The sequence below is a fragment of the Carica papaya genome, chromosome 5 (genome assembly GCF_054855325.1).
Source record: "Carica papaya isolate Zhongbai chromosome 5, ASM5485532v1, whole genome shotgun sequence".
Lineage (NCBI taxonomy): Eukaryota > Viridiplantae > Streptophyta > Magnoliopsida > Brassicales > Caricaceae > Carica > Carica papaya.
The window spans coordinates 43,532,600-43,657,328 of NC_142313.1; the positions used below are offsets into that span (position 1 = coordinate 43,532,600).

Below are 124,729 nucleotides of genomic sequence, written 5' to 3' on the forward strand. Positions count from 1 at the left end.
TTTACAACAAATCATTTTATCAATAATAAAACCTTTACCATCCACTTACCTCGGTGAAATTCATAAAACAATATACGAAAGCAATAACATTATCATCATCATGAAATCATATAAACTGTATAACATAATACTTATCACGCCTTTTGTAATTCAATCATTACACAACATATTTTTTCTCTTTTACCAGCCTACTAGTATCCATGGGGATCTATAAGGGTTCTGCTACCCGTGAACCCTTAACATTTGTAATCAGATTCCAGGACCGTCCCCATACCCCGTCCGGTATGGGTGCCAAAACTATAAACCTCAATACCCCGTCCGGTATGAGGGTGAAACAGGCCGTCCCCATACCCCGTCCGGTATGGGCGCCAAAACACATAGGGTCTCCATACCCCGTCCGGTATGAGAGACCACAATCCCGGTAGGGTTCCCTACGGACCCGGTCCGTCCACCATCTCCTAGGATATCTAGTCAGGCTGATCACATTATACAATTATCAATTTACATAACCTTTCATTCCCCTTTTCCTCAGTCAACATCATCAATTCACACACAAACAAGCAAAACAATAATTTATACCAAACAAGACAACATACAGCATCGGTTTCTCAGTCATTCAACCTATAATCAATAAAACAGTAAAATATTCACATGAAACTATGAAATGAAAACATCAAACCTCATACTGCATTTAAAACTGTAAAATAGGCCAAATAACAGTTAACCGACAAACACACTAGACTCGGGCTCCATTAGCGACCTTAAGCAATTTCACACATTCGTTGATTTAAGAATTACCGTTTTATAATTATTAAACTTTAATACCGTGATAGGAAATAGGATGAGGGGTCCTTACTCATTTCGGGGTCCGAACACGGCTCCACAGTACGCCTACAGGCTGTCCCTAATTTTCCCTGAATTTTTTCCGGGGAACTGAAACGCACTACTGGTATCTGCACGTGTTCCAAAAAATCCCAAATTAGACCCAGGACCCCTTTCGGCCACATTTACATCAGTCTCTGTGATAAAACAACCCTAAGGCCCTCGGGGGGCCAAAAAATTGCGAAAAACCGAAGCTTACCGGCGGCGTTGCTCTCGGGTGCGGTGGCTCTCCGACGAGATTCATGTTTTGGTGATTCGGCTTCGATTAACCTGTAGAGAAAAGAATGGTGATCACGGTGATATAAAAATTGCATCAAACGGAGGTCGAGAAGGGCTTCATCGGAGGCAAAAACCGAGGAGGGGCGCGGCGGCGCCGCTGGGTTTCAGCCGTGTTTTCCGGCCGTTTAGCCGGGATTTTGGCTCCGATTTGGCCACAGGAGAACTCAGCGTGGAAAAACGAGTCAGGGGTATGAAATTTACCTCGATCAACGGTCGGAAAACTCCCCGGTGCGGCGGCGGGTGGCAGCAGCCGGCTCCTCCGGCGTCTGGTTCGTCTTCTCCGGCGAGGGCAGGCGGCTAGGGTTTTTGTGGTCAGGTGTGGGGGTTCTATTTATACCCTTTTGCCTTTTGATCTCAGTCGTCCATTTTGATTAAATATGGACCGTCCGTTTTTGATTGAATCTGGGCCGTCCGTGCGATTACATCTGGGCCGTCTATGCGTACGCTTGATCTGGGCCGTCCGATCGCGCACGCGCGGGTCGCCCACGTGGTCGTTCCCTGGTCGACGTAGTCTTGCCACGCGGCAGGTCCTGGTTGGCCAGGGCTGCTGACTGGACCGCTGACGTGGCTGCTGACGTGGCTGCTGACGTGGCTTTTTTTTTAAAAAATTAAACTAAATAAATAAAATTAATAAAAATAATAAAAAAATGCTGAAATTATTTGGGCGTTACAGGCACTCCATATAATCTGACTATCTCCCGAATATACATTCTTACTAGTTTGTCCAATGGGTCGGTCATCTTGATGGCCAAGAAGTAGGAAGACTTGGTGAGCTGGTCAACAATTACCTAAATGACATCATGTCCCGAGCATGCCCTAGGTAATCTTGTCACGAAATCTATTGTGATATGTTCTCACTTCCACTCTGGAATTAGTAATGGCTGAAGTAGCCTGCCTGGGCGTTGATGTTTTACCTTGACTTGCTGACATACTAAACACTTGGAAACAAATTCGACCATATCTCTTTTTATCCCGTTCCACCAAAACTAGGATCGCGTACTTTGATACATGTTAGTGCTTTCGAGATGCATGATAAACTTTGAGTTATGGACCTCGGTCATGATGTCCCTTTTCAGCTCACTGTCACATAGAACACACACCCTGTTTTGAAATCTAAGCAATCCATCGGCATAGACTCGAAATTCTGAATTTACTCCATGTTCTGCATCTTTTTTAAGGGCTGCTAGGGTGGAATTGGCGGATTGGGCTTCCTTTATTCTCTAGATCAACTCTGATTGAACAATCAGGTGGGCCAAACATGTAACTCTCTTCAGGTCCTGAAGTCGTACCTGTTGTGCAGCCCCTATTGCCCTGCATTCTGAAACCATTAAGTAAGCACATATACCTGTACTTTTTTTGCTGAGTGCACCGGCTACCACATTTTCTTTGTCTTGGTAATACAAGATGTTGTAGTCATAGTCTTTGAGGAGTTCTATCCATCTTTTCTAACGCATATTGAGATCTTTTTGAGTGAATATGTATTTCAAGCTCTTATGGTTGGTATAGATCTGAAAGGTCTTCCCATACAAGTAATAGCGCAAAGTCTTCAAAGCGTGGATAATTGCGGCAAGTTCTAAGTCATGGATGAGGTAGTTTTTTTTATGACTCTTCAACTGCATGAATGCCAAATTACCAATCCTCGATACCTCGTCCGATATGAGGCAACATTCACGGTAAGGTTCCCTATATACATGGTCCATCCACCATCTCCCAAGATATCTAGTAAGACTACATTCATTCATTCACTTAATCAAACAATTTTTTGTTTATATTTAATTTTTAGTTTCACAATTTAACGGTAAATCACGCAGAACAAGCAATACATGCATACAAGAAATACAACTAAATCATCTTACTAATTCTAGTGCATTATTATTCATTCAAAATTGTAAGATCAAATAATCAGTTAAAATAGGATAAACAGTAATAAATAACCGGTTCTGCCTCCATTAGTACCATGTCATAAATTACTGATGTTTTTTAAATTACGTAAAATACCGTATTATTTATAATTAAATTTAAATTCCATAACAGGGAATAAGGTGAGAGATTCTTACTCGAATCGATATCCTAAATACTAAGCTTTCAACTGCACCTATTGGCGGTTCTCGAGTTTCATGAATTTTTCTTAGGATGTTAAAACACACTTCAAGTACTTAAAAATATCTCAAAAAACTCAAAACTAGTGTTAAAAATATTTTTTGGCCAATTTCAGAATTCCGGCATGGTGGCATCGGCCCACGGTGATGATTTGTCTCGGACTGACCGTTTTCGGCCAGTTTTATATTGATTTTTACGAGAAAAAATATTAAGGGGGTTCAATTGGCTAAAAAAAGTCGAAAAATAAAACTTATCGGCGGTGGAATTTTTCGGCGTGGCAGCTCTGCCAGCTCACCTTCGCGGTTGGGTATTTTTCTTCGGTCAACCTTTTTTGGCAGTCGGAGGTGGCTCTGTCGTGACGGCATGTAGCGGACGACTCCCTTCTCCGGTGACTGGTTCTTCTTCTCCGACGGGGGGTTGGCAGCTTGGGTTATGGTTCAGTGTGAAATGAAGTATTTATATTTGTCTTTCTTTAATCTGGATCGTCCATCGCATTTAATCTCAACTGTCCGATCACATTTAAAGAGTAAATGAATCTAAACCATTCATCACGATTTGATATGAACTGTACGATCGTGTTTAAATAAGAAATAAATATGAGCCGTTCATCGCGTTTAATCGCGACTGTCCAATTGCGCGTGAGGAGGGAACGGATCCGGATTGTCCACGTGCGCAGGAACAAATTCAGACCGTTCGATCGCGGGCACACGGATTACCAGTGTGGCCTCCGTTGTGGTACCGTGTCAGTGTGCCTTACCACACGACACGCTCCGGTTTGTCGGGGCTACTGACTAGGCGGTTCTACGTAACACATTTTTTCTAAATTACGTTTTGACTCACAGTTTCTACTTTTTTTAAAAAAAAATTCCCAAAACCCAAAATTTCACCCATTTTTTTTAAAATTATTTTCAATTTTATCATCCACATATTTTTTTTTCTAATTTTTACATTGAATAAAAATTTATAAATTTATAAATTATATTTTATACATTAATTTTAAAATTAATTATGGGTATAACAATATTATAAATTCGTAATTATAAAAATATATTATAAATTAATAGTGATTAATTTATAATATTTAATTTAATTATAATAAAATATTTTAATAAAACTGTAATGATCAAATTGAATTAAATTTCAACGAATCTATTATATTTTTATACGAAATAAATATTTTACGATAGTTAGAATTTTTTTTTATTGAAATAGTTACAATTTATTAAAAATTTAATTTATTTTTTTAGAAAAAGAATCACAAAATTTTACGACATTATAATTTAAATACTACTCGAACTAATGAATTCGTGAATATTAACAAATAAAAAGAAATTAAATAGTGCATTTATTATATGAATTAATTAAATAATTAATTAAACTAATGTCTCTATCTACGAAATGATATTATAAAAAAAAATCATTAGATTTTAAATTAAAAAGTTTCAAATAATAAATTGCAAATTGAAATTTTATCTTATATTTAAAAGACAAGTTGTCAATATAATAATTCTCTACGGTGCCCGACAAAGTGGGTGACACGAATTTTGCATGAAATGTAAATCTACAAATTAATTAATATCAATTTAGAGAAATGTAAAAGAATTAAATTGGATTAGTAAATATTTTGTGGTTTTGGAAAATTTAAAAAAAAAAGTATTTATATAAGATAAGAATTTTCAAAACCTATTTTAAATCTAGGATTAATGTATTTTTTTGCCTTAAATGTTGATATATTACCTTATATATATAAATATATATAATTTAAGTAATAATGATATTTACATATCAATTTTTCCATTTCTAGTGTATCAAATTTTTTATTTTTGTAATTTCATCTTTTTATAATATGGGTTCAAAAAGATAAAATAAATAATTGTAGTTCTTACAAAATTAAAACTGGTTCTTGAAATTTTGAAAGTCGGCAGCAAAGAGTAGAGTATTGTAAGAACTGAAGATCGTGGAATCTCAGAGGTAGGTCCTGTGTTTCAAGCTTTGATAATACTGATAAAATAGAAGAGATCCAAATTTAATCTTATAGAAAAAAAGAAAACTTCCTTATTTTATACACCTTAATTGAAGTACTGTTACCTTGAAAACTCCATTAAAGCTTATTAAAGAGAAGAAAGTCAAAGACCTTTGGGATGTTTCCAAGTATTTTTAACCGGCAAGCAAAATTCTTTTTAGAATTAATCTTCTGGGTCTGTCTTTTTCACCTTGCTTAAGACTTTTCTCTTTCACCCCCTTTTTCAGATCTAAACCCCCAAATCCTCCACGACTGAAATATCGTTTTCTGCTGGTAAAAAAAGGCCAAACATCATCTGGGTCTGTCTTGGTTCTCTGTTTTTCTGATCCGGAAAACAGTTGTAAGAGATGGGTCTGGTTGGTTTCCAACAAAATGGGAATGGCGAAATGGATACGTCTGCTGTTTCTTTGGGGAAGAAGAACGAGTACAGGAGAATGGATTCTGAGGTTGTAGAGGACTGCGATGATGGGAATCATCATCATCATCATCATCAAGAGGATAGGAGTAGAAATACCAGGAAATATGTTATTGCTTGTGCCATTTTCGCTTCTCTGAACAATGTTCTTCTTGGTTATGGTAAACTCCCTCTGTTTATTATTTTTTTCTTTTTTCAAAGCTTGAATCTTTGGTGGAAGAGGAGTTGTTACCCATTGCTGTTTTTGCAAGTTCATATGCTTTCTGTTTGACTTTTTTTTTTCTCCTGGTTTATTCTTTTTTTTTTTTTTTTCATATGCTGGTTAAATTCTTAGAGATTGGGGCTGATTCTTGGCTTGCTCTCTTTCGACTTTGTAAATCAATACAAGGGTTTGAACAAAAAAGAAGAAAGACAAAACAAATCAAAACCATTTAGTTGAGTTGGGTTTTCTTACATATAATCTGTAAATTAATATTTTTTTATTCAATGCTGTTGTTTTGGCATTTCGAGAATCCATCTCCAAATTTTGTGATTTTAAAATATAATGTGCTGATCAAAATGAGTTTTAGTTCTTAACTTATTAGGCTTAATTAGGATGAGTTCTAGATCCTCTTTCTTTAGGTGTTGCTGGTTTAAGGCTTAATGAGGTTTAGTTACAAGGCTTAATCAATTCTCAGTGAATACGTACATTGCATATCAGCACTATGTAGAAGATAATAGGCCTTTATAATGAAACCCGTTTTAGTTTTTGCCCATAGCTAAAGATCTAAAATTTACAGAGCAATATGGTTCATTTGAAAAGCATGAAAAATATATGGTTGCAGGTCTACAAGCATACATCTCATTTATTTTATCTCCGTTATGAACTCTTGCACCTAATTACTGTCTAGATGAGACTACAAGCAATATATTTATGTATATTTTTTATCCCTAAATGTCCAGATGTGGGTGTAATGAGTGGAGCAATCATATTCATACATGAAGATTTGAAGATAACCGAGGTGCAGGAAGAAGTTCTTGTAGGGATTTTGAGCATAGTATCACTTTTTGGCAGCTTAGCTGGTGGGAAAACATCGGATTCTATAGGTCGAAAGTGGACAATGGCCTTGGCTGCTTTCATATTTCAAACTGGTGCTGCTATAATGGCAATTGCTCCTTCATTTCAAGTACTGATGATAGGAAGACTTCTGGCTGGGGTTGGTATTGGCTTAGGAGTTATGATTGCTCCAGTCTATATCGCCGAGATATCACCCACTGTTTCCAGAGGCTTTCTCACCTCCTTCCCAGAGATATTCATAAATTTAGGGATCTTGCTTGGTTATGTTTCAAATTATGCATTTTCAGGTCTTCCGGTGCACATAAACTGGAGAATTATGCTGGCAGTTGGAATTCTTCCCTCAGTTTTTATTGGGGTTGCACTGTTCGTAATTCCTGAGTCACCAAGGTGGTTGGTTTTGCAGAACCGAATAGATGAAGCAAGATCAGTCCTGTTGAAAACAAATGACAATAAGGCAGAGGTGGAAGAGAGGCTTGCTGAAATACAACTTGCTGCTGGACTTGCTAATGCAGAGAAGTATGAAAAGAAAGCTGTGTGGCGTGAATTGTTGAGGCCTTCCCCTTCAGTTCGTAGGATGCTTATAGTCGGGTTTGGAATCCAGTGTTTCCAGCAGATCACTGGAATAGATGCCACTGTATATTACAGCCCTGAAATCTTAAAGGAAGCTGGGATTAAGAGCAATTCAAAGCTTCTTGCAGCTACAGTTGCTGTTGGCGTTACGAAGACTGCCTTCATATTGGTCGCCACATTTCTGATTGACAAACTAGGCAGAAAACCTTTGCTTTATATCAGCACAATTGGCATGACGGTTTGTTTGTTCAGTTTAGGCCTTACCCTTGCTTTCCTCGGGAACGGACAGATTGGGATTGCATTAGCAATTTTGTTTGTCTGCGGAAATGTGGCTTTCTTTTCTGTGGGGATTGGCCCTGTTTGCTGGGTTTTGACATCTGAAATTTTCCCTTTGAAGTTGCGTGCTCAAGCAGCGGCTCTTGGAGCCATGGGGAATAGGGTTTCCAGTGGCTTGATTGCCATGTCTTTTCTCTCGGTCTCAAGTGCAATTACGTTTGCTGGAACATTTCTCATTTTCTCAGCAATATCAGCTCTTTCGGTTCTCTTTGTCTACGCACTTGTTCCGGAGACAAAAGGAAAATCATTGGAGCAAATTGAATTGTTATTTCAGGATGAAGCAGAGAGTGGTGAAATGGAGATGGGAGATGTTCAGCATCTCATGCAGAAAGAATGAGTCATTAGCTACAGAAAAATTCATTATTTAACATATCCAAGTCAGTTATTCACTTAAGAGATCAGACTCGGACAAGATCTCAATCGAAATATTCACTTCGATGATGGAATTCTTGTCCAATACCAATCTGCCAGAGTTTGAACCATGAAAGAGATTTCCCCAAGAGCCCTACATTTTTTCAACAAAAATTTATTTTACTTGCGATAGCGAGGAAGTTTTATGTTATCTTTAATTGCTTCCCATTTGCTTTAGAGAGAAGAGCGAGAGAACCCTGTGAATAACTTTTGTTTATATACCAATTCTCTTGTAGAATTTATTCATCAAAAGAGAAAGCCTTTAAATAATGCATTCACATCATTGCTGTAATTTGTTACTTGTACTGCAAGGAAGCTGTTCTTCCTTGTATCATATTATTACAATGGAAATGCTCTGGGAAAATTGTTCTTCAAGTTTTTCTTTTTAAAATTTCAACCAGATAAATCTACTAATTATTTGAAAAAGATAAAAACTTAATGAACAAAGGATGGTAAGACAGTTCTTGACACCACAGTACAAAACTATTAAGCTCCTTTTGTTTTAGGAAGAAAGTCCAGGAAAAGAAAATGCCCATTAATTTACATCAATTTTTTCTTCTGCTCATACAAGTTAATTTCAGTTTTTCAAGAAAATCAAATATGGAACGCAAATGCTTTGAATTACAGCAGCAGAAGATGAAAGTAAAACAGCAATACAGAACAAATATAAATCCTTTACAACAGAAAAGCCTGAAAAGAAGGATCAGAAGAGAATCGGAGAAATGACAAAGTAATCATATTGCAGAATGAAGTTCAGCAAAAACATAAATACAAATGCCAAAAAAAAAAAAAAAAAGAATTTCCGAAGCTGAATCTAATTTCAAGTTCAGAACATCATATCGGAAATTCAGAATCTATGATATCAAACTCAGAATTTTCCTTGACAAACACCTGTGTATCCAGGTAAGAAGGAACTTCCAAAGAGAAATACCATAAAACAGCGAGAAACGCAGCGACAAAAATCTATAGTACTAACTATCCGATCAAAAGATAGTTGATAGCAAAGAGTAAAATATTACCAGAGCTGGAGAGCATGGAATCTCATAGGTGATCCTGACTCTTTGCCTTGTGTTTCAAAAATTGATAATAATGACAAAATAGAAAAGATCCAAATTTAATCCATAGAGAAAAAGAAAACTTGCTCATTTTATACACCGTAGTAGAAGTACCGTTACCTTGAAAACTCCATCATTTAAAAAAGTCAAGGCCTTTGGGATGTTTCCAATTTTTTTTTTTTTTTTTTTTCCTCACATGCAAGAAAAAATTCTTTAAAAATTAATCTTCAGATTGACTATATGAACAGTATCCACCTTTTCCAGATCTAAAACCCCAAATCTTCCATGACTGAAAAATAATTTTCTGCTGTTGAAAAACAGGCCAAACATCTTCTGGGTCTGTCTTGGTTCTCTGTTCTTCTTATCAAGAACAGAGTCGTAAGAGATGGGTCTGGTTGGTTACCGAGAAAATGATGATGGACAAATGGATTTATCTGCTGTCTTTTTGGGAAACAAGAACAAATACAGGAGGATGGATTCTGAGGTTGCAGAGGAATGCGATGATGGGAATCATCATCATCATCATCAAGAGGATAGGAGTAGAAACACCAGGAAATATGTTCTTGCCTGTGCTGTTTATGCTTCTCTGAACAATGTCCTTCTTGGTTATGGTAAATTACCTCTTCTTTTTTTTTTCATATGCTGGTAGTTCTTAGAGATTCAGTGATTCTTACAAATAATTAATACGAGGTTTGAACAAAAATGAAGAAAGGCAAAAAAAAAAAAAAAAAAAAAAATTCAAAACCATTTTGTTTTAGGAGTTGGATTTTCTTACATATAAATCTGTAAATTAATATTGTTTATTGAGTGCTGTTGTTTTGGCATTTCAAGAATCCATCTCCAAATTTTGTGATTTAAACAAATAAATGAGCTGATCAAAACAAGTTTTAGTTCACAACTTACAAGGCTTAATCATGATGAGTTTGCTACGAATTTGATCCTTGGTTCGGATCTAAAAGAAAAAGAGAGAAAAAGCCAAAAAGAGTCGGCAAGATTTGAGAGAGGATTTATTCTCTTATTACAATAATTTTTCGATGATTCCTTCTTTGAATACATGCCTATATGTAGGCTATAAAGGTAGGAAGTTATAACCGACTAATTAGCAGAACAACGATCGGAGTAAAAGTCGCGATCTTTATCTATTATTTCTATTTCTCTATTCAGCTAACTTCGAACCTAATTTATTATAATGGAAAAGATATAATTACCCTTATACAAGCTTTATCCTTTTTATCCTGCGTATTATTTTCCTATTTCCTAATTTACTCTTGACTCCTTATAGAGTTGTAGATCCTCTTTCTTTAGGTGTTGTTAGTTTAAGGCTTAATTAGGGTTAGTTATAAGGTTTAATCAATTCTCAATGAATACATGCATTCCATACTATCTATAACATCTCAAAGACTTGAATAAATAAATTTTTAAATTATTTTAGTACAGTGATGAACGGTGTATTATATTAGCATTATTTTGATGATAATAGATAATTATAATAGTGTGAATATTCATTTTAGTTTTTAATCAAAATATTGAGATATAAATTTGAAATTTACATAATAGTAATTCATTTGAAAAACATGAAAAACACGTGGTTGTAGGTCGATAAACAGACATCTCATTTGTAAGAATTCTAACACTTGATTACTATTTAGATGAGATTACGAGCAATATATTTATGCATATTTTATCAGATTTTTTTTATATAATCAATAATAAAAAAATAATTTATTTGATTTAAAAAAAAACGCTTGTTATTGGAGTGAAATAAAAATCAGAAACATAAGAATAAGAAGGAATATTACTATTCTTATGTTAAAGAATGAAAATGTCATTTATATATATATATATATATATATTTAACTTATATTTATTTAATTTTATAAATAAAAATTTAATTCTTATTACTTATTATATAACATATAATATGAAATTTTTATTATGTTGGTATTTATTTATAATGTATTATGTTTTTATTATATTTCCTATTCTAACTACATTTTATTTATTTTTATTATATAGTAATATATTTAAATAAAGATTAAAATAAAAAAAAATAAAAAAACTATGAATTCTCGATAATATATTTTTAATATTTTTATGTTACGAATTAAATTCTTTTGTCGAGCCTTATTTCATCCCCAACTGTTCAGATTTGGGTGTTATGAGTGGAGCAATCATATTCATACATGAAGATTTGAAGATAACCGAGGAGCAGGAAGAAGTTCTTGTAGGGATTTTGAGTATAATATCACTTCTTGGCAGCTTAGCTGGTGGGAGAATATCGGATTCTATAGGTCGAAAGTGGACAATGGCCTTGGCCGCTTTCATCTTTCAAACAGGTGCTGCTATAATGACAATTGCTCCTTCATTTCAAGTACTGATTATAGGAAGACTTGTGGTTGGGATTGGTATTGGTTTAGGAGTTACAGTTGCTCCAGTCTATATTGTCGAGATATCACCCACTGTTACAAGAGGCTTCCTCACCTCCTTCCTAGAGATATTCATGAATTTAGGAATCTTGCTTGGTTATGTCTCGAATTATGTGTTTTCAGGTTTTCCTGTACACATAAACTGGAGAATTATGCTGGCAGTTGGAATTCTTCCCTCTATTTTTATTGGAATTGCACTGTTTGTAATTCCTGAGTCACCAAGGTGGTTGGTTTTGCAGAACCGTGTAGAAGAAGCAAGATCAGTCCTGTTGAAAATAAGTGACAATGAGGTAGAGGTGGAGGAGAGATTTGCTGAAATACAACTTGCTGCTGGACATGCTAATGTAGAGAAATACAAAGAGAAAGCTGTTTGGCGCGAATTGTTGAGGCCTTCCCCTTCAGTTCGTAGGATGCTTATAGTCGGGCTTGGACTCCAGTGTTTCCAGCAGATTACTGGATCAGATGCCATTGTGTATTACAGCCCTGAAATCTTCAAGGAAGCCGGGATTAAGAGCAATTCAAAGCTTCTTATGGCTACAGTTGCTGTTGGAGTTACAAAGACAGCCTTCATATTAGTCCCCACATTTCTGATTGACAAACTAGGCAGAAAACCTTTGCTTTATATTAGCACAATTGGCATGACAGTCTGTTTGTTCAGTTTATGCCTTACCCTTGCTTTCCTAGGGAATGGACAGACTGGAATTGCATTAGCAATTTTGTTTGTCTGTGGAAATATGGCTTTCTTTTCTGTGGGGATTGGTCCTGTTTGCTGGATTTTAACATCTGAAGTTTTCCCTTTGAAGTTGCGCGCTCAAGCAACGGCTCTTGGGGTTGTGGGGAATAGGGTTTCTAGTGGCTTGATTGCCATGTCTTTTCTCTCCGTCACAGGTGCAATTACTTTTGCCGGAACATTCCTCATCTTCTCAGGAATCTCAGCTCTTTCGGTTCTCTTTATCTACGCACTTGTTCCTGAGACAAAAGGAAAATCATTGGAGCAAATTGAATTGCTATTTCAGGATGAAGCAGGGAGTGGTGAAATGGACATGAGAAATAACCAGCGTTTCGTGTAGAAAGAATGAATCATTAGCTACTGAAGAATTCACTATTTAACATATTTAAGTTATTTCACTAAAGAGATCAGACTCGAACAAAATCTCAATCAAAAGATTCACGTTAATAATGAAATTCATTCGTATCGAGTACCAATCTACCAGAGTTGGAACCTCTTTCTGTTCGATTTGCACGTATGTCACCAATGTTTATCATTCTTTACGAGTATCATAGTTACATTACTTATAACTTCCTTACACGTAAAGAAAATTGATTCAGAATTATCTTTTATTCCAATGCATAATTTATATCAACGTGTTTCATATTTGCACCTATAAATATAGTTATCCCAATTCTTTCACGTCAATCTCGACAGCCTCTTAACACTAATTTAGTCTACAATCCAAAATTAATTATATGATCCCACATGATTAATGAAATTTGAATTTACCTAATCGAATACAAGAAATAAAAATTAAACATCATCGAAAAATAAAACTGAAGTATGAATTTAACCTAAAAAACTGGAAAGTAAAATACCAAATTCAAATTCTTCTCATTCACCTTCCCGGATTCACACGAAAACACCTAACAGCTTTTAACAACCACCACTGCCCGGATTGAATGCATACATAAACATGGCGAAAACTAGCATTAGAAAAAAAAAATGCTATACATCTTCTCTATCAAATCCTAATTCCTACCTGTGCCAAATCACCATTCATCCCACCTACTCATAAAATCATTCCACATAGTTGCTGCAATGGAGTCGCGTAATTCTGAACCAATTTGTTCCTGTATCGAGGAAGTCAACTGCATTTCAGGTTGTTCATCGAACTCAGGCAACTCTTCCTCTGCCAGCCCCTCGATACCAGCAAACAACCAATCATTCTTTTCTTCTTTTTGGATGTAATTATGTAGAACACACGCAGCAATTACAATATCCCTCTGAATATGAAATGCATACTGAGGGGCAAGTTTGAGAATAGGAAATCGAGTTTTCAGCACATGAAAACACCGGTCAATCACATTTCTTAGGCAAGAGTGCCGGTGGTTAAAGAGTTCCTTTGCATTTCGAGGCAGTTGACTAGCACCTCTGTACTCATGGAGATGATACCGAACACCTGGATATGGAGCAATAAATCCTTCCATATTTATATATCCACTGTCAACCAGATAATATTTTGCTGTAACATTGAAAGATTAATGCCTCCATCAGACATTAAGGAAAAGCAGAAGAAACACTTATTTAAGTAAAATGGAGAAAGTTGAATGTTCAACCTGTGGGAACCTGAGGGAAATTCTGATCTGGATCATGTAAAACTGCTCTCAGCATACGGCAATCTGCTACAGAACCTTCCCAACCGGGGTATACAAATATAAACTGTAGATCAAACGTGCAAGCTGCCAGAACATTTTGAGACAAAAAGCCTTTCTTGTTACGGAACCGAGACTGGTCTTTTGCTGGGACATTTGCAGGAATTTGCAAGCCATCTATGACCCCAATACAATCCTGATGGCAAATGAGTCAAGTGAATGACATATGATAACGCACACAAAAAGAGAAGACAGGCTTCATAGAAAAAGAACCTTAAAATGTGGGTAAAATCTACTGCTATTGAGAATTTCTGGAGGCGTGGTGAGAGGAGGTGGCTGTAGGAATTCACGTGACAAAGACTTAACTGCCTTCAAAACATTGTTGAAATGTCGACTTATGGTTTCCCCTGAATGCTGAAACCGCTCTTGGATTACTCTATTCCGTTCATTAAGACCCACAATGTTTAAGAAAATTGCCAATTGTTCCTCTATCATAACACCAGCAGTGTCGCGCAACATGCCTCTCTGTCGAAGGATGTCACATAATTTGTGAAAGACATGTTTATCCATCCTAAACATATCCCGGCATATCTCATCAGGTCCCTCCAGTACTTCAGCCATAAATCCACTGTCTTTGGGTGACAAACTAGGATGAGGCTGCTTCGTTATACTGTTATAATAATAGTAACCAGCAGCAGCAGCAACTAATTCCATTTCATCCAATTCTAGGTCAAAGTCTTCCATCCTAGGTGATGTATCTGTAAAGATTAAATACAGTATACAAGAACATAGTGCATTCTCAGCATTTCATTCATAAATAATAGCCCCCAAACACAAAAGTATGCGAAGAATATTAAAAAAAAAATAACAAATGGAGATTAATAAATAAACGAATTGGCCATCAAATATGAAGATAACCGGTTGCAAGTATAAGAGTTCCTTGGCAAAACTATCAATGTATAGACCCCAACCAAGGTAACAAATAGTAGTATCATCCCAACTATTCAACTCTACACTTCCCCTGTAACCATGGCAACCGTTTCTCACTCTTGAGAGAGATGAATGTTTCTCGGGCATTGGGGTTCTCAAATAAATCCAAGGCAAGAAAGTACGTCCGTTGATCAACACCTTGCATCTCATCCAGTACTTTGATGCATTTGCTTATAGAAAACCTGTCCTCATTCTTCAAAATTGCAGTAGCCCTCATTCTTGAAGCAGTTGCAATTTCTAGCATAGCATCCACAATAGCATCACCTGTAGCTTTACGACTTCTCTTGCGACGTCCAGAACCAGATGCTGTCCCTGATGGACGTTTGTTGTGTCCATCTAACATGTTCACATCATCACCAGAGCCAGAAGAAGCATCCTCATCCACATAATTCATTGCCACACTAGGATCACCAGACATTATTTATACACATCAATAATTGAGAACTTTTGCTTCCAACTCTCTTCATTCCGAAAAAAAAAACAACATATCCAATAATCATTGTAACCTTATAGGTAAAGCACCAATAGAAAAGGAAAAATTTAAAAACAAACACAGCTTGAGTAGGAGAAAATAGTCATCTTCTAAGTATCAATTCAAGTTCCACATCAGGCTGCAAATAAGGAGAATAAATGCCCGAACCACAAACAAGAGGCATAACATAATCAATTCATCCAGAATTTGAAATAGCTTCCTGAAGAACAATCAAATATCATAGGGAAATAATGTCTCATCGTTCCAAGCAAGCACCTATTTTCAATGTTACTTATGGGCTGTTCTCCCACCTCTGAAACTGACTTTATTTGGAAAAAAATTTGCGGTTATTTGAGATAAAAAAAAAAAAAAAAGTATAACATAGAAGGGCACAAAGGGGGTGCGCTCTTGTAGAAAAGAAAGCAAACCTACACAGGAGTAGAGAAAATCATGAAAGGCCCAAAATCTTCTCAGACAGGATAAAGTGACCTCCACACAAAGCTTCTCATTTCATAGCTTCTAGTCCTATTTCTCAAAACCATGTACATTCTCATACATGATTTTGTAGACCTATTTCTCAACACAATTGAACCTTTAACAGTTAGATCCTAAATAGATGCAACCATAAAGCAATCTTAAGCTACATTAGAATCTACCGAAAATAAGGCTCTCTATCATCTTTTCAGTGATTGTACCCAGTTTAAAAGATAACACTGTTTGCCTTCTTGAAATAAGAAAATGATACATTTTTTCTCTCCAAAAAAAGTAAAAAGAAAATGAAAAAGTCAATACTTTTTTCTTGTTTTATACCGCAATCAAATACTTTGCTGTATTAATTTCAACCAGGAAAATCTACTATTATTTAAAAGAGACAAAAATAAATAAACAAAAGATGGCAAGACAGTGCAAGAAAGCCCTAGTTCCAAAACAAGGGGCACTTGAGGTAAAGACCACAGTCAAACACTCCTAAAAGCCAAAAAAGAAAAAAATCTGGGTCAGCAAAACTATTAGGCTCTTTTTGTTTCAGGAAGAAGTTCCAGGAAAAGAAAATGCCCAGTCATTTACATTAATTTTCTCTTGTTTTTGCTCATCTCAGTTAATTTCAGTTTTTCAAGCAAATCAAATATAGACACAAATCCTATGTATTACAGCAGCAAAAGACGAAAGTAAAGCAGCAACACAGAGAGATCAACAAACCATTTCCAGAACCCTCATTGCAAACTTGTACTTATCAGTATAGAAAAGATCAGCTTCTCTTTTTTTTTTTTAATGAACTGAATTGTATCATTAGCATACTAGAACAAATATAAATCCTTTGCAAAACTCCTCTTTCCTGGGTTCTGATTTGGTTGGACAGGATTTTAATGTACATTTTAGTCCATGAAACATTTTGTAATTCTTTTATTTCCTGTATAAATATTTTCTACACATACATGTATGCATAAATACAGATACATGTATGTATATCTAGAAATATACATAAATATAAAAATATAAGAACATATTTACATGAATATATACATCCATATATACATATGATAATTTATTTGTATATTAATATAATATGTCTTCATATGTGTGCATGTACAAACAGAAAAGAAAGTGTGAGTATATATGCATATAATATTAAGTAAAAATTAAAAAAAAAAACAAATTTCTACGAGATAAACAGAACTTTTTATTATCAACAACCATACATGCATTTACTCTTTTTCATCATTTTCATTTAAAGAAATGAAAGCAAAATAGTTCATGTATGCATGCATATAACTATATGTAGAAAAAAAAAATCCCCGAAAAAAGAAATATACGCACAAAATACACACACATGTTTATATTCTTCACTACGACAAATTTTTTAATTTACAACAGAGAAGCCTGCAAAGAAGGCCCAGAAGAGAATCAGTGCAACGACAAAGTAGTAATACTGCAGAACAAAGTTCAGCAAAAACATAAATACAAATAGGAAAAAGAAATTCCGAAGCTGAATCTACTTTCAAATTCAGAACATCATATCAGAAATTCACAATTTACGATATCATACTCAAAATTTTCCTTGACACCTACATATCCAGAAGAAGGAACTAACAAAGAGAAATACCATAACGAGAATAAGAATCATGAACGCTACTAATATCTAATCATCGCTGGCAGTAATACTACTAATATCTAATCATCACTGCCAGTGAACTAAATGCAAAGAAGTAGAGCAATAAAAGGCAAAAGAACATACCCGAGCTCTTCTTCCTTTTAAGTGAAGCACGATCGGCAAAATAAAAATTGCGGACGACAGGGAGGAGCGCAGCGACAGGTGCGAATGTAGTGATCGCGCAAGAAGTGCGAAGCGCCGTGACCGTGCGTGTGAGACGGTATGCGGTCGAACTGATGAGTGAAGTTAGTGAGAAGCTGGCAAGTAGAGGTGTGGGGGAGAGGAAGGAGAAGAGGTGACGGTTGGTCGGCGGTGGCTCTGACTGACGAGTCTGAGAGAGGGAGAAAATGAAGACAATGGGATTTGGGGGGTAAATTCCGGAAAATGCGAAAAGATTAATTACCAAATTTATAGTTTATAAAAATTCTGGGCTTTTCTCTAATAATGAAAACTTGGGCCGTCCCCGGCCCAAATTTAATCAAATGTTAAAATAATATTATTTAAATAATTAAAATAATTAATTTATTTATTTTTATATAATTTTTATTTATTATATAAAATATTATATTTTTATATTTAAAAATAATTTTTTAAAATATTTTTAACAACTACAATATTTGCTTTCATCCGTATTGAAGAACTCCCTTTCTGTCTTCTTCCCATAGGAACCTTCTCCAAACTACTCTCGCTACAGGCCAATCCCACAACAACGTTGATTCCTCCAACCAGATGACTTTTACCCATTATATAATAATCAATAATATAATAAAATAATAACGATAACGATAATATGATGATAATAATAATAATAATAATAGATACATGATCTCAACAAGTTTTGTTTTTTTATAATGTGCGTGTATATATATATATATATATCTTCCTTCACTGCTTCTCTCTGTTACAGAGTAATAATGGAGAAGTTAGAAATCAAGCACAGCCATGTAGAAGTAAGAGGACTCAAGCTTCATGTGGCTGAGACTGGAACTGGTAGGATTAGAAACACCATTTCTCTTCGGTCATTTTCTGAATCTTGTAATGAGGATTGGTTTTGTTTTTGTGTTGAGGATCAGGTCCTAAGGTGGTGATGTTCTTGCACGGATTCCCAGAAATCTGGTACTCATGGAGGCACCAGATGGTTGAAGTAGCTAACAATGGCTACCGAGCAATTGCTATCGATTTCCGGGGGTATGGACTCTCGGATCACCCTGCAGAGCCCGAGAAAGCAAACTTGGGTGACCTTGTCGACGATGTTGTTTCGCTTCTGGACTCCTTGAACATCAGCAAGGTAATCAACTCTCTCCTCTTAAAGTTATATAAGGTGAAGATGCAAAGGAATAACAAGAAACAAATATACAAGTAACCAATATTACACTCTGTAAGCAAGATTGAAATTAATGTTCTGCAACATATGCACAATCACAGTTGGTTGTCCAAGGGATAAAGGGTTCCATTCTTCTTACTAGTAGATCACGGGTCTGAACCCACATCCAGTAGTATTCCATTCTTCTTACTACTGCGGGAATGGCCTTCTACTTGCATTTTGATGGAATCATAGCGACAAACTTGCTCAAAATTACAGTAACTTACCAACTCTGGCTCACAAGAAATATTCCACAGCAAGTTCAAATCTCTGTAGTCACCCAAAGAGAGTTAATTGTGCTGGCCACCCTTCCTCTACCCTGTTTCTTCCATGGTCATTCTATGTTGTTTTACAGATCATCTAGACGCTTGTATGAGCAGCATGTAATAATAAAGTTCTTGACTGCCTACTGACATTTGTTCTCTTAAGGTCTAAAAGTTCCCAAGGTGTCTGAAGTCCCTGTTAAAACTCAGCTTATGGTTAGTCTTCCCTCTACTTGTTGACCTTTTCGTTTTGCCTATATCCTTTTTGTTGTTTTGGCATCCGAAACAAGTGTGCCTACCTACCATTTAATAATCTGGCATTCTACAATCACTGGATACCAAACAACCTCACCATTATACGGTCATCTCTTTGGCATTAAATAGAGAAACGAATATCTTACCCAAAGAAAGAGAGAAAAGAACAAGGAAAAAGAAGAAATAATCAGAAGAACAAACAAAATATAGCAAAAAGATACCAACAATTACAATTATTTTGTATGCCATAAGAGACCAAAGGATTATACAAGTCATGTGGGAACATTCTCCTGTTCTCCCTTCAGCGTTCGTTGAAAGATTATTTCCAAGATCAGACTTAGTTTACTAGGATCCACCATCTCATGAACACGTATATTCAAATCATGCATCTTAAAATATTTTGTGTAACATATCAAAAGTTGAATTTTTGAACATATACCATACCAGGTATTTGTTGTCGGAAAGGATTTTGGAGCTGTACCAACGTTCTTGTTGGCAGTTATTCACCCTGAAAGAGTTGCAGGTATGGTAACTCTAGGCATTCCTTTCCTGCTACCAGGTCCTTCAGCTATCCAAACTGATCTCCTACCCAGAGGCTTCTACATAATGAGGTGGAAGGTAAGGAAAAATTCTTTCCTTCATCATCTTTGTCAATGTTGATTTGAAGCTGCATGAGAAATTGAAGCATTTCGGATGGGAATTTCAGGAACCTGGGAGGGCTGAAGCAGATTTTGGCCGCTTTGATGTTAAGACAGTGATAAGAAAAATCTACATTCTGTTCTGTAGAAGTGAACTACAAGTAGCTGGTGATGATCAGGAGATATTGGACTTGGTTGACCCATCTACACCATTACCACCATGGTTATCCGAGGAAGATTTAAATGTCTATGCTAGCCTATATGAGAAATCTGGTTTCAGAACTGCATTGCAGGTTCCTTACAGGTAACCAGAAAGCTTCCCTAAACTATGCACATAATTTCTCACAGCATATGAAGGTATTTCTATCTTCTAAGTCATTGAAATCGACAAACAAGTTGATCTATGATGCAGGACATTCGAGATAGATTATGGTTTAACTGATCCAAAAATCACAGCTCCATCTTTACTGATCATGGGTGAAAAGGACTATTTCATGAAATTCCCAGGTATGGAGGACTACATGAGAACTGGGTTTGTTAAGCAGTTTGTTCCCAATCTAGACATCACCTTCATGCCAGAAGGAAATCATTTTGTTCAAGAACAACTTCCAGAGCAGGTTAATCAGCTCCTCATTACTTTCCTCAACAAACATGAAGTTTGATGAGGTTGCTCTAAGAGAATAAGGATATTTGGATAGCTAAGCTATAAGCAGCAGAATAAATTGTTGTAAGGCTGATACTTACAGCAGATATTGGCGAAGCGAGTGTATGAATCACTCTGATTTCAATGAAATTGATCAAGAAACCTTCATTTGTTTTCCTTTCCCTTTCCTTTCATTTTGTTATCTTTACAAGTTTCTATTCAAACAGTGCTAATTTTCTATTTCTCTTAGTATTAGATACATATCATATCCTTCTAGACTACGAGCACCCGAAGTTCATATATGAGCAGTAAGGTCTGTCACATCAAAGGATAATGAGGTGAGACCCTAAAAAAAAGTTGAGCAACCATTTTTATGAGACTGGAGTAGAGGATTGGCGTAGCATCTAAGCAATCAATTAAAAGTTTAAATGGAAATCGGACAGAAGTTTAATGAATCTCTAGAGATCAAGAAGATGTCAAAAAAACATAAGGTACAATTACAACATAATTACTTTTCACACAGAGAAGAAAAATCCTATTGATTATTTTCACATACACGTATACAAGTGAATTACAGTAGGCAATATGACTTCCAAACATGCATACTCCAAAGCATCAGAGCTCATATGCTGGGAACCGAGCTTCAGAAGGTTCGATCATGTCCAAGAAAAGATATGCCAAACCTCCCATCCCTTCAAAAAGAGAATAAGGGCGATCACCTCCATGCATCTCTCCCTTCGATATAAGCTTATGAGCTTGATCAAGTAGAAAGCAAGCAAATGCCTTCGCCCTGTATAAATACTCCGTGTTGTCTGTTAATCTGTAGAGTGTGAGAAACACATATGTGTTTCCACTAATACCATGGCAAATTCCAACCCTCTTGAGCAAACCACGGTTCCACACCACCTCTGCTGATTCCGTTACTGCTTCAAGAAATTCCTTATCTCCAAAAACCTAAATATAGACATATTCCACATAAATGTTTTAGCAATGCTGTTATAAGTAGAAGCCATCAGAACCAAATAGCATATCCGTTATTTTTTTCCCCTTTTCTCCCCCTATTCTGCTATCTTCTATAGAATGTTCTTTGTGACCATACAGATGTCTATAAGCAATCTTGAAAAAAAGTTAATATGCATTTAACTCCAGGAAAATGTTATTCATGAATGAAACAAGCTATTAGAATACTCCTACGAAAAGAAAGAGGATCATTAGGAATATATATTTAGTATATACATATGTGCATTATACAATACATACATATCTAAGAAAACTGCTACCATTATTTTCCTAGACATTCTTGATAATGTGACAGAGAGAACATTGTCTAAATCACACCTCATACAAAATGCACAATATTTACTTCACATAATGCTATATTTCACTTGATAATTGACAACCACAAACAATTTACTTTAGGCACCTTGATAAAAAGAATATAAAACACATTGCTGCCAATTTAAAGGGAAAAAAATTGTTACATGCCAAGTACACAAGAGGATTCCATTTGATAACAAGAAAACTTTACCTTAGCTGCCTTGGCAAGTGTAAGCACAATCCCAGGAGCTCCATGACACCAATGAACAAGAGCATCCCTTTTTCTATCTTCTTCACTAACGGGATAGTTCCCGCCTGGAAACCGGTTCTTGATCATGTACTTAAGGGTGCCTTTAACATCCTGAGCCTCATCAGGCTTTAGGTCCATGTCCATCAAAACATGCATAATACCTGCCAAGCCATGGGCAGCACCCAAATACTTCTCTCCATACCATTCAAACATAAGTGGGCATTTGCCTTTCTTCCCCAATGCCCTTCCATTGCTAATAATATCATCAACAACTTGCCGCTGCACAAATTTTTCCTAAGTATAAGTTCCAACCCAATTATCAAAAGATAAGGACTACCATCTCGAGAGACTTACAGTGGTTGTAGAAGGAATAGTCCCTTCCCCAATGTGTTTGTTCAAGAACAAGCAAGCCCATAAAAATCCAGCTCTTCCATATAATAATTCATCAGGTAGACCCCTAGACAGCTTAATCTGTCCCAACTCATGAAATTGGTAAATCAGCCAGACAACAAACAACACCACAAAATATTATTACCTATCATTCTCATCCTTCACAGACCCAAAAGATATATATATAATAAATAGAAAAACATAACCTTTTTGAATTGGGTCAAGTAATAGTCAAGCAACTGTTGATCTCCAGCATGCTTTGCCACTACAGCTCCAAGAGCACAAACGCCCGCCCGACCACATAGAAAAGTTACATCCCTATTTTCCATACAGAACCCATGACATATACTGTTTCCATCAAGGCTTCATAACTATCATGAAGCATAATAAAAACCTAATAGAAGTTACATAGAATACCGAGAAGGGAGAGACGCAGAATCACAAGCCTTGACGATCTCCAAGCAAAGAGATAGATCATTCTCATTTTTAGTAACACGATAAGCTTTGAAAAGCAAGAAACTTATACCAAGTGTGCCAGCATAAAGAGTGAAGTCTTCCACTTGCTGCCCCGTTAAGCCCCATATCTCCATGACTATCTGTCAGGAAAAAACACATACATCTGGTAGACACTTCAAAAGGCAAAAGAGACGAAAAAAATCGAAGGAAGAAGAGAGTGTACTGTTTCTTTAAGGTCTAAAGCGGTGCGTTTAAGGAGTTGAGAGAGGGAAGGGTAGGGCATGGAAAGAAGATTCATGAGGGAATCTTCTTCTCCCGTGGTTACTCTTGCGGTTGATGTCTCTGCTATGTAGTCCGGCATTACGTTAGGGATGAACCGGTCCCCCATTTCTCCTTTACCTTCTCCGTAAATTAACACAGCTTCTTTGGGTAGAGACAGAAAGAGGGAGAGAGTTCTATCTATCTATGAGAATTGAGGAAAAATGGCGGAATGGGTTGACTTCAGCTGGAAGAGATGCTCAGTTAGTTGCAGAGCTGTCATGGAAACAGCAGGAGCTCCCTCCACGTACAACGCATTTCGCCTACACGTGGCACATTCTGAGAAACAAAAAATACGACGCAGTTTTATGTAAAATCATGGTTTTAAAAAACGAGAAAAATAAAAAATGCGGTGAGCGTGGATCGAACATGCGACCTTCAGATCTTCAGTCTGACGCTCTCCCAACTGAGCTATCCCCGCTACTTGAAATTTTATCTCCAGTTAGTAATTCTTAACACATTCGATAACATGATAAAAAGACATTTCTACCCTCCAACTAACAAATTTCCTTCTTCCCTGTGTCTGATCCGAACTCAACGATATTTGTTAGAGAAAACAACTCAAAGCCATCCTCAGCTAACGTTACAGAGAGAGAGAGAGAGAGAGCTGCTCAACAATGGCGCCATTCGACGATGGAGAGGACCCGACGCAAGTCGAGACACAGGTCCAGTTTCCGTCACCCATAGATCAACCTTTCGACGATGATGGTTACATGGGATTGGGCTATGACGACTTCTCCTCCTCCGGCGACCAACCGGCTCATCATCCTCCTCCGCCTGTTGCTCATGTCACCACTGATGATCTCCCCCTAGACCCCATCTCGGGTGACCCGGCTGTATACGGTGTTACTAGCCCCGATGTCTATGGTTTCGGGATTCCCGCCTCGAACATCCCCGATGACTACGCGTCGCCTTTCGAAATGTCCGTTACCGATGCCAATGGCGACGGCCAGGCGCACGATAGCGACGCTACTGATGGCATTTTCACCTCTGACGGACCTCTTCTCCCTGATCCCTCCCAGATGCAGGAGGAAGGATTCGCGCGTCGCGAGTGGCGCCGGTTAGTTTCCTTCTGTTCTTCAAATGAACGATGTGGATTCTACAGTTTGCTAAATATGCATATATACACACATACACAGACTATATAATTCTTAATTTTCCAATGGTTGATCTATTGATTTATGAACCGATTTATGATTCGATTTATATTACCTTTTTTTATCAATAATCCGCCATTGTTGACTTCACCACGATGCCTTCATTTCAACTAATCAACATTCTATATCTTGTTTCTGCCTGTTAAGATAAGAAATCAAATGCATCAGACATTTGAAAATTAGCAAAAGTATCAGCAGGAATCTGGGCCTAATAATATGTGTGTGTATATATATATATGTATGTATGTATATGACTAATGCTCTGGTTTGTTTAGCATGGCAATTAGAGTCGCAATAATTGTCCTCCAGTTAATTTTCTTTCCTACAGAACTCTGTGATGCTGAAGAACCGAAAAATTGAACTTGATTTAGACAGCTTTGTTCATGCTATCTAATCTGCTAAAAGAATGGAAATCAGCCAATTAGATTAGTATGAATATGGGCATCATCCATATATGTAATACATCTGATGCACACATTCATCTAATTATCATTCCTACTTCCCGATCTGGTGAGATGACATGGTGAATTGGTCATTATTGATTATATGGTACCATTGATTTTCTAATTAAGAGGCTAAAACTTGATAGTTTAGGCCATACTTGAAACAAATCTAAAATTTTTAACTCATAGGATTCTGTATGTAAACTGAATAATAATCCCAATCTACAATTTCGATATAATTTGAAATGTATTGTTTTAATGCACAAGGTTTTTGTAAAAATAGACATGAACCTACCAGCCTGGCTGGATGGTAATGGTCCACACTTCCACCTCTCTTTCTTTAAGAATGTGGTTTGAGTCTTGAGTTGTATGTCCCATATATTTCCTTAGAAGATTCTAGTATTATAATTTTGCAGGTGTCACATGATTAATTAAATGTATAAATTTCCATTCTGACAAAATGTCTGAACTTATAAATGCATTTCACAATATGTTTGAATTTTTTTACCAAATATGACTTTTAAATAAGAATACATAAACTTTATTTATAGAAAATTTCGGTCAAACTTGAACTTTGTCTTTTCAAATTCACTTAGAACTGTCTAAGAAGCAATTTTTTGTCATTTTGTAAGTGATTTACATCCCCCTTATGATGAATGTAAGTATGAATTTCTAAAGTTGGAAACATAACCTTAGTGAATATCATATTGCACTTCTGTTTCTAGTGTTGGCTGGCATATAAGTGAAAAAGAATACCCATATAGCTGAACAAAGAAAATAGCTAGATATATATCCCACTGTTGATCTTGGTTTTGGTTGGCACTAAAAGTATATAGTCTAAAACCCATCGGCTATCAATTTGTGCAGTCAAAATGCCCTCTACCTTGAAGAAAAGGAGAATAGAGAGAAGGAGATGCGTAACCAGATTATTGATGAAGCTGAGGAGTATAAAAGAGCTTTCTACGTGAAAAGGAATCTCAACATTGAATCTAACAAGGCTAACAACAGAGAAAGAGAGAAGGTATAAATGTTCTGGACATCTTTTTCCTTTTTTCTTGCTCTTGATGCAGCTGCATTTCTGCTAATAAACCAGTTTGAGTTCCATTCAGCTGTACTTGGCTAACCGGGAGAAGTTCCACAAAGAAGCTGACCAACATTACTGGAAAGCAATTGCAGAGTTCATTCCTTATGAGGTCCCTAACATTGAGAAAAAGAGAGGCAAAAGGGATCCTGACAAGAAGCCTTCGGTTATTGTAATTCAGGGTCCAAAGCCTGGGAAACCTACTGACCTATCCAGGATGAGGCAAATTTTCACAAGCCTGAAGCATAAACCTCCTCCCCATATGATGCCTCCCCCTCCTACACCTGCAAAAGATGGAAAAGATGCCAAAGATTCGAAGGATGCCAAGAACGAGAAAGATGATAAGAACAAGAAGGATATCAAAAATGAGAAAAGTTCAACACCAAATGGGGCTGTAGATCAACCTGCTGAACCTGCTGAAGTTAAGCCTGCTGCACCACTTGCTGAAGATGCATCTGCTAATGATGCTACTCCTGATCAATTAAAACCACAGATTCCTGCTTCCGCTACTGCTGAGAAAGATGTGGCTGAAGGAGATAAGATTGCAGAAGAAGGGGAGAAAGCCGCTGAATCTGCGCCTGCAGCCCCTGCTGAGTAATGATGATTTCTCATATTTTCCCTATTGATTTCTTTTGTTTATTTTGATATTCTCTGTTTAATCATGATCCACGGAGAATAAAAACGGCTACCTGTAGATTATTTAGTCTGCAGAATGGCTGTAAACAAAATGCCTTCTCAACTTGCTCTAGGATTTTCTAGGAAATTAGGCAGTATATTATGAAGCTCCCTTGTTGCTTCCACATATTCCTTTATTCATTATCTAGGTATTCGGCACTTGATTAAATTTCGTTTGTAAATTTGACCTGAAGAAAAGAAATTCACGATGAATGTAGATCGAACTTGCAACCTTTAAATTTCCAGTTTAATGATTTCCCAACTTGGTTATCTCATATTAGCACTTTTGTTGTTGAAACTATGAAGTCTGAGATTTTATGTCATGATCTTGATCTTCCATTCTTGCTTCTGCAAAAGCTTGAATTGCTGGATTTCCCTTCTGTTTCTTTTCAAATTAAAGAAAGCAGATGGAGATGGAGATTACTTTGTTTCCTAAATCAGTCTTTTTGTAATTTTCTGCAATTATAATAAATTAAAATGTCTACATATATATATATTTATGTATATACATACCAAAATGAATAACTTGTTGTATGACCTGTAAATTGTAGAATTTATGTGTGGGTCTATGTATATACACATATAGTGCAGTGGGGACATACAAAACAGAGGACTGTGATTTATATCCTATAATATATACATATATATATATATATATATCTCACTCTCAAACAAGTGGGTCTTTCACATGGCAAGAAGCCAAAAACTATCACGAGCCAAATAATACTTTTCTTTTTCTTCTGAAATATTTATTTACTTTTAGCATGTGGAATATTAGGTGATATATATATATATATATATATATGATAGAGAATATGATGAGATATTTTTATTTTTATTTTGTGAAAATTAATATTATGAAATGGGTAATGTCAATAATGATTTAATATCTCAATATATATATTTTTTTATAAAATATTATAAATTTAAATTAAATTATATATTTTCATAAAAATACTATATACAAATAATATAATCTTTATTGAAAGAGTCTGTTACATAAAATGGTATAAATGGATTAAACCACACAGCCAATACATTTTACGCTCTCTCTCCCTTTGGAGAGGGCTACAGCAGCCAGCCCTCGAGGGGCACTTGCTTACACACATTACAGAAAACACAAACTATATAAGAAAGAAAGTACCCTTGGATGCTAATTTTCAATCCAACGGCTACTAATTTTCTCTAAGAAAAATTAGATTCAAGAAGAAACCCACCAAAGAGATAACGGCTAGTTTTGTATGTGACATAATATATTATAATATATATATATATATATATATAGTGTGTGTGTGTGTGTGGAGTAGTGAGGTTAATAGTGGAAGAAATTAAGGCGAGAGGGGTAAGTAGCTTTTGGAGACCAATTTCTTGGGATAACATCCCTTGCAGAGAGTGTTTCTCCTGTGGATAGTGTTGTTAGCTTCACAGAGAATGGCCCCCTTAAAGGTCCCCTAATTATGCACCAGTTTGCTCCCCATAGATGCTTCATCTCTAACCACTCACTTGACCCTGCCTGCCAATACCCAGCAGTAAAAAAACCCATATTAAAAATCACAAAACTACTCTACCAAATCAAATTATAAGTCACTTTCAATACAATAACCCAGAACTAGTCATGGGTAAAAAAAAAAAATGAATGATTGGTACTTCTAAAAAGTTACGATTTTAAATCGACGCGTGCGTTTTCTTATTATAAAGTTGTGTGGTAATTAGTATCCAACGTACGTACCAACTAATTTATAAAATGTACAATCAATGTCTATGTGTTAACTAACAAAACGTTTAGAACTATATCGGTGAAAGTCTTTTAATTAAATGATCTGTATAATGATTAATGTATATGTGTAACGTAATTAACGAAATATATAAATTTTTTTGTACCAATCAAATGTACATGTATAACAAAGGAAGAAAGTAAATAAGAGACATAATCTTTTGAAATTAAAAACACATAATGATCTAAAAAGTAGTTCTATTTCTAGGTTTGTGATGTTCTCTTCCAACTGTTCAATTTGCTTTTTTAGTCAAAAGAAGAAAATGTACATGAAGAAAAAAGAAAGAAAGAAAGAAAGAAAGAGAAAAGCAAGGTATTAAAAGAGGGAAAAAGAGGAAGTGGGGACATGGGTATTTTAGAGTATCTTAGAGGAGAGTGGAAACATGTGGGATCTGCATTAACCAGATTGGTGGTGGGTCAAAAAATGAATTTGATTTGTAACTTGAGATACACCAAAACTATATATATATATATATATATATTATATAAGTTGGGGCAGACCAATGAAGGAGACTTTTGCAAGAGTGGCCCCCTCCTCTCTCACATGCAATGAAGAAAGAAGATGGTTGAATATAAAGGAGGGGAGAGTAAAAGAGCAGGCAGAAAAGTGCTTTTAAACACAGAACACATTGGCACCATTAATAAGCCTTACATAATCATGATATATATATATATATATTTAACCTCAAGAAGGAAAAAAAACTGAAATGGGTTTGTCCGTATGAGGTGTTCCCAATAGTTTGAATTCCATAATTTCTAATTATACCATGAAAAGCTGCTTGTATGGTAAAAAAAAATTAGTAAGTACTTTTCAGGGAATGGGTGCTTCTTTGATTATTAATCTCTGTTTCTTAAGCAAGCACTGTTTGAGCATCACTTTTCATGTAAAAAGTTGAGAAAAAGCAAGCAGCTTTTTTTCAACTAACATGATGCATCTCATCAATGAGAATGCATGAACAAATAATATTCTTACACACCCAACACAGAATAAAGATTTTATAAAACTTCCAAACCATATTCTTCTCTCCTCTATATGTATATATATATATATATATATATACATATATATATAATACTGTATAAAGTAAAAGTTCTAATGTAAAGAGTTCAATCTTCTCTTACTTTAACTTTGATTTGGTTATCAAAGTTTGAGAAAAGAAGTTAACTATTAACAAAAGGGTTCTTCATCAACTAGCTATAGGTGTCTTTTAAAAGTTCATGGTTTCATTATATTATTGGAATAAAATATTATCATTTAAGTTATATTATATTTCTATCGGTGTGATCAACTTAAAGATTATATCTATTTTAATATGATGATTGATATATATGTATTTTTTTTGAAAAAAAATAATTTAATTTACTAGAATTAAATTGTAAATTTTTATGTATTTTGTAATAAAAAATTGTATTATAATTAATGTGCATGCAAAATATATATTTCTATATATATATATTTTTTTTTAAAATAAGGAAGTAAAGCTTAAAAAGGTTGATAAATATGGAATATATATATGTATAGAGAGAGAGAGAGAGAGAGAGAGAGAGAGAGAGTTTAGAAAGAGAAAAAATACTTACTTCCCTTATATGCATTGACCCAACATCCCCATCTCCATCTTCAAATTCCACGAGAATTGAAAGCCAGTAATCTGTGGAACCTTCGTTTACATGGAATGCAATATTCCTCCCTGGATACTTACATGGCGTCCTATAGATATACAATTTCGATTCATATCAGTCAACGGTCAACCCATATAATTACCAAAACCAACAAAATTTAACATGGGTAATAATTTAAATATCCTAAAAATGTCATTAAAATTAATATATATATATATATATATTATTTAATTATTTAAATTATAAAAAGAAATTGAAGAGAAAAGAAAAAAAAGAAGAAAAGCAGAGTAGTAGACAGAGCATTACCGTCTATAAACGACAGGGATCTCGCCTCGGTTTCGGAGCTGACCACCTTCGCCGGTGATCGCCAACCGACCGAAAGCTGCGCCGCTCAGGTCGAAATGAGACCGGCCATTAGCGCAGTATCCACCAGGACACTCGTCCGTCACAATGATCGTCACCGCCCTCCTCGAGCAAATACTCCTATCATTACAACGAACCTTGTAGCACGCTCCACACCCTTCTCCGTCCTTGAACAGCACCGGACTCACCGCTCCTACTCGAGCTCTCATCGGCCGAACATCCACCATCGATCCGTACCCGCACGCACCCCCTGCTCACCGCCAGAGTCAATTACTCAGTACTGAGTTGACTCAGCAAAACTCTGTACTATTTCACTCGCAACTCACTCAAGCACCATAAACATGAAATGAGCTGCGGGAGTTAATTAACTTACCGTCACTGCCGTCACCTTCGGGACTACCGTACCAGGTAGCGGTGGCGGGGAGCCAATGTAGGTCCAAATGACGTGCCACCTCCGCCGACATCACCGCCGCAGTCACGAACTCCAACAAAACCATCACCCACAACCCGAATGCCAGACCCGACCCGCCACGACGCTGCATTGTAGCCGTGAAAATGACACGTGTCAGAATCAGAAGAGAAGAAAAATTTTGCCGACACTTTTGTTATAGAGTTATAAAGTCTGTTGCGGGTGGTCAGGTGTATATATAGGCGGAACAGGGGGGGGAAGTGATTTTTCTTTAGTGTATTTTTTGTGGATCGACTATTTTATCCTTGTCCTTTGGGTTTATTTACGGAATTGCCACTCAGGAAGTGTTCAGCAGTGGGACCCACCGACAGTTAAGGCGTTAAATCCGCATGGCCGTGCGTGTCAGGCGGCTGAGGGTATTTTCGTCATTTTCTATTTGACCGTTATTTGTTTCGTTTGTTTGTTTGTGAAGGTTGCATGTGATGGCGCGCGTGGGCGAGGGGAAGAGAAATAAAGTAAAAAAGAGACGTTGCGCACTTGATGGGAATGAGTGAAACGGTGACGTATTAACGAAATTAAGAGTGGAAAAGTTGGTTATAAATGCACCAAGAGAAAAGGTCAGTTGTAAATATCTGGAATTTAAAAAGAATATATTAATGTTATAAGTATTTTAATTATTATTATTATTTTATAATTAAAAAATTAAATCAGATTTTTAATATATTATAATTCTTATAATTAAAAAATTTTAATTGTTACAAAAAAATTTTTATTATTTAAAATTATAACATATGCTCAAACTTACACCAATTTAATTATTTTACCCTACCAATATGCAATAATTTGATTATTAATTATTAATGTTAATTTTTGACACCAAATTTGTCATTATATTAATAATTATAGTAAAAATAATAATGAAATAAAGTCAATTAATAACTCCTAAGGAAGCCAAATATTATAAAATAAGATATTTTATGTTATTGGTGCATTGAAGTCTATGTACAAATTAAAAAATATATATATATATATTGAAAATATTATTAAAAAAATAAGTACACATAATTAACCCATTAATTATATTAAAAATATCTTATTTGTGTAATTAAATTAATTAATCTTATTAAATGGCTAATTGGACCTTGAAATTTGAAGAAATATTGTTGACTCCATGGTGGTGATTTCTTGGTCATGTCCAAATGTGAAAGTGTTGGTCTGATTTTGTTGACATTTTTTGTCAGATTTATTGAGATTAGAGAAATAAATAACCTTCATCAATTGGTCAATTTTTTTTTTTAAAAAAGAAATTTATTATTTTGCACTATTTATATCTAACATTGTCATAAAATCGGTTTTTAATTGACTAGTTTAAGGTAATATAAATATAATATATAATAAAAAAAATTTATATATATATTTTTTAAATGTACTAAATTATTTTGAACGAATATATTTATAAGATCATTTGATAAAAAAAAATTAATTTTAATTTACAAAACCATCTATTATTTTGAACATGCCATCAAGACGGCAAACATGACAATATTAGCTTGGTCTATTATGTGGACCAATTTGAGCTAACTAGAATTAGATTATGAAACTTATTTTGTACGTACTTAACTTAAATTTCGGCAAACTTATTATTAAATACGATTAATTTGTATTATAATATTTTATATGACTATTATTAAAATAGTAGCCGAATTTAAGGTACTTACTTTTTGACATGAGCTGTTTGTCCGATGTTGCGAGTTGTTTCCAAGTTGGCTTGTTTGAACGCGATCATTTGAATTGGTAGTAGTTTTTCTTAATCTTTTATACTGGTTGTGAGTCATCGTGAATATACACTTGTTATAAATTTCGTAATATTGAAGTTGAGGAATAGTTTCAATATACATGGATAATGGTGGTAACGATTCATACTTTTTTTCAAATTTTTTTATGAGTCGAAAGATTTTGTTAGAGTAAAAAATGTTGATGATTGACATAGTGGTAACAAAATCTGAATATCTTTGCATACCATGATGAAAATAGGGATCAAGTGAGAAATAAGGTTTTTATTGCATATGATGAAGAATTTAAAAGTTTTTTTAAAGTTATTTATATATTTATTTAGATAACACAAATTATTTAAAAGATAAAATTAAATATATTTTTAAACATTAAAAGATAAATATTAACTATTTTTACATAATGTGTTTGACTTTTGAATGGTTGTGCTTGAAATTTTGTCGAGTAAATGATGTTCTACTCTTCAAATGGGTTATCGTGGTTATCTTTGACAACAATAAAAATAAAAATAGCAAAAAAAAAATAAATAAAAATGATTAAAAAATAAAATATTCGATGAAATTTATAATGTATAATACATTTTACATAAAGTAATATACATTAAGTATAATTTTATAAAAGAACAAGACGAGATGTTAATTTCTCTTATCACTTAAAAAATATGAAGATTGAGATCGAAACATAATTCAAGTTGAGAATAATTTAACCATCACTGTCCTCTAAGTATATTATAGGCTGATGTAGCCGATTCATACTTTTTAATTCAACATAGTCTAACATCTTACAATGATCAAATTAAATTCTTCATCTTAATAAGTACGGTATTATATGACAATTAAAATTTTTAATTGAGATATACACAATGAATTTTTTTTTTTTAAAAAAAAAACTAACCTAATTTTTTAAATTTATCTAAAAAAAGTTGAGGAGAATTATTATTATTTTTGTTTAAATTAAGAAATATTCCATTTTCTTTTGAACTTAAAAGTATTATCAAGGACATAAAATTCAACATTTGATTTTTACCAAACTTATGGAATGCATAGCTTAGTTTTTGGTAACCATATATTTTAAAGAGGACACTAACAATGGAAAAAAATTTATTACCGACAGAATGGTAATTAAATTACTAAAATCTTTATATTCAATTTGAAAATCATAAATTTGAACTGTCTTTGAAGATGTAAAACTCGTTATTTTGTTGATATCTTATATGCTGGTTATAAACGATCTGTAATAATTGATTCAGTATGACTCAAAACTTAACTTATTAGTGTATTGATGAATTTGGAGTGATTAAATCAAGTTAAATATTAACGAATTTATTATATTTATGGATAAAGAATATTTATCCATAAATATTCTTGTATGTAAGATAAAAGAGGTGCATGTGATTCTTCAGTTCTTTATATATATATATATATATATATATATATATATACTTGTTGAAGAGACAAAAACATGGAATATAAATTTCTACTCTAAGACAAAAAGAAATTGTAGAAATGATATGTGGGAAGAGATGTGAAAACATAAAAGTAGTTGAGAAGAATGAGAGGTAATGTCCTCAATTATTATTTGCCCTACTTTTTCTATATATATAAAAATATATATATATATATATACAAATATTTCAACTCTTTACACCTTATCCATATATCATTAATTAATGGACCACCAGCACCACACCAATTCACTTCACTCTATACATATAATATACATATATACATATACATGTACATATACATATACATATACATATACATATAATTTATTTAGTTATAAAAGCAATTTTAAGACTGGAAAAGTTAGAACTCAAAAAAACTGAAGTAAATAGTCTTCTGAAGTGGAAATAAACCAAAGTTTATGTTGGAATGATGTAATTGGAAACCCTAAAAAACTTTTTTAAAAAATGTGGGTTAAATCAATACAATATACATATATTTATATATATATATATATATATATATATATATAATGTATGGACTGATTCAAATCAAATCTGAGTGATCCAGGATCCAACAATTCTGGAAGATATTGAACACAAGTTTCTTCAACAAAAATACAAAGAGGAAATCTCCACAAATTTCAAAGGAAGGATTTCATATAAAAATCTTACTTGTCTTCAAGCTTCCACTTTGCATGTGACTAACCACATGCATATATACATATACATATACATATACATATAAACTTGTTATTCAATAAAAATCACGTTCTTCATCATGGATTAATTAAACCCTAATCAAGATTTGTTTTCTCCAATTAGGGTGCATATATAAATATAATTACTCATGATATCCTAAGAATAGCTTATAAACATATTTTTTATATTTTTAAATTTAATTTGATCATTAATTTAATGTTATTTGCTCTTAGATGAAATAATATTGAAATATATATATATATATATATATCTATATTCACTCGCTGTTAAATTCCATTAATTGTACAGGACAAAGAATATCATGAGGCTCCAATAAAATTATATAATTTATTCGCGCTCGAAAATTTAGTTCGGTATAATTTAATACTAACAAAAAATGTGAATTAAAATAATTTTAATTTTAATTTTTTATGAAAATTGAGTTTCGGATGCATTTAAAAATATTTTCGAAAATAAAGGATAAAGTATAAATAAAAGATAATCTATTTGAAAAGAAATATGAAAAACTGAGGTAAAAATAAAATTTTTAAAAGTTTGGCCACGTAGACTGCTACGTCAGCAGAGCAGCCAATCTCCCTGCACCGCATGGCAGACATGTGGACACATATTCACGCAGGAGGCTACGTGAGCGATCCGCGTGCTAGCAGATCTAATAGCCCAGATCACATCCCGTGCACTCGGACGAGTGGATTTGATCATGATGGACAACCCAAATTCGCACACGGATCGACTTAAATGGGTCTTGAATCAGATGACTCTCTTTGCTCTACGTCGACGCGAATAGACAGTTAGGATCAAGGGAAGAGAGGTATTTAAGCCTCTCTTTGATCGGCTCCCAAACCCTAGCCGACACCTCTGACCGGAAAAGAAGAAGAAGGGCTACTAGAGAAAAGCTCAGCTGCCAGAGGGACATTGTCGCCGCCACACTGGAGCCACCACCGACGCCAGAGAGGTAAAAGTTTTCATCCTTCTGCTTGGAATTGAATTCCAAATCTCCTCACACCCATATTGGAGCTAAAAGACCAATGGATGAGCCGAAAAATGCGAGCGGAGCTCGACTGAGCCACCACGGTCATAACTCAAAAATCCCTCCATTGAGCCCTTTTCTGTTTCCTATTTCTCTTGATTTTTTGACCATCGTGTTTCTTGTTTCTTTCTGGTGCAGGTTGGCCGAAAAAAAAAATCTGATTGTAAAAGAGGAACGACGGAGCCGTCGCACTGGGAAACCCTTTCATTAGTAGGGTCTCAGTTTTTCTCCTTTTTCAGCCAACAAAGGCTCCCTAACCTTGTTTCTCGCAGGTTTCCATATAAAATCAATCAAAACTGGCCAAAATTGGGCGAAAACGGCTTGCCGAGAGGAAGCGCGGTCATGGGCGGTGAAGCCGACGTCGGAGCACAGGGTTGCCACCGTTCTGGAACACTAAACCCGTTGAAAAAGTTTAAAAATGCTTATTTTGGCCTTTTTAGGGCATTTTGAAATATGTAACGCGTGTTTTTTATTTTCGTAGAAAAATTCAAGAAATCAGATAACCACTAAGAGACGCAATAAAAAAGACGATATTTCGAACATTGATACGGGATAAAAATCCTTCACCCTTTTCTCCGTTATGGAAAATTAAAGTCTAATAACTAATAATAATATATTTTACAAAATTAGAAAACTCTAAAATTAATTACAGGTCATCAGTGGAGCCAGTAACTAGTTAGTACGAAATTACCTATTTTTATCTACACTGTTCAATTATTGCTAAATTATTATTATTTGCTTACCACATGCACTTTAATTCATATGTTTATTTGTCTTCTTGTTTATTAATTTACTTAACAATTTATCCCTATCAGTTGATTGGTTTCAAAATAACTGTTTGATTATGCTTTCTTTAGATATTCAATATTGAACTATATAGTCTATTAAATTATCATTTTATTTTTTTAATAATCATAAAATGAGATTATAGTTTATAATTGATGGCTGGTAAATGATGTGAATATGCATGTAAAAAAGGACTCATCGAGTACTTTGAAAAAGGGTGTACGGACTCGGTTCGTAGGAAAAATCCTACCGTGAATATTATCTTAGTCGAACAGGTCTTAAGAGTCTCATACCGTAAAAAGTTGGGAGGTATAGATCAGCTTCATACCATATGGGGTATCGAAAATGTGGTATATTTGGCGTCTATTACCGGATGGAGTATAGAGACGACCGGCTAATTAATAAATTGGATATTGGGTTCACGCGTGTGGGGTATCCCTATATACTCTCAAAAGTACTGGTAAGCAGGTAAGAATGTAAGAAAATAAGTTTATTGTTACTCTTCTTTTAAATATGTAATAAAATACTATTTGAGATATTTTATTTATAGGTCGATTTTAGAAACTCATAAGGGGTAAGTATGAAATAACAGTCTTTAAGTTAAACAAATTTATTTAAAAAGAGATAATGGCTGCATTAATTGTTTAACGATTTTTAACAGCTTTTAGTTTTCTGTATCGGTATTGAGTGTGATATTCTTACTGGGTTAATGTAACTCATTCCTTTATTTAACTATTTTAGATAAGGAAGATCAAGATGCAGATCCTGAACAATACGAAAGTTACGAATAAAAGTTGCCTCTTGCATCCCATCAGAGTTGCATAGCAGAAGTTAACTCTATAGGATATTTACTTGTGTTTTATTTATTTCGTTATTTCGTTATTAAAACTTCTAAAAAGAGACATTCTCGTAACCCTATTAGACACCTCGATTTATTGTGTAAGAAATATAATTTTAAACTCTCAGTTATTTTCGCATATATTTACTTAATTCAATATTTTCATCTTTTTTTAATTTTGGACCTCTACAATGTATGTATGTATATATATATATATATAAAAGGTAGAAGTAGATATTGAAATCTCTTTTTGACTATATAAATTTACATAATTAGGAAATTAAATCACGGCAGCGATGCTTTTTAAAAGGCAATAAAAAAAAAAGAAAAGGTAAGAAATCGTGTGGCTGCTGGGATTCGAGCCCAGGTCTCTACGGCCACAACGTAGAATTCTAACCACTAAACTACAGCCACTATTGATGTTAAAGGAGTTAACACATTTATATAATAATAATATATATGTGACTATATCCATAACCAGTATGGCTATATGCTTATGGTTGTATGACTGAAATCATAACATATATTAAAGTATGGTTATACAAATGATCAAGTATGGTTGTATGATCATTATAATTTATTGTATCTAAATTACAAATACAAGCTTATGTATGTATTATAAATAAATATATATAATTTACATTGCAGAAAAAAGTAACTTATTCTAAGCGTGCATATAATATTATAACACGAGACACACATTTAAATGATTATAACATTTTAAATATAGTTACATAAAAAATAGTTGATAATCATTATTATTTGTGTTTGTATTTTTAATATATATATATATATTTGATTTTGGTGATAACAATTCAATGTTCTTTTAAATAGTGAACTTTATTTTTTAATTTATGTTATTTATATATAATTTTTCAATAAAATATTTTCAGTGAAAACAAATGAAATAATTTACATTTTTTCTTAATTAAGATGTGTATGTATTTAAGAATTAATTCCAATCATTTGAACTCATAATCATTCCAAACCAATTATAAATTAAACTTAAAATTACGATCTTTTTTTTATGAATATTACATTTTAATTACTCGAGTTCAAATCAAATACAACGTAAAAACGAAGATTTATATAGGATAAAAATGACAAAGATTGGCTTCTCCAAGATTTGATCAAACAACGGAAAATCAATTTTAGGGGTGACTCCGAATCAAATTTGAACTCTATTGCTGCGTGAAGCTTTGTGTAGAGAAGTATGAGAGATTGATACCCTGCGTTTAACAGCAAATTCTACTACCTATGTTTCGGTCATATGCTCGCTCTTCCTGCTGTGGCGTTCCACTTTCTGCGGATCCAAACATCATGTTCTTCTCGATTGCAATCCTCCTCACCTGTTTGCCTGCTAACGGGAATAAGAAAGATCAAGAAAAAGTTAAAGAGTTTTATGTCAAGACTTCCGAGTCGAATTTTTTAAGTCAAAAGAACCAACCCACTTTATTCTCCGTGTTGCAAATATAGAAAAGATTACTAAAACTGCATGTTTGTAATGAATTTTACGAAAGTTATGAATTTGTTCCAAATACAGACTTAGTAAACACTGGTTTAGTGTCTCAGAGATTGGACAATCAAAGCAAACAACCAACAGTAAAAGTAAGCTAATAGCCAATCCGGATAACATTAGACAAGTCGATGGCTGACACTTCTCATGTGCGATTAAGACCATTGATTGAACCAGTAGAATGATAAAACATATCTGAAAGTTAAGACGACAGAGTGGAAAAGGAAGAGAGAAGCAGTTAACGGTAAAAGATTGCCTAAGAAATATTCACATATCAAGATACTTTTACAAAATAAGGAGCACGGTAAAAGCAATTCGCTAGACGAATTAAACATTTATACCTTGTCGTTTACCCTTATAGTCCATGCATCACTTTTTGGTCCATAAACAGGGTCACCAACAACATATGCATGAGGGTGATCGGCATGCTTCAGAAGTGGAGCCCTAGCTGGATCATAATCATCATCATCACTATCGTAATATTCATGTGGTCCAAGAGCCTTAAGTATCATGGCCAGTAACATGGAGAATCCCTGCAAATCGTTAACATAAAAGCTAAGGACCAAACACACAGGAAATAATTCATTCTTAAACTGGACCTGTGTTAGTTTGCTTAGGCTGCAAAATCGCCAAAAATGGGAAAGAAGATGAGTTCCGGCTGATCCCAATCCAATCCTCTGAGCTACAGGTCCCACCCCACCCCTACTGGATCTGTTCTCAGCAGTATCCTAAGAAGAGAGGGGGCTATTTTGCCGAGTTTCTTAAAGAGAATTACCTCGTGTCCTTAGGTACTCTCTACTTGCAGGGGAACAAGTCAAAATAGAAAAACTAATGATGCCTAATTAGCACATAAGGTGACTTTGGAAGCTACGACGACCTCTTCACAGACAAAGAACAACAAAAAATTGTACAAGAATTTGAGACACAGTTATATTTGTGAGAAAACAACCTGTACAAGTCATTTCAGTCTCGGCTTATTTGTTTACCAAAAATTGATAGAACTTGGATTAGTCTAGTGGGTCTATGTATAAGGTCAGACTTCATAGTTCATCCAAATTTCCTAAGCTACTTCTTAAACTTGAACCAAGTTCAAACTGAATAACACAGATTCATTCTTTTTTCCAGGTTTGTGGAGCAGAACATACGAGTGTTTCTTCAGGCCTGCTCAGGTTATAATCATCCTTAGGCATAATTATGGGTGTTCGGAAATTAAAATTTTCTCCATTTCATGCAAGCTCGGACATTTTTATAACCATAATGATATATTATATTTAGAGGCTTTGGGATAAAACGTATTGCATAATCAGTCTGTAATGGAGGACAACAAGAAGCACATCCTCAAACTTCATTACGTTTAAAAAAATGAGGGATCAAGAGAGATATGCACCTGGATAGATACAATTGACAAGCCGATCCATTTGCAGATCTCAAAATTAGACTCGATAAAATCTTTAAACTGATTGAAATTCCCGGTTGGATCTTCTGGGAAGTCCTGGTGCCAAGTTACACAAAGTTAGCGAACATAAGTTATTGATAAGCATCTGCAGAAATTCCAACCTCAAACTTCAACGAATAAAAATTTGAAAAAAGAAAAATATATGTTGCTCAGAGAATACCTTCTCCCAGTCACGGTTTAGAAATACATCAGCAACTACTCCAGCCTCCAGCAGAAAAAGTAGAAAGATAAAAAACATATACTAAAACCATTTAAGGTCAACAATGAACATAGTATGCCATGCACAAAATAGTTTAAGAAACATTTGAATTGATAGTTTGAAAGAAAAGAAAAGGGTTGAAGAGGAGGCTGCAGCATTAACGTCCAATTAAATTCATTAGTTCAAGGATACCAAATACAGGCAACAAGAATTGATAGTTGCAGCAGCAATATGACCTGTCAACATGATCACGCAGAGAGAGAACCCAATACCAAGAAAAGCAGACATGAACCTGTATTTTCATCAAAAGGAGAAAAGTTTAGTTGCTTCAAGAGAATTTATGAAAAGTAGCAATACAATTTACAACAAGAAATTCATTTATTTTGAAACCAATCCTTTTTCAATGTATTATTTGATTGACTAATCCTTTATATTGGAATGTATGAAGAGTCAAATGGTTTCGCAATTCCTCATGGGTGGATGAATCAAGAAAACTTTGAATTACGGCTCTAAATTTGTGGCCATCCTTCACTGTAACAGTATCTCGGGGTTTGCAGCAATAACTTGACATATATATTATATGACCATTAACTAAAATATCTCTATAGTTAACTAATTGGCGGGCTTGAGGAATAGTCAAAGCCATACCCATTCGAAAAAGGATGTTATCCAAATGCATATTGTACAGTAACAGGCATGCCTTCTGTTTAAAAATTTTGAAGCTCAAAATGAAAAATATCCTATACTGTTCTCATCCTCTCTTTTGCTATCTCTCTCTGGTTCTCAACTAAGGAAACATGAAGCTTAACTAGGTTTAGGCAACAAAAATTTCAATGACTGCAAACCCATTTGAATGATTATTGCTGTTACAATTTCATTTAAACCAGAGGAAATTAAGGGAAATAGAAAAAGAAAATCAGATTACATAATTCTTAAATAACTATTGCTCTTATAGTCTCAAAGAAGCCAAATCAAGTTCATATCAATTGATGCTCATTTAATCAATCCAGGAAAATGAAGATTTAAATACCCTAAAAACCATAGCAGAAATCAAAGCACTCCCTGATTCCAAAATCAAAACTTTCCAGGAAAATTCCCAACATTTTCCACCATCCAAGCAGACCCAGAAACAATATAGTCAATAATAATAAAAACATAATAAAAGGAAATTACCATGGAAGTGGGTAATCAGAGTCCCAAGAAGGGAAATCACTCGTTTGTTTTTCCCAAATCCTCATTAACCAAACCGCATAAAGGACCATGGCTAGACCAACCATCCCTATGAATGAATTCACAATTTTCAACAGTGATTGCAGACAGCTCCTCACCATTCTCCCCATTTTCTTCTCTATTCTTCCCCTTTCCTTTTCCTTCGGGAAATCTAGACTGGGCGGGTGAAGGGCAAACGAAGAAAGAAGGAGAATTGTACGGTTTGAAGCAACAGCAGATGGATGCAGATGCAGGTCAGCTTTAAACTTTGTATAGATTGGAAATAAAGTTTAATATTTATATAATTGATTTATTAATATAAATATTGTTTAATGATTAGAGGATGTTCTTGCTCAAAAAGAATTGAATTATGATGTTTATCTAAAAAATAATAATTGAGATAATTTAAATTTTATCTTAAAATAAAAGAAATTTTCTTTATTCATTGTTTAAAATCCAAAATTTAAATTTCACTGCAGAATGTATTTTAGAATAAGTTATTTCAAAGGACCAATAATTTCTTGACTTGATAATATTTAATTTTATCATATTTATAAAATATAAAAAAAAATTACATTATTTGAATAAATTATTAAATTAATTTTTAAAATTTAATAATTATTATAATTTTTTTTATTAATGTACCAAAAAACTACGCATACAAATATAATAAAACAATAATTATGAAAATTTTAAGAAATATGTACTAATTCACTTGTTGAATCAACTAACTTAAAAAATAGGTCGAAATAAAGAACAGGTCTCGATCAGTAGTAGGGTGTGACAGTGACAGCACCATAAAACTTTATGTGTCAAGTTCAGATGAAGCGCTAGTCAGTGCAAATCTTTATGGTAATAACACATAAAACTTTATGTGTCAAGTTCAGATGAAGCGCTAGTCAGTGCAAATCTTTATGGTAATAACAAATATTCAAATGAGAGCTTTAAAAATCGAAGATATGAAAAAATGTCATGCGAACGACACTTGCATATGAATTAGTCGATCCTAAGAGACGAGAGAAACCTGTCTGACACTGTGGCGACGCTGAGTTTCGAAAGGAAATCTGATTAAAATTCTGAAACCAGGACATGGCAGCCGACAACAATATTAAATAGTCTAGAGTCGTCGACAAAGGTCTTGAGAAGAGTTATCTTTTCTGTTTAACAATCTACCCGGCTTGAAAACGGTTTCAAATGTTCATTTTTCTTTTTTAATTTTAATAAATCCATATTAAATCAGAATGAAAAATCCAAAAATAACTAAACTAGTGAAGACTTGGGGATTCAGCAATTGAAAGGAAAAGATGGGAGAGGAGGAGATGGTGCAAAAATGGTGAGTAGAGAGATTAAATGTGATTAAAGTCCAAGTACATCCTATAAGCATCTCGATCAGAAGAATAGTAGCTTTTAACCAAAGCATCAACTCTGAAACCAAGCTTCTTGTATAAATTCATGGCAGCAGTCCTCGTCGGATCTACATGAAGCGAAATTCGATGCACGTTTCTGGTTCTGCATTTCTGAATTGCTGCCCTCAACAGTGACTCCCCGTAGCCTTGTCTTCTGTAATCCTCTTTCACTACACATTTCAGCGTGACAAGCAGAACAAAATGATTTAGATTTTCTCTGGGTACTTTTTATTAGATAGTCTTTTTTTTTTTATATGATTTAATTTTGAGAATATTATATATATATATATATATTGAAAAGTATCCTGTTTGTATTTTAGAAATATTTTGGTAAATTCTGAAAATATTCCAAAAAAATCCTAATATTTATCGAACCATCTTAAATCTTATGTTTTTTATTATTTTACTCTTTTTTTTTTGTGTGATTGTGTGCATTTTTCAGAAAGGTTCTTTTCGGTTTTGTCCATAGATATAATCATCTCTATCGAATCTACATTAAATCTTGTATTCTTTTTCTTTATTTTACTCTTTATTTTATGTGATTTTGTACATTTTTGAAAAATTTGTTTTCGGTTTGCTCGTAAGGATCTCTGCCAAATCGTATTAATATTGTATTTTTTTCTTATTTTGCTATTTACTTTGTACCGTTGTATGCATTTTTGGGGATTAGATTTTCTCTGGGTACTTTTATCAAACAGCTTATGAGTGTTGAGAAAAATAAATCGAATAGCCAAAATTGCAGGTCACTAAGAAAAAATCATGCAATCAAGCAAACCCTTAACGAGAGTTTCATGGAGAAGAAGCAGATTGTACTTAAATATTTGTAATGGAGGCAGAAATTGAAGAGAGATCAGATTTTCTGTGGGTACTTTTATCAAACAACTTATGGGTGTTTGAACAAAATCAATGAAAGATGCAAGATTGTAGGTCACAAAAAAAGAATCGTCCAATCAAGGAAGCCATTAACGAGATTGTAGATGGAGGAGGAGGAGATTTCTACCTGCAAGTTTTGTGATGGAAGCAGAAAGTGAAGAAGTCCAGGAGTACATGACATAGCCTGCAACTTTTCCATCAACTTCCGTGTAGATCAATCCGCCATTCTTCTTTCTCAGCTCACTGTCGAAGGACCTGGCCAGGGATTCATGTTTGGGGAAGATTTTCCTCTCCATCTTTACGATCTCCTCTACTATCTTATCCTTGTTTATCGAGCTCATTTGCAGCTCAGACATGGCGCCCACAGCGTCCATCTTTTCCGAGCCAATTTTCTCTTCCATTGTCTTGGAAGTACAGAGATTGGAGAGTTCAATCATTGTCGATCTTTTTATTTTTTAAATTTATTTTTTGCACCAAAGAAAGTTAAATTAGTATTTTTAAATTATTTAATTAAGAAAATCTAATTGATATAAAATATTTTTTTTTTCGTTGAGAAATATAATAAACTCGTTAAAATTTGATCACAATACAAAATTAAAAAAAAAACGAAATATTCCTTTAAAAAAAAACGAAATCTACTAACATAACTCTCGTACTGACTAGATACAAAATTAAAGAGTTAAAATGCTAACGAAAAAATTAGATTAACCCATCTTCTTATTAATTACTTTAATATAACACGATTTTATTTAGAACAAGATAGAAGGAATTGAAGATTAATTGGTTCTAAGTGTCTAGCAAGAATTTGGTATTCAATAGTTCTCCACTAGCCATTTGTTGAGATCATTACTCTTCATTCCAAATTTAATCTTCCCACTTGCCACCCTCGTTCATTTGTCGAGAACTGGCGCCCTCGCTCATTTCTTGTAACTCGTTCATTTGCTGAGAATAATTATCTCCATTCATCGACTGAAAGTAATTGTCTCCATTCGTCGGCTGAAAGTAGTTGTCTCCATATACGGGCTGAGAGTAATTATCCTTATTCATGTGTCGAAACCCTTGATATCTATCTTTATCAATATACTGAAAATCTCTGAATCTTTGATGTTGTGTAGGAATTCTCATTGAACTTCCAGAAGCTGGAATCAACACCAAATTGATGTAGTAGGATATATAACGCATGAACCGAGCGGTCGAGCCATGTGGGAAGATGAGTGCAATAAAATGCATCATGAAAACAATAAGAAAAATGCTACTCAGCACTAAAACAACAATGAAAAGCCAAGTCAGCTTGTTTATGGCTAAACACACTGCAGCAGTGAATGCTAAGGACATGAAGCCAATAGCAATACCAAATAAATGCTTGGAAAATGTGTATGCTGTGATTGCTAGATATGCATCTCCTAGTTGAGCCCACATGAGGGTTACAAGTGTGATCATTGAGGTGTATAAAGATAGAGTGTTGCAAATCACAAACACATGAAACAACCCTTTCTTCAACATTGTTGCAATTCCTTGGTCAGGACAGTCACAGCCATTGTAACCGCCGGGCAAAGTGAAACCAGCCGTGAAAGTCACAGTTGCCACAAGGGTTTCTACTAGTAAAAGTGTATTGATCCTATCTTTTATCCATTCCATTTGAAGCGGCTCAAATTGTCTAATGATTTTTCTATCAGGTGTTACAAGTTTCAGATCAAAACTTCGATGAGAACCAGCAGATTTCAATATTTGTATTGTTTTTCTCTGTAAAATAAAAAAGATAATGTTAGTAATCTTACACTATTTCTTATATTTTTAGGTTCAAGTTAGTTTTCTTAATCAAACCTCTCGGAAGGTCCATTGTCCCTTGGTAAGCTGTAGAAAGGCAACATCTAGAGCTGTGAGGCAATTGTTGTTGACAAGCTTTATATTAACTCTCTTGTCCCAAGTTAGGTAAGTCACAGCCATTGGATGCCAATTCATTGCTGCTAAATGTAAAGGTGTATTTCCATTTCTGTCTTTCTCGTTCACTAGCTGTCCAAGTGAAGTAGTGTTAAGTATGAACTTCACTACCTTGCTTTTTCCACACTTGGCCGCAATGTGAAGAATATTCTGGCCTTCTTTTGTTAGCAACTCCTTTGGATCAGGCCACACTTTGAGCAGCTCTTTAATTACATGGACATGACCACTCTGGCATGCTAGATGAATTGGCAATGAACCTTGTCCGTTCCTTTCGAGAGCACTTGCACCAGAAACTTCTAATAGAAACTCAACTCCCGGAAGGTATCCTATCACTGCTGCAAAATGAAGTGGAGTACCCCCTTTGCCATCTTTCACTTTCAATAATTCTTTCTTTTCATTCACCATCTCCCTCAGTATATCTAAAATTCAAAACATTCAATAATGAACAATATTTAGTTATACACAATGAGAAGATACGTAGATTAACATGCATTTGTATTTCTTAAGTAAGAAATCGTAGGTTCAAGCAGTATTTCAATTGTATTATCATTGGTATATGTATATAGATTTAGTACTAAAAAAAGTAATGGGTATATAAAAGAAGATTAAAGATTGAGGAAAAGCATACTAGCTCGTTAATTTAAGTTCAGTCCACAGTCCATGTTGTTTTAAGAAAAAATTGAAGCAAATAGTATCTCTTTTTATGTTTTGTTTTAAACTCAGAATATTGACATAACAACTTTTCAGTTCTAATCTTTTATATAATCTGCCTATATGTGCATAATATATCGGAAAATATACATATAATGCGTATATATTCACATATAAAAGGAGGGGATTACCTAAATTCTTTTCCATAATAGCTGCATGAACAGGTGAGTTGTCTTCAAGCCTTTTCAAGGTAGTATCATTAATAACCAGAGCTCGTAAAAGTGGCTTAAGGATCTCAACATTACCAGCTTTAACAGCCATATACAACGGAGACCATCCTTCTTTATTCTGAAAATAAATCACTTCCGAGTCACCCGAGTTAACCAGGAACTCAACGATTTCACAGTCATGACTCATCACCGCCACATGCAACGGAGTATTCCCATTCACGTTCTTCATCTTCAACAACCAGCGATTGTTTGAAGACGGGGGTTGACTTGCACACTGAACAAGAGTCTTGATTATGGTCAACCTTGAAGCACGAGCAGCGAGATGAACCGGAGTGTCGTTTTTGATGTTTTTCTTGGAGATGAGAGAACGAAACTCGGATGCGAGATAAGCTGCCACTGAGTCATTTCCGTGACTCGATGCTAAGTGTAGAAGTGAGTCGCCTGATGGAGTTACTTGTTCGATGATGGTGCCGACAGGGATTTGCAGAGATGTTGAGATTTGGTGGAGAAGAGCCATGAATTCCTCGGTGTTAGAGTGTTTTGCAGCTTTGTGAAGTGAAGGATCCAGCAACATGGTCTCGTAGGATGACGACTTTGAAGGAAGTGATCTTGAGTTTTCTTGCTTCTGGTTTTCATGGCGGAATTTCTTTGCTTTATAATTTGATTCTGATGGCCTGGTGTTTCTCTTCCCCCCATTATTATTTTTCCTCCACTCCATGAGGCTTCTTCTACCTCTTTTCTCCCTAATCCAATCAACTTTTTCTCACATACCCACACCCCCATACACACACACACACACACACACATATATATATGTACAATTACCTGCACAGACATATATATATATATATTTTTTTTTCTAAACTTAGTTCCACCTGCTCATATTTAATTTATATTTATGTCATTAAGAAACAATACAATCAATTGAAAAAAGAAATTATATAACAATTAAGTTCATTTAACTAAACTAGTCAACAATGGAAACCTATTTTTTTGAAAGTTAATGTTCATACTAAAATATTTAAGAGAGTAATTTATAAAATAATGTCAATTTGTATATGCCCATGTGCATATATATATATATATATATATATATATATTGCAAATGGGCATGATACCTATGAAAGTCAACTGAACTGCCTGTAAACAAATTTTCGTTTTATATCAAGTCTCACTGATTAATTGAATGACTGGTAAATCCATATATATATATATATATATTAAAACTGTTATAGATTCAGGTTGCAATTTACTCCACTATAGAGAAATTAAATGTGGACGACTTGACTTCATGTTCTGGTCTTATTTTTATAGGACTTGATCGATGACTTTGACTTTATGTGGATTGGGACAAGAAAATTTCAATAATCTCAACTATATATATATATATATATATATATATACAATTACTGTTATAATATGTTTTGATCTGATATATAATATTAAATTTTATTATAATGTGATTTAATAATATATATATATATATACACACACATTAAATAGTAATATTGTGATGAATTGCATATATTTTGATTAGTTTAAGAAATGAAAGAATTGTATTAACGAGAGAGTTCGACGGTTCGAGTATATTTATTAATTAAATGATATATATATACACACACCGATTATAACAAAATATAAAATTATTTTGAAAATAATATAAATAACTTTTAAATAAAAATACATTCGAAACATATAAGTTTATTAAAGAACGAAGGGAATCGTATAAATGAAAAAAAAATATTTCTACGATTTTTTTTTTAAGTAAAGAACATACAAGTTTATTAATTAAATAATATACATACACTAAATATAATAAAACATAAAAAATAATTTTCCGATATTTTATAGAAACAGGTACGTATCAATTATTAAATTAAGTGGTGGTACTATAATATATAATGCTTATTCAAAGTTAAATACGTTCATTAATTTTGTGCACTACTTTAATAATTAATACTTATTAAAATTATGAATTTGTATAAATTATTATTCAAAATATATTTTTTTAAGATTGTTTAAATCAAACGGAAGAATCGAGAAAGAAATTTTACTTTAGAAATATAAACATTGGCATAATAATTTAATATGAAACTACTAACCAATAATCTTAATTAATGCTAATATATATATATATATATAAAATTTTAGGCACAACAAATAATATATAATTTTCTTACATAGTTATAGAAGTCTCTCATCTTCTTACTACAAATGCTAATATATATATCATTATAAATTTGAAGTACAACTACATAATACATAGCTTTCCTACATATTTGTAGAAATCTCTCATTTCCTTACTATAAACGAAATCTTGCACTCTGATTCTAATTTTTGTTACTCTAAGAGTCGTTTCCCACTTACAGTTTCAATTCTTGATCAGATGTTCCTTCATTCTTGTATCAGCAAGTACATCATTAGGGTCTCTTGATTTATAATCTGCTGAAACCATACGCATTCACAACCCTCCTTAACTACCGATTGGAATTGTTGGTGTTATTATTTTTAACCGGAAATCTCATTGAATTCCCGGAAGCTGGAATCAAAACTAAATTGATGTAGTACGAGATGTAACGCATGAATCGAGCTGTAGATCCATGTGGGAAAATCAGTGCAATGAAATGCATCATGAAGATGATAAGGGAAATGGTTCCTAGTGTTAAAACAAGTACGAAAAGCCAAGTTAGTTTGCTAATTGCTATGCTGATAGCAACCATGAATGCCAAGGACATCAAGGCAAGGGAAACCCCGAACAAGTGTTTGGAGAGTGTATAAGCTGTAAGAGCTAAATAAGCATCACCTAATTGAGCCCACATGAGCGTTACTAGCGCGATGACAGAAGAGTAAAATGATAAGGTATCGAAAATCACAAATGCTTGAAGCATTCCTTTCCTCAACAATGTTGCAATTCCTTTGTCAGGACAATCACAACCATTGTAACCCCCTGGTAAGGTGAAACCAGCGGTAAAAGTCACAGTTACCACAAGTGTTTCCACTAGTAAAAGTGTGTTGATCCTATCTTTAATCCATTCCATTTGGAGTGGCTCAAAGTTTTTAGGGACTACTTGTCCTTGTTGCTTGAATATTTTCGAATCCAAACTTCGGCTTGAACCAGCAGATTTCAACACTTGAATTGTTTTTTTCTACAAAAAAAAAAACATAAAGATATTAAAACTTATGATGTATTATATTTTCAAACTCAAATATGAATAAGGTTTCAAACCTCTCGAAACATCCTTTGCCCCTTGGTGTTCTGCAATGCAACATCGAGAGCCGTCAAGCAACTATTGTTGACAAGTTTTACATCAACTCTACTATCCCACGTCAAAGAAGTAACAACCATGGGATGCCAATTCATTGCTGCTAAATGTAGAGGTGTATTTCCATTTCGATCTTTCTCATTTATTAACGATTCCAATGAAGAAGTCTTGAGAATAAATTTCACCACCTTATTTCTTCCACATTTAGCTGCAACGTGAAGAATATTTTGACCTTCTCTATTAATTAACTCCTTTGGATCAGGCCATTTCTGAAGTAAATCTTGAATTACTTTAATATGACCACTTTGAGATGCTAGATGAATAGGCAAAGATCCTTGTAAATTCTTTTGAAGAGCACTTGTGTCATTACAATTTCTTAACAAGAACTGAACTCCGGGAAGGTACCCTATCATTGCTGCAAAATGAAGCGGAGTTCCCCCTTTCCCGTCTCTCACTTTAACTAGTTCCGGTTTTTGATTCACTATCTCTTCCAACATATCTGAAAATTCTAACTCAAAAGGTTAGTACTTACAAGATCTTTAAACGAGAAAAGTGAAAAAGCAGAGATGATTAATCACCTAAATTCTTCTCCATAATGGCGGCATGAACTGGTGAGTTCCCTTCTAACTTTTTCAATGTACTATCATCAATCACCAGAGCTTCTAAAAGTGGTTTAACAGTCTGCAGATCACCTGTTTTCACAGCCATATACAATGCCGACCACCCTTCTTTATTCCTCATGTAAATCAACTCACTGTCAGCCGAAACCAAGAACCCTAATATTTCATAATCAAGACTCATCACCGCCACATGTAACGCCGTGTTCCCATTCACGTTCGTCTTCCTCAAAAACAACTTTGACCCTCCCCTGTAATATTCATTCCCACACCGAACAAGATTCTTTGTTATATTCAGTTTTCTGGCTCGAGCCGCCACGTGCAGCGGAGTGTCACCTTTGATGTTTTTCTTGCCGATGAGGAAGGGAAACTGAGAAGCTATATGAGCCGCTAGGTCTTCGTTCCCATGACTCACTGCTAAATGTAGAAGCGAATCACCAGATGGGCTTTCCTGGTTGAAAATGGTGGAGATTTCTAGTTGAGTGGATGATGAAACCTTCTCTAGTTCATTAATGAACTTCTCGACGTTGCAGTGTTTTGCAGCTTTGTGTAGTGCAAGATCTAGCAGTTTCTGATCCTTCCCCGCCATTGATGAAGATGATCTTGAGCTTTCTTCTCTGTTTGCTGCAGAGACGTGTTGTTTTGCTTTCAGAAATTGCTCATTATCTATTTCTTTCTGACCAAGATTATTGGAGTCCATGAGGGTTTCTCTCTTTCTTGAATCGGTTTCAGGTTGAAGATTGTTGATATGATTCCAATGAGTTAAAAACAGAGGATGCTGATCATTAATTAATGGTCCAACAATGGTGATAACTCGACCCCACGCCCGTAGAAAATCTTATCTCTTTCGGACAGCCAGGTTTGAATTTCATGTGTCGTATTTATATCATTAAATACAATGGATTTGGTGAAAGAAGATCCATTGAGAAGTTGACACGTAAGACCCATGTATTTTTCTCATTTAAAGCGTCTGACTTCATTGATGTTATTGGTTGGTGATGATGATGATAGATGTATATATAATATATATGGATGCTAATTGCTGTAGTTCCCACTGCATGGATAGCAAGACGCACCGTTTCCACGTGTTGAACTTTCTTCCTGATTGGCACGTGTTAGAATTACATGCACGCAGGCACGTGTCTCCCTCTCTCTCTCTCTGATTCATTCGTCTCCTTCGTCTTCCCTCGCAAATCCCATTACAACTCTGGATTAACCCTCTGCACCAGAAGCCCTTTTAAATTCTCGACAATGGTGAAACTAGCATCAGCAAGAGAGAGCCGGATGTACGGAACCCGGCTAGCGAGAAACCGGGCGGAGTATATAAACGCAGGGTTGTATTTATTCGCCACCGTCTTGCTTTTAAGTGGGTTTGCCACCGAATTCTCGTTTGCACCAAAATCGGGTCTCGTTCTTTTGCTTATAGCTTTGACGCTTCTAACCGCCGTTAATATTCACGATCTTCTTGCTCATCTCGCCGGGATTGATTACCAGTTCGGGTTATTACAGTACGATACTCAGTTTGCTCTCGTCGAGTTCGCCGTCCCTCTGGTTTATGCCGCCGGCTCACTGGTTTTCTTCTTAGGAATTCTTTTTATTTTTCTTCAGGTGGGTTTTAAAAACAGAAACAGAGCATGAATATCTGTTGGGGAAAGTTCCTTTTTATTTTTCTTCTACTTATGTTCTATGCTTTAGAAAGTTTCTTTTCAACCTCTTTAATTTTAATGCATTACTAACAGTATCTAGTGAAATACTAACATCTTCATACAGTACAGTATCGACGGAAGTCATATAAGAAAATGTCAGTGAACACGATACAATCAATGTCTGATTTTAATTATCAATCTTGAGTTCTATGGTATTTAGGTCCATAATTATAGAATTGAACTCATCAAGATGTTTAATGAGCTTACACTCATTCTCATATTGTACAATATCTCCGAACCATTTTCTTTATCTCTGTTGGAGAGTTGACAAGAAATTTTGGTTTGATAACCAGGCAGAGAAGAGGAAAGGATACTTGAGATTCCAAGAACATGCTTTGAACATGCTTATTGCGGGTCCTGCTTTATGGGTACTCGGATCAATCCACAACTCGTGTCAAATCTACGAGCGAGCCGATGGACATGTTCAGATCTTGCAGGAATCTGTTCTTGTCCCGTTCTTGATGGGGAGTCTACTGTTCTTGGTGGGCGCTGTGCTCAACACCCATGAACAGAGTAAATTAACCCACATGGGAACAGAGTTACTGGTAATTAAACAGCAGCCATTGATTTACAGAAAAAAGAAAACAGAGCTATTTTGAGCAGAAATTATTCATTTTTGCAGGGGACAAACTGGGTGTCATTAGGGATTGTTGGAAGCTTGTTGTTGTTCATTGGTGGGTTAGCGAACCTTGTGAAAGTATTCAACATGCAGCAAATTGCAGGACTGAGGCTGGAGAAATTAAGAGGAGGAGCTCAGGAGAGATTGATTCAAGAAAGGGAAGGTCAGGCTCCATTGATTCTTGAGGAACAGGGAAGAAGAAGAAGAAGCAGTAGAGAAGTGGAGGAAAATAAAGGAACCGTTGGGCCTGCAGCTCCTTATAAGGAAGCTCTTGTTGGTCCTTCTTGAAAGTTTTTTGCTTGTTTGGTTCTGATCTTGTTGGTTCTTTTAGAGGTTTTTGATTTGTGCTTCTGTTTGTTCCCCAATTCAAAACCTTGGATTATAGCTTGCATGGATCGATAAGTATATTGTATATATGCTACACCATATGTGTATATATATATATATATATATCACACCTTGTATAGGCATGATTATGAATGCCTTCTCAAAGGATTCACCATCCTATCACCAAATACAAAACTTTCTCTCTTAGAAGCATGAATTGTATCCTAAAGAGGAAACAAGGGTGTTTCAGTTTTGAGCAGGGCATATATATATATATATATACATATGTACATACACACGCGCATAAACACGTCTATAAAAGGTAATATTTAAAGGAATTCTTGAATTTAATGGGATGATTAGCTTCTCAGCGAGCCAGTGTTTTCACATGCATTATATTTAACATATTTTTGAATTAATCAGAAATTATGTATTAATAAACTTAACATGTAATATTTAATTTAATGATGTTAATATGTAATATAACAGTTAATAAAAAATTAAAATAATTAATTTAATTTAAAATTAAATTATAGATTAATTTGAACAAAAATAAATATTAAAAACATTAAATATTAGAAACTCAACGACGCCACATGCAAGTCGGTAGTCAGAAGTCAAATACACGTGTGTAGAGTCAAAAGCACACGTGCCAAAGACAAGCGGCGAACGGACTTCACCGCACTGTTTGAGTATAAGGAAAGGCAATGCTTTATGTTCTCCAGTGTTATTTTCTCGTTCAGGCTAAACGCTGCGTTTTGTATTTCCTCCTCTTCTTACAAATGTTGTCTAGATATTTTTTCCCGGGAAAGTGGAAGCACCGTCGATGGAAAATTTTCAAACTTTACTCAACGCATCACCAAAAACCGGAAATTTATCACGCGGATGTCGTCTGTACAAATGTTTCGATCACCTCGGAAGTTAAAAGTGGCCGCCTAGACACTGCACGTAAGCTGTTCGATGAGATGCCATTACGAACGGTTGTCTCGTGGAACGTCATGATTTCTGGGTACTCAAAATGGCGTAGATTCAGTGAAGCTATAGGATTAGTTTCCGCCATGCATCGCGGAGATATGAAACTTAGTGAGACCACTTTTTCTACCGTGTTAAGTGCGTGTGCGAATTTGGAGTTGTTAGATGATGGGAGACAAATTCATGGGCTTGCTCTGAAATCTGGGTATGAGGATTTTGAGTTTGTGGGGAGCGCTTTATTGTACTTTTACGCAAATTGCTTTGAAATTGAAGAGGCGAAGCGGGTGTTTGACGAGTTGCATGGAAATAATGAGTTGCTGTGGAATCTGATGCTTGTGGGATACGTGAAATGCAGGTTGATGAGGGATGCGCTGGATGTGTTTGAGAAAATGCCGAAACGGGATGTTGTGGCTTGGACAACGTTGATCTCTGGGTATGCGAAGAATGAAGATGGTAGCGAGAAAGCTCTGGAGTTGTTTAGGGGGATGATGAGGAGTAGTGAGGGTATGCCAAATGAATTTACATTGGATTGTGTGTTGCGTGCTTGTGGTAAACTTGGCCTTTTGCTTGAAGGAAGGATGGTTCATGGTGTTTTGATCAAACATGGGTATGAATTTGATCCGTCAATATGTGGTGCATTGATTGAACTCTACTGTGAATGTGAAGCTATTGATGATGCTAAGAGGGTTTATTATAGAATTGAATATCCGTGTTTAAATGCTTCGAATTCTTTTCTTGGTGGGTTAATAATGAAGGGTATGATTGAAGATGCGGAACTGATTTTTAATCGGATCTCTGAAGTGAATATGGTTTCATATAATTTGATGATTAAAGGGTATGCACTTGGCGGTCGAATTGAGGATTCGAAAAGATTGTTTGAGAAATTACCCAGCAGAACAATTGTTTCTTCCAACATAATGATTTCCATTTATTCCAGGAATGGTGAAATAGATAAAGCTTTGAAACTTTTTGAAGAAACAAAGGAGGAAAGAAACCCTGTGACCTGGAATTCAATGATGTCAGGGTATATTCATAATGATCAGCATGAAGATGCTTTGAGACTTTACATGACCATGCACAGATTATCAATAGAGCATACTAGATCAACATTTTCTGTTATATTTCATGCATGCTCATGTATTGGGTCTCTTCAACAAGGACAACTATTCCATGCACATTTGATTAAAACACCTTTTGAGTCTAACCTTTATGTTGGAACATCCTTGATAGATATGTATGCTAAATGTGGGAGTATCGCAGATGCTGAAACATCACTCATCAGCATCTCTTCACCCAATGTGGCGGCATGGAGTGCTCTTATTAATGGGTATGCACATCATGGACTTGGGTCCAAGACGATCTACCTCTTTGAGAATATGTTAGAACAAGGAGTGCTCCCTAATGGAGCCACTTTTGTTGGAATTCTCTCTGCTTGTGGTCGTGCTGGTCTAGTCGCTGAAGGCATGAGATTGTTCCATGCAATGGAAAGTGGCTATGGTGTAATACCAACTATGGAACACTATGCATGTGTTGTTGATCTTCTTGGTCGGTCAGGTCATCTCAAGGAAGCTAAAGACTTCATCGAAAAGATGCCAATTGAAGCAGATGGAGTTATTTGGGGATCTTTGCTTAGTGCTTGTTGGTTCTGGATGGACATGAAAGTGGGTGAGCAGGTGGCACAAAAGATGTTTAGTTTGCATCCCAAGCCAATATCTGCTTATGTTACTTTGTCTAATATATATGCAATGCTGGGAAAGTGGGAGGAGAAGATTGAAGTGAGGAAGCGATTGAGGGGCCTGGAAGTGAAGAAGGATCCAGGACGTAGTTGGATTGAGCTGAACAGCAAAGTCCATGTATTTTCTGTAGATGATAGGATGCATCCACGTTGTAATCTAATTTATGCTACATTGGAGCATCTAACAGTAAATCTAAACTCTATTGTTCAATTGGAATCTATTTCTATATCAATGAAGGGTGATGAATATTTTAATGCAGCATACTATGACTGTGCAAATTCTTCTTAGTTACATTGCTGGATTTTTCTTTAGGATGCCACTGGAAACTTGTAGATCTCTCTCTATAAACAGATATAAGAAAACATCTTCCCTCACATATATCTCTTAATTATTCATCTATCTCGTTTGTTAGCATTGTGATAACATCTTTGATATGTCAACTTTAAATGTGCTTGATAGTTTTGGATGGTTTTATTCTAGTTTATGAACTAATAATTTGGTATTCTTTTTTTTTTACACACTTGTTTGTTGTAGCATATCTCCCTTTTAGTGGCTGAGGTAGGCACGCTTGAAATGTTTCCTGAATCTTTCAATAATGTCTCAGCTTGAAAATGCAGCAGATTCTGCCATTTCTCTGGATCTCTTATAATCAACCACACGTTGCAGAGGGCCTGCGAGCCTTTGAGAATGGTGTAGCCACCCATTTCTCATGGTCTTTTATAACCAACCACACGTTGCAGAAGGCCTCCAAGCCTTTGAGAATGGTGTAGCCACCCACGGCTTTGGAGTCACTAGGACTCCAAGAGATGAGGAGACCAAATGGTGGGTGTAATCCCAATGTTTCTTTCACAACTGCTTGTAAATACTGAGTTTTGGAAGATGAGACTCCTCTACAATGTCTTCATCTCCGGTGACCTTGTCTAATTCTTAATCAATTTTTCTCATTTTCTCTGGAGTCTGCAGCAACTCTGTCATTGCCCATTCTGCGGTGGTGGATGATGTATCCGTCGCACCACAATCATGTCCTGTGAAAAAATTTATCAAACACTTAAACAAATTACTTCAAAAGTTAAATTGATATAAACTTGTACCATGAATATAGCCTTGATGTCTGTCATAGATAAAAAGATTTTTACATGATCTCCCTGTCATGTTAGCTCCAATAAAGATTCCAACAAGTCCTTCCCTTCTCCAGTATCTGTAACTTGATCCACAAGTTTTAGTTACTCTGCTATTACTCCTTCCAGTGCTCTATCCATCCGGAGAAAGCTTTTTCATTTTCCATATAATTCCCTGTAAATCAAACAGGGCAAGAACAGGCAAGAAATCAGAAATGTACCCAGTTGGATTTTAACCCTTGGACTGTAAATTTGAGACAACTTGGCAAGATAAACATGGACACTGGATACAACAAACGGAAGGTTTCCTAGTAAAGGCAAGCATCTTGAACTAGGTGGCCATGGTGATTTTTACCTTGACTGGTTCTGAGAATTATCAACATGATATACCAGGTAAAAATAAGTGTTGCGGCCAAGAAAATAGCCGTCATGGTGGTGTGCTCGGCGATCCCGTCCCACCGCCATGACCGCAATTCGAAGATGGAGCCAGCGAGGGAAAAGCTCGAGGTTGTGATAATCATGTTTGATTTTTAAAATAACAAGTACGCACTAGATATAAAATGTATATACTGCATAAGCAGGCATTAGATTTATGATAACAATATGGAGAAGAAAAGAATTGCAGCATTGCATAGAACCATACCAAACTCATCAGATTGAAGATGAAATGTCTGTTTCATTTTTAGATCAAGTTGGATGGGACAATTTTCTTAGCGTATCGGAATATCTCATCGTAGTGTCTCGCGCACGTGTTCCCACGTTCATATGTATGTATATATGTGTGTGTGTGTGTACATATAATTATCTAGAAATAAGCAATGCTGGTTTTTTGGCATCACTATCCTCTTCCCGAGAAAATTTCCTGCGCTTACAATAAACCGCCATTTCTTCTTCCTTCACGGGCTTCTCCCTTCCCCTCAAGATCCAAGTTACGACTCAAATATTCTCTCAAGTATTGCTGCTTCAAAAATGAAATCGCAGAGACACCCTCCAAAGATAAGGTACATATAATTTGTTTTTTCATGAATTATTAGTCTCATCTTTGTCAATGTCTAAAACCATTTGGGGATTTCTTTAGGGATTTGGTAACTAGGGCTTCTGTTTGAAAAACATTAGTGCGTCTGACTTTTTCCTCTTTTAAATTCTGCAAATAGATTTTAGTAAATTTACTAAGATGGGTTTATTAACTTCTGCATTTTACTCTTTGATAGGGGGTTTAGGGATTTGGTAACTAGGGTTTCTGTTCGAAAAACGTTGGTGCGTCTGAAATTTTTTCTCTTTTAGACTCTGCAAATAGGTTTTAGTAAAATTGCTAAGATGGGTTTGTTAATTTCTGCATTTTACCCTTTGATATGGAGAAGCAGGGGTTTTCTGTACTGGAATCAGATAATAATCCGTGGGATAATGGAAGTGTATGGAGCACTATGGCTCTATATATGTTCTATCTGCATATTCCTTTTGGTGTTGGAGGCCTATCCATTGCCGCCTATGTACTGCACCAACCTGCTGGTCTTGATCCACAGAGTCAAGTGAGTGCTTTTATTTTCCTCCATTTGTGCATCATATTCTAGTTTAGTGAATAAAAGGAGACATAACCAATCATTTTTTTATACTTACATCATATCCTCAATTTGTCTTTCCTTTTATGAAAATGAGTAACAGGGGCAACCAGCATGGTTGCCTGTATGCGCTATTGTTGGAGTATTTCTAGGTGTGAGTTATAGATGTTGCTTTTTGAGCAAATCGATTATTGCATCTGCTACTACAGCCCAATGACGAGTGAGTAGTCCATTTTATCACTGGATTAGAGGGGTATGGTGTATCTATGACTTGAATTTGGCTGACAATTTTTCAAAGTGTTTAATCCGAGCCCAGCATCTTAGCTAAGATTACTCTTTAATAAACTTTGAGAGTTTTGATTATGAGATACTTCAAGGTATTAATCAAATAACCTTGCTGTCTTGATACACTGTCCTCTGTGTTCATCATTTTGACTGAAGTTTACTATCTTCTTGCATTCTTTTAATCAAAAGCAAGTATATAAGGTTATATGTCTGTGTATATTTGTATGTATATGTATATGTATATGCCATCACAAGCGTGATATGATTTGGGAGAATATTTTTTACACTTCTTTTTATCACTGGATTAGACGAGCAGGTGCATGTGACTTGAATTTGGCTGCCAACTTTTCATATCCGAACCAAGCAGCATCTTTTCAAAGTGCTTATATCCGAACCAAGCAGCACAGTAATAATGCTTAATAAGCTTTAAGAGCTTTGATTGTGGGTTACTACAAGGCATTAATCGAATAACCTTTCTCTTTTCATACATTGTCATTTTTATGTTCATCACTTAAGCCTAACTTTACTATTTTCCTGCATTTTTCAATCAAAAAAAGCAAGTTCAGATATCCTTTCTGTTTTGGTACATTGCCAGCCACAAGCTTGATATAATTAGCAAAGCAATGTTCATTTTAATTTATTTTAGCAATGTTTCAAATATAGATGCTGATTATCTAGAATTGTGAATTGATGATTGACCTTATCTTCAACATAGGTCCTGTCGCTGCTTGTAATGCAAATATTAGAACTAGCTGGTACTCTGCTGTTACTGAAGAATACCATTAAGCCGCAATATAAGCTTGCACACTTCTTTAGGCATAACATCTCAGAAGAGAGGAACTTGGTGTTGGCTTCAGCATTAGGGTTGAGCTTTCTCATATTGTTGGTTTTCCTATCTTCTCTCCTTATTGACACATTTATCGAGGCCAAGGTTCGTTTAACGAAATTCTCTCATCCTCTGTTAGCTTTCTGTCTATTATATACAATTTGGTCCAGTGTTGTCTGCATTACGCTATGTCTAGAAAAATATATAAATTTAGTAAACTTTATTTGTAAGTACATATTTAGTCCAACTAAGAAGGTATAGAAACTCTCTCGGATTATCGTTGCCATTCATGACCTGAACGAACTTCATTTGGTTCAATAGTTGTTCACCAGTGAATTTCTTTTCTTGTTTTCAGGCTGTGAACAATCCCATAGTGAAGGAAATCCTCCAAAGTAGTGACATAGCCAGAGCTGCTTGTATCCTCGTTTATTGTATTATCACTCCGGTCCTTGAAGAAACTGTTTATAGAGGCTTTCTTTTGACATCTCTTTCCTCGACAATGAGCTGGTTTCACGCAGTCGCCATTAGCTCAGCCATCTTCAGTGGCGCACACTTCTCGGGTGAGAATTTCATACAACTCTTCATCATTGGATGTGTCTTAGGATCCTCATACTGTTGGACTGGAAATTTAACTTCTTCCTTTCTAATTCATTCCCTGTATAATGCCTTGACATTGTTGATAACATATTATCTTAGATACTAAAATTTTTAGCTACTTTCTTTACTTTTCCTCTCTTTATGCCTACTTTGATTCTGGATCATCGAACCATCCATCGGACTGATGCTATCTCATCGATGATCCAATAGTAACATTGTAAGAAATCAAGGGTAGTTTGCTCTTTTTCATTGTAACAACTGCAACTAGGGTTTGGGTTTGGAAATGGTACGTAGAAAAGTTGAGCAATCGGGACCCTTAACCGACCTAGTTTCAACAGCCCGATTTGGTTACAGGCTGGGCTGTTGCAATACGCCTAGAGGTTATGCACTTTCATTTCCTGCCACTTGTAGCCTATAAATAGCCATGATGCCTGTGAATGAAAGGCATAAAAAAATCTATTTACCTTAAAAGCAATCCAATCTCTCTCTTTCTCTGATATCTTCTTCCTTTTCTTTGATTGGAATCATAAACAAGGTTCGAAACATACATGTTGAGAATTAGATCCGCAAACACACAGATCCATGTAACACACATACAGCCAATGACCCTTTGTTCAATTCCATGATCCCTACAATATTTTCTTGTTAACATAGAAATCTTCCTAGAGAATCCGGACTCTTTCGATGAAGTAGGTTATCTTAACTGAATTACATAGATTTTAGTGTCTTTTTTTTTTTAATTTAATTTTTAATTTATCACATTGCATAATGATTATTGTGAGTAGACAGATGCTTATACAGCAATTCCCTACTCACACATTCAGCTTTACTTCTGGCACAAAGAAGCTAGTATTGATTTTAAGGGGACAGACACAATTATGTCTAGCCCAGAAAAATGTATTTTTAGGACACTTTGTTCCTCTCCTCTGACCCTGACTCAGCCCTAGTAATCATTTGGTTTCCTCTGTTACACCTAAATGCAATAATGCTTGGAATTTCTGTAAGTAATGCCAGCAGACTGGACTATATCTAATGAATATTCCGAAAAAGGAGTTGTGGCCCCAATTCTTGCTAGCTTGATTCACAGGCAAGTTTAACTGGGTTTTTATCTGGGTCACACCAGAACTCACCCGTCGTATTTTCCTGAAGAATCATCTCATCCTATGCGAAGATTATAGTTTAGAGGACTACGTAAAGATCTTAACGCCTTCTTTTTTCCGTAAAACTTACGTATTTCTCGAAGGTTCATCTTCAAAAACTTTACCCAGAAGACCTTATAAATATTTTTCCGTTTTTCTTCTTTGTTAAATTTGATATTTTACATACAATCAACGTACTCGTGAATTATTTTCGAAAAACTTTAGATTCAAAAACTGAAAAAACAGGATTGCAATCTAAAGTTTGTAAGCCTTGATTGCAGGTGTGGTGGCCCAGAATTTTGGTTTGGTTTGGAATCATATGTATTACTTTTTTGAAAGAAGTTGATTCTTGTATGAGCTACTTCCAGCTGGTTAAATTTTTCTCAGACCACTTTTTTTTTTTTTTTTTGCTTTCCCCTTCTGCTTATGGCACATGCAATGATCTGTGCTGGATGTTTGGCGCCTTCTTTTGTCATCCATCATCTTTAAAACACAATATATACATATATACATATATGGGAATAAATTAGACTATAAATTTTATACATTTTCATTAAAAAATTATGTTGTAGTTAATATATATATATATATGTATATATGTCACATTATTAATAAAATAAATCAGATAAAATGTACTGACAACAAATAAATTTATTTTGATAATTTTAAGTAAATTGACTAATTTATATTTATTTTGATAATTTTAATTAGTTTAATTAATTTTTATGTAATCTACTTTTAATAACCTTAAAATTACACTTTACCACTTTTTCAACTTTTTATTAGGAAAAAGGAAATTGGCACATGTGAAAAGTTTTCTTTACAATAATAATTATAATTTATAAATTTTTAATAAAAAAATATTTAATATTTTGAATTTAAGATTATATAAAAATTACTTAATTTTTATATTTAATAAAAATTAATATATTTTATAAATTATTATATACTTCTTATTTTCAGTCTTAAAAATTTTATTTTTGTTATCTTATAATATGTATTATTACTATTTAAAATTAGTTACTCGTTATTTAAATAAATTATATATATTATTAATACCACAAAAGTTTGATGATTAAAATTTTTATATATTATTTTATAAATGTATTATGAACCGTTAATAATTAATTTTTAATATTTAATTAAATAAAAATAAAATTTTAATTTATTGAGATAATATTATAATAATTAAATTTTAAGGAAATAATTATATTTATGAACCAAGAAAAATATTTGGTAAAAAAATAACTTATTTTTATCTTTTTAGATTAAAAATATTTAAAAAGTTTCCTATTTTAAAATGAGACAAGTTGTCACAAATATCAATCCAGCTGGGCCCCAGACACGGGAATAAAAATCAACCAATCACATCACGCTTACACCGCAATCAACGTGGAATCCAACAATGTCAAAAACTAACTACGTGTATTCCACTAGATCTTCGCCACGTGTATATTTATTAATCCAACGGTTTATATAATCTGCTGAACCTTAAAAACCTCCAACGACTCTCTACTTCTTCTAGCCGTTTCCTCTCCACTATAAAAACCAAACCGCACCCCAAGACTTTCTCAAAATCCTAACAAGCCATTTTCTCTCTCGGAGGATTTTCGTCTCTTCTTTCTCTTAATTTCGCTCGACGAAGGTCTGCGGCCATGGCGAGTTTCGAGGAGCAGGTGAAGGAGAGAGCGAAAGAGCTCAAGATTCTCTTCAAGAAAGGTTTCAAGATTGTCGGTGAGTCGTGCAAGAAAGGATGGAACAAAGTCAAACACATTAGGCGTTGATAGATGATTTCTTCTCCGTTTTCTTCTTTCTCTCTCTGTGTTTTTGCATCGGTGGTTTGATTTTCATCCTCTCTTTATAGTTTCTTTTTGGATTTGATTCGTGTAGGATTCGTTTCGATGTAAAGATTTGAATCGGTTTGGATTTTTTGCAGGTTATATAATCTTTGCTTGATTGATTTATATATAATAGATAACTTTTTTCTTTTCTGGATAGCTTTTCTTTCTAGTACGAATTTTGAATTTTATTGTTCAGATTGAATTTGAACTATTTTGATGTTGGTATAATATTGAAAATTGAGTACTGATTTGGTATGATAAGAAGTTATCGTTTGCTTTCACTGGTTTTTGCTGTTTAATTCGTTAAAAAATAACTGGCTATCAAATTTAATGATGGAAAAAAGTAGGAAGTCCGAAAATCGTGATAAAGTGCGTTTCGTTAGCAATTGATTATCATTATCATGTATCATCATTGAATAAATCGGACCAGGAAGGAACTTTCTACTTTCTTCTTTTGATTATTTAGGGTTGATTATAAAAAGATTGATTGTTTTCGTTTCTAGAAAGATACCAGCAAACTGATAATACATACATATATATCTTGCATTAACTCTAAACCTTGAAAAACAGAGTTCTCTGTTTTCCTCTTTTGACTTTCAGGTCAAGTCTAGACTCTTTTTTCCTCTTTCGGGTTTCGACGTTCTCTGCGTATGTCTCTTCTTGACCGTTAGCTGCCTCTTCTCCTTCTCCTTCTCCTCCTTACACATTTATGCAGTCCATAGTTAAAAGATTCATGTATTTACTAATCTTTTTCTTTTTTCATGAGAAACAAATTTTAAAAAAAAATTAATTTAAGTTTCTCAGTCCATATCAAACTGGACCAATCCGATTCTAATTTTTAATCCGAATCGTTCAGGTCAGTCTGTTCCCATTCTTGTTCAGGGTCCAAACCGATGCTAATCACTAGTTCTAACTTGACAAATTACGGGTAGGATTCGTAATAGTATTATTGAAATAAATCGAATTTAAGTAATCAATTTAATTAAAACTGAATTTTAAATAAATCAAGTTCAAATTTAAGTCTAAATTTTATTGCGTTTAATTTGATTAAATACTTATTAGAAACTTTTATTTGATAATAATATATTTAAATTAAAATACAATTAATTATATTTCTAACTATAAGCATTTAAAATAAATTTTAAAAAAAAAATTAATTAATTAAAATACCATTAGTTAATAAAACTAATTTCTTTCAATTTATTTATTTATTATAAAATTATAAATTTAAATACCTGAAATTGATTTAAAAACTGAATAAAACAAACACATCATTGTCAATCATAATATACTCTCTTCAAAATCAAACTTCTTGATTTTTTTTTTTTTTTTTTTTTTAAACCTTTAGGAAAACAAAAAACAAAAGCCAGGAACAAAGATGTCAGCAACAAAGATGGAACATGTGGTAGGATCAATACCACCCTCTCCAAAAATATATCATCACCATGTGAAATCTGTGTTCGATACAAAATGATATCGGTGATTTTAAAGAGGATAACGAATGAATTCGGTTCCGAGAATAAAAGTCAATCTGTCATCAAACTCTACTGATTCACAGCACATGCACATGTCAGCGATGTACATTCATTCATGCATGCTCCTCTGTTAGACAACAAGAATATACAACTACCATGGGAGAGACATCTACTATGTGCTTCTCTATGCACCTGTTCCTAACTTCACTACTATGCACTTTTTCAAGAGAATTGTGAAATTCTCCATCTAGAGTAAAAAATCTACCAGGTATCTACTCTTTGGTCATGACTTCTATGCACCTGCAGTATAGAATCGAAGTAATTTTAGGGTTGACACTGTTTCCTGTAACCAAGAAATTGATAAGAAAAGTCAGAATGATTGAAGTATAAAATTGATTATTAATGTTAGAACGAGTTTTCCTAAATCACAATGTAAAAACCTGTACTGGATCTTCAGATTGGAAAGGAAAATGGAGACCAACTGAGCAATTCTCCAAATGTTCAGGGTCTTCCATCCATGCATTACGTGCACCACCCACTTTGATCTTGTATCTGAACATCTGGTACAATGGACGAAACCATTATAGCTTAGAAAGAGAATAACTACAGTTTAACATTTTAATCTTCCCCCCCCCCCCCAAAAAAAAAAAAACTGAAGTCTTGTCATAAATGGCACTGTTTATTTATCTGAAATTTTTATTTCTTTCAACGAAAATCAATGACCACTACAATAATTAAAACCACTAATGTGCTGGCAATCACCATAATTTTCTGCCAGTTGAAAAGATAAAACTAATTGTGAAGTTCTTTCAGAGCTTTTCACACCACATGCAAAGCCAGATATTGAAATCATAGAAGTAGAGCAAAATAAGAACATCAATTAGTGATATCAGGACTTCAATAGCACGGAAATAGGTATGATAAAGCACAAACCTGCGAAAGTGGGACAGTTGGTCTCTCCAGTTCATCTCCTACAATGTCTATTCCAGTACCTTGGCACTCTGGGCAGAATACAGAAACAATATTTGCTATGGTCCCCTCAGAACCTCCATTCTTTCCCATCTCACCCTGCTTGGTTCCACTCTTTTTACTATATTTTCTTCTCTCTTTCACACTCACTGACTGGCTTGTGGCAATTTCAAGCTCACAAAGAATAAACCAGTGTATAAGGCAAGATGTGTGAAACATGTGAAATGCCTAAATGTGGAAGAATAACACAAAGTTAGCAAATCAGAACCTTTTCCTTTTAATAAAACAATCAAAATTGTGTACACATGCTGAATCAGGCAAAGTAAATAACAATAATAATAAGAGACATCCATTATGTGGATACAAAAGAGAGAAGACCAAGTTTATTCCAGAGTAACAACCCCCAAACAATCCCCTGGGAAAAAAAAAAAGCAATCACGATGGCAGATAACTGAGTTACTTACCCCATTGACATTCCTACTACTGCAAGCAAGTTTTCCCGTTTTCATATTCAAAATTGCTGCAACATCTTTCTCAGGAAGCATCTTCTGCTGACAGAGATCACACATTTTTTCAGATAATATCTGCTGCTGTCGCCTTAACTCTCGTCTCATACTCTTGCTTGATATAGCTCTTGTAAACGCACGGGGGTCATCACATCCATCTACCAACAATCTTGAAGAGCTGCTATCTTCTTCTGATGAGTCATGCTGATTCCTGAAAGATTCACTAATATCCTCAGGGTCAGAAAATGATTTCTTTCTTTTCCTATGATTACCCTCCCCATATTCTAATTCTTCCAGCGGACTAGATGGGAGCAAATATTTGAAATCCTCACCCAACCCCTTCCTACCCAACTTGTAATTGTAAGTAAAAGTAACAACAGCAAAGTCATGCTCAAGGGCTCCAGACATATCAGCACACCTCTTTCCCAACCATTCACACCATATTTTTTTAATTCCGTTCTGGCTCTCATCTTTCTGAAAGGATCTGGCAGCAATCCGTCCAAAACCAGTGAACCTTACTTTTATATCAGAGACATTTTCCTCAATTAGCAAACCTGGAATCACGAGATAACAATTTCCTTCATTTTCATCTAAATTCTTTGCACAGAGACTATATTCATCACTAGCGTGAACTCCATCATGACTTTGGCAGTTGGCTTGAAAATTTTCACCACACTTGTCACCATCTGAGGTAGCCAATTGTTTTTCATTCTCCATCAAATTGTCAAAGAAAAGAACACCATCATTGAAAGGCCAAGGATTTGATCCAAACAGAGTAATCTTGGCAGCAGGCAACCTCTGCCTGTGAAGATTCCCTCGTAAGTGATCATACAGTGCTGAGTCACTGTAACATGGTGAAAGACACAAAGTGCAGAAGAATACGAACCGCTTACCATCTTCACGGAGTTCCACATATGGGTGCCCCTTTGCTCTCACATTCTTAAGTGTAGTTCTTGCCAACTGTTCCCTCAAATTACTGGCACTTGTCTTTGGAATCCCTAAAACCCTCCTTCCCGCCATTCAAACTTTCACGCCAAATGGTTCAATTCACGTTAAACTTTCTAGTTCCTCCAACTTGATATGTATATTTCTTTTTTCTATTCAAACACGAAAAAACTCAAATTCCCGTTTAGCATTTTCAAGCTTCCCAGAGAACTATCAAGAACCAAGTAAACCCCAAAGAACTCAAACTTCGTAAAAAGCTCATCGAAACCTCAACACTCCACTAGTAAATTCCACTAAGCATATCCAAACTCCGAAATTCAAGAATCTTCCAAAAAACACATCAAACCCTAAGGAGCTGAAATTCCAAAAGAATTTTCCAGAAAACGTAAAATTCAGAACTAGAAAGCTAATTTCACCATTGCAACCACCAACTACCAGTAAAAAACTCACAGAGCTCCACAATACTCAACCGATCTTTCACTCGAATTCCTTAGATTCCAGGTCCAAAACATAGAAAAACAAGCAAGAACCAAACAAACAAACAAAAAATTCCAAAATGTAACAAGAGATTCTTTCAGAAAAACCTAACTCCACATATTCGCGGCATAGTTGGTATAGGATTCTTCACAAACCGTCGAGTCCGCACACCACGAGAGAAAGCCGCCAGAGCCATGGAGAGAAGCAGTGAAACAATGGAGCAGGAGCAATCCTCCATGGTCATCTCCATTTCCAGCAAAAAAGAAGTGAGAATTCAAAGCTGTTTGGCCAGAGGGAAAGAGCACAAAGAAAACGCGAGAACGTTGAAAGAAGGAAGAAGGCGGACGCGAGAGATCCCAACCGAATTTTCCGAGGACTTGTCTGGAATTTCGTCAGGTTGATAAAATGAAGGCCTGATCCGCATGTCTGTTAAATAAAATTGCGCTAATGCTAATATGTTCAAGTTGTAGAATAATGAATTTGTGCCATTAAATAATAACCGTTGGATTTGCTATTCAAGATTGATATATTTTAATCGACGGTAACAAATTGATATCTACATTTTTCTATTATAGAAAGGGGAGTAGTAAGCATAGGAAATATTCGAATTTCGGATGATTGGATCCGTGACGTGTAGCTAGCCAGTTAGGATAAGATTTGTTCGTTAGGCGGATTGTTAATTCTTTAATTAAGCAATTAATTAATTATTTTATTTTATTAATATAATTATTTATTGCGCGAACCAATTGGCAACTGTGGGTGTGCGTGTAATACTCACAGTTGGAAATATAATTATTTTATATATTAATTGTATTTTAATCACATTTTTTAATTTTATTATTATCAAATAAAAGTTTTTCTAGATTTTAATAAGTATTTAATCAAATTAATTCATATCTTTACCTAATAAATTTATATTTTTATTAATTAAAACATGAATTATTATTATAATATAAAAATAAAATTTTTTCCGATATAAATTTTCATCCATTGTATTAAAATTCATATATATATATGTGTATAAAATGAGTGGCGCGCGTAATGAATGGATGAAAGATCCTCAACATTTGAAGAATTGCGTAGTTGGTATCCATTCTCCTTTCCAATCTGAAAATCCAGTATGGGTTTCTACATTACAGTTTAGAAAACTCGATCTAACATTAGTAATCGATTTTACACTTCATTCAATTTGACTTCTCCTATCAATTTCTTAGTTACAAGAAACAGTGTCAACTCTAAAATTACTTCAATTTTATATTACAGATGCATATAAGTCATGACGAAAGAGTAAATTTTACTCTAGATAGAGAATTTCACAATTCTCTTGAAATAGTGCTTAGTAATGAGGTTATAAAAATAGGTACATAGAGAAACACATAGTAGGTGTCTCTCTCGTGGGTTAGTGTATGTTCTTATTGTCTAATAGAGAAGCATGCATGAATTTACATCACGAACATACACGTGTGTTGTGAATCAATGAACTGTTGATGATAGATTAACTTTTATTCTCGGAACTTAGTTTTCTCGTTATTCTCTTTAAAATTTTGAAAATTTATTCATCGGTATTATTTGTATGAAACAAAACTTTCATTTGGTGATGGTAATTATATGATACATTTTCATATAGGGTGTTATAAATTCTATCTTTGAAGGTAAAATTATAAATTATTTATTCTAACATACTCTTAAATAAATTAGTTTTTTTAAAAAAGTAAAAATTATACATTTTAATAAATTTGTAGTATTTTTACTTTAATAATAACGTAATTTTCTAACGATAATATATAAAAAAATTATAATTTTACTCAAGTTATAATTTCATAAAAATATATCAAATTATCAATTACTTAGCTTAAAAATATTGAATAAATAAATTAAAAGAAATTAGTTTATTAACGATGAAATTATAATAATTATTTATTTTATATTAATTATTTATTTTTTCGGTTTGGAAAAAAAAAATTATACCAAAAACCCTCTTAAGCTCTGTACAGTGACAGTCGGGAACCTCCCCAAACCCCAACAGTTCAACACAGCTTCCTTCCTCCCCTTCCGACGGCTCGTCCAACTATAATCGTCTCGATGAAGAAGCTACTTCTTCGATGGACTCCATGGCAGATTAACAACACTAACAGTGGGATTTGCCGCGTCTCCACTTTCATTTCTTCGTTCTACTCCACCGGAACGCTAGCCGCCTCTTCACCTGCTCTAAGCAGCTCTCTCTACCGTAGGATTTCTAGCGTCGAATATCCGACGGCCTCGATCTCTCCGGTGCTTGATCAGTGGCTGGAACAAGGAAAAGATGTCGAACAGTCGGAGCTCCGAAGTTTTATCAAGATTCTCCGGAAATTTAATCGTCCCAAACACGCCCTTGAGGTACCATTTTCCCCTATATCTACACCTATACATACACATGGATGCATGTAGTTATACAATGGAAATATATGCATATGTCTGTAGACTGGATTGTCCGTTAGTTGTCAATTGATTAAGTTGTTATGGAGAAGTGGAAGTGGGTTTTCGTTACTTGCTTTGAAGAATTGTTTTTGTCAAAAATGGACAGATAAGGAGAAGAAAATAAAGGGTTATCTCGTTGATGAAGAGTGAATGTAGGACGAGAAAGTAAAACCTTATGTTGGAAAATAAGTAGCAGAAGAAGACCATTTTCTATTTTAGCCGATTTGTAAACCAATTGATTTTTTGGGTTGACATCAAAATTGAGATCTTTTTTTTTTGGAAAAAAGAAACTATTAGATGTTATATATGAAATATCCTGAATTTATTTTATAATTTTTGGAAAAGATTTAAAAGGAATAAATTGTATTTGCAAAGTTTTTAACTTTTTTTGCTCTGGTTCATTTGCTCCTGGAATATCTATTATTTTATCCTGTTCTGGTTCATGTTTTAAGCTACTTATCCTACCTAGCCTTTCCAATAAACTCCCAACAGATTATGAACTCCCTTGATTAAGCTGTCTAGTTTCTTTGGGAGTTCCATTATGTTATTTTTGAGAAAAGAACCTTTCTTTTTCTAAACAAAGGAAGTTGATGGAGTTGAATATGAATTTGTGATTTTTATGGTTTAGTTTCATGTTGTCTCCCTCAATTTTTAATGGTAGATATCAGAATGGATGGAAAATCAAGCGAGTCATTCCCTGTCACATGGTGATGCTGCTGTAAAGCTCGATTTGATCTCAAAAGTTTATGGTATAGAGCAGGCAGAGGAATATTTTAATGCCATCCCTAGTGATTTGAAACACTATAAGGTTTATGGTTCTCTTTTAAACTGCTATGCAAAGAAGAAGTCATTGGAAAAAGCCGAAGCCATCATGCAAAAGATGAGGGAGCTTGATTTTACAAAGTCACCACTTCCTTATAACGTAATGCTAAACCTCTATTCTCAGCTCGGGGAGCAGGAGAAATTGCGTTTGTTAATGCAAGAAATGGAAGAAAAGGATATCTCTTGTGATCGGTTTACACTCAATATCATGTTGAATGCACATATTGGTGCTTCTAATGTAGAGGGGATGGAGAATCTTCTTACAAAGATGGAAGCTGATCCTAACGTGGTCGTTGGTTGGAACGCTTATGGTACTGTGGCAAATGGGTACATGAAAGCTGGATTAACTGAAAAGGCTTTGATTATGTTGAAGAGATTAGAGCAAATAATCAGTGGCAAAAAAGGAAAACTTGCCTATGAAATTCTCCTCACTTCATATGCTGCTGCTGGGAAAAGAGAAGAAGTGTATCGCATCTGGAATTTGTATAAGAATATGAAGAAAACCTATAATTCTGGCTACTTGTGTATGATAAGTTCATTGTTGAAGTTGGATGACATTCCTGGTGCTGAAAAGATCTTGGAAGAGTGGGAATCTAGGCACAAATTCTCTGATGCCCGTATCCGAAACACAATGATCCGTGGTTATTGTAAGAAGGGTTTGCTGGAAAAGGCGGAAGAATATGTAAACAAGCTTGCGGAGAATGGAAAGGTGCTAAATGCTGACACATGGGAATGTCTTGCAACTGGATATAAACTTGAGAATAAGATGGATAAGGCAGTGGAGACAATGAAGAAAGCACTACTAGCAAGTCAACCAGAACGAAGATCAAGTCCTTTTACTCTGGCTGCCTGTCTAGACTATCTAAAAAGTCGAGAAGATTTAGAAGAAGCAACAGCTTTTCTGAGATTGACTAGGGAACGAGGTATTCTCTCGGTAGATGTTTATGAAAGACTATTGAATTATATCAATGATGGAAATCTGAGCTCCAAAGCCGTTGACGTAATAATGGAAGGGAGTGAATGGAGTTTTCATGGAAAGACAGGTGCGTAATATCACATATATGACCACAACAACTGACTGTATGCACAATTCAGTTGACAGATAATGATATGGCTTATATCCTTCTATAGGATTGATTTTCTCCTCCTGAACATTGAATAACTTAAATTTACCTTCTTGGTTGAGGCATTTGGATTTTAACAAGAAAGAGAATTGGTGCTTGTCTGGAACCTAACCATCTCCATGTGGTGTATATAGGAGTTCAATATCTGTATTCTTATCTTCTTGTTTTCTCATTTTGGTTAAAATTGAGTCATGTAGTTGAAGACAAAGGGATGTAAGTGTTCTACTCTGATTTTTCTACTGAAAATAGTCTCCTTTAGCAGAATAACCTCTGTTTGATTCAACTTTATTTGATTACCATGTTCTCAGAGGTGTAATTTATTGCTGCTACATTTAATTTAATTGTCCTCGTATGATTCTATTTTCTTTTAAGTTATCGTGTAACTATGTTATTAGGGGGAGATTTTTCCGAATCATATATAAATATATTGTATTTCTGTATAGTAAGTGGTGTAGAATTAATTTCTTTAATGTATTTCTACACAGGAAGAAATTCTTTTTTCTTTTTTTCTTGATTCCTGTAACACTTGTATATATATGCTCCTTTTCTTTAACAAGAAAAAGAAAAGGAATCCAAAAAATAAAAACTAATAATTTAATTAGCAAAAAGGTATACTCTTTATCTTAAATAATTTTAAGTTTAATACTTACTAGTGGCACACCAATATAGGAGGATATACATATTCTTAAACTCCTAAATAATATAGTTTTTAGTAGAGTATATGTGTATATATAGGTATTCACTATATTTTTAAAAAAAAATACAGATTTTTGGATTTGAAGTACCAAAATTTCCCATGTCTTATATAAAAATATCTTAAATTTAAAACATTGAATAGGAGAATATGTGTGTATATACATTGGATTCATTACATTCATATATATATATATATATATGTAGATTTATCTTTCTAGAAGGGAGAAATCAAAAGTGATGGCTACTTCTCTGGCAAAGATGTTGCCAATACATACAAAACCCATATTTGCATCATTCATCAAGATGGCAATGGAAGATGAGAGATGCCCAATTGAGCTATCAACTTGCTCCCACCATTTATTTCTTCTTTTTTCTCAAATTTGAAAGGAAACCATGTCACAATCATCCTAATGGGAAATTTGGAATGTATGTAATGGATATATAAACTGTCAAAGTGGGCAAAAGCTATATAATATAAAGATTTTATGTGGGTGTTCATTTTGAATTCATTGCTAATCTATCAAACCTATAAACTTTTCTTTACTATAATCCAATTTCTTTTTTTTTTTTTTCAAAAATTGTGATAATAATTTTGGAAAATACCAAATTTTTTGTTAAAGGGTATTTTTATTAGTTTAGTTTTTATTACAATCCAATTTTTTTTATTAATTATTTTGTTTAAAATACTAAAAGGGTTTTTATAAATTAAAAAAAAAAAATTAAGTGAGACTTGAATATATTTGAAAAAGATCTAGTTATAATATTTCCTATAAGATAATCACCATTGTATATGGAATGTCAACATATATCTAATACCCACATAAAATATACATCCAATGAACCGAATGGAAGGTGAATGCATCCATATAATATATGTATATATATATATATATATATTTATATACACACACACACATTATCAATTGTGTATTGATAGATGAAGTCTTCTAGGGCTGACCCCTTTTTTGGCATATTCAGGGTCTTTTATGGAGGCCATAAAATTAACACATCAAGCAACCTAGTCTAATATCCACCCTCTTATACAATCCAGTCTACAGTCTGCAGTCATACAGTTTTATTTTTATATTTAATTTTAATTAAATTTTTTATTTAACTATTCAAATTTAAAAAAAAAAAAGTTAATATTTTTTTCACCAAAAAAACATAATATACGTGTTAAAATTTAACTCAACTTGATTACTGTAATCTCATCGACGTTATTAATAAAGTAAATTTTTGATATCACTGAATCAAATATTATAAATCAACTAATTATTTAATTTCAACGAGGTAAAACTTTAAATTAAACCTACCATCGTTGTTGTTCGGATCTCTTCTTCGTTATTTGGTTGCTAAGTCTTAATCATTCCCACTTTCCTCTTTCTTCCCACGTTTAGTTAGTTAGATGTTATACAAATTAGGTCATATTCTTCGTATACATCTCTCGTCTTCAAATTGGCTTGGAAGTAATCTTCAAATTTTTCTCAAATTGTATGCGTATAAAATTTAATTTGAAATTCTTATACATCTTTTAGACAATCCGTTTAAACTCGTAATCAATCTGATTTAATAAACATAAAAACCCATATGTTATATTGAAGATTCATTCATTACTGACTCTGCAAAGTCTCAGAGCACAAATGACTCACACTTACATATATCCGCATACAAGAGATGCTAATATTGCTAAAATCTAAGGCTAGTACATATACATACGGCTAAGCCGTGGGTGCTTCTTACACTCATGATCTTTACATGTGTATATATATATATTGGCAAGGGAAATGGAGGAAAACTCTTGTTAAAACAAAAGGAGACACAAGAATACGCAACAGAAGAGGAAGAAACATATTCTGCTGAGTGACTTATCAGCCTGCATTACATGCCTTCTGATCCGAGAACTATTGCTTCCGGCAAGATGATACGAATTCGGATACATATATGTATTTGATACTGAGTTTCCAAAAACCCTTGCAAAAACCAATTCTCCAAACATTCCAATTATTGGATCAAACCCAGTAGACATTGTGCCACCGTAGGCATGCATACTTGAAACTGGATAACTTCTGTGTTGAGGGTAGTAAACGTGGTCTTGGTCCGGATAATGGTGATGAAGCTGCTGCATTGAGCGCAGGCTAATCGTGGCATTAGATGGCCTAGCAGTGTCAAGGCTGAAACAAGGGCCAAGAGGTCTCCGTGGCACGACCATGCCAAGATTGGAAGCTTTGCCTTTGGAAGAAGAGGACATGGTGGGTTGGCCTCGGCCATAGAGTGGAACCATTGTGGTGTAAGAAACTTCAGCTTTGCATACAGGACATTTCTGGTGTTTCTCGTGTTGATTTCTGGATGAGATGGTCTGCAAATTGAGCCATTTGTAAATGCAGGGCCAGCAATAGAGGTGACCGCAGAGTGTGACCACGGGATCCTGCACCGTGTCTAGACAGATGTTGCAGTCAAAGCCTCCAGATGAGTTTTCACCAGAGCCTGCAACTGTTTCAGATATGGAATTCCACTTCTCTAGGCAATTAATATTTTCTCCGTTGGACTCATTGAAAGCCATAGTGTCTTCAAAGTATTGCTCAATAGCCATTCGATCTAGGCCAATGTGTTCTCCGTCGCTGCCAAAATCTGAAACACGTCCAATAATAACACGATTATGATTAGGAAATACAAGAAGATAATAACAATCACCACATAGGTTCCCAAGATAAATTATGTAGATGAGAGGCGGCATAATCATAAGAAGAACTTGAATCAGACTCAAACGGCTCTTACTTGACAAAATTCCTTTCCATGTACGTAGATTAACCCAGAAAAGAAAATGATTACACGCTATCACTCACAAAAACAAGAACTCAATTAAAATGAAAAAACAAAAGTATTAAAAAGACTACCATAACTCATGTACTCTTACAGGCTTAATTATGAACTTCCCAGGTTTTCGACTATTGTTTTCTTGTGTCGTATGGAAACGGGGCATGAGATTTAGGCTATCTGTAAATTTATCAAATGAGACTTCACCGAAGATAAGGTAATCATGAGCTTTATATGCACAAACCTCTTCCAACCACCTGTTTATTTTAACTTTCAATGGTGGGAGCACCTAACACAAATAATTAAATCTTCAAGAACAAGACTAAATTACTAATACATGAAGTTGACCGTAACAATTTTATCCTAAATGTTAAAAAGAATGAGTACTGCGTCTATAACATCAATCTTTTTCAAAATTATGGGTACCAAAATATTTGTTCTTAAAAAAAAAAAAAAAGGAATACAGAATTTTTTTTTTTAAAGTTAGCAGAAATTGTTCACTATTCCTCCTAGAACTCCAAATCAAAAACACACCACAAGAATGAGAGTGAAAAGGCTCCTTGAAGGCAAAAAAAAAACGAACACACTCTAGACAGGGATTACTTTTGATTGAAACCACAAAACAAGCCAGATTCAGAAAACACACAATTATGCTTTTTTATTTCTCAAAAGATGTTGAAAAACTTCTCATCCTTGAAATTCAAGGGAACCCATCAAGATTATGCAATAATTTTTTAAGATTGTTCCAGTTTTTGTTAATTCCTAAAGCATGGAACTTTTGATTCATAAGTTCTAATTACCCGGGTGCCTTTCCTTTGTACAGTTGTACTTGGATATAAATAAATGAGGCTAATGTAGTAAGCAATAAAAGTATTTATACACCACCTGTAAAGATTCACCTCCTAGCACACCCACCAAAGTTTAACACAAACAAAAAAAAAAAAGGAAGTAAGAGGAAAACCCAGAAAGAACTTGTAACAAACATGCCAAATCTTCCATTTTCATCAAGTTTTGCACAACCATGGATTCTAAGAAGACAAGGAGACACTACTAGCCAGGCTTCTTCAAAGACCAAGAATGGAAAACATATAAAGAAAACAATAAAGGAGACGAACCACAGCCGGGTAAATCAAGCTTGTTATTAAAGGATTAAAATTAAAAATCGCACAGCACTAGAACAAAACAATTCAATCAATGAAGATATATTTCGTGGACGTCACACAAATCCTTCTCATGTTCCCGGATAGATTCTTCATCTCCATCTCCCATGAACTTTCTCGGAAAATTTGTTTCTATTGAGGATTCTTCCTCGAAATAAACAAAACCCATTTAAAATTTCCAATCAAGTATCAGTCAGACCCGTAGAGAAAAAAATGAAGCCAAACAAGAAAAAATAAAAAAGAATAAAAAAATAAAAGAGAAAAAGAAAATCTAAACAGAAACAGAGCAGTCCGAGAGCTGATAATTTAAACGTAATAATGAACGAAATTACGTAACCACGATTCAATTTCATCATCAGAAAACCATCGAAAACAAAATTCCAAGCTCGAAAGGTACAAAAAACAGATCTGCTCACTCAAGAGCAAACAGAATCTCGAGACGAACGCATTAAAAAAATAAGTTTACGTTAAGAAAAACCTATATAAACGCACAGAGATGCGTACATACACACAGACATGTCGAGAAAGAGATTCTGGGTAGTGGATAAGTACCAGTCTAGAATCTGGGTTTGCCGCGTTTGCGGTTAAAGTGGTTATGGGTACAGAGAAGCTCCACCTTTAGTGCTTTAATGCCGGAAGAGAAGATAAGGGGGTGGGAGAGGAGAGTTACAGAGAGGGAAAAACCCGAAGAAGAGTGAATTGGAAGTGAGATGTTATGGAGCGGATAAAGGGGGTGTTACAAGATGAGGAAGAAGGATAAATCGCCGTTGGCAAATATATATAAACATATATACCCACACAAACACACATCAGATATATACATACGTACACCGCTACGTATAAAAAGAGAGCAGAGAGAGAGAGAGAGAGAGAGAGAGAGTGGGAGAGGTTGCTGGTCTTGCACGATGATTCCCGCTAGATGAATGACGTAGCGCCTCATAGGACACGCCGGTTATGGACAGCGTTTTAAATTTTTATTATTTACTATTTTTATTTCTTACCAAAAACAATTACTTTTTTTAAAAAATAATAATAATAAAATATTTTATCAAATTAATATATAAAAGTTTAATACTTTTTCTAATATTATTTTTGTTATAATTTTATTCTTAATATTTTTTATTTATTTTATACATCTAGTTTTCTTTTTTTAAATTTTTTGATGAAAAATTAAAATCATTATAATATATTCGAACATTCTAAAAAAATTATCTAAAATAATTAATAAATTAATAATAATATTAAAATTATTTTTTTATCTTTAATTTATTATTCTAATAGTTGGTTAAAATTATTTTTTATTTTTTATTATAAATAAATAAAAATGTTAAAATTTGATAATTAATTGAATAATTTATTAAACTTGAATTTTTTTAAAAAAAATTAATGACTGAATTAAAAAATAACACTGGGACCCACAAATAATTTTTGCTGCTTTATTTTTAGTAAAGTTATGTTGAATTCTAATTAATTAAATAAAAAAAAATATCCTTTTGAAAATTTCAAATAGTGCGTGCCATAAAAAACACCACGAACCCAATTAATTAACACTTAAATTAGATTAATAATAATAATAATAACAACGTACTAATTAATCTAATTTAATTACCGCACCCTCAATAATAATTTAGTCATACTATATAATAAAAAAAATATAACATAAACTATCGTTGTATTTTAATTTTAGAGATATTTTATATTTATCTTATAAAATATATATTTATTTTAAATAAATAGTTTATATATTTCATTAAAAAATATGTAAAAAAATAATTTATATAATTTTTTTTATTTACAAATACTATCTTTTAATTATAATAATAATTTTTTTTTTAATTTTACATGTAAAATTTGACATTCTCACTTACATTGGTACTCTTGGTATTATACATACATATATATATATATTGTAGTGTGTGTGTGTGTATATATATATATATATATATATATATATATATTAAGAAAGGATAGCAATTAAAAAGTGAAGGAGTAAAGACGACTACAATGGCGTCATAGTTTCTATGTATGGGAAAAAGGGCAATGCACTTGGCAAGTGAATACGACAAAAGCATTTTCAATTAAAACATCCATTGAATACGCAATTAAGAGGAGGTACGTTTTTATTTTCCTTCATTTGTTTGGTAGGTAGGAAAATTATTTATCAACTAATAACACCATTTAATTCGATTTCTTAAAAAAATACACCATCATTTCAAGTTTTCTTTTTGGATTTTTTTTTTCTTAAATTGAAAGAAAATGCAATTTCCATTTAATAAAAAAAAAATAAATCACGAAATTAGAAAAATACCAATTTAATCAAATTAATATATCAATATGTATAACACTTAGTATTCATTATTTTTACTCTCCATTGTAAAAATATATGACCTTTTAATGAAATGTATTAAATTATTATATAAATCATTAAAATATATAAACTCTAAAAAAAAATTGAGGGAAATAATCTTTGATTATTTTAGGAATTTTACACTTGGGAGGTTATTTTTTAAGAGATAATCACTAATCAATACGACTACACTTTAAAAAAAAAATTCTCTAAAAGGCAACTCGGGTGTAATTTAAAAATTATTTACACATCAAAATTTATATAAAATTATGACTTAATATGTAACGATCCGGAACTTAAAAGTAAATAAAATCATAAATTGAATACGAAAACAGAATAATAAAATTAGTGTTTACATTCCTTACACAATAGTTTAAAATACTCAATATAGTTTTACTAGTTTGTAAATGACTCTTCGTTATGAGGTTTAAATACAAATTTTCTCGTAGAAATAATCCACGGTGGTGTGATGCGCCGCTAACCAGTTCATTCTTAGAAATACATCGAGGTCCCCCATGTTAATCTTCATCGGGTCCATTATGGGTGAAACCGAGTCTCATGGAAAAAGGGCCAGATGTTGTTGGGGAGGGACCGAGTGGCCCTGTAATGGTGTCGGATAATACAGTGGGGGCTCCGAATTGTATTGTGATGGTGTTGAATGATACGACGGAGGAATAGGGTTGCATCGAGGTGGTGTTAGATCCTCTCGTTGTAGGAGTGGCTCATAGTGTAGAACTGGTGGAGGGTCAGACATTTTCTTCCTCTTTTCTCTAGCCTACTGGGCAGAGATGAGTCTCCCTAAAATCTAGAAGAGCCGATTGACATTCTCTCGAAGCGACCCATTTCGGGTTGCCCTGTTCAGTAATGGACCTCATCTCCTCAAATCTTTCTCCTTATTTTTCACAAGGTAGGGTTTGACAATAGTTTGTATTTTGTATTTTTAAGTCTTTGTGTAATGAATGGTTCTGAGGAATACGGCTCTAATACCAACTGTAATGGCCTAGAACTTAAAAGAAAATAAAATTATAAATTGAATGTGGAAGCGGAATAATAGAATTAGAGTTTACATTACTTACATAATAGTTTAAAATACTCAATAGAGCTACGAGAAAGTCCTTTCTAAAAGAAAAAATGAAAATCAAATAAATAAAAAGTAAATAACTGAGCATCCTATGACGACCTTCACTAGCTTTTGAAGGAGTTCGGGTGGTGAACTATTCACAACTTCCTTGTTGATCAGGATTTGGATATTGGTCCTTTTAATCTGAAATAGTTAATGAAGGGGTAAGCTACACTGACCCAGTAAAAATATCACACTACTCACTAATACAGAAACTAAAGGTTGGTAAAAATCATAAAAATAACCAATGTAGCTCTTGATTTAAGTAAATTCATTTATCATAAATAAAACTATTTATTGTATACTTACCGTTACGAGATTTTCAAAATCAACTTTTAGAGACAATAACTCCAATAACATCATAATCTCATATTCAAATGAGTAAGAACAACAATTTTCTATTTTTATTTACTTATTGGTATCTTTGGGGGTCTATAAAGATATCCCACTACACGTGAATCAATATCCAATATTGTCAACTAACCGACCGTCCTGATATCTCGTTCAGTATGAGCGCCAAAAATACCATCCCTCAATACCCCGTCTAGTATGAGGGTGAATTGGACTGTTCTCATACCTCATCCGGTATGAGCGCCAAAAATATTCTCTTTCAATATCCTATCCGGTATGAGGGTGAATCAGGCCGTCCCCATACTCCGTCCAATATGAACACTAAAAATACCATTTCTCGATATCTCGTTCGGTATGAGGTAACGTTCACGGTAGAATTTTCTATGTACTCGGTCCGTCCAACATCTCTTAAGATACCCAGTAATACTATCATTCATAAATTCACGTGACCAATCATTTTTTTTCTTTACATATTAATTTTTAATTTTATAATTCAACTGTGAATCATGCAAGACAAGCAATATATATCAAAAAAGTACAACTGAATCATTCAACCATTCCAGTATATCATTTATGTATTTAAAGTTGTAAATTCAACAATCAGTTAAACAGAACAATAAATAAATGACTAATCGATTTCCGACTCCATTGGTAATCTGTAATTATTCTCAAAGTTTTTAAAATTACACAAAATGCCATATTACCGATTATTAAAATTTAATTCTATAACAAAGAATAAAGTGAGAGATTCTTACCCGAATCAGAGTCCGAAATACCAAACTTTCTACTACGCCTACTGGCGGTCCCTAGAATTCCTGAATTTTCTTGCGGAGATTAAAACACACTTTACATACCTAAAAATACCCCAAAAAATTCAAAATCGGTGTTAAATTTTTTTTTTGCCGGCCAATTTCAAAATTTCGGCATGGTGGCACCGTCGCCCACGGTGGTTTACCTCGGTCTGGCCATTTTTCGGCTAGTTTTTGCCGATTCGGCCGATTTTATATCCATCCATTTGAGAAAACATGTTATGGGGTCTTAGTTTGTCGAAAAAAATAAAACAAAAAAAAAACCTACCGGTGGTGAAATTTTTCGGTGCAGAGGCTTTACCACCTTCGTGGCTAGATATTTTTCTTCGATCAATCTGTAGAAAACAGAACACAATTATAGAAAAATCGCACGAAATGGAAAACAGGAATGGGCTCATTGGAGGCGATTTTGGGTTTTGCCCGCAACGACGCCTTCAGACTTTGTCCGCGATTTTCGGCTCATCCACCATTCTTTTGGCTCCGATTTGGTCATGGAAGTGTTTGGAATTAAATTTCGAGCGTATAGGAGAATTTTTTTTTATCTTTTTTTGCAGTTGGAGGTGGTTCCAGTGCGGCGGTGGGCAACAATCGGCTCCTTTCTCTAATGATTAGTTTTTCTTCTCCGGCGGGGGGCTGGCAGATAGGGTTTGGATTTGGTGTGATGCGAGATATTTATACCCGTTTTTCTTAAATCTGTACTATTCATCGCATTTAATCTCGACCGTCTAATTACATTTAAAGAGAAAATGAATCTGGACCGTTTATCGTGATTTGATCTCGACTGTACGATCGTATTTAAAGAGAGAACGAATCTGGACCGTTCATCGCGTTAAATCGCGACTGTCCGATCGGATCTGAGGAGGGAATGGATCCGGACCGTCCATACGCGCGGAAACGCATCTAAGCCGTCCGATCACAGACACGAGGATTGCCAGTGTGGTCTCCCGCGTGGCATCGAGTCAGTGTACTTTTTCTTTCAAAAATACTTTCCGAATCTAAATTTTTACCTATTTTTTCTAAAATTATTTTTAATTTCATTCTCTACTTATTTTTTCTTAATTTTAAATTAAATAAAAATTTATAATTTAAAAATTATATTTTTATACATATATTTTTAAATTTTAAAATTAATCTCAAACTAAATTTTAGAACGATACATTACTTAATATTCATAACTAACACAAGTTCTTCACATTGTTGCCACATAAATCTTTCTACATATACCATCATCACTCATACATAGATGACATACTATATACAAATATATATATATATATATGTATGTATTGCGATATGAGGAAGAAAAAGAAAAGGGTAGAATGAGAATATTTGCGGGAGTTAGTGGAGACGTCACAATTTCTCTCTCCCCTATCCCGTAGCCTACCCTAATTTTTCCCTTCTTCTCTCTCCCCATTAATACCATGACAAAGATTTTGCCATTACACCCGCTTAAATTATTTAATTATATTTTTCTCCTTAACACCTATTTGGACCATCCATGTGAAATGATATAACACACACACACACACACACATATATATATATATTATTTTTCTATGTGAAATAAAAAATTTAAAATATTATCTATATAATAATTATTAAAATTTAAATTATAAAAAATTTATAAAATTAAAATTTTATTATATTATCAATAAAAAAATGTGTAATTAAACAATTCTAATAATTTACAATATATTGAATTATAAAATTATGAAAATTATCAATAAGAGGAGATGACGTGGCAAGCATTCATTGGGCGGCGCCTGGCGAATCATAGTGGACAATGAGGCACCGCTACACCTGAAAGCTGACAAGCCATATATCCAGAAATATTATCTTATATATATATATAATGATAATTTAATTTTTTATTAAACCACTTTAATAAAATAAATTATTAATACTTTTCTCCCTTTTCTTAATTTATTTTAATTTCTTCCATAAATTAAAATTATTTTATTATTTATTAGTAAAATATATTTTACAATTGAGTTTTTGATATGGTTTAAGATAAAATTAAAGTTCCCACAAGATTAAGATACAAGATTAAGGTAAAGTTCATCTTAATCTTTAATTAATTAGGTTGGCTTAGTTCTATCAGTACAGAGAATATACTTAGTTAAGCAGCAATATCAAAATTATATTTTATAATTAACTTCAAATTATTAGATTAATTTTAACACTACTTAAGATTACTATTGTCCCTTAGTTAGACAATCATTATCATAGTAATCACTAATTCATATCTATATATCTATGTATGTATAGGTTTAGGAATCATGTAGTTAATGATTTCCATTCTTAATGACCTGATTGACATCCATCAAGATCATGTTATAAATAAATTCAAATATTTATTAATTAAAAAATATTAATATATTAATTATAATACAACATATAATATATAATAAGAGTTTCGATTCGAAACTAAGACTTTACACGTAAAAGAAAAAACATCAATCATTCAGTTAAATAATAGAAGATACATTTCTCAAATAACTGAAATTAACATTTGTAGATTATATTATTTTATCATACCCGTATGATTAAAAGTTCGAGATGAGAAGAAATTTTCTCGGTACAAGCAAGATTCGAAGTCAAAATAATTTCTTTCATTGTATCAATTTCAAAAACTGTAGATTTGAAAAAAAATGTTAGAAAGGTAAAATTTTGTTAGGTTGGAGAAGAAGATTGTTCAGTCTGGGAGTCAAACTTTGGAATCACACATTTGAAAAAGAATTACAGAACAACTCATTAGGCCTGCCAAAAGCTAACATTTTTATTGTTGGAGAGGCTGAAGTATGTCAACATCACTTATGAACATACAATGTAAAGGAAATAGGAGGAGAAGAAGAACATGGACTTGATAATATATTGGAAAGAAATCTACTGTCATCTACAGGAATTTCTCGATGCTCGCAGCGAGTGTAGCTTTCCCAACAGCGCCAATAATCGTATCTTTCTTCTCGCCCTTGATGAATATCATGATAGTTGGGATGCTCCGGATCCCATATTGGGTTGCGATTGATGGGCTTTCGTCGGTATTCAATTTGTAGCACTTCAGTTTTCCAGCGTATTGCTTTCCTAGTTCAGCTACGTCTGGGAGGATCACACGGCAAGGTCCACACCAAGGAGCCCAGAACTCGACTAGCACAGGGCCATCAGCATCAAGAACTAGTGATTGCCACGTTGAATCATCAACATTCGGAACTGCAAAAGTAGAAAAAAAAAAGAAAACAACAACGGAATGACATATGTTAGTTTTAATTTATACCATGTGGTGAATCTCGCAACTTCAGCAAATTATACGATACTAACGCATTCATCAATCAACCCAGTATTGAGTGTAGTTAGAGAAGGGAAAGAATACCCTCCCCACATTTTTCTGTAGGATGTGAGATTGCTACAGGAAAAATCCAAGTCACTGAAAATTATACATCATACATGATTCACTTGTCTGGAAGTGTTAAATAAATTTAACATTTATTTTTTATCAAAATTTCAGTTAATTTAAATTATATATTCTCCAACAAACAGATAAGTGATGAATCTCGTTTATAGAGATTTTATCTATCTTTAGGAAGATGATAAATAATAAACTTCACCTATAGAGATTGTAACTATTATCGAAGATGACGAAAAGTAGGAATTTGTATCTATTGTTTTATGTAATTTATCTATTTAAAGGCAAACCAGTTGGCTGAAAATTCAGATCAGAAAATCATATCAATATCTAATGTTCTTCTCCTTTCTCCTGTGTTTATTCTCATTTTTTCGCTCTTCTTTAGTTCCAACAGGAAGTTCAAAAGACAGATTCTAAACCATCTAAAAATTAAATATAAAGTTAAAGCAATACAAGTAATCATCAAAATAAAAAATTTAAGGCAAAAAGTCGTTACCTCTTACAGATTACTAGATCTCATTACAAGACCTCTTGAATTTTCAACCTAATATTTTAAACTCTTTCTAGATCCAGAAGAAAAATCATCCAGAACTTGATTGGTCAAAAGCAGGACAAAATACCTTTTTGGACCCTTTCTACTTCAACAAGTTCTTTGTTTTACTTTCAAACAAATAGTCCATCCAAAAACTTCAAATATTGATTGACTCCCCAACTGAAATATGATTGTAAAAGCAAAGGACCATGAACAACACTAATTGCTAACCTGTTAAAAGATTCCCATATTTCATTTTCATATACCTCCATGCAAAAATTTAAACCTTGACCCACTCTGAAATATCTTTTCCAACAGATGATCTTAATTAAGAGTGGTTGTTAAAACATTGAAAAAAACCTTCCCTATTTCCTATACCTAAGGCCTAACGGCATAGATGGTGCATCACATCCCAAACAGAACAATGTTTAGCCAAGGTTTAGGTCGTTTGACATTTTTGGTGTGCAATGGGCCCTTCTCCTATTCTTGAAGTCCCTTATTTCTTATTCTATCTAAGGCTTATTGAAAGGAGAGTTTAATGCTCCGGAAAGGAGCAATTTTTTCAGGGTTTTGCTTCAGCTGTTTTGCAAAGAGATTGGATAGCAAATTTTTATTTTTGAGAAGGAAAAGAAATATTACAACAAGGGCACCAAGGATGATCTATTATCCTCTCCTTTTTCCTTCTTAGAAGGATCTATAATCATCCACTGACCACTATGTAAGATATCATAACTTAATTTGGTAGAATTAGTGCAATCATGCCATGGTCCCATCAGATTTATTTTTATGGTGCTCATGTGACATTGACCAGTTTACATAATAAGCTGAGGCAAAGAGGTTATCAAATTCTACATTGTCTGAAATGCAATTGACTTGAGGTAAACAAGTTACATGGAAGAGGAAAACAAAAACATTCTCTATGTTCGAAGCATGGGATAGAGAATCATATAAGTACCTGAGACACTCTCCTCTGGTATTATCCCACTTCATCAACTCCAAAATCAGACTTCAGTCTTCTACACCCTTCAAGTCTAAGCAAGCTCACAGGAAATCCAATATTCTAAGTTTAATATAGGGCACTGCTCTGTGTTACTAAAAGATCAAGAGAAGGCATATAACTTATCTAGAAGAGAAATCTAAAAATTAACTGAAAGATTCTAAATGAAGAAAGCTCTGTTTCCACCACCCTTTATCTAACCAGCTTCTATTTCTAACCCTGTGCATTCTAGATGTGAAAAACCCGCTGAAGCAATCTACGGATACATTTGAGTTCCAGAACCACCACATCAATCAAACAACCAACTATTGGCCCCCAATTTTAGAAAGCAACTTTATCTGTATTAAAACATTATTTTCTAATTGTTATCCCTTAAAGCAAGATAATGGTTTAGGGTTTAGGGTTTAGGGTTCATGCATGAGGACAGCAAGATAATGGTTCAGTTGCTTCCGACAAATCTGCCATCATACTTACACAAATGGCTATGCAGAAAAAAATTAGGCTTCTAATTTGACAGAAGACAACTTTCCATGAGCACAAAAGATATTTAACCACATCAATAATCATTCTTATACAGAATAATCAAGTACATCTTCCTCATAGGTAAAGAAGGATTGCCAAGTAGGCAAAGTAGAACAGCTTTAACATCCCTTGCTACACCAATATGGGTTATAGGCTCTAAAAAGAAGGGCCAGATAAAGAATGGAAAGAATTCTCATTCTTTGCATGCAACCGAATACCTTCAGTAGCATGATATCTATGATCATAAGTTCTACAGATTTCAATTAAATTGCAACTGGTTTCATCCAACTGCATTTAGTTGAATTGGAGATGAGATCATGAAATAAACTACCAGAAGAGGTACCACGCTTTTTCTTTGTAAAGCAGGTCTGTAGCCTGCAGTGCTTGAACCTGAGCCTCCTCCTCGGGAGAGGTCAAGAGATGATCAATAGGATAACAACCTTGGTTTAGATCCCAAAGTTTCGATTAAAAAAATATCTACTATCTTCTTGCTCCACTACCTCAGATGCTGGACAGAGCTTAGATCTTACTGATTCTCAGATGCTGGCGTCAGCTTACACAAAAGCGATAGGGAGGAGTCCCAGAAATAACCGCTCACCCTAGAAGCTTAGCTGGGAACTGCTATCAACTAATGTTTGCTTGGGCTTATTCTCTTGTTTATATCTAAAGCTAATGTTTCTTCACTCTAGAATGACTAGTCATGAGACTAAAAAAATTATAATGAAGTTGAGTGGAGAAGTTGGAGGGTTTCTTTTACACTGAAACTTAACTTAAACTGAAACCAGCAACAAGCCCAAACAAATTGAATCTTATTGAAATTTTCTCAATACCTCTAGCTAAATCAGGTGTACTTCTCTAAAAAATCATTCCTCTCCAATCACAAACAGAACAAGCCAAACCTAAATCTTAACTATCATTCGCAAATGATCCGACATTGAAGAGGCAATAGAAGTCAATAGCATGTGTCTTTCTATTAGCATTGGGAAAGAACAATTTAATCTGCCAGAAGTACCTTAGTTTTTGAAATACATGGTGACAAGGAAAGAATGGGAATAAGTTCTCATCACTACCATTTATTGGGAAATAATTTTGCACTATTCTTACATAGGAGGGGTACTGCCTTAGAGTTAGCCGACAAGCTTGATGTCACTAAACACAAAAAGGGGCTGAACTCTGATGGACTAGTTGACTGAACCAAATCAAAACCCAGCTTGAGCGAAAACATCCAACCAAGCTGCATTAACAATTCTTTCTTTTCCTCCTTAAGGCTGACATAATTCCATGGATCCATACCACACCATGTATATCTTAATCTAACAATATAGGAGGAATAACCAAATCAATAGATAAGAAAATTTGGCATGGCATAATTTCAAATTTTATGCAGGTTAAAACGTGAAGAGAATTACGGAGACCACAATGTACTAGGTGCATTTTTTCAGATAAGAATCATACTATTCTTAATTAAACTTGGTGCCTAGTTCTTTGCTAACCTCCCAATAACCTAACTTCCAATCTGTGAAAGAAGAATAAGAACAAAACCTGCACCCAGAGAATACACATTATGACTAATGACAAGGAAAATAGAGAATCATCCTGTCCATGTGAACTCCAACTTTCAGCTGCATTTCAATATAGCTCCAGACATTTACCTCCATAAAGTATAAAATATACAGAAGGATCAAAAACAAAGACAGAGACAAGCCTTCTCTATCCCCTCTCCTTCCCAAAGCAATAGTTCCAGTACTACGCACAATCTTCATAGTTAAATTGTTCACCTACACTAGCAGCATCCTGCATTTATTCACAACTCAAAACAAATTCAGGGTCATCCCTTTTGGAGCATATCCCATGTAATATATTTCACTATTTTGAACCCAACAACACTTTATCCTTTTTTTTGTTTTTGTTTTTTGCAATGGAAACAAACAGAAAATAGGAGATAGAACCAACATAACTATCAAATAAATGAGAAAGAGAAATTAAAGAATAGAGAAAATTGAGTTGATAGAAAGGGAGGAAGGACATACTATCAAGAGCAACCTCCTGAGCTTCACAGACAATGCCTCCTCGTTGTCTGCAAACCCTAGGATTCCTCGACCTCAAAGAAGACAGCGATGACTTCAAAGGGTATTGGATCCTCAACCCTTTGAATTTCGGAAAAGACCCAAATCCCCGAACACCAGGAATAACAGTCGCTTTCACAGAAGATGCCATCATTGCCTGTGTGAGAGAAATTGGATAGCGCGTAGAGCAAGGGAGGGTAGCCATTGAAGAGAGTGAGAAATGAGGAATTGGGTGTTTGACACCGAGAAGAGTTTAAAAATTCCTCCTCCTCTTTGTTCGAGTAAAACCCAGAGATGGAGACTGAAAACTCAAAAACTGTGGACTGAAAACACTGTAAACCAAGATTCTTAGCTGCTTGTATTACAGCTATGGTTATCTTCATATACAAGATTTATACCCGATAAGTAAAAAAAAAATAATCATATAATTAAGAATAAATATTTAATTTAGTTCTCCCATTACTGTGAACGTTACACTTTAATTCTAAATATTTAATTTTGTTCTCTCTTCCCTATGAAAGTTCTTTAGCATGTTGAATATCCAACACATCTCACTTTGATCCACCATTCTCAAATACCTTTCTAGTTTTGTAACTTCTACCATATGAATCCATTTTGCCCAATTAATTATGATACGAGTAGATTCAATAAATTTGATTTTGTTAGAGATTATGAATGCAGTAACCAATGAGAGAATATATAATTAAAGTGACAGTTTATCTGAAGAAAAAAAAAAAATTGGTTTAACAAAATAGTGATGTTGTTGATTGCATGATGAATAATCATCGGGTTCTTTCCGTTTTAAGTTTTTGTTTATGTAATATGATGAAGTTTTAACTTGACTTCGGTACTATTTTAAAATATTAAAATTAGTCTTTTTATTTATTTATTTTTTATTATTTTGGTTCTATATTTCGAAAAAAAAAATATTTTAGTCATTGATCATTACCACATTTTGAGTAGGTTGTCGGTTACGTCATATACTACATTTTAATTGGTTTAATTAAAAAATCGATTCAAGTAAAAAAAAAAACTAAACCAATTCACTAATTCAAACCCTAGAATCCTAAATTCTCAAATTTCACATTTTCTTCCTCATTGCAATCTTATTGGTGTGATTCTTCCTATTCGCTCTCATTAACTTTCCTATGATTACTCTTGTATTTTCAAGGGTCATTTTCAATTGAACCATAATTTCATTAGCAGAAGCAACTGAAAAAAATAGTTAGACTTCAGTCACGTTATTGTCAATGCTTGTGATGTAAATACCCAAAATTTAAAAGAAAATAAAGTTATGAATTAAATGCGGAAGCGAAATAATAGAGTTTAGAATTTTACATTCCTTACACAATAATTTAGAATACCCAATAGGATCACAAGAATGATCTATTCTAAAAAAATAAATAAAATCAAGGAAATAATAAATAAAAAGCAATATGTTGAGTATTATAAGACAACATTCACTAGCTTTTAAAGAAAGTTCGGGTGGTGAATTATTTACAATTCTCTTGTTGATCGAGATCTGGGTTTTAGTCATTTTGATCTAAAATAGTTAATGAAATGGTGAGGTACACTAACTCAGTAAGAATATCGCGCAACTCACCGATATAGAAACTGAAGATTGGTAAAAATCATAAAAACAACTAATTGAGCTCTTAATTTAAGTAAATTCATTTATCATAAGGAAAACTAATATATTACATATATTTACCGTTACGAGATTTCCAAAATCGACCTATAAAGATAATAAACTGAAGATTGGTAAAAATTATAAAAATAACCAATTGAGATCTTGATTTAAGTAAGTTCATTTATCATAAGGAAAACCAATATATCACATATATTTACTGTTACGAAATTTTCAAAATCGACCTAGAAAGATAACAACTCAAATAACATTACAACCTCATATTCAAGAGAGCAAAAATAATAACTTTCCCTCTTTATTTGCCTACTGGTATCCTTAGAGGCCCATAGGGATGTCTACGCGTGAACTATTATTCAACATTGTCAACTAACCGGCCGTTCCCATACCCTACCCGATATGAGTACCGAGAATATCATCCTTCAATACCTTATTCAGTATGAGAGTGAAACGGGCTGTCCTCATATCCCGTCCGGTATGAGCACCAAAAATACCATCATTCAATACCTCGTTTAGTATGGGGGTGAAACGAGTCGTCCTCATACCCCGTCCGATATGAGCACCAAAAATACCAATTATCGATATCTCATTTGGTATGAGACGACGTTTACGGTAGGGTTTTCTATATACCCGGTCTGTCCACCATCTTCCAAGATATCTAGTAATACTACCATTCATTCATTCATTTAACCAATCAATTTTTTGTTTATATTTAATTTTCAGTTTCAAAATTTAACCGTAAATAAACATAAGACAAATAATATATGCATCAAGGAAATACAACTGAATCATTTTACCAATTCTAGTATATTATCATGCATTTAAAGTTGTAAAATCAAACAATCGGTTAAACAGGACAAACAATAATAAATAACTGGTTCTGACTTCATTAGTAATTTTTAATTAATTCTATTTTTTTTAAATTATGCAAAATATCGTATTATTGATAATTAAACTTCAATTCCATAATAGGGAATAAGGTGAAGGATTCTTACCCGAATCGGTGTGAAAAATACCAAACTTTCTACTGCACCTACTGGCGATCCCTGAGTTTTCTGAATTTTTCTACAGATATTAAAACACATTTCACGTATCTAAAAATACTCTAAAAAATTTAAAATCGGTGTTAAAAATATTTTTTAGTCAATTTCGGAATTCTGGCACTGTAGCACCACTGCCCGCGGCGGCGGTTGCCTCAACCTAGCCGCTTTCGGTTAGTTTTGGTCGGTTTCAGTCGATTTTATACATATCTCTGTGAGAAAACATGTTAGAAGGCCTCGGCGGCTGAATTTTTTAGTGTAGCAACTCCACTAGCTTACCTTCGCGGTTAGACATTTTTTTTCGATCAACCTATAGAAAACAGAACGGTGAACACAATGATAAAAAAATTACACGAAACGGGAAATGAAAAACGAGAAGAGGCTCATCAGAGGCCATTTTGTGTTTTGCCCGTAGCGATACTTCGAACTTTACCCACAGTTTCTGACTCATTCGTCATTTCTTTTGCCCCGATTTGGGCATAAGTGTAGCAGCCCCGGAAATTTAAAATGGAATTTTATATTCAAAAATATCAAATGCGGAAGCGATGTCAAAATTTGAATAACATCCCTTACACTGAAACCGAAAACGTGCTCACAAAATATAAAAGATTAAACTACCTAAAGGAGAAACTTGAAAGTAAAAACAACGAATGTGACTATGGAGTCTTTAGGCGTCCCCTTCGTCGTCCTCCTGCGGAATCGGCTCGGGAACGATGTCCTCTTGATCTGAAATGATTAAATAAGGAATGAGCTACACTAGCCCAGTAAAGACATCACGATATCTCACCGTCACGGAGGTAAAGGTGGGTAGAAAACACAAAACAACCAATAGAGCATAATTTACAACAAATCCTTTTATCGATAAATAAAACCTTTACCATTTACTTACCTCGGTGAAATTCATAAAACAATATACGAAAGCAATAACATCATCATCATCATGGAAACATATATATGAACTGTATAACATAATACCTATCACACTTTTCGTAATTCAATCGTTACACAACATATTTTCCTAATTCACCAGCCCACTAGTATCCATGGGGATCCATAGGGGTCCCGCTACCCGTTAATCCTTAACACTTGAAATCAAATTCCAGGGCCGTCTCCATACCCCGTCCGGTATGGGCGCCAAACCATAGACCTCATTACCCCGTCCGGTATGAGGGTGAAACGGGCCGTCCCCATACCCTGTCCGGTATGGGCGCTAAAACACATAAGATCTCCATACCCCGTTCGGTATGGGAGACCACAATCCCGGTAGGGTTCCCTACGGACCCGGTCCGTCCACCATCTCCCAGGATATCTAGTCAGACTGACCACATTATACCATTATCCATTTACATAATTGTTCATTCTCTTTTTCCTCAGTCAGCATCATTAATCCACATACAAGCAAGCAAAACGATAATTTATGCTAAGCAGACAACATACAGCATCAATATCCCGGTCATTTAATCCATAATCAATAAAACAGTAAAACATGCACACGAAACTATAAAATGAAAACATTGAATCTCATGCTATGTTTAAAACTGTAAAACAGGCCAAATAACAATTAACCGACAAACACACTAGACTCGGGCTCCATTAGCGACCTTAAGCAATTTCACACATTCGTTGATTCATGAAATACCGTTTTATCATTTATTGAACTTTAAAACCGTGATAGGAAATAGGGTGAGGGGTCCTTACTCGTTTCGGGGTCCGAACACGGCTTCACAGTGCGCTTGCAGGCTGTCCCTAATTTTCCCTGAATTTTTCTCGGGGAACTGAAACGCACTACTGGTACCTGCACGTGTTCCAAAAAAATCCCAAATTAGGCCCAAGGCCACTTTCGGCCCTAATCGCAACTCCGCCGTGCTCCGGCGACGGCGCCGCCGCTGGCAACGGCGATTCGCCTCGGGTTGGCTGTTTTCGGCCGTTTCCGGCCGAATTCGACCATACTCGCATCGGTCCCTGCGAGAAAACAACCCTAGGGCCCTCGGGGGGCCAAAAAATCACGGAAAAACGGAGCTTACCGGCGGTGGCGCTCTCGGGTGCGGCGGCTCTCCGGCGAGGTTCGTGTTTTGGTGATTCGGCTCCGGTCAACCTGTAGAGAAAAGAGTGGTGATCACGGTGATATAAAAATTACATCAAACGGAGGCCGGGAAGGGTCTCATCGGAGGCAAAAACCGAGAAGGGCGCGGCGGCGCCGCTGGGCTTCGGCCGTGCATTCCGGCCGTTTGGCCGGGATTTTGGCTCCGATTTGGCCACAGGAGGAATCAGCGTGGAAAAACGAGTCGGGGGTACGAAATTTACCTCGATCGGCGGTCGGAAGTTCCTCCGGTGCGGCGGCGGGTGGCGGCGGCCGGCTTCTGGTTCGTCTTCTCCAGCGAGTGGCAGGCGGCTAGGGTTTGTGGTCTGGTGTGGGGGTTCTATTTATAACCCCTTGCCTTTTGATCTCAGCCGTCCATTTTGTTTTAATCTGGGCCGTCCGATCGTATGCTTGATCTGGGCCGTTCGATCGCGCCCACGCGGATCGCCAACGTGGCCCTTTTTGGCACGACGTGGTTTTGCCACGTGGCAGGTCCCGGTTGGCCGGGATTGCTGACCGGGCCTGCTGACGTGGCTGCCGACGTGACTTTTTTTTTTCCTCCTCGGTCCGGGCGCTACAATAAGAGTGTTTCAAATCAAATTTCGAGCGGATAGGAGAATTTTTACCTTTTTTGACGGTCGGAGGTGACTCTGGTGCGGCGGTGGGCGGCGGTTGGCTCCATTCTTCAGCGACTGGTTCTTCTTCTATAGCGAGAGGCTGACGGCTAGGTTTTGGATTCGATGTAATGCGAAATATTTACACCTGTCTCCCTTAACTTTGAACCATTCATCGCATTTGATCTCGACCGTCCGATCGTATTTAAAGAAAAAATAAATTTGAACCGTTCATCACGATTTGATCTCGATAATATGATCGCGTTTAAAGAGAAAACGAATTTAGACCGTTCATTGTATTTAATCGCGACCATCTGATCGCACATGAAGAGGGAATGGATCCGGACAGTCCACGCGTACGGGAACGCATCTAGGCCGTCCGATCGTTGGTACACGGATTGCCAGCGTGGCACAAAGTCAACGTGCCTTGCCACGAGGCACGCTCCAGTTCGTCGGGGCTGCTGACTGGGTAGTCTTATGTGGTGCAATTTTTTAATTATGTTTTGACTCCCAATTTTTTACTTTTAAAAAAAAATACCATTAGAATCCAAATTTTTACCTATTTTTTTTAAAATTATTTTTAATTTTATTTTTTTTCTAATTTTATATTAAAAAAATTTATAAATTTAAAAATTATATTTTTATACATTTTTTAAACTTTAAAATTAATTTTAAATCAAATTCTGAATCCGGGTATTATATTTGAAATAGGTCTTTATATACTTTTTAACATCTTAAGAGTAATGCAACATAACTATGATGTCCCATTTTTGGAACTTACCTTCGACGAAGGCCCAAACAACCCATTAGAGAATGATAGATGCAACAATAGTGGCATTATTGACGATTGTGATCTTGTCGACGTGATTGGCATTAAGATGGCAAGCTTGAGTTGGTTGAGGAAGAAATGACTACGAGAAGCTGACATTATTCTTGTAAGGAAGGTATGGAGACAGAGTAGGAATATCATTGTTCCTACCATTAACTTTGGCATTCTCAAGGGCCCTTTTAAACTGAACCAATATTAGGAACACTGCTCCAAATAGAGATTACAAAAATAAAGAATTACTCTAATGAGAGCGTGAGAATTTAGAATTTAGGGTTTTAGAGTTAACATAGGTGGATAAGTTTTGTTTTTTTTATCTTGATTAGTTTTTTAATTTGACCGGTTTATGTTATAGCAATTAGAAAGTCCATATCAGATGCCACGTCTATTGTGAATGATGACCCACTCAAAATATGTTACGTGACCAATCTGGGTCCACTCTTGCATAAAAATTAGTATTCGGACAATCTCTCGATGTCGTTAATTAGATAGGAAAAGATAGGATTAAAGTTTAGAGATTCGTCATGTATTTTTAGGAGTAAAACAAACTCTTGAAAATTTCAATAAAATTTTTTTCAATTTTCTCAAGATTTTTGTATTTATCTTTTACAAAAATTCTTTTGTATGTTGTCCCAAAAAAAAAAAGAGACTAATTTATACTTTAATAATAATTTTAATGTCTGAAAGCAGTATTAAATTCGATTCATTTAATATTTATTTAAATTATAAAGATTGAATTTTAATTTTTAAAATTAATGGACCCAGTAAAATTCAAGAAGCACTTTATAATTTGCCCTTAGTATTTGATACTATAACAATATCATTTTAATAATATTTATATATTATTTGTTAATTAGTATTTATATTAAGTTTTTGTATTTATTAATATAATCAATAAAATAAGGTTTAGTTTATCTTAATGTTTATATTAAAAGCATTATTAATATATATATGTATCAATTGATAAATAATCTTTTATCTTGCTGTTTATAATAATTTATATAAAAATATTATTTTTAATATACTTTTATCGATTAGTATAATTAATACTTAAAAACATTATTAATATATTAATAAATAATTTATAACGATACAAAACTCTAATATTGTACAACCGTCGTGTATATACCGATATTGGAGTTCAGACTGTTACTTATTTTTTTTTTATCAATAATGTTTAATATTATAAGATTAGTGTCATATATATATAATGTTTACATTAAAAAATAATATATTAATATAAAATTTAAATATAAAGATATATGATTACAATAATGTATATGATAAACATATAATTAATTAAGTGAATATGGTGATGCCATCATCTCTTGTTGATAAAATAGTATGAAAATCAAAGATGATTAGGCATTTAATTAGTATGAGAATTTTTAGTTTAGTCACAAGTATAATATGTTTTAAAGTTAATTAGGTGACAATTAACATAAGTGTGACCTCATATTAATTTCTTCATGCTTTTGGATCATAATTAATTAAATTATCTTCCAAAAATTAACATATATTTATTTTTCATAAAATTTTACTTTAACCCAAATAAAAATTATAATTAATTATCAAAAGTAATTATTATTTAGGTGTTTAAATGTAATTAGATTATCTTAATTTTTTATTAAACTATTTTTTTGAAATAAAAAAAGTTTAAAAAATACTGATTTTTCATTTTTTTTAAATTAAAAATCAAACATATATATATATTAATTAGCAAAAATAAATTTCTGATAGATAGAAATTAAGCACAAGAATGAGTAATTCAATATCACCTTCTTCCTATTACTTAATCTTATTTATTAAGTCTCTAATCATAATCATCTCCTTAATCCAACCATCCCTCTGTATCATCCCTTCCGGCGGCGGCTACTGGCAGCTGTTACAAAGCAGCGTAGGTGTATCCGCCATGCACATGCAACTCCTCAAAAACGACCGTGTTATCTTCTTCGATCGAACAGATTTCGGCCAATCTAATTTACTATTACCAGATGGAAAATGTCGATATGATCCAAACGATACTGCTCTAATCATTGACTGTACAGCACACTCCATTGAATACAACTTCCTTTCCAACACTTTCAGACCTCTCATGGTGCAGACTGACGTCTGGTGTTCATCCGGCTCCGTCATGCCCGACGGCCGCTTAATCCAGACCGGCGGATTCAACGATGGCGAGCGGAAAGTCAGAGTATTCAACCCATGTGATAACTGTGACTGGTTAGAAATCGATGATGGGTTAGCTGTTCGTCGATGGTATGCCACTAATCATGTTCTTCCAGATGGTCGTCAGATCATAATCGGTGGTAGAAAACAATTTAATTACGAGTTTTATCCGAAGAATTCTGATTCGTCTTATTATAATCTCCCATTCTTGATGGAAACAAATGACCCAGAAGAAAATAATTTATACCCTTTTGTTTATTTAAATGTTGATGGAAATTTATTTATTTTTGCTAATAATCGAGCGATTTTGTTAAATTATGTGATGAATAAAGTCGTGAAAACGTACCCATGTATCCCAGGTGGTGATCCAAGAAGTTACCCTAGTTCAGGTTCTTCAGTTCTTCTTCCATTAAAGAACCTTCAAGCTCCTGTATTAGAAGCTGAGGTTTTGGTTTGTGGGGGTGCACCTAAAGGGTCTTATCAACTAGCTTCAATGGGTATTTTCATGGAAGCTTTAAACACATGTGGGAGAATCAAGATAACAGATTCAAATCCAGAATGGGTAATGGAAACCATGCCTCAATCTAGGGTAATGGGTGATATGATATTACTTCCAAATGGTCATATTCTGATCATTAATGGTGCATCAAGGGGAACAGCAGGTTGGGAGTTAGGAAGAAATCCAGTTCTTACACCTGTTATATATAAACCCGAATATACAATCGGATTCAGATTCGAAATCCAAAACCCATCCACCATTCCCAGAATGTATCACTCTGCAGCTATCTTACTCCGAGATGGAAGAATTCTAGTTGGTGGAAGTAACCCTCATGTGTTCTACAACTTCTCCGACGTCGTTTACCCAACTGAGTTAAGCTTAGAAGCTTTCAGTCCGCCATATCTAGACCTTCAATTCTCCAACTTACGTCCAAAGATTTTCTCGCCACCTTCTTACTCCATGCTTGGATATAATCAAATACTCAGAGTTGAATTCACAGTGACAGACATGTTAGTTTCTGCTGATCAAGAAATAGTGGTGAGTGTAACAATGGCGGCTCCATCGTTTACAACACATTCATTTGGTATGAATCAGAGGATTTTGATACTGGGAAATCAGAAAGCTAGTAGCTTGGGAGGATCTGTATATCAAGTTTTTGTTACAACACCGAGTTCAGTAAATCTTGCACCCTTTGGATATTATCTTCTCTTTGTGGCTTATCAAGATATACCCAGTGAAGGTATTTGGGTTAGCATGCAATGATTTTCTTCATCTTTTTCTTTTTCCCCCTAAATTTGTTGTTTTTGTATATATATATAATATTGAGGTTGTAACTAGTTGTGTTATAATTCTTTTTTCCTTTGAAAGAGTAGTATGCTTCTTTTAATTACTAAGATATATATATAATCATTTACATATATATATATATATAAATATATATTTTCATTAAAAGCTTGGTCACTTAATAACTAAATATATATATATATATATATATATATTCATTAAAAGCTTGGAAAGACAACCAAAAAACTATTCTATAAAATGTATTATTAGAAGTGCATTAATTATATAAGCTGCAGCTAAATTTTTTCAGTTGAACTAATTATAATATTTTAAAAACTCAATTTAATTTTTTTATCTCTTAATATATATATATATGTACTAAGTTGTTATTATAGATTTGGAATCTAATTAAATTGCAATGCACTTATATATTGCATTTACATTTGGACTTTGGGTAGATAGTATGTAATGCCCAAGTTTGAATTTAATGTAAATTAAATTTATCTAAATGTAATTTTTTTAATTTTAAGTTAGAGAAAAAATGAAATAAATTTGATGGATGATGAAATTGAAAAATAATTTTGAGGAAGAAGGGTAAAAATTTGGGTTTTGTGAGTATTTTTCAAAGAAAAATCGAAAACCGGTGGTCAAAATATAATTTAAAGAAGTTTTGCCACGTAGGATGCCGGGTCAGTAGGTTTGACGAATCAGGACGCGCCGTGTGACAGCGGACGCTGACGCAATGCCATGCGGGAGGCCACGTGGGCGATCTGCGTGCCCGCGATCGAACGACCCAGATCCGTTCCCACGCGCACGGACGGCTCGGATGTGTTCCCTCCCCAACGCGATCAGATGGTCAGATTTAAACGCGATCAGACAGTTCATATTGGATTGCGATGAACGGTCTAGATTAGATCGCGATGAACGGTCCAGATTAAATGCGAACGGATATAAATAACCCCTATTCGTACTAAACCCTAACCTTAGCCGCCAAACCCCCTCGCCGGAGAAGAAGACCCAGCCGCTGGAAAGGAGATCGCCGCCACCTTGCCGGAGCCCTTTCTGACCGCTAAAAGAGGTAAAAATTCTCTCATTTGCTCAAAATTCAATTTTGAACACACTAATGACCAAATCGGAGTAAAAGGACCGATTGATTGGCCCAAAAATATTGGCGAAGTCCGGCGGCACCGTCGCAGGGAATTTCACAAAACGCCTCCGATGAGGCCCTTCCCGGTTCTCGTTCTACGTAATTTTTCTACTGTTGTGATCACTGTTTCCTTCTCTACAAGTTGACCGGAGCAAAACACCTAACCGCAACGTGAGCCTGAGGAGTCACAGCACTGAAGTGCCCCGCCGCCGGTGAGTTTCGATTTTTTGTGTTTTTTCGACCAACCGAAACCCCTTAATATGTTTTCTTGCAGGGATTGATGCAGAATGGGCCGAAAACAGCCGACACGAGGCAGACCGCCGCCGCGTCAAAATATCAGAATTGGCCAAAGTGGGCCCTAAAACTAATTTTGGGTTTGTTGGGGATATTTATAGGTATTTATAGCGCATTTTGATTCCAAAAAAAAATTCAAGGAACTCGTGAACCGTCTATAGACGCAGTTAACAGTTTAGCTTTTGGGCATCAAATTGAATAAGGATCCCTCACCCTATTCCTTATCATAGAATTGAAGTCTAAATAAATAATAATACGATATTTTGTGTGGATTTAGAAAATGTGCATAATTAATTATGGATTGCTAATGGAGGCAAAGCCGAAAATTATTTAATGTTGCTTTGTTGATTGATTTTATGGTTTAAATGCATAATAGTACCTTATTAATTTATTTTATGACTTTGAATATATGTATAGTTTATTCTATGTGTTTACGGCTGAATTGAGAAAAATGAAGATTAAATGGTAAAAATTGTGTGATTAAGTGAATGGATGAAACGACAGTTTTACTAAATATCTTAGGAGATGGTGGACGGACCGGGTACATAAAGAACCCAACCGTAAACGTTGTCTTATACCGGACGGAGTATCGAGATTAGGTAATTTGGCTCATACCGGACGTGGTATGAAGACGACCTGCTTCACCATAATACTGGACGAGATATTAAGGTTTAGTAATTTGGCGCTCATACCGAACGGGGTATGGGAATGGCCCGCAATTAAGAATGTTATAAAAAATGGTTCACGTGTAGAGAAAATATCCTTATGAACCCCCCATGGATACTAGCAGGCTATTAAAAAGAGTAGCAGTTATTGTTTGATTTATTGAATATGGATATGGATTTATAATTATACGCTATGTTGTTGATTATGCATGAAATCATGATCTATATAATGTTATTATTTCTATAGGTTGTTTTTATAAATCCTACTACGGTAAGTGGATGGTAAATGATTTTATTATTGTTAAATGAATTTGCTAAATTTAGTGCTCTATTAATTGTTTTTTATTTTCTACCAACATTTATTTCTGTGTCGGTGATATAGTGTGATATCCTTATTAGGTTAGTGTAACTCATCCCTTATTTAACAATTTCAGATTAAGAGGACTAGGATTTAGAACCCGATCCGCAAGAGGATTGCGAGTAGATGCTAGTTTTCTTTATTTTTTGTTCATTTACTTATTTCTTATATTTTTTTCAAAATACTGAATTCCGTAGTACTGTTTGGTACTTTAAGTTATTATGTAAGGAATGTAAACTTTAAACATTTATTTTGTTTCTGTACTTTAATTATCATTTATTTTCTTTGAATATTTCCGGGATCGTTACATAGTACATATCGAGAAATATATACACTAGATTATTATCCCCATTTCTAATAATAATAATATATATATAGCATATCCTAATTTTTGGTGAATTACATAATTGGATGTGAGAAAAAGATGTGATTAATAATTTATATAGTGTATAATTTTAAACCAAATAATATAAATCATATAGAAATTATACCAAAATTTTATTTTTATATTCAAATATTTAAATATATATTATCAAAATAAATAAATAAATAACTATCATATATTATTATATAAATTATGACATTAATTGAATAGATAATTATTAGTTATATTATCACATTAATTTTAATTTAACATATTTAAAATTATTTTATATTATAAAAATAAATAGATAATATATATAATTATGTTAAATATAAAATTATTGAAAATAATTGTCGCTTATAACTAATGTCAAAATTTATTATCTTTGTAAATGTTTGTATTATACTAAATACCATGAAATATATACACCATTTCTTTATATAAAAATTTCACAAATTTTAAATTAAGTTATGTATTTTTTAAAACTTTAAAATATAAACCCAAATAATTAATTATTATTTTTATTAAATTTAATAAAAATTTACTTTTAATAAATTTTAACCAAAGAAATAAATTACTATAATTTAATAAAAAATATTACCCGGTAAAAAGTATGCTAAAGTGACAGACCAAAACAACGAACTGAAAACCCGGCAGCTAGAAACCATGCTATGCACTAGGGCCTCCACGTTCAAATTCTCGCCGCCTCTCAAATCATACACCAGAACCCCAATGGAGTCTCCACAAACGAATCTCCGTTGTTCATTCATAAGCTCTGCTACTCGTTCTGCCCCCCGAGAAGTTCAAATCGAAGACAACGGCGACGGGTTCATCACAGAGCAGGAGTGGCAGGGATGGGGCGCTGTGTCTCCAGTACCATCAATGGTGAAGCAGGTCGTTGAGGATTTGAAGATTTTGGAGCAAAATATTGATGCCCAGATGAATTTTGGTGGAATTGGCGGCAAATTACAGGCATGTGATCAATCAATTGTTATTTATCTTTGTGGGTTTTTTTTCCCCATTTCTATTGATGTTTTCTTGTGTGTGTAAGTTTTTTTTTTGGTGGGTTTCAATTTGGTTGGTAGAAGGCGATGAATATCGATTGTTAAAAAGTAATTATAAAGTTACCATTTTTTTGTCTGAAAAATTTCTATCAGTTTCACTTTGTAAATCTGTTCATGGTGGTCCTTTTCTTATTCAATTTTGTTTTTCATTTTGCACTGTAGGGGGATTTTAGAGTTGTTGAGGATAAGAAACATAGAGCAACATACCAAGCATTAGATGATTCTGAGAAAAAGTTTCAGTTCTACTCTGCTCGGCAAATAGCTTGTCGTTTGCTAGGAAGCAGAGGTTACCTCTGCCAGAAGGTATACAGCATACTTGAGAACAGTGTTTGGGTTATGTTATTCCTCAGCATAAAATTTGTTTCATATTATGTTCTTCATTCTTTTGTTTTCTTCTCAATCATTTTATAGGACATTTTTCACTTCGCAGTGCTGGCTTCCTTCGGAAGATTGTATGTGTTCAAAAGTTAAGCCTTCTACTCTTTGGCATGGAATACGATTTTGGTTGTATATGCATCCAAAGGTTTGTGTGTTCTCTCAAGCTATGTCAATGATTCATGCGATGCATATAGATCATCTGATGCTCCATCAATCATTAGCAGGATTTCCTAAGGCAGAACAACACTGGAAAGTTGTTATGGCAAATATTTGGTATTCAAGCTGCAACCTTGTGTCTCTATGGCATTACAGAAGATGAGGAGATCATGTGGGACACTTTTAAGCTTGCAGGTTTCTACAAATTTTCTTTTTATTTATGTAAGAGTTGGAAATTTATTGTGGGCTAATGTTGCATAACTTATATACCAGTTTCAAATCTCATATGGAAGCATGTTGGTTACCTGGAAGGTCAACATTAATGCTTTATATTCTTATAAAGAAAAGAAACTCTCGTGTTGTTATTGTTCTTTTGAAATAGATATAGTGATAGAAACTCAGGTAGAGATGCGGTACCATATATTTTAAGCTTAGTAAACATTTCTAGAAGGTTCCTACTCCATCTAAGGTTAAATTATTTGTTTGGATCTTGGTTCTGATACTTTAAACTCATAGAACAAATCGTTCTCTGCCTGCAACTCCTAGGGTGTGTGTAGTATGCTTCAGAACTGTTAGTCTCTTGGTCATCCTTTTCTATACTGTAATATGGCTTGGAGACTTTGGACTCACTTTTTGAGACGTTCAGTGTTTCCTGGATTTCTCTTCTGAAGCTTGCGGGATTTACTTTTTCTTCGTTTCATGGTGTTGGAAAGAAAAAGCAGGATAGATTGCTTTTGGAAGGAGCATTACTTCTGGGTTGTGGATTCTTGTTTTGGAGGAAAAAGCTAGGGATTTTAAGGATCATTTCTCACCTCTTATGTTCCTTTTGGATAGGTGATCCTTTTGGCCTCTCTTTGGCTTAAGGTGAATTATCTCTTTAAGGTCTATTTTACATAGAGATTGACTGGTTGTGCTCTCATGAGTTTGGCCAATTTTTCACATTTTTTTCTTTTCTTTTTTCCTTTTTTTAGGAGGATAACTAGCCCACCTCTGATTTTACCTTTCCTTTTCTTTTCTTTCGTTCTCTCTGTTTTTTAGGAGGATTTTAATACAACATTTTAGATTCCCTAAGTCCTAAGCTAAGTGATTAAAGTTGATATCGTAGTTGTTAAATTGTTGTATTTAAGCAGTCCGAATAATCACCAGTTTCTGTTTCTGTGGATCTAACTTTAAAGATCTGCTAAATGCCCTGATTTCTGATTGAGTTTTATGTCAATTTCAGGAAAAAGCAGGGTATGGTGCCTTTATCCTAACCAGAATCAGGTGGTAAAGTCTGTTCAAGACGCTTTCGGTCAGGAATCTTCAGAGAATCGAAAATGTGAACCAACAATGGTGGATTTATCTTAACCATGCTAACCTGTCCCTGGCAAAATCTTATTATTATCTGTTTTATCATTTGAAATTCAATGATAAGACTAGCATGAGCACCTTTATTCAATTTCTGCAGTCTGCAGATGAAGGATTCAGTATCACCATATTCTTTAAAGTAGCATGAAAACTTCTGAAACTCACTTAACTTTTACAATAACATACAGAAATATCTGATCTACTGCATTAAGTTTCTTCTAACAATAATGAGGTATTCTTTTTATCCATCATTTGGAGTCATTTGCAATCACTATAGTTTCCGTGGGCCCAACATTACCCATATCTGCCTTCCCATTCAATCCTGTCTTGTTTGTCTTACATTCTTATTGGAATTACTCCATCTAATCCCCGTCAGTCCTTTCTAATTTTCTTTCCTATTGAATCTTGATTTTCCTCTTCCATCTGTCTGATGCAGTTTTTTCCTTTTCTACTATGAGGTTTTCTTCATGAATTTATGAGAGAATTAATTCACAACTAAAAAATACAAGTCATGGATCAAGCTACCTTTCTACTTAATGCAATCCTTCCTACCCCAATTAAGAGGTCTATAGTTGAAATATTGTGTGTGTGTGTATATATATCAGCTTTTTCTGCACTGTGGCTGACTCTGTTATTTTTCACATGATAGTTGGCATCCTCGCACATTTTGAGCATTTTATCTACCCAGCGAAATTGGTAGTGGAATTATAACTAACTTTAAAGGGAGATACAAACAAGGATCAGAATAATGACTGTTGAAGAACCAAATTTTTGAAGAAAAAATGAAGGATGGTACTAACATTGAAGAACGTATATGATGTTTTTGCTGTTATAATAATGGCAATATGACTATAGAAAGAGAGCTTTTGAAACATAAAAGAAATTGAAGTTGTAAAGCAATTCTCTTCATTGTATTTATTTAAACTATTCGTGCTCCCCCATACAAGCCCTTCAACAAAAATCCTTTTACTTCGACATTTTACCTTGTTTCAACTAGGTGGTAACTTTATGTTTTGCTGCTGCACAGATGAATAGAGATGAAACTCTGAATTTCATTCTGATTGATGGTACATGGAGCAATTCTGCCGCAATGTTCAGGCGTTTAAAGGTAGTACTGTTCGTACTATTTGTATTCTCTTCATTAGATGACAATTTGAGTTCCAGAGTTATACGATTCTCCAACTGCAAGAGCCATATACCTGTGCTATCTACTTTTACATGCCATTGCTTAGTTTCACATGAAAGCATCATGATCAAGTTCAAGGACAAAGGGGCAACAGAACAACTCTTCATTCTTGCGATTGTAAGAGTAGTTCAATTTGTTCACAAGCTGATCAAGAGCATTAGCCTTGATAATAGTCATAAGATGCTTGAGTTCAGGAATCAATGTCTATATGCTTTGTTTCTGAAGTTTTTGGCCTGGTGATGAGATTAGAGAAGATTGGAAGTTGAAACTTTGTAATCTTTTGTGTCATCAATTTCTTGAAAAATTTGCTCCAGCATGCTATAGATTTTACTCAGTTTTCCATGAGCTGTTTGTGTATTGTATTAACGTGGGTATTTCTACAATTTTCAGGAGTATGCAAAGTCAGTTTGGGGGGATGATGAACTTCCTTGCATATCTCTTACTACTGGTGCATCTGCAATGCATAAACTTAGGTTAGATGTGGCACATAGTGGCCAAATCCCACATGCCTTTCTGGGTTTCTAAGATTTCCACGGACTATTTTCTCTTCACTAACATAACTAAATGGCTGTCATCTATTGCATTTTGATGTTAGGCCCCAGCCATCATGGGATCGTACTTGCACAGCAGCAGCAGCTGTTGGCCTCCTTTCTGAGCTGCAACTCCTTCCAAAGTTTAGCTTCTATGAATTAAACAAACAAGCCGAAGCAGTGGAGGATGCCCTAGATGTCTTATTGGAAGCACTAACAGCTAGGCGTCTACGAATGGGAAGATCCATCGCTCGCAAAGCAAGACACACCAGCAATATCTGTTAACAGTGTCAAACAGTGACAATGTAAGTAACGGTGGAAGTACCAAATCTTATAGTATGTTTTCTTTCTGAATTCTGGGTAAGTTTTGCTGAACAGTTGCAAGCTGTCTTTCCTTCTACAGGTTAATTTTATGTAACTTTTACTTGGGTTGAGATGCTTGCAGCTCACAGGGTCTGCTCAATCATGATTCCTAACTGGTTTCGGTGGTTTTGTCATTAGATTGGCGCAGATACATTCTGCTTCTCAATTTCTCGTTAATCATCTTTGAATGCATATGCTGTCATCAGCTCCAAGGAACTGAAACATTTAAATACCAAGTAGCAACTGATTCCAGCGGGCAAGATCCGATACCCCAACAACTCTCATCTTCGCATTTTCCCAATGAAGAAAGAACTGAGAAGATCAAAAAAAGTTGGAAAGGAAGTGATGGGGGAATAGAAAAGAGATTAGCAGCAAATATGTAGGAATATCAAACATGTAAAATTCTTTTTTGATTTTGTGAAACACTGTTTTCCTTTGTTTTTTTTTTCCCTCACTGGGAAAGTATGCTGGAGGAATTTTCCAAGAAAATTTGTATGATTTTCTATCCACTCCGCTTGGTTACAAAATGCAAGCAGTTATGAAGATAGTGGTTGTTCAAAAGGCTCTAACACATATAATATGCAAAAATATATATATGTATATGTATAGAATGTTAATCTCCTCTCTAAAGATACAATCCCCTTAAGCTAAAACACTTTCTAATATAAATAATAATGTGAATATGAAAGAAAATGTAAGATTTAGAAAAAGAAAATCTTTTGGATTGAAGTATACATGCATATATATATATATATATAATTCTTTTGGAAGCTGTGGAAATACATAAGGAGATTCATTTTTGGTAATTCAACGAATAGCTAACAATTTAATGGTGGATTAACATGCACCTTAAAATCATTAAATGTTAAAATAACCCAAAAAAAAAACACAGTACATCTAAATTTAAAAAACTTTCGTCCAATCCAAACACATCCCACCATTTCTGCAACATTTTTCTCTTTATGCTAAAACAGAAAGTAAATTAGAAAAAAAAAAACTAACAAAAAAAACAAATGCAAATTCATTATTAGGAAAAAGAAAAAAAAGTGGGCTAAAGGAGGAGATCGATTACTCAAAAACTAATCGATCTCCCCAGAAAAAAGAATTAAAAATAAAAAACAGGAAAAACCAGAGAAAAGAAGAACCATGAAACTGGTTTTGAATTTTTGTGTTTTTGTGATCTTCATTGTTCTTCTTTCTGGAATCAGTTGTTCTTCTTCTTCCCAGATTTCATGTATTCTTTCCTCCTCCATCTTTCTTTTTGGTAATTTTCTCATTGTTTAAAGATTTATTTGATTAAGTTTTTACCTGCAGATGATGCTTTAGAATCTCATGGAACAACTGGCCGTACTCTTCTTCAACAAAAGAAAGGTAAATTCTCTCTCTTTTTTTCTGAAAAAAAAAAATTTCTCAAACTAAATTTCCATCAATTTCATGTTTTCTAATACAAAAACGGTAAACCGGGTATTAACCATTTTAACTATTTTAATTAAAAAAATTTAGTTCTCATGAAATGTTTCTTTCTTTTGAAACGTAATAATTTATTGAAACGAAATCTAACTTATAAAATTATATTGGAACATGTTTTTGATCTCTAAATTTGTTTGTAATGTAGTGCAGCCTGTCCTATAGATTTTGAGAAGGAGAATTACACAATCATCACAAGCCAATGCAAAGGACCAAATTACCCAGCCAACATTTGCTGCAATGCCTTCAAAGAATTTGCTTGTCCATTTGCAGATTCCATCAATGACATGAATTCTGATTGTGCTAACACCATGTTTAGTTACATCAATCTCTACGGCAGGTACCCTCCCGGTCTCTTCGCTAACATCTGCAAGGAAGGCCAAGAAGGACTTTCTTGCGAAGGAATTGGTCCCAAGACTAGTCAAACAGGACGAACTCACCAGGTTACGCTTTCTCCTTACTCGATATCGTTGATGCTCGTAGCTACCTTTTCCCTCTTGTTCTTCCACCTTCTCTGAAATTTTCCTTTTATGGCAAACATGTTTTGTGTGTTTTCTTAATGTTGTATTGGTTCTTAATTTGTATTGTTCAAGTGGGATTGGAGTAATTAAGAATGTCAGCCATTGATTTTACTCTGTAACTAATTTGATTGTGTGCCTAAACATATCTTTCTTTATTATTTACACTGATCCTCCTTCTTTCAACTGCTTCACCAAGAATTCTAATCAAAGAATAAGAACAGAACTCTAATTAGTACAATTGATTCAAGATAATTCGAGATTGAATCTTGAAGTCATTAATTCGGTATGGATAAAATAGAATTCTTGAGAGTTAAAAGATGATAGAATCAAATCGAAAATCTCTTTTTGACTTGACAGAATATGCAATCTTGAAAAGGTTGTGATATGGAGTAAGAGGGTAAGAACAGAGCACCACAATTTCTCACATCCCACTCCCTAAGCCATTCCTGAGCAAATGAAGAGAAAATGACTTGTCAATGCCACTCCACCAGATTAATTGGAGGAGCATGATTGTCAATTGAGGTCTCTCTCTCTTCTTCCCTGATTTTTAGAGACCATATATCAAATTCCAACTATATATATACACATATATAGTCTTACAACTATTCATTCACTATAATTTTTACTCTGTATGTCAATATTTTTTTCCTCATTTAACCCTTTTGCACACTTGTAAATGGGAGATCGATTGAACTCATGAACACACGAATCATATATTTTTTAGTTTAACCCTTTTGAATACTTATAAACGAGAGATAGATCGAACTTATAAATATATAAATCTGATAGTAATATGTCAATTCAAATGAGAGTTTATAGTTTAATCATATTCTATTTGTCATAAACAAGCACAAACTTCATTCTAATTTCCTTTTTTTCCAAAATAAAGGCATTACTTGAAGAGATTGCAAGAAAAAGAAAGAAAATTTTCTGGGAAAATTGATGGAAAGTTCATGAGAAGCAAAAGGAAATTTCCTCCCTCCTCCAAAAAAAAAAATCCCAAGATCTCAAACCATAAATTTTTTCATATAATAACACATTCCCAATATGTAATGATATTATTTTTTCATAATTAAAGATTTTTTGTATTGTTAAAATATTTAAACATTACATATCAAAATCACATACTTACATCAATTTTTTGTTCCTTAACTAAATAATTTGTACTTTTCTTCCTCTAGAAAAGATCATATATTCAAACCATCTCATACATATTTATTAAAAGAGTATGTGATAAATATATACATATATATTATTATTTTATTAATAAAATATATAAATTTTCAATTTCTTATAATATATAAAGGTTATGTTTTACAATCCAGAGGTTAGTACAGATCAGTCAGAATCATCAATTTCTATTATACTTACAGACAGACCAGCTTCCCCCCCCCCCCCCCCCCCCCCCCCCCCCAATTGACTACTTCTCATGCCCTAAACTATTTCTATCATCACCCAAAAACAAATTATAATAAGGGAAAAAAGATTATATATATATATATATAAGGAAGAGTAAATAATTCTGAAGAGGAAATTGATAAAGCCTGAAATATTACAGCATCCTTTTTTCTTTTTTCTCTCGACCCTATTCAAAAACTAATTACTATCCCTTCTCCAGTCAAAGGGAAAAAGTCAACAAAATTCTTCATTTAGATGAAGGTAATAATGACATGAACCCTAAAAAAAGAAGCTTTTTTATCTGTGAGCAGTAACCAGTGTCTCAATGAACCTTAATCCATCAAACCTTGGTGCAAACTTGTCTGTTGAAGCTGATCTCTTACTTGCAGAGCTCTCTTGATTTTTCTTTGAATCCTAAAAAAGAAAATTTCCCACTTAAATTAATTCAAATGTATATATATATATATATATATATATAATAATAGTTATTATTTTTTGTTAAAATAACACTATTAAATTTAGTAAAGGAGTGATTTGATTTCTTGTCAATTCCAGAAAACAGGGGAAAAAGGACATGAAAGTAGAAGATTACTTTTGCCAAAACAAGAAAAAAATTAAGGAGGCAGAAAAATTAAATTGACTTTCTGAAAAGAAAGGACTCAAAACAGAAAAACCCATATATTAATTTTGACAATTTTCATCTTTAAAAGGAAAGTTAGGGAGAATTTTCTTCGAAACCAAACATGATTAAGAACAGAGAAAATTTTATTTGGGAGAATTTTCTAGGAAAGGAAGTATCGTGAAAAACAGAGGAAACTGAAAAAAGATATCAAAACAGAAAAACCCACAAATTAATTTTGACAATTCTCGTCAATAAAACGAAAAGAGAGAATTTTCTAGGAAACCAAACATGATGAAGAACAGACAGAGAAAATTTTCTTTGACAGAATTTTCTAGGAAACGATGCATGGTGAGAAAGAGAGGAAACTGATAACATATATCAAGACAGAAAACCCATTAATTAATTTTAACAACTTTCACATAAAAATCGAAAAATCAAGAGAATTTTCTCGGGCACCAAAAATGGTGAAAACCCAGAATTAAAAAAAAAAACAGAAAAGCCCCATTTAACCTAAGGTGAAGAAAATTGAAAACAAAAAAACAATAAGGACCCTGGAATTGATCTGGAAATTTTTACCTCGTGATGATTGGAATCTGAAGTGAAGTTGAAGGAAGAAGAAGAAGTAGTAGTAGAGATAGCAGTAGCAGAAGCAGCAGCGACAGAGGCTGCAAAGATTCCGGATCTCTTCATGACTGGAGATTGGGAAAATTTTGATTCCAAGATTCTTGTGAATGGTAAGGAAGAAACTTTCTTTGAAGACCACCAAGTTGCGAGAGAGAAAGTGAAAGAAACTGTGGGAAAATGAGGAAGGTGATTGACGGCATATGTATATATATACACACGCGCATGTACATATACATAGGAGTTGCCCGTTGCCCCAGGGCCAAATACGTCATTAACGGTAATTTTTGAACATTTACGCGGCATCTATCCCCACCACTGTGCTTGACCTCGTGAAATTACTGAATTACCCCTAAAATAAGTATTTGGAATAAACATTGATTTTACCAAAATACCCTCCCTCGTTCCAGAATCCAATACTCTCTCCCAAGATATTTTTGGACTTCAAATTTTTTTTTGATAAATTAATAAATTAGTACATATAATTTGATATTTGTTATAATTTAATTTTTAATATTTTTTATTATAATTTAATTTCTGAAATTTTTTTATTTATTTTAAAAGATAAATTACCATTATTTTCTTATTTTTATTTGATTTTGATTACATTTTCCTTATTTGTTCTAACATCTACGAGCTACTAATCAAGTTGTGATATCCACGTTAATAACTCGATCAAAAAGAATCTCTAATTTGTTCCCAAAAAATTAGCATTAAAATATTCTATACTCTGCTCCTAAAAATTGTAGTCAAACTGCCACTCTTTTAATGAATGCCTCCTCGATGACAAAATTCGAACATCATCATCACTAAATAATTGCCTGTGATGATCCAAATCCCTATTAATGCGTACTCATAATACAAGTTGATTCTTTTTCCTCAGCAGTTTATTTACTTCCTGGTCTCTGTAAGTACAATTTTTTATTGGTTGTCAAGTGTATGGCAAAGCAGAACACATATTCATCTTCATCTTCATCTTCGTCAATCAGGTCAATGACGACTGTGGGAGAAGAGTAAGGTTATTGGTTTCATCTCTTCATCGATGGGTGTCATTCCAAACATAAACTTATAATTCCACGAGGGTACATGGTTGTCCCATTACCATATGCTACTTGAATTTTGACAGATGATGTGTTATCCTGAATTTGATTGCATGAGATTGTTTCAACTTTATTTTATGATACCGTAAGTTATAATCGTATATTACTTCTTACAATGATGGTAACTGTGGTAGATTTTTTATTTGATCAGAAGAACATTAAAGCGAGCTCATATTAAAATATTATTTTCTTGTTTATGTTTAAAACAATTCTATTATAATTTATTGTATTACAATATTTTAGTAACCACGACAACTTTCATGTGTATCTATAGTTACACCTTTGTTGAAGATTCCTTTATGATTTTATAATGAGAAATAAAATTAATTCAAGAGTGATTTATAAAATTTTGATATTTTCCATTATGTATATATAAATATATACACTAATTTGGGTTTTGTATAGAATTATTTGCTAGTTTGTATAATAAATAATTTTTTTTGTAAAGAAATTATTTTTAAAGCTACATAAAACTTTCAATATCATAAAAATAATAAATTATATTGTGATAAAATTATATTTTTTAAAAAATAAATAAATAATATTAATAATAATTGTTGAATTTGTTGCCACCACATGTTAACAATAAAAAAAAAAAAAAAAATCAACGCGAAGGAATGAAGGGTATTAAAGTAAAATCAATTTTCTTCTAGAAAGGGTATTTTAGTAAATTCATACCGAAACATTTTTCGCGGCACGTCGACGTTGATTCTTACTCCGAGACAACTTTATTTACATCGAGAATAACTCCCCCTCCTCATAGGCCGATATTCTCGAACCTCAACCAGTTGTTTGCTGACACGTGTATGGTCTAGATTTGGTCACGTCATCATTTCTGGTTTTCACAAGTCCCTTTTGAAATCAAGGTGGGTGTAGATATTGGACATGAGGTGGGTGGGTGTTGCAAGGACAGCATCGACTCTTTGGATTTACCGTGTTTAAATTCCAATTTTACCCTCAAATTAGGTCGTTAAATTCCATTTTTACCCTTAAATTATGTCATTTCTGCTTTAGGGTACCCCAATCATTATCCTAAACTATGGGGAATTAGATAATTTAATTTTAATTTATTTAATATAAATATATTTATATTTATATTAATCAAAAATTACAAAACATATCTATATAATCATAGCTGATCGAGTTCCGACAAATTTTTAAAAACTAAAACTGAACTTGTCACTGAACTGTATATTTGAATCCGCTCTCTCCGAACATGTATTTTCTCAAAAAATTCATATTAAATCAAATTCAGACGAGTTGGGTTGGATTTAAGTGGGTCGAGTTGCAAAATATCATCTCTATTTCTATATGAATTTATTTTTTAAATAATAATTTTTTAAAATTTATTTTACATTTATTTCTTTTTACTCATTGTACTAATGTGAAATTATGCATTAGTACACTACAATAAATGCATGAAGGCAAAAATAAATAAATTAGTTAGAAAAATTAATGCAAATGTTATATGACAATATATTTTTTTTTTTTGCAATGATCAAATGTGGCATATATATATATATATATATTTATTCATTCATCAAATGTCAATTTAATTAGTTTAATGTTTATTCTCATTTAGATTTTATTTTTATATTATAATTGATTTTACATGTAGTATTTGATTAACAAATATATGAATTTAATAAAAAAAAAATCAACTATTAATTAAAGGAATATAAAATTTGGGTTAGGTTTATGATTATTGTTGAAATGTTGTTTAAACATATGGTGTGATTCATATGATACAAATAATTTATGTTTGTATAGAATTTAATTTATTTTTAAATTATTAATCAATCATTATTAATGAATCATTTGATGTTACATAAATTATTTGTTATTTAAGATTCATCAATCATATACACTACTAATAAGGCTAAGTTGGGAATACAAGAATTATTATATAATTTATTTGAAAATTTATATTTATATCTATATTATGTTTAGACTAAATTTAAGAATACTATATAATTTATTTGTAAATCTTTGTTTTTAAAAAATAATTATGTATATTTTATTAGAAAATGATAAAAATTCACCTATATGGACTTAGAATAGTATGTATAGTTCAAATTTCATCACTTTTAATAGGATTTAAAGTAATATATGTTTCAATTTTCACTTAAAATTTAATATAGGTTCAATTTTTATTATTTTATGGAGAATTTCATACTTTTTAAAATAAAAAAAAAGTGTAAATTGCATGAAAATTTGAAGAAATTAAATAAAATATAATTTTTGAATCAATTGGTATTTTTCTACTTTAATGAAAGTGAAAGTTAAAAATTCTTGTATATTTGATTCCATCTGTAAATATATTTTCTTTCCTATAAATTTTAGTCATAATAAAAATGTTAATTTTTACTGTTTATATGTTATGATACAAATATATCATACCAATTTATTATGTATAGATTATGAAATTTCATTGATACAGAGCCAATTCCAATAGATTTATTGGAGGGTCTCATTGGCATGTACGAATTCGCCAATTATGAGTTTGGTGCTTTAAATTCTTATCTAGTATATGTAATACCCAGAATTAATTTTAAATATTTAAAATTAATGTATAAAATTTAATTTTTTGATTTATAAATTTTTATTTAATGAAAAAATTAAGAAAAAATAGGTGGATGATGAAATTGAAAATAATTTTGAAAAAAAAGAGTGAAAATTTGGGTTTTGGGGTATTTTTAAAAGAAAAATCAGAAACTGGAGGTCAAAACGCAATTTTAAAAAAATGTGCCACATAGAATTGCCAAGTTAGCAGCTCCGACGAATTGGAGTGCGTTGCGTGGTAAGGCACGCTGACGCAGCGCCACGCTTGCAATCCGCGTGCCCGCGATCGGAAGGTCTAGATTTGTTACCGCGCGTGTGGACGGTCCGGATTCGTTCTTTCTTCAGACACAATTGGACGGTCGCGATTAAACGTGATGAATGACCCATATTCATTTCCTCTTTAAATGTAATCGTATGGTCCAGATCAAATCACGATGAATGGTTCAGATTCACTTCCTATTTAAACGCGATCGAACGGAAGAGATCAAATGCAATGGACGGTCCAGATTAAAGGGAGACGGATATAAATATCTCACTTCACACTAAATCCTAACCTTAGCCGCCAGCTCACCCCCCTCCCCCTCCTCCGCCCAGCCGGAAAAGAAGAACCAGTCGCCGAGAAGGGAGCCGACCCCCCCGCCCCCCGCCATGCCGGATTCACCTCCGACTGCCAAAAGAGGTAAAACTTTTCTCATTCGCTTGAAATTTAATTTTGAACACCCCCATGGCCATATCAGAACAAAAGGACTGGGTAAAGCCTTACGGCGCCATGGCAGAAAAAATAAAAAACTCCTCCGATGAGTTCCTTTTCGATTCTCGTTTCGTATAATTTTTCCACCATTGTAATCAACATTCATTTTTCTACAGGTTGACTGAAGTAAAACACCCAAATGCGAACGTGAACCGGCGGATCCGCCGCATCGAAAAATCCTGCCGCCGGTAAGTTTATGTTTTTTAACTTTTTTTTATCAATCGAGGCCTCTTAACTTGTTTTCTTGTAGGAATGTGTACAAAACTGACCGAAATCGGCCAAAAATGGCTGAAAATGACCAACCTGAGGCAAACCACAGTCGCGGGCAGCGGTGCCGCCGTGCTAGAATTTCAAAATTGGCCAAAAAATGTTTCTAATACTAATTTTAGATTTTTGGGGTATTTCTAGGTACTTCAAGCATGTTTTAATTTTTGAAAAAAAATTCAGGGAACTAGGGGACCAGTAGTAGGCGCAGCTGAAAGTTTAGTATTTTGAAAATCGATTAGAGTAAGAATCTCTCACCTTATTCTCTGTTATGGAATTGAAGTTTAATTATAAATAATATAGTATTTTGCGTAACTTAAAAATATCGATAATTAAATATTACTAATGGAGCTGGAACTTGTTATTTATTACTGTTTGCCATGTTTAACTGATTCATTGATTTTACAATTTTAAATGCATGATAATACACTAGAATTGGTATGATGATTTGATTGGGGTTCCTTGATGCATGTATTGCTTGTTTTACGTGATTTACAGTTAAATTAGAAAATTGAAAATTAAAGGTAAATGAAGAATTGTTTGATTATGTGAATGGATAAATGGTAGTCTTATGGATATCTTGAGAGATGGTGGACGGACTGGGTACGTAGAAAATCCTACCATGAACATTGTCTCATACCAAACGAGGTATCGATGATTGATATTTTGGCACTCATACCAGACAAGATATAGAAACGATCCGTTTTACCCTCATAACTGACGGGTTATTAAAGGATGATATTTTTAGTGCTCATACTAGACGGGGTATAGGGATGACTCATTAGTTGAAAATGTTGAATAAATGTTCACGCGTAATTAGGACATCCCTATAGACCCTCATGGATACTAGTAGGCTGATAAAAGAGAAAATTGTTGTTCTGACTAATTAAATACGAGATTATGATATTGCTTATATTATTGTTTTTATGAATCAGTTTTAAAAATTTCGTTATGGTAAGTATACGGTAAATGATTTTATTTATGATAAATAAATTTACTTAAATTAAGAGTTTCATTAGTTATTTTTATGATTTATATCAACCTTCATTTCTGTATCGGTAAGTAGTGTTACATTTTTATTGGGTTAACGTACCTCACTCTTTCATTAACCATTTCAAATTAAGAGCACCAAGATTCAGAGCCCGATCCACAAGAGGGTTGCGAATAGGATGTCCAGTTGTTTACTTTTCATTTGTTTTCTTTAATTTTTCGTTAATTCTTTTAAAATGGTCATTTCCGTATTCCTGTTGGGTAATCTGAATTACTGTATATGGAATGTAACCCCTAACTTTATTGTTTCACTTCCGCATTCAATTTATAATTTATCTCTTTTTAAATTTTCGGGTTGTTACAGTATAAGAGTATATATATATTACGTAATTATAAAACTTAACTTTTACAAATATGCATATGTATTGCATAACCAATTATATGAGTAGAATTATTTTTATTTTATTTTATTAAAAAATAATCAGTAATAAAAAAAAATTGAAATTAAAAAGAAATTCCACATAAAAGCGAAACACCATACACAACAAGATGGTATAGACAATAAGAGGGTACGATTGTCATGTTGTTTGTGTACATTGGACCACTTGGGTGCTTGACACGTGTCCTTGCCAACTCTATTTGTCAACCACATATTATTTATTTTAAAGAAGAAAATGGAGTGAAATTTGTAAATTTAAACAAACACAAAAATTACGTATGAAAGATGAATCTTTACATGTTGGAGACATATGTCTAATTGTCTAGACTTTGTTACATATACGATACTTAAGTACACACACATATACATATACATATATATATATATATATTATATATGCACGATTTGGTACGACAAAAGAACATCACATGTAACACATGTTCGAAAATTTTCACTTGGTTTGACAAAAGAACATGGCGTGTAACACGTTTTCAAAACATTATTATGATAACATTTTCAATATATGAGAATTAAAGAATATATATATTTTTTTATTAAGAAGTTAATTGTGTAAGATCAATTAAATTCGTGTAGGATTAAATACATATATTTTAACTCATATCATTTAAGAATAAATTACTAAATTTGTCTCTATCATTTGATACTTGTAATAATTTAACTCATAATATTTTTGTTACAGTTTAGTTTGTAATATCTGGATCTGGAATTTGTTTTGAAATCAATTTTAAAATTTAAAAAATGTATCAAAATATAAATTTAAAATTAATAACTTTTTATTTGACGTGAAATTAAGAAAAAAATAGGTTGACAATGAAATTAAAAATAATTTTGAAAAAAAGATGTAAAACTTAGGGTTCGTATAGTATTTTTGAAAGAAGAATCGAAAACTGGGAGTTAAAATACAATTAAAAAAAATTGTGCCACGTAGAACCATCTAGTCAGCAGTCCCGACGAACCGGAGCACACCACGTGGCAGGACACACTGACTCGGTGCCATGCGGGAGGCCACGCTAGCAATTTGCGTGCCCGGATGCATTCCCACGCATGTGAACAGTCCGAATCTGTTTCCTCCTCAGGCGTGATCGGACGGTCACAATTAAACGCGATGAACAGTTAAGATTCATTCTCTCTTTAAATACGATCAGACGGTCGAGATCAAATCACGATGAACGGTCCATATTCATTTCTTCTTTAAACGCGATCGAATGGTTGAGATTAAATGCGATGAACGTTTCAGATTTAAGTAAGACATATATAAATATCTCGCATCACACCGAATCCAAACCCTAGCCGTTAGCCTCCTGCTGGAGAAGAAGAACTAGTCGTCCGAGAAGGGAGACGATCGCCACTCGTTATTGCGTTAGTGCCACCTCCGACCGCCAAAAAAAGTAAAAATTCTTTTATCCGTTTGGAATTTGATTCCGAGCACCTCTATAGTCAAATCGGAGCAAAAAGAACGACGGATGAGCTGGAAACTGTGGACAAAATCCGACAGCGCTGCCGCAAGCAAAACCCGAAACCGCCTGCGATTAGCCACTTCCCATTTTTTATTTCGTGCGATTTTTTTATCATTGTGTTCACTGTTCTGTTTTCTGCAAGTTGACCGAAAAAAAATGCCTAGCCATAAAGTTGAGTCGGCGGAGCTGTTGCACCAGAATCCCGTTGCCGGTAGATTTTTGTTTTTGACTTTTTTCAGCTAACCGAGACTCTTTAACGTGTTTTCTCGCATATATGGGTATAAAATCGGCCAAAACTGGTCGAAAACGGCCAGGACAAGGCAAACTGCCGCCGCGGGCGATGGTGTTGTCGCCAGAGCACAACAGTGCCGCAATGCCGGAATTTTGAAATTAGCCGAAAAAGATTTTTAACACTGATTTTAGATTTTTTTAGAGTATTTTTAGGTAGGTGAAGTGTGTTTTAATTTTCACAGAAAAATTCATGAAACGAGGTAACCACCAGTAGGTACAGTAGAAAGTTCAGTGATTCAAACACCTATTCGGGTAAGAATCCGTCACCTTATTCTCTGTTATGGAATTGAAGCTTAATAATCAATAATATGGTATTTTGTATAATTTAAAAAATTTTGAGAATAATTACAAGTTACCAATGGAGCCGGAAATTGGTTAATCATTTATTTATTGTCTTGTTTAACTGATTGTTGAATTTACAGCTTTAAATACATGATGATATATTGGAATGGTTAAATGATTCAATTGTACTTCCTTAATATATATATTGCTTGTCTTGCATGATTTATGGTTGATTTGTGAAATTGGTAATTAATATGCAAATAGAAAATTATTTGGTCATGTGAATTAATGAATGACAGCCTTACTGGATATCCTAGGAGATGGTGGACGGACCAGGTACATAGGGAACCTTATCGTGAACCTTATTATCTCATACCGGATAGGGTATCAAAGATTAGTATTTTTGGCGCTCATACCGGATGAGGTATGAGAACGGGCTGATTTAGCATCATATCGGACGGGGTATTAAAGGATAATATTTTTTGTGCTCATATCGGATAAGGTATGGGGATGACCCGATTCACCCTCATACCGAATGAAATATTGAAGGATGATATTTTTGGCGCTCATATTGAACGAGGTATGGAAACAACCGGTTTGTTGACAATATGAGTTCATGCATAGTGGGACATTCCTATGGGCTCTCAGGAATACCAGTAGACAAATAAAAAGGAAAGTTATTATTTTTACTCACTTGAATATGAGGTTGGAATGTTGTTTGAGTTATTGTCTTTATAGGTCGATTTTGTAAATCTCACAACAATAAATATGTACAATAAATGATTTTCCTTATGACAAATGAATTTACTTAAATTAAGAGATTCATCAGTTGTTTTTATGATTTTTACCAACATTCAGTTTCTGTATTGGTGAGTAGTGTGATATTCTTACTGAGATAGTGTAACTCACCCTTTCATTAACTATTTCAGATCAAGAGGACCAAGACCCAGATCTCAATCAACAAGAAAGTTGTAAATAGTTCACCACCCGGACTCCCTTCAAATGCTAGCGAATATCGTCCTAGAATGTTCAGTATATTATCTTTTGTTATCTCTTTGACTTTCGTTTGTTATTTTAAAATGGTTATTCCCGTAGGTTTATTGGACATTCTAAATTTATTATGTAATGAATGTAAAACTTAAACTCTATTATTTTACTTTCGCATTCAATTGATGAATTTATTTTCATTCAAGTTTCGGGGCATTACATAGTTCGTTACGTCTTTTTTTTTATTTCAAAGAAAAAAATTAAAATAATTAAATTATGTTTAGATATTTTAAAAAATACAAAAAAAAAATATGACTTTAATTAATTAATTAAATTAATGATTAATAAACTAATCATTTTAATTTTTTCATTAAAAAAAATTGAACATTTAAAATAAATTAAAAATATTAAAAACTAAATTATAATAATTATTAAACTTAAAAAATTAATTTAATAATTCACTCATTATTTAATTTAAAAAATACAGTTTGAATTTGAATACATTCTGTCTCAATAATATAATGAAGCAAAAGTCAAATTAGGGAGAGCCGCAAAGATGATTTGTTGAATAAATCACTAATGGTGGTCTCTCCATAGTCCATAAAGTTGGCACAAAGAAGAAGAAAAAGACACTTTATGCAAATAGCATGAATTAACTATCGATATAATGTTATCGTGATCAATACTTTTGTATTTCATTAAAAATTTACGAGTTTAAATTTTAGTGAGAACGTAAAACTCGTATCTTAACATATATAGTAGCTGACAGTGATTAAATTGAGTTAAATTTACGTTTATTATATTTTTAAATAATAATAATAAAAAAAATATTATGTTAATCCAACAACTCACCATCACCACCCTTGAAAGAGGACATGGCATGTTGTGTCATTTTAAATTCATGTAGTTTGAACTTTTGAAAGGAGCATTAGTGGTTTTTTTTTTTTCTTTTTATAATAAAATTAACATTTTAAATTCTAATTATTTATTAAATTACATATTCTCAATTTAATCATTTAATATTTTGAAATATATTGAATTACACCAAAGATATATTGGATTATATAAAAAAAAAATATATGGGTATTTTTCATTAATTTTAATCATAATTATATAAATTTTTTTAAAAATATGGGTATTTTTCATATATTTTTCTTTTTGAGTGTCTCTCACCCAAGTCTTTAGAGATATTTATCAAGTGCAATAAAGTCTATCACCAAAAATCAAACATCAAGTATACACACTCCTTAAACCAACATGCTCTAATTACTAATATATATATATATATATATGTATGTATATTGATAAGATCATCTCAACAATAATGGAAAGCAACAATGAATTATAAAATATTCGTTTGCCGACCAAGGAGTGACATATGATCATGGAAAATAGGAAAGGTAACCCATGTGATGTTGGACACACAAGACAACTCCATAAAGTGTATATATATATATAGACATATATGTATGTATATAATTCAATTCTATATTTGTGTAAAAAGTTGTGTTATTGCTTCATCTAAACCATGTTCACTCCCACATGAATCCACCAAACCAAACACACCCCACCACCATGCAAAGTCTAGAAATGAAAAAACCAATCCACTTTCCCTTTTGTTACTTGCGCTTTTTTTTTTTTTTTTTTTTTTTTTTTTATGTTCTTATCATAATACCTTAATGTGAAATGTTGGATTTTAAGTATGTTATTTTAATTTTATCAAAATTTAATAAAAAATAAAATAAAATAAAATTACTCGAGAATTTTATTAAAATTTTTTTATATTAATATTATAATTATCAAGTTCAGAAAACCCACTTACTTCATACTTAATCACTACTTGAAATATATTCGAATTAATGTAATAATTAGTAGTCTACGTTTACTTGGTTGAATGATTATTACGTTTATTTATTCATAATAGATTATGTATTTGAATCGAACTGTGTTCGTGTATGTTTTTATTTAAAAATTATATTTTATTGTATTATAATTAATATTTATATATTAACTAATACAAGATTGTATCAATGTTTATTTAAAAAGATTTAAAAAAGTTTTTAACAACCACAGCAGCATGCAGATTTGAAATGAAACTAATCCACTTCACCTCCCTTCCATTTCCCCACCTAAACAAACGAAGTGATGAACATTAAAGAAAAGTAGGGGAATAGGAATGTATGTATATATATATATATATATGTGTGTACATACACACATACACACACACACACACATATATATGTATATATAATTATGTCCATGCACCTAAAGCACAACTTTGACCACTTACCGGGTATCATCCACAACTTTTTGTATATTGCATCTCCTGCATCTTTCTCTATCAAATAATCAGCCTTGTGCCGTCAACTTGTTGGTCATGGAGGTTGGTGTTCAGCTTTCACCTTCAACAAAGTCACCAAACAAAAATGAAAAAATTATAGACAGAGAACTCTTCCGACAAGCTACCTTTAATTTACTAGAATTATTTTATTTCACGAGTTAAAAAACATGGTAAAAAAACGAGTTTTTGATCTTAATTATACGGGTTTAATTCTTATAATTAGTACGCTGTGAATAGAATCTCGCATGCATCAAAGTTGATGTAAAAAAGTGTAATCTTAAAGATTATTCTGAAAATGACTTAAACCACGATGAATGAAAAAGTAGAATCAAACGAAAAGCAACATAAAAATAAAAAAACAAAAAACCAAAGAGATGACAGATTCATGGGGATGTAAAATAATGTAAGTTCCAATTATAAATCTGTAAGGATGGATCTATAGTTCATGGGCAATGGAGCAAGTGGTGTTCGAGTTGGAAAGTTGACGAAGCAACTTAATAGTGAAATACATAAAGAATAGAATAATAGTGATGCTTAAAGGTTCAAAAACTGATCAAAGTGAGCTCATTAAAGGGCTGATGTAACCATACACAAAAGAGAGAATCTGTATTTCCTCTTTTTCATTGACTAGGATCGAAAGTACAGTAAAGCTATCTTGTATAGGAATATGATCCAAACTGGTAAGGTAAGAATAATGAAGCTGATGTAACAGAAAAGGAAGGAGCTTAGGTGACAAGGAAGAGAAAAACTATATGATATATTATATATATACATAAGCAACATCTCCTAACCAGAGCAAACATTCCAAAAAAATTAACCACGGACTTGGTTTTTCCCACCTGATTTGATGTGTGTGCAATGCTAAACTTGCAAATTTATGAGAAAGAGCAATCTCATTCAATAATCTTTTTCAACAATTATTCATACGTTGATGAATGAATTGTTGTTTATTTCATTAAATATTAAGAACCTATATATACAAGTGAATAGTAACAACAAAAGAAATAATATTAATTATAATGATTACAAGAATTTAGAGTATGTTAGCAATATACTCTTTATCTTAACGAAGCTCTAACAAGTACTTCTTAATATTCTCCGTTAAATACGTAAATATATATTATTTGTTTCTGTTTTATCAATAATTCTTTAAAATATAAAATTACTTAATTTTTTAGTCAAAACATCAGCGAGTTGCGAAGGATTCACATATATTGAATATAAATCAACTTACTAAATAGTTTTTCTTTAATAAAGTATCTGCTTATTTCAATATACTTAATTTTGTCATGTTTTATGGATTGTCGGTGATATTAATTATTGACTTATTATTACAATAGAGTCTCATAGATCTATCCTATTAAGTCTTTAAGTTTTCTAAAATCATCTTCAACTATCGAAGCTCACACACCCCTTGAGTCAAAGTTTTAAACTCTAATTATGCACTAGAATAAGTTGCCATATTCTATTTCTTACTTTTCCAAATCACTGGATTCCCTTTAAGAAAGTTACAATATCTATAAGTTGATCTTCTGTCAACTTTTGTCCAATATAATCTATATCAATGTATGCTTCAATAATTTGGACATAATTTTCTTCCTCATAGTACCATTCAAATACTAAAGTATTATGTAGGCTATAGTAAGTGCACTTCTTTAAATTGTGCATAAACTAGCTCTCTACACTAATTGCATATGTAATGCTTCGCCTGATACATGACAAGTATATCAATTTTTCTATCAGACTCTAGTGCATTTCCTTGTCACTTCTGGTATGTTTCCCTGTCCATATCTAGGTTTAGTTCTACTAGTTCTAATTTATGATTGGGATTGATGGTTGCATTAGCCGGCTTGCATGCTAGTTTTTTAGT

General features: G+C 33.8%; 20 protein-coding genes, 1 long non-coding RNA gene, 2 other non-coding genes and 1 pseudogene across 34 annotated transcripts; 12 read left to right on the plus strand and 12 right to left on the minus strand.

Annotated features, from left to right (window-relative positions):
- The first annotated feature begins 5,145 nt into the window (after positions 1–5,145).
- LOC110816859 (putative polyol transporter 4) lies at positions 5,146–8,448 on the plus strand. 2 transcript variants are annotated; one of them, XM_088221216.1, is made up of 3 exons: positions 5,146–5,232; positions 5,512–5,860; positions 6,642–8,448. In XM_088221216.1, exons 2-3 carry the CDS (start codon positions 5,632–5,634, stop codon positions 7,997–7,999), a joined length of 1,587 nt encoding a protein of 528 aa, XP_088077342.1. In that variant the 5' UTR covers positions 5,146–5,232; positions 5,512–5,631; the 3' UTR covers positions 8,000–8,448. The 2 variants fall into 2 exon arrangements, with proteins under 2 accessions (XP_088077342.1, XP_088077341.1); XM_088221215.1 differs by lacking the exon at positions 5,146–5,232 and having other exon boundaries at positions 5,381–5,860.
- A 124-nt stretch (positions 8,449–8,572) lies between these two features.
- On the plus strand, positions 8,573–13,029 carry LOC110816892 (putative polyol transporter 4). Its single transcript, XM_088221217.1, has 2 exons — positions 8,573–9,739; positions 11,276–13,029. The coding sequence occupies exons 1-2, from the start codon at positions 9,514–9,516 to the stop codon at positions 12,622–12,624; spliced, it is 1,575 nt and encodes a 524-aa protein (XP_088077343.1). The 5' UTR covers positions 8,573–9,513; the 3' UTR covers positions 12,625–13,029.
- A 112-nt stretch (positions 13,030–13,141) lies between these two features.
- Positions 13,142–17,921, minus strand: LOC110817032 (uncharacterized). Its single transcript, XM_088221218.1, has 5 exons — positions 17,617–17,921; positions 15,050–15,312; positions 14,195–14,679; positions 13,886–14,117; positions 13,142–13,791 (listed from the first exon to the last, which is right to left on the minus strand). Exons 2-5 carry the CDS (start codon positions 15,303–15,305, stop codon positions 13,319–13,321), a joined length of 1,446 nt encoding a protein of 481 aa, XP_088077344.1. The 5' UTR covers positions 15,306–15,312; positions 17,617–17,921; the 3' UTR covers positions 13,142–13,318.
- Positions 17,922–18,368: 447 nt separating this feature from the next.
- On the plus strand, positions 18,369–20,871 carry LOC110816986 (epoxide hydrolase 2-like). The gene is made up of 5 exons (XM_022045374.2): positions 18,369–18,522; positions 18,606–18,820; positions 19,861–20,031; positions 20,120–20,355; positions 20,464–20,871. The coding sequence occupies exons 1-5, from the start codon at positions 18,384–18,386 to the stop codon at positions 20,711–20,713; spliced, it is 1,011 nt and encodes a 336-aa protein (XP_021901066.2). The 5' UTR covers positions 18,369–18,383; the 3' UTR covers positions 20,714–20,871.
- Positions 20,872–21,136: 265 nt separating this feature from the next.
- On the minus strand, positions 21,137–23,701 carry GCL2 (GCR2-like 2). The gene is made up of 6 exons (XM_022045446.2): positions 23,331–23,701; positions 23,069–23,247; positions 22,858–22,969; positions 22,616–22,732; positions 22,223–22,540; positions 21,137–21,648 (listed from the first exon to the last, which is right to left on the minus strand). Exons 1-6 carry the CDS (start codon positions 23,493–23,495, stop codon positions 21,310–21,312), a joined length of 1,230 nt encoding a protein of 409 aa, XP_021901138.1. The 5' UTR covers positions 23,496–23,701; the 3' UTR covers positions 21,137–21,309.
- A 72-nt stretch (positions 23,702–23,773) lies between these two features.
- Positions 23,774–23,846, minus strand: TRNAF-GAA (transfer RNA phenylalanine (anticodon GAA)). The gene has a single exon. It is a non-coding gene; the product is annotated as a tRNA-Phe (tRNA).
- Positions 23,847–23,955: 109 nt separating this feature from the next.
- Positions 23,956–26,998, plus strand: LOC110816970 (Clathrin light chain protein). The gene is made up of 3 exons (XM_022045357.2): positions 23,956–24,485; positions 25,893–26,046; positions 26,135–26,998. Exons 1-3 carry the CDS (start codon positions 24,043–24,045, stop codon positions 26,702–26,704), a joined length of 1,167 nt encoding a protein of 388 aa, XP_021901049.2. The 5' UTR covers positions 23,956–24,042; the 3' UTR covers positions 26,705–26,998.
- Positions 26,999–27,743: 745 nt separating this feature from the next.
- Positions 27,744–31,163, minus strand: LOC110816966 (expansin-B3-like). Its single transcript, XM_022045353.2, has 4 exons — positions 30,912–31,163; positions 30,482–30,788; positions 30,134–30,263; positions 27,744–28,294 (listed from the first exon to the last, which is right to left on the minus strand). The coding sequence occupies exons 1-4, from the start codon at positions 31,078–31,080 to the stop codon at positions 28,094–28,096; spliced, it is 807 nt and encodes a 268-aa protein (XP_021901045.1). The 5' UTR covers positions 31,081–31,163; the 3' UTR covers positions 27,744–28,093.
- Positions 31,164–37,898: 6,735 nt separating this feature from the next.
- Positions 37,899–37,970, minus strand: TRNAH-GUG (transfer RNA histidin (anticodon GUG)). The gene has a single exon. It is a non-coding gene; the product is annotated as a tRNA-His (tRNA).
- Positions 37,971–38,537: 567 nt separating this feature from the next.
- Positions 38,538–42,266, minus strand: LOC110817042 (Tetraspanin family protein). 2 transcript variants are annotated; one of them, XM_022045440.2, is made up of 6 exons: positions 41,901–42,266; positions 40,920–41,019; positions 40,689–40,769; positions 40,460–40,564; positions 39,414–39,605; positions 38,538–38,916 (listed from the first exon to the last, which is right to left on the minus strand). In XM_022045440.2, exons 1-6 carry the CDS (start codon positions 42,065–42,067, stop codon positions 38,902–38,904), a joined length of 660 nt encoding a protein of 219 aa, XP_021901132.1. In that variant the 5' UTR covers positions 42,068–42,266; the 3' UTR covers positions 38,538–38,901. The 2 variants fall into 2 exon arrangements, with proteins under 2 accessions (XP_021901132.1, XP_021901133.1); XM_022045441.2 differs by having other exon boundaries at positions 38,538–38,913; positions 41,901–42,256.
- Positions 42,267–43,256: 990 nt separating this feature from the next.
- LOC110816982 (Acyl-CoA N-acyltransferases (NAT) superfamily protein) lies at positions 43,257–44,678 on the minus strand. Its single transcript, XM_022045369.2, has 2 exons — positions 44,343–44,678; positions 43,257–43,512 (listed from the first exon to the last, which is right to left on the minus strand). Exons 1-2 carry the CDS (start codon positions 44,650–44,652, stop codon positions 43,283–43,285), a joined length of 540 nt encoding a protein of 179 aa, XP_021901061.2. The 5' UTR covers positions 44,653–44,678; the 3' UTR covers positions 43,257–43,282.
- Positions 44,679–44,900: 222 nt separating this feature from the next.
- Positions 44,901–51,751, minus strand: LOC110817025 (uncharacterized). The gene is made up of 8 exons (XM_088220565.1): positions 50,879–51,751; positions 50,264–50,808; positions 49,516–50,183; positions 49,218–49,245; positions 48,156–48,177; positions 46,999–47,799; positions 46,040–46,575; positions 44,901–45,958 (listed from the first exon to the last, which is right to left on the minus strand). The coding sequence occupies exons 1-8, from the start codon at positions 51,615–51,617 to the stop codon at positions 45,080–45,082; spliced, it is 4,218 nt and encodes a 1,405-aa protein (XP_088076691.1). The 5' UTR covers positions 51,618–51,751; the 3' UTR covers positions 44,901–45,079.
- A 214-nt stretch (positions 51,752–51,965) lies between these two features.
- On the plus strand, positions 51,966–53,718 carry LOC110817012 (polypyrimidine tract-binding-like protein). The gene is made up of 3 exons (XM_022045403.2): positions 51,966–52,525; positions 52,917–53,168; positions 53,246–53,718. Exons 1-3 carry the CDS (start codon positions 52,043–52,045, stop codon positions 53,528–53,530), a joined length of 1,020 nt encoding a protein of 339 aa, XP_021901095.2. The 5' UTR covers positions 51,966–52,042; the 3' UTR covers positions 53,531–53,718.
- Positions 53,719–54,276: 558 nt separating this feature from the next.
- LOC110816894 (pentatricopeptide repeat-containing protein At1g06140, mitochondrial-like) lies at positions 54,277–56,565 on the plus strand. Its single transcript, XM_022045242.2, has one exon. The coding sequence runs from the start codon at positions 54,277–54,279 to the stop codon at positions 56,563–56,565; it is 2,289 nt and encodes a 762-aa protein (XP_021900934.2).
- An 835-nt stretch (positions 56,566–57,400) lies between these two features.
- Positions 57,401–62,344, plus strand: LOC110816972 (CAAX amino terminal protease family protein). 3 transcript variants are annotated; one of them, XM_022045360.2, is made up of 5 exons: positions 57,406–58,396; positions 58,757–58,924; positions 59,955–60,170; positions 60,421–60,625; positions 62,083–62,344. In XM_022045360.2, exons 1-5 carry the CDS (start codon positions 58,214–58,216, stop codon positions 62,145–62,147), a joined length of 837 nt encoding a protein of 278 aa, XP_021901052.1. In that variant the 5' UTR covers positions 57,406–58,213; the 3' UTR covers positions 62,148–62,344. The 3 variants fall into 3 exon arrangements, with proteins under 3 accessions (XP_021901050.1, XP_021901052.1, XP_021901051.1); XM_022045358.2 differs by lacking the exon at positions 62,083–62,344 and having other exon boundaries at positions 57,401–58,396; positions 60,421–60,789; XM_022045359.2 differs by lacking the exon at positions 62,083–62,344 and having other exon boundaries at positions 57,407–58,396; positions 58,760–58,924; positions 60,421–60,789.
- A 1,236-nt stretch (positions 62,345–63,580) lies between these two features.
- Positions 63,581–65,639, plus strand: LOC148266145 (uncharacterized). Its single transcript, XR_015819505.1, has 2 exons — positions 63,581–64,290; positions 64,991–65,639. It is a non-coding gene; the product is annotated as an uncharacterized LOC148266145 (long non-coding RNA).
- On the minus strand, positions 65,024–68,428 carry LOC110816978 (acyl-UDP-N-acetylglucosamine O-acyltransferase). The gene is made up of 4 exons (XM_022045365.2): positions 66,551–68,428; positions 66,051–66,314; positions 65,558–65,677; positions 65,024–65,460 (listed from the first exon to the last, which is right to left on the minus strand). Exons 1-4 carry the CDS (start codon positions 67,610–67,612, stop codon positions 65,410–65,412), a joined length of 1,497 nt encoding a protein of 498 aa, XP_021901057.1. The 5' UTR covers positions 67,613–68,428; the 3' UTR covers positions 65,024–65,409.
- A 1,552-nt stretch (positions 68,429–69,980) lies between these two features.
- On the plus strand, positions 69,981–72,788 carry LOC110817029 (Tetratricopeptide repeat (TPR)-like superfamily protein). The gene is made up of 2 exons (XM_022045417.2): positions 69,981–70,390; positions 71,133–72,788. The coding sequence occupies exons 1-2, from the start codon at positions 70,097–70,099 to the stop codon at positions 72,342–72,344; spliced, it is 1,506 nt and encodes a 501-aa protein (XP_021901109.1). The 5' UTR covers positions 69,981–70,096; the 3' UTR covers positions 72,345–72,788.
- Positions 72,789–74,703: 1,915 nt separating this feature from the next.
- LOC110816865 (E3 ubiquitin-protein ligase RMA1-like) lies at positions 74,704–78,004 on the minus strand. Of its 4 annotated transcripts, none has more exons than XM_088221221.1 (2): positions 77,596–78,004; positions 74,704–75,741 (listed from the first exon to the last, which is right to left on the minus strand). In XM_088221221.1, exons 1-2 carry the CDS (start codon positions 77,603–77,605, stop codon positions 74,915–74,917), a joined length of 837 nt encoding a protein of 278 aa, XP_088077347.1. In that variant the 5' UTR covers positions 77,606–78,004; the 3' UTR covers positions 74,704–74,914. The 4 variants fall into 4 exon arrangements, with proteins under 4 accessions (XP_088077347.1, XP_088077348.1, XP_088077350.1 ...); XM_088221222.1 differs by having other exon boundaries at positions 77,640–78,002; XM_088221224.1 differs by having other exon boundaries at positions 77,592–77,614.
- A 6,464-nt stretch (positions 78,005–84,468) lies between these two features.
- On the minus strand, positions 84,469–89,612 carry THM1 (thioredoxin M-type 1). Its single transcript, XM_022045377.2, has 2 exons — positions 89,199–89,612; positions 84,469–84,924 (listed from the first exon to the last, which is right to left on the minus strand). The coding sequence occupies exons 1-2, from the start codon at positions 89,437–89,439 to the stop codon at positions 84,611–84,613; spliced, it is 555 nt and encodes a 184-aa protein (XP_021901069.2). The 5' UTR covers positions 89,440–89,612; the 3' UTR covers positions 84,469–84,610.
- A 7,574-nt stretch (positions 89,613–97,186) lies between these two features.
- On the plus strand, positions 97,187–99,002 carry LOC110816896 (aldehyde oxidase GLOX1 pseudogene; annotated as a pseudogene).
- Positions 99,003–102,335: 3,333 nt separating this feature from the next.
- Positions 102,336–107,303, plus strand: LOC110816897 (DTW domain-containing protein). Of its 5 annotated transcripts, none has more exons than XM_088221229.1 (9): positions 102,336–102,690; positions 102,945–103,085; positions 103,213–103,305; positions 103,385–103,511; positions 104,539–104,648; positions 105,691–105,771; positions 106,240–106,322; positions 106,445–106,684; positions 106,881–107,303. In XM_088221229.1, the coding sequence occupies exons 1-8, from the start codon at positions 102,385–102,387 to the stop codon at positions 106,662–106,664; spliced, it is 1,161 nt and encodes a 386-aa protein (XP_088077355.1). In that variant the 5' UTR covers positions 102,336–102,384; the 3' UTR covers positions 106,665–106,684; positions 106,881–107,303. The 5 variants fall into 5 exon arrangements, with proteins under 5 accessions (XP_088077355.1, XP_088077353.1, XP_088077354.1 ...); XM_088221227.1 differs by having other exon boundaries at positions 102,337–102,690; positions 103,382–103,511; positions 106,783–107,303; XM_088221228.1 differs by having other exon boundaries at positions 102,337–102,690; positions 103,382–103,511; positions 106,891–107,303.
- A 445-nt stretch (positions 107,304–107,748) lies between these two features.
- LOC110816994 (GPI-anchored protein LLG3-like) lies at positions 107,749–108,849 on the plus strand. The gene is made up of 3 exons (XM_022045380.2): positions 107,749–107,976; positions 108,057–108,113; positions 108,363–108,849. Exons 1-3 carry the CDS (start codon positions 107,889–107,891, stop codon positions 108,725–108,727), a joined length of 510 nt encoding a protein of 169 aa, XP_021901072.1. The 5' UTR covers positions 107,749–107,888; the 3' UTR covers positions 108,728–108,849.
- A 1,398-nt stretch (positions 108,850–110,247) lies between these two features.
- Positions 110,248–111,570, minus strand: LOC110816989 (uncharacterized). The gene is made up of 2 exons (XM_022045376.2): positions 111,327–111,570; positions 110,248–110,542 (listed from the first exon to the last, which is right to left on the minus strand). Exons 1-2 carry the CDS (start codon positions 111,438–111,440, stop codon positions 110,426–110,428), a joined length of 231 nt encoding a protein of 76 aa, XP_021901068.1. The 5' UTR covers positions 111,441–111,570; the 3' UTR covers positions 110,248–110,425.
- Between the last annotated feature and the right edge of the window lie 13,159 nt (positions 111,571–124,729).

What these genes read in the sequence shown, in the direction of transcription:
- LOC110816859 (XM_088221216.1), top strand. Translation starts at nt 5,632, where the DNA reads ATGGGTCTGGTTGGTTTCCAACAAAATGGGAATGGCGAAATGGATACG. An exon ending in CAATGTTCTTCTTGGTTATG is followed by an intron (nt 5,861 to 6,641) that starts GTAAACTCCCTC and finishes CTAAATGTCCAG; the next exon opens with ATGTGGGTGTAATGAGTGGA.
- LOC110816892 (XM_088221217.1), top strand. Translation starts at nt 9,514, where the DNA reads ATGGGTCTGGTTGGTTACCGAGAAAATGATGATGGACAAATGGATTTA. An exon ending in CAATGTCCTTCTTGGTTATG is followed by an intron (nt 9,740 to 11,275) that starts GTAAATTACCTC and finishes CCAACTGTTCAG; the next exon opens with ATTTGGGTGTTATGAGTGGA.
- LOC110817032 (XM_088221218.1), bottom strand. Translation starts at nt 15,305, where the DNA reads ATGAATTATGTGGATGAGGATGCTTCTTCTGGCTCTGGTGATGATGTG. An exon ending in GATTTTACCCACATTTTAAG is followed by an intron (nt 14,118 to 14,194) that starts GTTCTTTTTCTA and finishes ATTTGCCATCAG; the next exon opens with GATTGTATTGGGGTCATAGA. An exon ending in TTTCCCTCAGGTTCCCACAG is followed by an intron (nt 13,792 to 13,885) that starts GTTGAACATTCA and finishes TCAATGTTACAG; the next exon opens with CAAAATATTATCTGGTTGAC.
- LOC110816986 (XM_022045374.2), top strand. Translation starts at nt 18,384, where the DNA reads ATGTGCGTGTATATATATATATATATATCTTCCTTCACTGCTTCTCTC. An exon ending in TGTGGCTGAGACTGGAACTG is followed by an intron (nt 18,523 to 18,605) that starts GTAGGATTAGAA and finishes GTTGAGGATCAG; the next exon opens with GTCCTAAGGTGGTGATGTTC. An exon ending in GCATTGCAGGTTCCTTACAG is followed by an intron (nt 20,356 to 20,463) that starts GTAACCAGAAAG and finishes TCTATGATGCAG; the next exon opens with GACATTCGAGATAGATTATG.
- GCL2 (XM_022045446.2), bottom strand. Translation starts at nt 23,495, where the DNA reads ATGGGGGACCGGTTCATCCCTAACGTAATGCCGGACTACATAGCAGAG. An exon ending in CTATTCCTTCTACAACCACT is followed by an intron (nt 22,541 to 22,615) that starts GTAAGTCTCTCG and finishes AAATTTGTGCAG; the next exon opens with CGGCAAGTTGTTGATGATAT. An exon ending in CACTTGCCAAGGCAGCTAAG is followed by an intron (nt 21,649 to 22,222) that starts GTAAAGTTTTCT and finishes GTCTATATTTAG; the next exon opens with GTTTTTGGAGATAAGGAATT.
- LOC110816970 (XM_022045357.2), top strand. Translation starts at nt 24,043, where the DNA reads ATGGCGCCATTCGACGATGGAGAGGACCCGACGCAAGTCGAGACACAG. An exon ending in GCGCGTCGCGAGTGGCGCCG is followed by an intron (nt 24,486 to 25,892) that starts GTTAGTTTCCTT and finishes CAATTTGTGCAG; the next exon opens with TCAAAATGCCCTCTACCTTG. An exon ending in ACAACAGAGAAAGAGAGAAG is followed by an intron (nt 26,047 to 26,134) that starts GTATAAATGTTC and finishes AGTTCCATTCAG; the next exon opens with CTGTACTTGGCTAACCGGGA.
- LOC110816966 (XM_022045353.2), bottom strand. Translation starts at nt 31,080, where the DNA reads ATGCAGCGTCGTGGCGGGTCGGGTCTGGCATTCGGGTTGTGGGTGATG. An exon ending in CGAAGGTGACGGCAGTGACG is followed by an intron (nt 30,789 to 30,911) that starts GTAAGTTAATTA and finishes GGCGGTGAGCAG; the next exon opens with GGGGTGCGTGCGGGTACGGA. An exon ending in ATCCCTGTCGTTTATAGACG is followed by an intron (nt 30,264 to 30,481) that starts GTAATGCTCTGT and finishes GTATATCTATAG; the next exon opens with GACGCCATGTAAGTATCCAG.
- LOC110817042 (XM_022045440.2), bottom strand. Translation starts at nt 42,067, where the DNA reads ATGGGGAGAATGGTGAGGAGCTGTCTGCAATCACTGTTGAAAATTGTG. An exon ending in TCTGATTACCCACTTCCATG is followed by an intron (nt 41,020 to 41,900) that starts GTAATTTCCTTT and finishes ATGAAAATACAG; the next exon opens with GTTCATGTCTGCTTTTCTTG. An exon ending in ATTCTTGTTGCCTGTATTTG is followed by an intron (nt 40,770 to 40,919) that starts GTATCCTTGAAC and finishes AAATGGTTTTAG; the next exon opens with TATATGTTTTTTATCTTTCT.
- LOC110816982 (XM_022045369.2), bottom strand. Translation starts at nt 44,652, where the DNA reads ATGATTGAACTCTCCAATCTCTGTACTTCCAAGACAATGGAAGAGAAA. An exon ending in TTCCATCACAAAACTTGCAG is followed by an intron (nt 43,513 to 44,342) that starts GTAGAAATCTCC and finishes TGAAATGTGTAG; the next exon opens with TGAAAGAGGATTACAGAAGA.
- LOC110817025 (XM_088220565.1), bottom strand. Translation starts at nt 51,617, where the DNA reads ATGGACTCCAATAATCTTGGTCAGAAAGAAATAGATAATGAGCAATTT. An exon ending in CATTATGGAGAAGAATTTAG is followed by an intron (nt 50,809 to 50,878) that starts GTGATTAATCAT and finishes CTTTTGAGTTAG; the next exon opens with AATTTTCAGATATGTTGGAA. An exon ending in TATTATGGAAAAGAATTTAG is followed by an intron (nt 46,576 to 46,998) that starts GTAATCCCCTCC and finishes TTTGAATTTTAG; the next exon opens with ATATACTGAGGGAGATGGTG.
- LOC110817012 (XM_022045403.2), top strand. Translation starts at nt 52,043, where the DNA reads ATGCACGCAGGCACGTGTCTCCCTCTCTCTCTCTCTGATTCATTCGTC. An exon ending in TTCTTTTTATTTTTCTTCAG is followed by an intron (nt 52,526 to 52,916) that starts GTGGGTTTTAAA and finishes TTTGATAACCAG; the next exon opens with GCAGAGAAGAGGAAAGGATA. An exon ending in ACATGGGAACAGAGTTACTG is followed by an intron (nt 53,169 to 53,245) that starts GTAATTAAACAG and finishes TCATTTTTGCAG; the next exon opens with GGGACAAACTGGGTGTCATT.
- LOC110816894 (XM_022045242.2), top strand. Translation starts at nt 54,277, where the DNA reads ATGCTTTATGTTCTCCAGTGTTATTTTCTCGTTCAGGCTAAACGCTGC.
- LOC110816972 (XM_022045358.2), top strand. Translation starts at nt 58,214, where the DNA reads ATGCTGGTTTTTTGGCATCACTATCCTCTTCCCGAGAAAATTTCCTGC. An exon ending in AGACACCCTCCAAAGATAAG is followed by an intron (nt 58,397 to 58,756) that starts GTACATATAATT and finishes GATATGGAGAAG; the next exon opens with CAGGGGTTTTCTGTACTGGA. An exon ending in GTCTTGATCCACAGAGTCAA is followed by an intron (nt 58,925 to 59,954) that starts GTGAGTGCTTTT and finishes TCTTCAACATAG; the next exon opens with GTCCTGTCGCTGCTTGTAAT.
- LOC110816978 (XM_022045365.2), bottom strand. Translation starts at nt 67,612, where the DNA reads ATGGCGGGAAGGAGGGTTTTAGGGATTCCAAAGACAAGTGCCAGTAAT. An exon ending in CAACTGTCCCACTTTCGCAG is followed by an intron (nt 65,678 to 66,050) that starts GTTTGTGCTTTA and finishes CCATTGTACCAG; the next exon opens with ATGTTCAGATACAAGATCAA. An exon ending in AATCTGAAGATCCAGTACAG is followed by an intron (nt 65,461 to 65,557) that starts GTTTTTACATTG and finishes TCTTGGTTACAG; the next exon opens with GAAACAGTGTCAACCCTAAA.
- LOC110817029 (XM_022045417.2), top strand. Translation starts at nt 70,097, where the DNA reads ATGAAGAAGCTACTTCTTCGATGGACTCCATGGCAGATTAACAACACT. An exon ending in GTCCCAAACACGCCCTTGAG is followed by an intron (nt 70,391 to 71,132) that starts GTACCATTTTCC and finishes TTTTAATGGTAG; the next exon opens with ATATCAGAATGGATGGAAAA.
- THM1 (XM_022045377.2), bottom strand. Translation starts at nt 89,439, where the DNA reads ATGGCTACCCTCCCTTGCTCTACGCGCTATCCAATTTCTCTCACACAG. An exon ending in TCAGGAGGTTGCTCTTGATA is followed by an intron (nt 84,925 to 89,198) that starts GTATGTCCTTCC and finishes CTACTTTTGCAG; the next exon opens with TTCCGAATGTTGATGATTCA.
- LOC110816897 (XM_088221227.1), top strand. Translation starts at nt 102,385, where the DNA reads ATGCTATGCACTAGGGCCTCCACGTTCAAATTCTCGCCGCCTCTCAAA. An exon ending in GGTTGTATATGCATCCAAAG is followed by an intron (nt 103,306 to 103,381) that starts GTTTGTGTGTTC and finishes ATCAATCATTAG; the next exon opens with CAGGATTTCCTAAGGCAGAA. An exon ending in CAATGTTCAGGCGTTTAAAG is followed by an intron (nt 105,772 to 106,239) that starts GTAGTACTGTTC and finishes TACAATTTTCAG; the next exon opens with GAGTATGCAAAGTCAGTTTG.
- LOC110816994 (XM_022045380.2), top strand. Translation starts at nt 107,889, where the DNA reads ATGAAACTGGTTTTGAATTTTTGTGTTTTTGTGATCTTCATTGTTCTT. An exon ending in TTCTTCTTCCCAGATTTCAT is followed by an intron (nt 107,977 to 108,056) that starts GTATTCTTTCCT and finishes TTTTACCTGCAG; the next exon opens with ATGATGCTTTAGAATCTCAT. An exon ending in TCTTCTTCAACAAAAGAAAG is followed by an intron (nt 108,114 to 108,362) that starts GTAAATTCTCTC and finishes AATGTAGTGCAG; the next exon opens with CCTGTCCTATAGATTTTGAG.
- LOC110816989 (XM_022045376.2), bottom strand. Translation starts at nt 111,440, where the DNA reads ATGAAGAGATCCGGAATCTTTGCAGCCTCTGTCGCTGCTGCTTCTGCT. An exon ending in CAGATTCCAATCATCACGAG is followed by an intron (nt 110,543 to 111,326) that starts GTAAAAATTTCC and finishes TTTCTTTTTTAG; the next exon opens with GATTCAAAGAAAAATCAAGA.